General features: G+C 40.9%; 4 protein-coding genes across 9 annotated transcripts; 2 read left to right on the top strand and 2 right to left on the bottom strand.

Annotated features, from left to right (window-relative positions):
* Positions 1-274: 274 nt before the first annotated feature.
* LOC309388660 (proton-transporting V-type ATPase complex assembly regulator TMEM9-like) lies at positions 275-10,494 on the bottom strand. Of its 3 annotated transcripts, none has more exons than XM_081946167.1 (7): positions 10,423-10,494; positions 9,162-9,245; positions 8,175-8,266; positions 4,664-4,746; positions 3,492-3,600; positions 2,918-3,049; positions 275-2,092 (listed from the first exon to the last, which is right to left on the bottom strand). In XM_081946167.1, the coding sequence occupies exons 3-7, from the start codon at positions 8,235-8,237 to the stop codon at positions 2,078-2,080; spliced, it is 402 nt and encodes a 133-aa protein (XP_081802293.1). In that variant the 5' UTR covers positions 8,238-8,266; positions 9,162-9,245; positions 10,423-10,494; the 3' UTR covers positions 275-2,077. The 3 variants fall into 3 exon arrangements, with proteins under 3 accessions (XP_081802293.1, XP_081802294.1, XP_081802295.1); XM_081946168.1 differs by lacking the exon at positions 10,423-10,494 and adding an exon at positions 10,269-10,319; XM_081946169.1 differs by lacking the exon at positions 8,175-8,266 and having other exon boundaries at positions 10,423-10,487.
* A 3,009-nt stretch (positions 10,495-13,503) lies between these two features.
* On the bottom strand, positions 13,504-24,185 carry TMEM9 (transmembrane protein 9). Of its 3 annotated transcripts, none has more exons than XM_081946164.1 (6): positions 24,038-24,185; positions 20,298-20,392; positions 18,432-18,523; positions 17,989-18,097; positions 17,258-17,389; positions 13,504-15,242 (listed from the first exon to the last, which is right to left on the bottom strand). In XM_081946164.1, the coding sequence occupies exons 2-6, from the start codon at positions 20,361-20,363 to the stop codon at positions 15,093-15,095; spliced, it is 549 nt and encodes a 182-aa protein (XP_081802290.1). In that variant the 5' UTR covers positions 20,364-20,392; positions 24,038-24,185; the 3' UTR covers positions 13,504-15,092. The 3 variants fall into 3 exon arrangements, with proteins under 3 accessions (XP_081802290.1, XP_081802291.1, XP_081802292.1); XM_081946165.1 differs by lacking the exon at positions 24,038-24,185 and adding an exon at positions 23,819-24,025; XM_081946166.1 differs by lacking the exon at positions 24,038-24,185 and adding an exon at positions 21,547-21,764.
* A 996-nt stretch (positions 24,186-25,181) lies between these two features.
* LOC309388658 (uncharacterized protein) lies at positions 25,182-56,738 on the top strand. Of its 2 annotated transcripts, none has more exons than XM_081946163.1 (6): positions 25,182-25,469; positions 50,759-50,876; positions 52,815-52,874; positions 53,640-53,801; positions 54,738-54,833; positions 55,866-56,105. In XM_081946163.1, the coding sequence occupies exons 1-6, from the start codon at positions 25,306-25,308 to the stop codon at positions 55,968-55,970; spliced, it is 705 nt and encodes a 234-aa protein (XP_081802289.1). In that variant the 5' UTR covers positions 25,182-25,305; the 3' UTR covers positions 55,971-56,105. The 2 variants fall into 2 exon arrangements, with proteins under 2 accessions (XP_081802289.1, XP_081802288.1); XM_081946162.1 differs by having other exon boundaries at positions 25,187-25,469; positions 54,738-54,822; positions 55,866-56,738.
* An 8,298-nt stretch (positions 56,739-65,036) lies between these two features.
* IGFN1 (immunoglobulin like and fibronectin type III domain containing 1) lies at positions 65,037-104,205 on the top strand (the record flags this gene model as incomplete). Its single annotated transcript, XM_081949177.1, has 23 exons — positions 65,037-65,186; positions 68,627-68,690; positions 73,368-73,490; positions 73,848-73,987; positions 74,182-74,281; positions 76,719-76,930; positions 78,115-78,231; positions 79,296-79,467; positions 81,044-81,141; positions 81,701-81,845; positions 82,633-85,431; positions 85,558-85,682; positions 86,798-86,939; positions 90,758-91,054; positions 91,914-92,213; positions 93,859-94,032; positions 96,564-96,692; positions 98,275-98,577; positions 99,532-99,620; positions 99,901-100,096; positions 101,484-101,783; positions 102,778-103,118; positions 103,911-104,205. 22 exons carry the CDS (start codon positions 65,037-65,039, stop codon positions 103,113-103,115), a joined length of 6,513 nt encoding a protein of 2,170 aa, XP_081805303.1. The 3' UTR covers positions 103,116-103,118; positions 103,911-104,205.
* Between the last annotated feature and the right edge of the window lie 39,974 nt (positions 104,206-144,179).

The following is a 144,179-nucleotide window of genomic DNA, read 5'->3' on the forward strand; positions in this document are numbered from 1 at the left end:
AAATTCTTGCCTGAAATGCTGACAAGTCAAGACCAATCACTGTTGTAAAAAAGTTATCCATCTGCTTTCCTCCAGATGGCACTTTTGTTCAACTCAAGCTAGCATGGCCATTGTTATTACTGCCTGAGTTTCAGCTCTAGAAGGACAGTATTAAGCTAATGCCCCAATCATACATTTTAATGGCTTCCTATCAAAACCCAATAGTTTACAAAATGTACTAGAAATATTTGGAGTTATTGCCAGTACTGTATTAATAATATTAACAACGACTCAGTTTAGTGATTTTATCATATTTTATTGTTGACATCTTAGAAAGCTTTTTTCTATTACTTCTTTTTCGTACATCACTGAATATTTGAATTTAAATAGCTTGTAAATATTTTCAGTACATAAAATCAAATGTGTCACCAGATACTTCCACGTAAACAATGTATAACATTTGATGCAGCGGTGGGTTGCCAATTTTTTTACTACTGGTTCGGGCCCACTCGCGGTTGCGCATAAGCGTCTGGGCGGGTGGGCAGAACCTTTCGCCACTACCACCAGTTCTCCCAATCCGGGCCGAACCGGTGCAACCCACCTCTGATTTGATGCATACTTAGTAACCAGCTGATGATACAATATGTATATTGTATTTTAGACATGGCTGGACCATATAGATACCCATAAGTGATCATTTGGATTTTTATAGCATAGATATGGTATGACTAACATATAGTTTAGTATTCCCCTCCCCATTTCTACATATTTTCCAAACCTTTGCATGATATCTCCTTCTGAACAAAATCCTGATACCTATGTTATACTAATGTTCTGTGTTTAATGAAAAGTGCTGCACAGCAACAAAGATTGATACACTCTGCCAGAGTTACTTCAAGACATAAAGTAGTTTGCTTAATACTGAAATATTTAAGCATGCAGAAAAAATACTGTCCATCTTTCCAGATCTTTTGGTAGTAGGTCCTGAGAGACCATTACAACATTACATTTCACAGTTACATACTGTTAATGCTACTTTCCCTTAATTGTTGACCTAGACCTGATTGCTACAGGGTCCATACATTTGGGCAAGATGTATTGTAAAATTAGAATAAAATAAGCAATTGTAATCATGTTGGCCAAGGGAAAAAATCCAACATCATACAGGAAATTTTCTATTAAACCAACTTACATTTTATTTTTAAAAAATACATGTTACATGGGCACTTCTTGAGACAATAATAAAATATAAGGCTATATTTCTCTAAATGTCCTTCGATATTGGAATTCAGTTTTGCATACTGGGATAAACTGCCAAATGTAGAAGGGCAATTTCCTTTGCACTAAATAATCCAGTGAATTCAGCAAAAAATACAAGAATCTGTATTCTGTATAACCACTTGACGGTTTAAAAATCTGCATGTGGAGGAGACACCGACAAGCCTCTTGGTTATGGTCCCTTAAGGAGATTGGGAAACTCAAAGCTCATCCAGTCTCATTTTTGTGATGGGTTAACTAATTTAACTATGAGAGTGCTAAAAAAAATTATCCGTATTTCTTTGGTGTACAGTTAACTATCCTGAAAAAAAAAAAAATCCTTGAAGGGAGACTCTGCATTTAGGAGCCAAATGCAGTAATTCCTTTTTGCTAAATTAATTTCCCTCATTACATTTTTGTCTTTGGTGCTAACTTTTCAAACCAGTCAGCATTTAAAGACAGAATCCAAGCCACTTCTCTGTAATATTTTGCAAGTATGAAAGATCATATATTGGCAGTCAAGGGAATGAAAAGGATGCTGCTGTTTATATTCAATTAATAATACATCTGGCTCGAGCTAAAAGCCAAGCCACAGGTTTGTAAGCAATAACGAATACATGCATACCACATTTTTATCACCAAACCAGAACAATGCTTGGAAGCCTGTAGAAACCAAATTAAGTTGCAATTGTTTCTCACTTTTGAAGTAAAATAGTTATCCTACAGTTATTATTTTCCTGACAGCAACAAATAAAGCAAATGGCAGTGCTCATCAATGGAATGTACAACTAGTAGCTTGCTTCATATGCAGCATATTCTCTTAGATGGATTGGGGAGGAGATCAAGTGTGGGGATCCTGCAGTAATAGAAGAAGAAGCATCACCAAAAAAGAATATTTCACATGCATAATGCTCCACCTTGGACTACAGAGACACATCAATTACTCTTAAATCAGAATGAACAAATATAAGCATATGCACACTATGAATACCAAGAGTAAATTAAGTTATTGATCATTAACAAGAGAAAACATATTCAAGCAGTGGTAATAGAGAAGCATTCTTAAGATGGCTACTGCCTATGAAAACAAGCAAAAGATGCTCATATTTAATGTTTGTGAACTTCAAAAATACAATGCACAATCTAGAATGAAATCCTACATTCATTAATTGTTTAAAGCTGCCTTCTCTAACCCAGTCACCTCCAAACTTCAGAAAGCTGCACTCCCAACTTATCTGCAGTGTTTCAGCTTGAAAATGTTAGTTAGAAGTGCTGATTATAGACACAGATTTTAAGGCATATCTTAAACCCTCCTGAGACATTATGCAGTCCGGAAAGGATGAATTTGTGCATGCACTGGGTTGAAGAGTATCTAGAGGGAAAGAGTTGCACACTGAACAAGATGTCCCTCTGAGGGGGGAAGGATTCTTCCCAGAAAACTTTATGTGAATAAACATACATGCAGATTTCTAAATACAAATTACTTTACTGAACACATACATTTAACAACCTGATTTCTGGCAAGATGAACCTTCTACAAGGTTCGAAGGTTTTTCAAATTCACTAACTTTTCATTCCCACAATCAATTGAATGAGGCAGTATAGGAACAAACATATGGAAGACACTAGATTCAGACTGTCTGAATGAAAAGAAAACCTGTTTAAAAAGCATCAAACTCACTTCTGACACTTCTTCATTGTGCAGGGGCTTGGTATAGGCATCAGGTTTATGGATGAAGTGCTTAACTACCATTGAAAAGACTTTTAAAAGTAAAATAGCGCCAAACACTGAGAGGAAAACGGCGAGGATGATCTGCATGAACAGAGAAGCGAAATATCATCAAACATACTGAATAAAAGAATATGTTTTAAGCAAGGCGTCAACATCTATATTGCAAAAATGGAAATCAGCACTGCTAGAAAGAGAAGATCATGATGAAGAAAATGACAGCTTTCCTAGTAGAGTTAAACAATCCAAAACAAGAACATAAGATGAGTCCCCCAGTGCATGTACTTGCTTCTCTAGAGAAGTTAACTCTCATGCAACGATATATTTGGTTTTAACTACAAGATCTACATGAGAAATACCACAGTAGATACTCTTGCCTCAATGTCATAGTGCTTATTTCCTTGTGACTATACTTTCAGAGTCGTTTTAGTTTCCTTGACAGCTGGAATCAGTCAAAATTCCTAGTTCTATACATTGAGGAAAGAAGACAGAGAAAGCTGGTGTAAGAGATAGTCTGATATATTACCTTAGTGGCAGTCTTATTTCTTTCCACAAACTTGCAATCACATAGCAAGCAATACGCCTCAACTTCATGCCTTGGCACTGGCATCGGCTCCATTGTATATAGGCAATTACTGCAATTGTGAGAAAGCAGAAGCAACAACAAGCATAAAAAAATCCATCCCTTGGAGGTCCACCTGTTCCAGACGGTATTGAGTTTAATGTAACATTTGGCAGGACATATTGACTATTTATGGATGATCATATATTGGTTTAAAAAGCCAAGATACATATGAACCCTTTATCCAAGCATTCATCTTTATTTTCTCCACTCATTACTTCAATTAAACATATTTGATTAAATCTGGAAATTTTTGATTAACTGGTTCATATCAAATTACGGTCAACCCATGATCTCAAGTTAGGATCTTAAGAGCCTAATTTGCTCCAAATTATAACTAGTTTCTAAGTTTAAATGAAACAGAAAACATAGTTAATTGAAAAAAAAATCTACATTTAATTGCTCTGTGTAGTGAATAAAAGGAGAGACTCTATCCATTTTCAAAATTCTTGGCTTATTTGGACTGTTTAATTTTAGGCCAATATCTATAGAGCAAGAATATTTGATTCAGTCACTTTTCATATGAAAATGTTTCTGAACCTATTTTTTTCAATATGATTTAATAATTCTTACATAATAACTTTAAAGCACTGCGGAATTTCATCTTCTAGCAGCTAACATAGCTATCAAAGACAGCATTCAGCTGTTGGTTCCTACCTAAAACATTATGGCTTCCATCAAAGCTTTGAAAATGTCGTTAGGGAGACAACAGGAAGTAATTAGAGAAGTAATTCTAGAATATTTCTAGAAATCTAGAATATTTCTCTTCACAGTCTTTCACGATTGGAGTAGCCTATAAATCCAATAAATGAAAAATAAAATAAGATCTCAAATGTGAATCTAATAGCTCTTGGAAAACCTCTAATTTTGGGACTATTATTCCCTTGATCAATGATGACCATACATAAATAGATAAAATGCATGTGGTGAAAGTATCCAATGTAAACAGACAGAAAGTGTGAGTCTTTAGTTCATTTCACTGAACTGACTTCCTATACTGAAGAGCAGTTTTAAAATCAGCTTTTTAAAACAATCACAACTTGCAGACATTCTATGACATTTGAAATTTGTCTCACCAGTCATCCTGAAATTCTTTTTTCCAGAAAGTCATTGCACTTAAATTCTGATATGGTGGGCAGACACAGTAGCAGCCATTGAGCTATAGAAGAAAAATAAGATAAGCAGTGTGTGGCCAATTGTTTTGCCCCGTTTCAAAGTAAAGTAATTAACAACATTCTCCCCAATCACTTCATACCCTGCTGGAGAACCTGTAACCCTTAAGGTCTATTTGATCTACATCTTGGCTATTGCAGCTGCAAGTTTTACTTTAATAACATATAAAATTGAATATTAGTTGCCGAGGATGATGACTGGTATATAATGGAATTAAAACCTATGGGAGACTAAATAGAATGCTTTTTGTGAATGATTAAACACTTAAGATAGAATAAGAAAAGGACATGTGCATCAAATCTCCTTAATTGTTTAATATACCATATTTTTGGAGTATAAGACACACCTATTTTCCTCAAAAAAGAGGCAGAAAATCTGGGTGCGTCTTATACACCGAATACAGCATTTTTTGCCTCCTGAAGCCCTGCCCCCTTCACCAAAATGGCTGTGCATACCCTTATGGAGGCTTTCAGAGAGCTCCTGGGGGCTGGGGAGGGCAGAAATGAGCAAAGAATGGGCCATCCCCCCCCACCCCCCAGCAACACTCTATAAGCCTCCATAAGGCTATGCATGCAATTCTTTTGATAAAAAACAGCCCCGTTTTCACAAAAATGGGCTGTTTTTTGTTCATTTTTGCCCCCCCCCAACCCCCCAGGAGCACTCTGCAAGCCCCCCCCCAAGGCTATTCATGCTTTTAAAAAAACCAGACCCGTTTTTGCGAAAAACGGGCTGTTTTGGGGAGGTTTGCAGAGTGCAAAAACTTTTTTTTCTTTTGGAAAGCTTAACTGATTGAAGAGAATTACATTGATCAAGTGCTGTGCCAACAGAAACACCTATCTATACTGTATTTCTCTGTCTCTATTTCTCTTCGTCTCTCTACCTACCTACCTACCTACCTACCTACCTACCTACTGTATTTCTCTATCTCTCTCTATTTCTCTCTCTATCCCTTTATCTACCTATCTAATTACTCTCTCTCCCCCTACCTATCTACTGTATTTCTCTCTTTCTCTATCCCTCTGCCTACCAACCTACCTAATTTCTCTCTCTCACTACCTATCTATTTCTATCTCTTTCTATTTCTCTCTCTATATATCCCTCTACCTACCAACCAATCTACACACACTCTCTCTCCCTACCTACTTACTGTATTTCTCTCTCTCTATTTCTCTCTCTCTCTCCCTTTATCTACCTACTTACCTAACTACTCTCTCTCTCTCTCCCTACCTACCTACTGTATTTCTCTCTCTTTCTCTCCCTCTCTATCCCTCTATCTATCTACCTACCTATTTTTTTTTAAATGCCTCTTCAAAACCTTGGTGCTTCTTATACTCTGGTACGTCTTATACTCTGAAAAATACGGGTAGCTATGGAAGAATGGATAAGAAAAGTTTATGGTAACATTAGAAGTGTGATGAGTGGGACCATAAATATACGTGCACTTTTATATTGATGTGGATGGCTAAAGAGCTTGGATCTCAAATTATATATACGAAAGGCTGAGATAATAGTGTTATTCAAGAAAAATCCAGTGAAAGATTGCAAGTAATATGAAGAAACTGTGTTTTCCCAAAACCAAGACCTGGTCTTATATATCTTTTTATACTCCAAAAGATGCATTAGGGCTTATTTTCAGGAAAACATGGTACTGGAGATGACCTGGCCCAGCCTACCCCAGGTGGGTGCCCCATCCCAGTGTGTGCACTGGAGTCGGAGAGCGTGCGGGGTCTGACAGTGTCTGGTAGCAGCTGCAGCCCATTAGCCCCTTGCACTCTGGGGCTGTGCAACTTGCACATTGCAAGTGAGTCCGAGCGCTGTGAACACTCGGCTTCCAAGCAGGAGGTTGAGCCAGAGGCACATGGAGGAAGACATACAATCCGGCTTGCCGGACGTGCTGTGTGGCCACCTACCCCGTTGCAGCTGCAGGCAAGCAAAGACAGATGATGGGATGGATCTTGTGCCTCTCTCCCATGCGTCTGCCTCTGCCTGTTGCTAGAAGGGCCGGGCTGGTAGTAGCAACACTCAGATTCACCTGCAATTCAGACAGCAGAGCCTGTGCTCACCCACTCTGTCCCACTGTCTGTCTTTGTTTGCCTGCAGATGAGATGGGGCAGGTGGCTGTGCAGCATGTCCAGTGGGCTGGATCGTATGTCTCCCCCTGCACCTCTCCCTCTGCCTGTTGCTTGGAGGGCCGGGCTGGCGGTCACAGTGCTTGAACTCACCTGTGCTGCACACACTGACCAAGGGACTAACGGACTATGGCAACACCCAGACACAGTCAGACCCAGGGTGCTTGCCACTTCCTGTGCTGGCCACCACCCTTGGGGGCTGACGATCTTAACTTGGCCTTATTTTGGGGGTAGGGCTTATATTACGAGCATCCTGAAAAATCATGCTAGGGCTTATTTTCTGGTTGGGTCTTATTTTCGTGGGAACACAGTTGGAAAATAGTAAGAGCAACTAATGAATTTGAGTTCCTCTGTAAAACATTTACTAAAAATAAACTGATAAACATTAATGCTGATCAAATATAGTGATGCTTTGAGGTCCATTGTAAGAAATGAATGTTGTTTTGAAAAAAGCGAAACATGCTGAATAGAACAGAATGCTTGTTCACACTTTGTTATGTAAGAATTGGATATGTTAGGAGAAACAACAGCAAATTACTGTCGATGCAGTGGGAGTGAAACAATAAGTGTATGTGACAAAACAAGAAGAGATGGGAGAAAAAATGAACAGCTGCTGAACGAATATGAACTGAATACAAAAGAGAATTACGGACTTCAAATCAATTTAAGCATGCTGAGGGGATATCAATCATGTAGAGAGAGTAAATGATGATCAAATTACAAAACAAATATGTGAGGAATTATTGAAAAGCTTGAGAGAAAGGGGAGATAAGGAAATAATGTGGGATGGGTTTGATGACGTTCTCAAAAAGAAAGAGGTGAACAGTTTATGGAATTAAAAAGGAGTGTGTGGAGTGGTGAATAGATAAGGTGGAACAAAGGACGGCTTGCACAAATAGAAATATATGAAGAAGTGTAAACTAATTTTAGCTATGACTTCTTTCCCCCTTTTTAACCTTATGCCTTTAATTTCTTTGGCTTGCCGTTTCTTACTTTTCCCCCTACTCTATATAACACTGTTGCCCAAAAAAGGAACAGCATAATGGGCATTTCTACATATCTATTACAACTGAAGTGCACATAGTAGCAGAAATCTAAATGCTACAGCTACCAACAAATTGTATTAAAAATAAACCATGATTTAGTGAAATGCTTGAACTGAACTATGTTGGCCTGGCTTCATATAATGCTATGATGACATAGGTAGACATGACCATTACATTTATCCAAAAGCAAATAATAAACATTAACATAATCAGTTTTTCTCCCTATTTTCTTCCCTCACCTTGGTCTCAAATGATGGTATTAGAATACACAAAAAAATGGCTGCAAGTGACATCGATTTCATGATTTCTCAGATGTATAAATGAGTATTACCTGGAGGGTGGAAGGAAAACAAGAGAAATAAGCCAATTCTTTATAACATTATAGACATTTACCGTAGATATCACAACTCAATTGCTCAAATGTGACAAGCTGGTTTCCTCAGTAAAAACATGTATCAAAAGCCAAGAACTTGCAGTATGTGCGGAAGAGAAGAAAAACCAGTCTTTTGCAATTCCTTTGGCAAAGGAAACTGTTTAACTAGAAACAATCTAGAGTTAGATTTCAAATATAGCTCATTACATATTATCATTTTACCAGATATTACACCTTGTGCTATTCTGCAACTAGATTACATTTTTTTGGTTTGCCTGCAAAAGATGTACAGTGGCTTTCAGGTACAGGGAATAATTTAATAACATTAAGAAAAAAATCAATATACAGGAAAGATCACAATTTTATTATTTCAAATTTCATATTCTTTTAATTAAAATGGAGGCCACATTGTAACTTATTTCCCCATGTTTACAAAATGTTTCAACTACACTGATTAAAATGCATCTTAATCTTATGACTTTAATAGCAGTATGAACTATGCAACAATGCAAATTACAATTATAAGAAACAAAATATGTATTTGTTCTTCAAAGTAGCTGCTTTTATTTGTAGAACCAAAGTTAATTAGTGGTCACTCTTAATTAAAAAGCAAGCTCAAGATTCCTGCAGCTGTCTATCTGAATGCAAATAAAATAAAAAGAGTATTAATAAGTTAGATTAAATCATCATTTACTAAGAAATGTTTGTGCAAAAATGAGCCTCCTCCAAGTTCCATTTTATGGAAACATTGAAAACAAAAGTATTCTTAGCAAGATACTGGATCTTACATATGCTATCTACCATATCTATCTTAGATGCTCTTCACTTTTACATATATTTTGGAAAGTTTCACCTTTTAGGCTGCAAACCATCAAACAGCTGGACATAGAAAAGCCAGTCAAGTCACATAAAAAAGACCACAAAACTCTTCCGTCACCTGCAAGGAAATTAATCATGTAATAACCACACAACATAAGCTGCAAAAGCTTTCCTGAATCTTACACGGAGTTATTGATTTGGAAATGATATTATCTTCAGCCAAAACTTGAATCTATTTTTGAGGTCAAGCTTGGACTGAAGAGATACACACCTACTCATCATTTCCAAGAGATGTTAGAGACAAACTGGGTGACCATGTGATGGGATTGCAATACCCATGAACAGATCTCCCTTCTCTTGCCATTATTATGATTTTTACCTCCATCCTAAAGCATGTACTGTAAAGAAAGACCATGTATTCCTTGTGTGTTGTGCCTGATACATTTTTCTTAAGCATCTGTAGTGGTGGCACAGTGGTTAGAGTACAGTACTGCAGACTAATTCTGCTGCCTGCCTAGGGCCTGCAACTTAGCAGTTCAAATCTGACCAGGCTCAAAGTTGACTCAGTCTTCTATGGTTACGAGATGGGTAAAATGAGGACCCAAATTGTTGGGGGAAAGATGCTGACTCTGTAAATCGCTTAGAGAGGGCTGTAAAGCGGTATATAAATCCAAGTACTATTGCTAAAGTTTACACTTTTTCCTCTTTATGCTGTAAAGTACTCCAAATTTAAAGGGAAGGAAGATGAAGAGGAGGCATTTCCCCCTGCTCAGGGGGGAAAATATTTAAAAAGTATTTAAAAAGTAAAAAATATTGAAGTATTTTAAAAGTATAAAATAAGAGACAGGAAGCTCTCTTGCGCAATGGCCAGCTTTCCCGGATTTCCCAACTTTGATGGCCCCTCCTCTTTTGCAACGGACTTATTTTTTCTTCATTATGCAGAACTTGGATGGTTTTTTAAAATGTAAATGAAAAGATGGTATACACGTTATGATTAAAAAAACCCCACCCCTAATTAAATAAGGGTGCCTTTTGCTGCAACTCCTGAAGGAACGGCAGCAGTTCATAGTTATTAGCTGATCAGCTTCTCCTGGCGCTTTAAATTCCCTTTTCAAAGTATACCATTTTTCGGGATACGAACCACCAGAGAAACACGTAGATCAACGGGCGGAGATCGGATCCTTCCAAGCTTCGCTACACCCACAGTACAACAGGTTGCTATGGAAACTGCTCCCCGTTTTCTCCCAACCCACATCGGGGTTTTTATGCTATTGGCGACCGAACAAGAGACTTACCTAACAGCGTCGGCTCCTAGAAATGGTCTGGTCCGCCTTTCGCTGTGATTTTTTCTGCTGACATCACTATAGTAGACTTTGCTAGAAACCAATCAAAGCCACTGCCGCGATTTGGATTCCGGGTTGGGCGACAGAACATTTAAAGCAGGAGAGGCGAAAAGCCCGCGTAGCCTTTTGTCCTGCTCTAGCAGTGGGTTGGACTAGAAGACCTCCAAGGTCCCTTCCAGCCCTGTTATTCTGATCTTCTGCTCCTGCCGTGATATCCAGTTTTGCCGGGTCCTGGCTTAATGCGCGATGCCTTGTAACGTATTTGGAAAGCTGCAAGAATACTGAAACAATCGTTGAATGCAGTAATTTCAGTACTAGCTTCTTATTCCTTGTGAAGATTTCCTTGGAATTTGGGGTAGTTTTAATACTCCTTCCCAAGGGGTGTTATTATGTTCGCTGCTCTGAGTTACTTATAAAAGTAATAAAGATAGTATTTTAAAAAAAATCTAATAAATACCTTCCAATATTGAATTTGACTCTCACCAATATAATTTCAATCCATTGGTTCTGATCCTAATCGCCAGAGTCCAGCTCAGGTGTGGAAGCCAGCTGGGTGATGTTAGGTCAATCACTTTTTTTCCAGTCCAATGCACCTCACAAGACTGTTGTGCGGAAAACAGCGGGAGGAAGGAGTATTGGATTTGTTCAACTGCCTCCAGTTACTTATTAAAATTATAAAGGCAGGATTAAAAAAAAAACATTGTTCCAAGTAATAGTGTGGCAGGAGAAGGAGAAGCTAAACTGGAGAAAGTGGAAGCGCTTAAGAAAGAGGCAGAGATGAAAGGAAATCAGATGCCATGGTCTTGGGTCTGTAGAATAAGGTCTCCTCATCCTCCTGAACTGCCAAAGCCCAGGAAATGGAGTAGGCACCATTCAAGGCTCTACGGCAGGGGTGGCTGGGGAATTCTGGGAGTTTAAGTCCACAAGTCTTAAAGTTCCCAAGTTTGGATACCCCTGCTCTACGGTCTTCCAGTGGTCACATTCAGGGAAGCCAAGATGATAATTTGTCCATTAAAAGAGTTTGTCAAACCATTATCAAAAACTGAAGGGTCCTTCTTTATTTGCCATTAAATTCTTCATACGTCTGGGGATCTAGTTTCAGGAATCATCACCATCTTAGCTCAGAGGAGGAATAACATGCCAGTGACACAATTGCTCTTTAAAATGCAGTCCTTCCTGGAGCTGTCAGTAAAAATGCTTACAAAATAAAGGCAGTCCTCAATTTATGACTATATGAGCCTGCCCATTATGGTCGTAAGTTGTGATGGTCATAAAAGGTAAGTTATCATGTGACCGGCCAAATTTAGGTACCTTGTTTTGCGGCCATCATTAAGAGAATGCCTAGGAGAGATGGTTCTAAAAGCCCCTCTACTCATTTAAATAAAAATCTCTTATGCTAAGTAGCTCAGCATAAACCATTTTTTCATCATTTGTTCCTGAAAAATCATCCTGGTGGATTATTTTTGTGTTGGACCTGTTAAAAATAGTCAACTATGATTGATGAAAAAAAAAAGATCTAATAGGAAAGAAACATCATGCATTCCTAAAATCTAAAGCTTTCATTATGTGGCTGAGGTAGATTCAAGTGAAAGGGATCTTGTTGATCCAGTATAACTTTAAGGACACCCATTCAGATTCCCATGCACTTTTGCTGAATAATCCCAATTTTACCAAGGACTTGCTTTAATAAGACTATGCAGAGACACAACGGGAAGAAATAGAAAAGGGCACCAATATTTATATTTTGATTTGATTTTGGAGGAATTCGCATATAGTTTTGGTGCATTTGTATACTGATTTAGAATAATGTACTGTTATATTTTTGTATACCATTCTTGCTGGGGGTGGGGGTGGGGGGATTAAGCTTCATACTCAGCTTCAAGTGGCCACACAGGACTAGGTTTGTATAGGCTAGGATTGTTGGGACCAAATTACTCAAATGCTTTATAAATTAAAACACAAATTAACACCTATTTTTGGATCATCCAATCCTACAAAATGTTTAGGGAAGAGCAGGGAAGTATGGGAGGGAAGGTGCATACTTGAGGCCCAACATGAGTTGCTATCTTACATAGATTTGGATAGAAGATGCATGTATATTGTTTTCTTGGAAACAAATTCTATAACTGAAAAGTTAACACTTGTTTTTAAATTGCATTAAATCTATGAGAAGTTTTAAACTATGTTCTCCAAGTTTCTTGTTATCTCAGGACAGCATGAAATGATGCTATTGATTTTTAATAGGTGGTTCTAGGAAATGAGGTTGTCTTCAGACTTCCTTTCAGGTCTCCTACCTATAGTTAATACTGACCTAGGATATGTATCTTTCGTTGGCATCCCCATGAGTAATTTTTTAGCTAGCTTAAAATCACTTTAGGCATACAACACCAAGGTTATATTTAGAAGTGCCAGTTTAAAAGAAATGAAGAGAGGGAGAAAAGAAAAAAAGTTTTTAAAAAGTAGCTTCTGTTCTTTTTCCAAAATTACCATTAGACATTAATTTCTCTCCTTTAGAATGGGATGTAAAGTGTTGTAGAACACATTATTTGTTCACATTAGAACTTATTATATTAATATTGTTAGTATCATGATTTTAGAGCTGTTTTATCACATTTAATTTCTAACGTATAAGAGCACTGTTATTCAGTCTACTTTTTTGTTGCTGATTTCTTTTTCTACATCATGTTGAATATTTGAATGAAAAATGGCTTATAAATGTTTTCGGTAAATAAAGTCAGATCCCTTGCCAAATACTTCTGTGTAACCAATGGATAACAAATTTTTTTGCAGATCTTTGCTTAGTAACCAACTAGACATAATTGATTTATAAAATATAGATGATTATAGAAACAACAAAGAGATACAGAAAACTTTATGGCTTGCAATATTTACTGGATTTCAGCAGCCCCCACATATGGTACGGCTAGCATTTATTTTATGAATTTAGACTCTTTTTTATGCATTCTCTGAACCCTTGAGTGATTGGTATCTCTTTCTGCAAAAAAGTTATTGAATCATGCCTGACATCTGTGATATTGTACATACTTTCTTTAATGAACAGATGCTGCATAGTAACAAAGACTGATTCCATCTGCCAGAGATATTTTAAGAGATAAAGTAGATCATTTAATACATAAATATTTTTGCATGCAGAAAAAATACTGTCCAACCTTCAAGATCTCTTGGTAGTGTCTTTTGCATTTGAGCAACCATTACAACATTACATTTCACCATTATATAGTGTTAATACTACTTCCCCTTAATTGGTGGCATAAATCTGGCTGCTACAAGTACCATAAAAACAAATTTAATACAATGTCCCATACACCTGGGCAAGTGGTTGGTCGATGTATTGTAAAACTACAATAAAATAGTTATGGCCAGGTAGGCCAAGGGGGAAAAAATCCAAATGCATGCAGGAAATTTTCCATTAAGTCAAGTTAAATTTTATTTTGCATGTTGCATGTCACTCTTTGAACTGATATTAAAACCTAAGGCTATATTTCTATAAATGTCCTTTGATAGTAGAATCCAGTTCTACATACTGGGATAAACTGCCACATATAGAAAGGCAATTTCCTTTGCACTAAATAATCCGGTTTCCTTCCTGTGCAGATAACTCTTGAAGCAAAGTATTTGCAATAGTTAACATGTGCAAAGCATTCTTTGTTTGCATATGAAATTGTATGAACAGCAATGGCTTCATCTGTTCGATGTATTGTGAAAATTGAGATCTAACCTAGGCAGCAATTAAGCTGTCTCCAAAGCAAAGAAATACAAGAATCTGTATAGTCTCTTGATTGTTTAAAAATCTGCATGTGAAAGAGACACCCACAAGCTTCTTGGTTTGGTCCCTTTAGGAGACTGGGAAGCACAGAACTCACCCAGAGTCATTCTTGTGATGGGTTAGCCACGGCTTACCATTAGCTATGAGAGTGCTAAAAAAATCTGTCCATATTTCTTTGGTGTAAAGTTAACTATCCTGAAAGAAATTCTTGAAGGAAGAATATGTAAGAATTTATGAGCCAAATACAGTAATTCCTTTTTCCTAAGTTAATTTCCCTTATTGCATTTCTAGCTTTAGTGCCAACTTTTCAAACTAGCATGTTACACATAGATCCAAGCCACTTCTCTGTAGGTATTTTGCAACAGTGAAGGATCATACAGCGGCATACAGTCAATGGAATGAAAAAGATGTCGCTTTTCTCATTCCATTAATAATGCATCCAACTCGAGCTGAAAGCCAAGCCACAGGTTAGTAAGCAATAACGAATAAATGCATGCCACATTTTTTATCACCAAACCAGGTGCTTGGCAGATTAGAGAACCCGAAGTTGCAATTGTTTCTCACTTTTGAAGTCAAATGGTTATCCTAGAGTTATTATCTTTTTCCTGACAGCAACAAATAAAGCAAGCGGCAGCTCTCATAGATGGAACGTACAGCCAGCAGCTTGCTTCAAATGCAGCCCATTCTCTTGGGTGGATTGAGGAGGAGAACAACAAGCAAACCCAATCAGAAACAGCAGGTGCAAGATATTTCAACTACAGATTTGGGGTCTGTATTGGCAAACAAAATTTTGCCTAGCTAACCAGCAGCTGCAGCTCACACTAAATCAAAAGGTCTAGCTTAGCATCTTGTGCCGATCAAACACAGTCTTCCGCTGTTCCTGCACTTGACGCTTCCACCTTTCCTGGGCTCCCTCCACTCTCTCCAGCACCGTATTGGTTCTGGCACTGGCTGAAGGACGTATGGCTGCCAAGGAACAGGGATCCTGCAGTAACAGAAGAAGAAACATCTCAAAGAAAAAGCATTTTAGATGCGCAGTAGTAATGCTCCACCTTGGGCTACAAAGACAAATCAAAATATTTTTTAAAACAGAGCGGACAGGTATGTTATATTCATGCACACTGTGAAAACAGCAAGGTTAGCTGCTCATCATTAATAACAGGAAATATCCCAAGGCAGCGATATTACTGCAGTATGCTTCAGATTATTAAGAATGGTTAGTTACCTTCTATGAAAACAAATGCAAAGGAATTACAGTGAAATGTCTGGATAACATTCTGTCTACCAAAAATATAAATTTCCATAATCAGTACAATCATGTTATATTGCACTGCTGCCGTATTCTTTAAAACAAAAGCAGGAGATATTTCTGAAATATAATTCCCAGGTTGCTCTCTTTCTTGATCATAATGAGCTGTAGTTCAGAAAACTCTGTTCTGAAACAAACAGCCTTATTATACCAGGGACATGCGGTCATTGGAGGCAGGGGAGGCAGAGCCTCACCTCTCATCATGAAATAATAATATATAAAATAATAATATCCATGAGGGAGTTTCATATATATAAGAGGAAGAGGAGGGAGGAGGAGGAGCGCGTGCGGGGTGGTGCCAGCTGGGCAACCAGCAGAGGCAGGAGCGTTCTCAGAAGCGCCAATAACCTGCCTGCCTTCGCTGTACTTTGCGCGCTCCTTGCGACTGCAATCGACGTCCAGAAGTGGCAGGGGCTTGATGACGTCGCCGCAGCTGCCATGCGCAGATGGATGGAGGTAGCCAGAGTGGCGCCAAGGCAGTCCGGCAGATGAGCGACCGAGGATCAGGCTGCCTGATCCTCCATTGCTCGCTCGCTCTTTCGGCGGCCCGGACCCCACGGCGGTGGTTACCTCCGTCCGTCCGTGCCCAGCAGTGACGTCGGCGACGTCATCAAGACGAAGTGGCTTGGAGGCGAAGTGCTTTTCAGTGCTTTTCTGTGCATCTGGCATTTAGGTAGATAGCTGGATGTCCTAAACGCCAGACGCACAGAAAAGCACTAAAAAGCAGCTGCTGTTGGGGAGCGCGAGCCGGCGGAGCGCGCTCAGGAAGACGGGGAATGGGATCACGTGTGCTGGAGACTGAGGCAGCCTCAGCCTCCAGCACACGTGGTCCCATTCCCTGCCTTCCTGATGACGTCACCAGCCTCACCAGGCATAAACCTCACCGCACGTCACTGTTATAGACACTGCTTCAGCGTTCCAATTCAAATGAATGAATTACATACAAAATAAAATCCTTTGGTTTTGTACTATGGCTTAATGTGAATTGTGCTGTCTCAGGAAACATAGTTAAAATATCTTCTTCAAAACAAAATGTGCTTGTATTTAGTGTGTGTGAACTTCAAAGATGTAAGCCACAATCTAAAATGAGATCTTAGAAAGAAATCCAATACCTTTATGTCAATAATTGTTTAAAGTTGCCTTTTCTAACCCAGTCACCTCCAGACTTCAGAAAGCTGCAGTCTCAACTTATCTGCAGTGTTTCAGCTTGGAAATGTTAGTTCTGAGTGCTGATTATAGAAATAGATTTTGAGCCATATCTTGAACCCTCTTCAGGCATTATGCTGTCTGTAAAAGATGAAGATGTGTGTGGGAGAAGAGTATCTAGAGGGAAAGGGCTGTATACTGAACAAGGTACCCTCAGTGGCTGGGAAGACTTCCATCACTGTGCATATAGAAAACATTATGTGAATAAATATGTGAATAAGTGAATAAGCATACATGGAGGTTTCTACATATCAATCACTTTGTTCTGTAAACTGATTCTTATGTAGAAATCTCCACTGCTGAACACATAGATTTAAAAGCCTGATTACTGCCAAGCCTTCCAGAATCTCAAGCTTTCCAAAATTATTAGCTTTTAATTCCCACAATCTACTAAGTGAGGGATTGTGGGAAGCAACATGCAGAGCATAGCAGATTCAGGCAATCCAAATGGGAAAAAAAATCTGTTTAAAGAGCGTCAAACTGACCTCTGATTCTTCTTCATTGTGCAGGGGCTGAGTATAGGCATCAGGTTTGCGGATAAAAGGGTCAACTACCATTAAAAAGACCATGTAGAGTAGAAGAGCTCCAATCACTGAGAGATAAATGATGATGATAATCTGCATGAACACAAAATGTCATCAAAGATCCTGGATAAAAGAACATATTTTAAGCAAAGCATCAACATCTATATTGTAATAGGGGAAATCAGCTAAAAAATTACCAATGCTTAGAAAGATCAAAATATGGACAAAGATACCAGATTGGATTTTCCCCAATCTGATGCCTTTTCAATCTGCTGGAAGCATATGCAGTTATGCAGATTGGAAATTCTGCATTGTTGAAGACATCAGATTTAAGAAAGGATGAAGAAAATAATACCTCTCCCAGCAAAGTTAAACTGTCTAAAACCAAACATTTATATACAGTACATAACCAAAACATGACTAAAATTATTTCTTTGATCTCTTAAGGAAAAATCTAAGATATGGTTCTCAAATGCAGTTTTCACTACAAAGGTATATGTATATGAGAAACACTAACCAGAATTACCAATGTAGACCCTCTTGCCTCAATCTCACAATCCTAATTTCTTTGCGAGTATATTTTCAGATTCTTTTTAGTTTCCTTGACGGTTGTCAACAGCCAAATTCTTAGTTCTATACAGTGACAACAGAAGACAGAGAAAGCTGGTACAAGAGACAGATTGGTATTTTACCTTGATGGTTGTGGTACTTCGTTCTTCATACTTGCACTCACATAACAGGCAATATGCCTCCACATCATGTCCTGGCACTGGCATAGGGTCCACCACATGCAGGCAGTTGCTGTAGTTGTGAGAAACGAGAAGCCAAAAACAGGCATCAAAAACCTTTTATCATATGGAAGTTCACCTATTTTCAAGGATACATAGTTTAATGTAACATTTAGCTGGATAATTTTTGAGACTGTTATTATATCACTGCTAATTCCCTTGACAGATATGCAAATAGATAAAATGTACAGGATGAAAGTATCCAATTGATCAGACAGAAAGCATGAGACTAGTTCATTTCACTGTCTCCCTATACTGAAGACCAGTTTTTAAACCAGCTTTTTAGAACAATCACATCATGCAAACATTCTATGAGCTTTGAAAATCTCTTTTGAAATTTGTCTCACCAATCTTTCTGTGATACATTGTTCTTGTAAATATGCCCTGTTATATTCCGATATGGTGGGCAGACACACTTGCAGCGGATGTCTTCAAATGTCTATAGAAGAAAAATAGGACATAACTCGAATATGTGTGACCAATAGTTTTCCCTCATTACAAAGTAAAGTAGTTAACGATACTCTTTCCAGTCATGTCATATTGTGCTGGAGAACCTGTGATCCTTCATATTTTGGTTGTTATAACAGTTTTACTTAATACAATACAATACAATAGCAGAGTTGGAAGGGACCTTGGAGGTCTTGTAGTCCAACCCCCTGCCTAGGCAGGAAACCCTATTCCACTGATTAATTGTTCTAACTGTCAGGAAGTTTCTCCTCAGTTCTAAGTTGCTTCTCTCCTTGATTAGTTTCCACCCATTGCTTCTTGTTCTACCTTGGAAAATAGTTTGACTCCCTCTTCTTTGTGACAATCCCTGAGATATTGGAACACTGCTAACACTTTGTGGCAATCCCTGAGATATTGGAACACTGCTAACACTTCAGTAACATTTTGTTTGGCTGTCCACTCACTCTCAGCGACTCTGGGCAAGCTTACAAAAATAAAAATCCAATATACAAAAAATAAAAAATAATACTCTCCCCCGGCAACAACAATCAATCAAATAAGCCACTTGATGAACTCCCAGACACTTTGGAAAAACCAGGTCTTCAGGGCCTTGCAAAAGAATGTCAATGTGGAGGCCACTCTAATCTCCACAGGGATGTTCTAAAAAGAGGGAAGGCCCTTCTGGGCCCCACCAGATGTACCTCCATAGGAGAGGGGGCCCACATTTCCTGACTCCCAGCTCTGGTAGGTCAGAGAGATGTAACCGAGAGGAGACGTTCCTTCTGATAACCTATCTCCAAGCCATGTGGGGGTTTAGAAGGTGACAACCAGCATCTTGAATTATACCCAGAAGCAGATTGGTAGCCCTGGAGAGATGACACCTGTACACATCTACACAAAACAACATGGCCCACTGCATTTTGAACCAATTGGAGCTTCCAGATTCTTTTCAAAACCAGCCCCTTGTGCAGGGTATTACAATAGTTAAGACAGGAGGTTACTAGGGTGTGATTAACTGCAAGGAGGGATCATTGGTCCAAGAAAGAGCATAACTGATACACAAGCCACAGCTGCACAAAGGCCCTCCTGGCCATGATTGCTACCTGCTCCTTGAGCAGGAGTTGTGAGTCCAGAAGAACCTCCAGATTACACACTAGATCTGTCTTGTGGCAGTGCCACCCCTTCCAAGACCAGAGACGGAAATTCTCCATGGACCAAAGAACCCCAAACCCAGTCTCATTTGGTCTTTCAAGGAATCAGTTTCAGCCCATTGCTCCCCATCCGGTATATAAAATTGGACATTAATCGCTGAGGGCAATAATCTTGGTATATAATGGAATTAAAAACCTGTGTGAGGATAAATAGAATGTTTAGTGAATGGTTAAACACTGAACAGGGAATAAGATAAGGATAGAGATCTCCTGGTTTGACATCTCCTTGATTAATGTATTTGTGAAATAGATAAGGAAAGTTTGTGGTGTCATTAGATATGTGATGAATGAACATAAATGTACATTTGTATTTAATAATATCGTGTTGTTGGCTGATAGACTATATGATACAATGAAGAGCATGGATCTGAAAGTATAGATGAATGCTGAGATAATTGTGTTTATCAAAGAAAATAGAGTGAAAGATTGCAGACTATATTCAGATATAAAAAAATAGAGTAAGTAAATGAATTCGGGTTCGTGTGTAGATATTAATCCATAAACAAAATATTAATTAAATTATAAACTATTTTTTTCTCTATTTTCCTCCCTCACCTTGCTGGTCTCAAATGATGGTATTAGGATACACCAAAAAATGGCTGCGAGTGACACCGATTTCATGATTTCTCAGATGTGTAAATGAACATTACCTGGAGGGTGGAGGGAAAATAACAGAAATCAGCCAATTTTTTAAAAACATTATAGACATTTAGGTATCACAACTCATCTGATAAAATGTGACAAGCTGGTTACCACAGCATATGTGTAATTTTGATGATATCTCCTCCTTTTAGGGCCTGAAAACCTGAAGCAATAAAATTGTCTATCAAAAGCCAATAGTTCACAACAGATTTGGAGGTTGTACAAGAACTTGTAGTGTATGTAGAAGAGAAGAGAAAATCAGCCCTTTCCTATTCCTTGGGAAATTTCAGTAGAATCAGTTTTGCATTAATTTTAAATATAGCTCATTACATATTAACATTTTACCATATGTTACACCTTGTGCTTTTCTGCAACTAGATTAGATTTTCTACAAAAGATGTACATTCAGTTTCAGTTCAGACTACATAACAAATAATCTAATAACAGTAAAAAATATAAAGACAGGAAAGATGAATTCATTTGAATCATATTTTCACACTTTAAAATTTCATATCCTTTTAAGTAACCTGGAGGCCACAGTTTAACTGATTTCCCATGTTCGGCAAAGAACGAAGCTTTTCAGCTGCATTGGCTACATCTTTATCTTATCGCTTTAACAGTAGGGTAATGAAAATTACAATAGCAGGAAAGAAATATGCATTTATTTTTCAAAAAATGGTAGATGTCGAAGTTAATCAGTGGTCAGTCTTGATAAAAGTTGAGATCCCAGCAGCGATCTCTCAAAATGCAAATAAACAATAAAATAGAGCAATTAAGATAGATTAGATCATCTTTTACTAAGAAAAATTGTGTAAACATGAACCTTTTCCAAGTTCCATTTTACTGAAACATTGAAAAGCAAAAACATTCTTAGTAAGATACTTACTAAGATTTAAGATCTTACATATGCATATGTACCACATACATAAATATCTACCCCATCTATCTTAGGTGCTCTTCACATTTACACATATTTTGGAAAGTTTCAGCTTTTAGGCAGCAAACAATCAAACACCTGGACACAAGAAAAGCCAGTTCAGTCACATAAAAGAGACCACAAAACTGTGTCATCTGCAAAGAATGTGAACTGAATGCTTCAGTCTTAGACCACACCAAGGATGGGTTCATTCTCGGTTCTGATTGTGTATCTTTATTTACTCACGATATTGGGGCTGCTTGGCTCCTCCCCAATGCTCTTTGAGTTTTAGATGATTTCCCAGCATATGTTTAAAAACAGAGTGTTTGGTGACATCTCAAATTGCTCTCAGTTTATACTCTGGGGGATCCATAGCAAACATCAATAGATTTATCAGGAAACTCTCTTGAAAGCGAAGAAAGCCTGCTGGGGCAGATTGTACTTATGTAAGATATGTCCAAGTTGTTCCTGGATTCCTGAGAAGCTTAAGATAGACCCAAAGGAATTATACTGAGTTTGATGAAACTTCTGAAGCATATCTAACGTATACATACTTAATATGTTACTCTTCTACAGCATCTGGATAAGATTTTGCATAAATGTAAAGATTTCAAAATAATCTTCCCCTTCCTATGCAGTGCCTGGTCTGCACTTCTTCATAAGACAAGAGTGATGATGGTTAGTGCCATGTTTCCTTCCAGCGTACAGTGCCGTAACAATTGAATAACGTCACCTGGAATAAAGGCTGTACATAATGAACCCCACTTCTTATGCAATCTGTAGACTCTTTTTTGATTACCAGTGCAATCTTCCAATTATCAAACTCACCGCTATGGGAAATGTCTGGCAGAACTCAGAAATCTCCAGCTATATTCTTTCTAGCGCTATGAGGTCTAACCAAGCCATTCTGACATCACGGCTATCTATCCAAGCCATTTTGACATCATTCTATTCTGTGACAGTCCAGAGAATGCTTTGAAATTTGTACCCAATTTAGTTGGATAAATATGAAAGCCAACACTTAAATTACTCAATCTGGAAAAAGCATAAATGAGGAATGGCACATATTGAATTTTTGTTTAAATGTATGCCAATTTCTACATGTTCAAGTGACCTAATTAGAAATTAATCATGTAAGTAGTCCTCAATTTAGAACTACAACTGAGTGCAAAATTTTCATTGCTAAGCGAGGCATATGTTAAATGATTTTTGTTCCATTTTACCATCTTTTTGCCACAGTTGTTAAAGCAAATCACTACAGTTAAGTGAATTATGCAGTCATTAAGCAAATCTGGTTTCCTCCTTTTGTCTTTGCTGTTGGAAGCTGGCTGGGAAGGTTACAAATGATGATCACATAACTTGGGAACAGTGAAATTATCATCCATGCAAGTCGCTAAGCACCTAAATTTTGATGATGACTGTGACTGTAACTGTAGGGATGTTGCAACCGTATGAAAACCAGTAATAATTCACGTTTTCAATGCTATTGTAACTTTGAAACAGATACTAAACAAATGGCTGTAATCGAGGACTATGTATAACCACACAACCTGAGCTGGAAAAACTTTCCTGAATCTCAGATGCAGTTATTGATTTGGAAATCATCTGCAACTACAGTTTGAATCTATATTTTAAGTCAAGCTCAGACTAAAGAGGGAAGGGTCTGTGCAGGGACTGAAGAGATACACACCTACTCCAATCATTTCTTAGAGATGCCTTGAGAAACTGGGTGACCATGTGATGGGAAAGGAGTATCCATTAACAGACATCTCCTCATACCCCATCTCTCCCCACTCCTATGATTTCCACACACCCTCCCCATCCCAAAGCATGTCCTGTAAAGAAAGACTGTATTCCTTGTGTGTTCTGCCTGAATCTCTTATTCCCAGAGTACTTCATTAAAACCCCAAAGGTGCTTTTTCAAAAGGCAACTGGACTTTCTTTTTTCCTGAAGGCGTTTCCCTTCTCATCCAAGAAGCTTCTTCCATTCTGAAGTTTCTTGGATGAGAAGGGAAACATATTCAAAGGAAGTCCAGCTGCCTTTTGAAAAAGCACCTCCGGGACTACCATGACCTGGATGACTTAAAATCCATATACATTCTTCACAAAAGCATTTTTCTTAAGCATTTGCTAAAGTTTACACTCTTCTTCCTCTTTGTGGTGTAGACTACTCCAAATGTAAAGGGAAGGAAGAAGATGATGAGACATTTCCCACTACTCAGTGGGGGAGAGGGGAGGAGTATAGAGGGGAAAGAGCTAGGACGGTCTCTTGCTCAATGGCCAGATTTCTCAGAATGTTTAACTTTGATGGGCAACATCTCCCATAAAATGTTCATGTAATACATCTGCAACCGACTTAATTTTTCTTCATTACGCAGAATTTGGATTTTTTTATATAAATGAAAAGGTGACGATTGTATATACGCGTCATGATGAAAAACATGCCCAATTAAATAAGGGTGCCCTTTGCTGCAACTCCTGAAGGAACGGCAGCAGTCCGGAGTTACTAGCTTCCTACCTGCTGATCAGCTGCTCCTGGCGCTTTAAATTCCCTTTCAAAGCATACCATTTTTCAGGGACCCGAACCACCAGAAAAACACGCAGATCAACGGGCGGAGGTCGGATTCTTCCAAGCTTCGCTACACCCACAGTACCACAAGCTAAGGAAAGTGCTCCCCGTTTTCTCTCAACCCACATCGGGGTTTTTATGCTAGTGGCGACGGAATAAGAGACTCACCTAGCAGCGCAGGCTCCTAGAAACCGTCGGGTCCGCCTTTCGCTGTGATTTTCTGCTGACATCACCATAGTAGACGTTGCTAGGAACCAACCAAATCCGCTGCCGCGATTTAAGGGACCATTAATGATTTTCAAGCCTTCTATTAACAAGAAAAAAAGTCATATGACGGAGCTCTGTGGATTCCAGGGTTGACTGTAAAATATTGAAATGGGAGAGGTGAAAAAGCTGCGTAGCTGTTCCTCGGGATGTGGGGTTAAAGAAGCAATGCCGTTTTACCGATTTAATCTGTTACGAGAGTCACGGGAGCCCCATACGTTTGCTCCAACGATTTGGAGAATAACTTCAGTGCTAGCTTTTCATGGCCTGCAAAGAGGTGCTTGGAATTTCGGGTGGTTTTACACGCATCCTTGCCTTGCTACCTTTCAGCACCATCCCAACAGCAAAAGGAGACGTTCTTAGGAAGTGCTAATGAATATCTTTTACATTGATATTGTTTTATTTGTTTCCTAGTATAATTTGATTGCTTATTAGTAACCTATGACGATCACTAAGTGTTGTATCTTGATTCTTGACGAATGCATTTTATTTTTCTCTATACACACTGATAGCATAGGCACCAAAGACAAATTCCTTGTGTGTCCAATCACACTTGGCCAATAAAGAATTCTATTCTATTCTAGAATGTTTTTCCCTCTATAAGCCGTTTCAGTGAGCATGAAGCCATCCTTTCTATCTATGAAGCCACTCTGTGGGCACATAATCAACGCCCGTGAAAAATCAGACCCTCGTCTGATTTACATTGTACATCAATTTGAGGGGGGCGGGGGAGTAAAAGGAGACTAATGTTCGCAAATGCATTGCATTGCCTAAGGCCATTTTCCCCCCTTGTCGATTAATCATCTAAATGCACATCAACCTGGTTCCAGTTGTGAAAACAAAACTCATAAAATAGTGCCTTTGAACATCTGCAGTTCTACTTCAACAGGAATCAACTCGTCTTAGCCTGCCTCGAGAGTTTGATTGAAAGGTGGAAAGAGCAGCATTCTGAGTATTAGGGAAGAAAAGTTGAAACAAAAACACCGGCATATCATCCCCCCTCCCCGCAAAAGCAATAAATTGTTCGATGTTGAGATCAGTAGTTCTTTTTTCAAATCCTCCTCAATTTCACTCGATTGCCTGCGCTGCAACCGACGGGCTAACCTGAAATCGCTACAGTGACATTGGCCGGATGTGGCGTCAGCAAAGACAGCCGGTAAATTGAGAGCGCCATGGCTGCTACAGTGGATTGCATTCTGAAGCTAGGAGGTAGTGCATTGACGCAGAAAAACCAGTTGGAGACGCTGAAAGAGGAGTCCTTGCGGAGGGCGGCTGCTCTTGTTTCGAAGCTCTGGGAGGCTGGACAGAGACGATGCATAATCGTGCACGGCGCAGGGTAGGAACGCATGCGAAGTAGCGGGAGGCTTCTGCCCTTCAGCCAAGGTGCCAAATGGGCGTCATCGGTTCTTTCTGGAGCCTCGGGATAAATTGGACCTCAACTCCCACCTTTCCGAAACAATTTAATTAGTGAGAAGAGCTTAATTAATTAATGCCAATGAAAGGAACTTAAGTCACACACATCTGGAGAGGTACAAAATTAGGGAAGACCGTAGAGCGAGTCCCACTGCCGAGAGGGTATTTGCATTGTGTTTAAATTTGCATGGGCAGCAAATACATCCTGTAACGCAGCCATGCGTATAAATTTAATTAATGAAAGGATTAATTAATTAATGCCAATGAAAGGAACTTAAGTCACACACATCTGGAGGGGTACAAACTTAGGGAAGACCGCGGAGCGAGTCCCACTGACGAGAGGGTATTTGCACTGTGTTTAAATTTGCATGGGCAGCAAATACATCCTGTAACGCAGCCATGCATATAAATTTAATTAATGAAAGGAGCTTAATTAATTAATGCCAATGAAAGGAACTTAAGTCACACACATCAGGAGGGGTACAAAGTTAGGGAAGAGTCCCACTGACGAGAGGGTGATTGCACTATGTTGCCATGTGTATTTTTATTTAGAAGGAAGTCCCCAGTTTTCCCAATGAATCTTGTTCCTGGGATTTCACCAAGGAGATGCATTTTAGCTGCGTTTTAATGGGTTTTTCTGGTAGACGTGCATAGAATCGTACACGCAGTGTGTCCTGGCATCATGATTTCAGAAAAGAATAAACCGCATCTGTTAAAGAAAAATGACAGCAATTTTTTTTAAAAGAAAAGCTTTTGTAGTTTACTAGTTGCACGGTTTTGCATAATCCGTCAAGTCTTGTAATTTTGAAGGGTCAAACAGTAGAAAATAAAGGGAGAAAAATCTGGATTATACAGAGTTCAGAAAATAGAAAACGAAGTTAAGAAACAAATGTAAGAGACTATCTCTGCAAATCTATGCACATTTTCTTATAAATAAGTCCTTAACATGCTCCATGAATTGACTCCCAAGAAATGTATGGAATAATTTTATGTGGGAATAGAATACAATCCTGGGTTGTATAAACAGGCATAGAATCAAGATCATGTGCAGCAATAGTACCGCTTTATAAAACCCTAATAAGAAGACCTGGAATACTGGAACCAATTTTGGTCATCATACTACAAAAAAGATGTTGAGACTTTGGAAAAAGCTCATAGAAGAGCAACTAAGATGATCAAAGGCCTGGAGGCTAAAACATGAAGGACAGCTGCAGGATTTGGGTTTGGCTAGTCTAAAGAAAGAAGAATTTGGGGTGACATAATAGCAGCATTCCAGTACTTGAGGGACTGCCACAAAGAACTGGATCAGATTATTATCTAAAGCACCAGAGGACAGGACAAGAAATAATGGTTGGAAACTAATCAAAGAGAGAAGCAACCTGAAATTAAGGAGAAACTTCATAACAATGAGGACAATTAATCAGTGGAACAGCTTGCCTCCAAAAATTGTGGCCACTCCATCACTGGATGTTTTTAAGAAGAGTCTAGACCAGGTGTGTCAAACTGGTGGCCTGTGGGCCGGATGCATCACACACAGGCCATGCCTAGCCCAGCTCTGTGAAGGGGGAAAATGTTGCGATATGTCAAGTGACATCAACCTGACATGGCAAATTTGACACCGGTGGTCTAGATAATCACTTATCTGAAATAGTATAGGTTCTCCTGCTTGAGCAGGGGTCTGGACTAGAAGATCTCCAAGGTCCCTTCCAGCTCATTAATTAATTAATTAATTCATAGCTCCTGTTGGATACATCAATTAGGTTTCCAGACTATTTTAAGTCATAGTTTGATTAACCCTGGTTTATTGAAGAACCCACAAAGGGTTAGATTCAGAGAAGATGTCCCAAAGGTGCTTTTTCCAGAGGCAACTGGACTTTCTGGTTTTTCTTCTTTCTTCAAAGAAAAACCAGAAAGTCCAGTTGCCTCTTGAAAAAGCACCTTTGGGACAACCATGACCTGGATAACAGAGAATCTCCATAGACATTCAGAGAAGATGCTTATTAAACAATTTATATGGCCACCCAACTGACACACAGTGATACTGGGCGGTGTACAGAAATAAAAACCCACAGTTTTAAACCCATAAATCCTAAATCAGGTAATCACAGGGCCGGGCATGGATAGCATTTCAAACCAAACAATCAAAGCTGGATTACCTAGCCAGTTGTATTGATGTATCCAATATTGTCATGAGAAAAAAACAATTGCTGTTGAATAGTTTCTCATTACAATTAATGGGGAAAATTTGATACACTAATATTTAATCATTAATTTAAAATTAATAAACAAAACTGAAGGTTTTATTTTTGAATTGGTCCAGTCTTATCAAATAATCATAATCAAGATCCAAGCATTTAATAATACAATTTCTCATGTGACTCTGTGTGGCTGGAAGTTTTGTTTTCTTGCCAGTAAATTGCTGCAAGGGACATGAACTGCTTCAAGTGACTAAACTCAGCAGCTCTAATTTAATATATATATATGAAATAAGATATACTTTATATATAAACCTATGCAATATTTGATCCACATCCTCCTAATTACTGATTCCCTGTTTATTTAATAAACCCATTTACTCTATGTTTGAAGTGAAAGCAAATATTTATAATGACAAATAAAGAATTGAGTGAAAGCGCCTTCGTTTTGGTCTTTCAAGTACCTCATAGTACTATTTTGTGGATATTTCCTGAGAGATAAATATTTCTTTAGGAGGCAATTGCATAGAGAATTGAGATGCCTCTTCATTGTCATATTTTCCTTTGGCATATCAGGTGCACTTTCAGAGTTCTAAAAATCTGGGGAAGCAATGGAGAAAAGGAGGAAGAAAGTCACTCAATACTACTGAAACAGCAGGAGAAAGACTGCTGGAAATTAGGCAACAGCATGAAGGTTTTGTCAGGCACAATGAATCTAAGGCCCACAAGAGACAGCTTCATGCCCAGATGGTTACACTCCTCACCGTGCATTAAGATGTTACATATGGGGTCACAGTTGGCACCTGCACCAGTGACTCTGCCATGTTTCTTCTTGCTATGGATTTATGGGGAAAATATACAGCCATAAACCTGTACAGAACAGGCGAAGGTAAGGCTGCACTGTGGTATTTTCATTGTCCAAGGTTGGAGTTGACAGATCATTGTTTTGACAGTGGCTGCCATTGCACCTTGGTGCATTGCAGTTGCCTTGTAGGCTGCAATGCCTAAGAACAGAGCTTCGTGTTAATGACTAACCCAAGGGAGGATTCATAATGTGTGTTCATGAACACTGTAAAGAGGGGCTGGCCAACATCTATGCCTCACTCTCCTGTTGGTTACCTGTTGCAAAAGATGACAGAGGGCACCTGTGGGCCAGAAATTTAAGATCCCTAATATACGTTTTCAATTATAGTTTAGCAACTTTTTAAAAAACGTTCCTTTTCAGAATTGAATTTTCTCTGATACGTCTCAAAATATTTTTATTTTCTGAGTCGCTAAAGTTAAAAATGATGTCTTTTTATCCTGGCGTGGTAGTGAAAATATAAAAATATGTTAATTAACATTCTTAAAATGTATAATCCTATCAAATGACAAGTGCAGTCTGTTTGTTATTGTGTGGTATTGCAACTAAATAAAATAAATAAATGAAATAAATGAATGCTTCAGGTATTTTAAGTTATATTTAGCATATGATCTGTTTGTTTACTGGCCTTGAGTTTCCTCCTATTGAAATTTACTTCTTGAATTAACCACACAAAGTGCTGGATTATCTGGTATTTTGTTCCTTATTTTATGGCACAGGATTAATGGCAGCAAAGCTCCTGAAATAAAAGAAAGAATTAATTTGACACCTTTTTATAAATTGCAGACTGCAATTATGCCCTGTAATCCCAGAATCAACTGAGATGGAAAGTGAGAAGAGATGGTGTTGGTGTCAAATTGAAGTAGCCATTCCAACTTGACTTCGGTGGGATCATAACAAGGATTTTGATGGCATTCAACTATTTCTCAGTTAGATCTGAAACTACAGAGGTTTAGACAGATTTAGATCAGGACTTGGGACAATAAATTGAAACTAAGTGAAACAGGGATATTGGCCAATAAAGGCAAACAGAAGAAATGAAGCTTTTTATAGGTTACTTTACTTTTACTTTTACTTTTATTCATATTTATAGACCGCCCCCTCTCCCAAAAGGGACTCGGGGCGGTGTACAGTCAATACATAAAAAGAATACATAGGTTGTCTCTAAATGTATTTATTTGAAGGAAATATATTTATGAAATCGCTTTGATGAAGTAAATTGATTATTTCCCTCATCCAGATCATCTTGATCAAAGCTGATCAAGAAGTAAGACCAATTTGTTTATCCAAGGTCTAAGATGTTCCTTGACAGTGGAAAATACTCTGAAAGTAATTGAGAATCATTGCATATCTTCAAATAAATACCTTTCTGACATCCTGCAAGACTTAGTCAAGAGACTAAAACTGAACTCTGGTAAGATTGGTGGATGGCAATTTCCAGACTTGGGAAATAGGTAACTTTTTTGAAGGATCAGATAAGGATGTTACTGAATTTTAATACCATATAGCCTTAAGTGGCATGCACAATGGGAAGTAGGAAGTGATTATGGGAAATATTATGCAACAACATCTACCTGTCTCTATTCCTCTGGCCCTTGTACAGTTCAAGGACATGTTATACATTGTTTTCTTCACCTTATCATTTGACAATTTTGTTATTGACATTACCACTTATGCTTGTTTTATCTTTGGTGCATAATTATGTTGGGTTAAGAAAATTTACCTATGTGGTTGCTAAGAGTTGACAGTGACTTGATGTCACATAATCATCAAAAGGCTTGCCAAGCATTATGAACCTTGGTTACTTGCTATGTGAGAAATCCAGATACTTTCCTTCGTTCGTTCCTTCCTTCCTTGCCAAAAGTCACCCTAATAAAATCATCATCTTTCCTAGAGGAGGGGAAAAATTGATATGAGCCGGGACCCTGATAGTGAAGAGTTTTGCCGTCTGAGTGAGTCAGTATACGAAAAGACACATATGTATAACACATTTCTTGAAATGCTACACATATAATTAAATACAGGATGAAGCCTAACCTTTTTATCCAGGACTAAATAAATAGCCTTATTTAGTACTCAAGTCTTGAAAGGGTCTTCCAGAAGTGGTATTTGATCCATAAAATAACCTTTGTTATAGCTTCTTTCTTTCAAGCTTATGAATATGAAGAGATAACTATTACCCGTGCTGAGATTCAGGAATATATTATCAACTGTTCATGTTTTGTCTTGTTCTTAGGTAAATTTATAAATATTTTTAATAGGGAAAATATAATTATGAAGTCTGAAATTGCTAGTTTAAAATCTGAAATTTTCTGGAATGATTTCGTATCTTTGCTAATTTAAAGAATGGGCATATGGATAAGATTTCCTAGAGAAATTATTATGTTCTTTGGTTATCCAATATACAGCTTTTTCTTGCTTATTATGACATGATCTTTTATAGACAGCCTCCATCATGTCAGAGTATTGACTTAAAGATACTTCGTTTGTTTTAATAAGAATGAAGTTTCTTTTCCAGCAGGTGGCAGTAGTTGTCACCTTTGATAAAATACATTGCTGTTATTTCAGCAGAAAGATGGAAGAAAAAAGACAACCGTTCTGCCTCAAGCGTGAAGTTAATTCCACGCTTAGGAATCTCTTTCAGATCAAGTTTATTATCAGGCATTCTTAATAGCAAAACTTACAGTTCAGTGTTAAGATACTTCTGACTTTCCATGATCTGTCCCATCACGTAGTGCAAAAAGATGATGATTTCATTCCCATGTTGAGCGGAGATACAGATAATACTACTCAGGTTCACAAAAGCATTTAAACTGCCTGGCTATAAACTTTGCATGTGGGCAAGATGCCCCAGTGGCCAAGCCTAAACAGAGATGTGATCACATGTCATGGAACTACATTTCACATAAGGCAGTCTCTGCCTACATTTCCCATGAGGTAGTTTCTTAAAGGAGACAGTTCTTAATTCCTACACTAGCTATATACTGCTGGGGCAGCACACTCCCCACCTGGAATTATACATTCCACTATCAACTAACTTTTAACTAAAGGCAAACAAAGGCATGGCATAAAACAATGCAAACTTGACTATCTAATTAACTAAGACAACAGAAACATAACATCAACATGCAAACCTAACTAACTAATTAACTGAGTTACACAAAGGCATAGCATCAAACAGTGCAAACAATGATGTAAACACAAAGCATGCGAAGCTTGAGGTTCAATCTTCTAGTTCAGTCTTTCGTAGCAGCAGTACAAGGTTGCTGATTGGTCTGGTGTACAGCTTCTTGGTGGAAGTCGTCTGGTCGTGCCCTGACTCCAGTGTCTTCACAACTTGAATTTTCACATGGCAAACTAGTCCATCATTCCTGGGTAGGACTTGGTGCACAAGTCCTACTGGCCACGAGTTCCGAGGTGTGTCCTTGTCTTTCAGCAAGACAAGGTCTCCTTCTTCAAGGTTGGGCTGTTTGCGCTGCCACTTGCGGCGAACTTGCAGGGAGAGTAAGTATTCCTGCTTCCAGAATGTGTTGGCAAGCAGTTGTCCTTGTCTCCATTGTTGTTTATACATGTCCTTGGGAACAAAAGTCCCTGCTGGTGGTGGCCAGTTGCCTGTCTTCTGAGTGAATGGGGTATCCATTGGGCCCTTGACTACTTCCTACGGTAGAGGCGTCTGCTCTCAGCAGGAGCATGATTTCGGCTTCAGGATCCAGGGTGGTAAAGCAATTAGCCATATGTCTGAGGTGGGGTATGGTGTTTGCTAACTCTGGTGTTGTAATCTGACTGTCATCATCTGGTAGATCGTCCCACTCTATTATTGATGGCAGTGGGAACTGCACACTCCCATCTAATGCCTCTATGCAGAGTCCATCGACTTTCCTCCCCACGGTGCGCTGGGACCCAGTGCACGTTGATATAGTGAATTCCATTTGTTTGCTTTGGATGTCAAAGAGATTGAAGAATGCTGACCTTTCTAGCGATTTATTGATTTGCGTGTCTAGGATTACATACACCTTCACAGCTTCTTCTGGTAGGATAGACTTTGGCTAGGCAGATTTGGTGGCATGTGCGAGGTGACGGAGAGCCACCACATACTGAGGTGCATCTGACACATCTGTGGTAGTTTCTGGGTGCGCTTTGGCATCGTGTGGAGTCTCCTTGTGTGGAGGAGGGTCAGCTGTTGGACGATGTGTTATCTCAGAGTTTGGATGTAGGGCACCAGGGTGCCTGCCACTCTTGCAAAGGTGACATTGCACCTTGGTTGTACATGTTTTGGCCATGTGTTCTGCAGAATCACAACATTTATAGCAGAGTTTGTACTCCCTAATTAGAGCTTTCCTTTCCTCCACGGGCTTCTTTCCAAATTCTCTACACTTGTTCAAAGGGTGGGAAGACTTGTGGAATGGACAGAATGGGTCCTTGTTTGTTGTTGGGGGTTTAATTAGAACTGTCCTTGAGGGTCGCACATCTGAATTGTTCCTGGTGGAGTTGGAGATTTGTGTTTTGTGTACAGACACAAAGGTGTTTTTCCTCGTGGTCTGCATTGGGCTCTTGATCGCAGCAGCATTATGGGCAGCCCTTTTGGTGATTGTGGAGTAGTCATCCCAATAACCTTGGTTTCGAGGGTCAGTGCATTGCTCTACCTGATCAGCAACGAATTCTTCGAGTGTAGTAAAGGGAGGATCATTGCATTGATTGTTCTTCCTGTAAGCGTCACGCAGATCGGTCCATCGATCATTGAACCGTCTTGATAGTTTTCCGATGATAATGTTCTGTATGCTGTACTCATCAAGGCATGTCAATCCCTTGGTTTTGGAGTTTTCTTGAGCAGCCCGTAGTTCCGAGAGAAGGGTAGAAAACTCACATAACTTCTCGGGATCATTTGGACTAATATTGGGGTACTCGACGACCTGTTTCAAGAATGAGGACTCTATGAGCGTGGACGAGCCAAACTGTAGATCGAGTGCCTTCCAGGCTTGTTCATAGGCTTTGACTGGATCCTTCAGATAAGTGTGGTAGATTCTTGTAACTATTTGCTTAGACTCTGGGCCTAGCCAAGCCTTCATATGTACAATCTTGTCCTCAGGCTCTATCTTCTCAGCATGGCTAGCACGTTGGAAGATCTCCCTCCATACTCGATATTCTCGGCCTGGCTTGTCAGAGAACTTCTCTACCCCTCTAGATGCCAAGTTCACCTTCCTCTGGTAAGGTTGCCAATATGCCCCAGGGCTGTATGCCGGGGGAGACGGTGAGTTGTGCCCCACAGCTTTGGGTGGATCAGGACCAGTGGCCTCCTGTTGGTTTGAACAGGTGCGTTCCATAGGAGTAGGCATGGTGGCCGAGAACGGCTGGTGTTTCTCTTCCGAAAAGTTCTGTGCAACTTCATTTTGCCACGGTGTAGCCAAAGGTTGTTTTCGTTGTTGCTCTGCAGGTTGATCATGTTTATAACTCTGTTCGTTCCTGTTCAAGTTGCCTTGAAGTATTGGCTGGAAATCTTTTGCTTTGACGCTGAGGTTGCTACTTGCGGCTATTTGTGTCCCTGCTGGCTGAGAATTGATTGCCGTCACTGCGACTTTGTTGTGATTGCCCTGTGTGTCTGGGTTCGTCAGGGTAGTCTCTCCAATCCTAAGAGAGGGGTGGGGCGATGCAGATTGTATGACGTTAGCTGTGTTGTTAGCTTGTGGGTTTGGTGATTGTTTCTGTTGCATCACGTGTTGGCCATCTATGTAGGCCTTGACACGTGTGTCCGGGTTTTCTGCTTCTAACTTCCTAGGATCGAAGTTGAGGAAGGCACCAGCAGCCTCAGCCTGTAGAACTTTGGCCCGTTTTATTCTTTCTTTCGCTTCCCGCTTGCGGTGAAAGTATTCCAGTTGAGCCTGAACTTTGGCACTCTCTGCTTCTGCAGCTGCCGTCTCTGCCTGAGCTTTGGGTTCTGCAGCTGCCTTCTTTGCTTCCATGGTTGCCATCTTTTCTTTCAGCAGCTGCTCTTCCCTTGCGGCCTCTAGATCCACCTCGGTCATCTCAGCTTCTATTCGTGCTTCTGCAGCTATAGATATCTGTGATCTTTGGCTGTAACAGGAAGATTGCTGCGAGACGCTGCTACCTGCTTGAGACCGAGTTGCCTTTAGTCGGAAAGTTGAGGCCTTTCTGGAGACGTGGGAGGAAGCTGCATGTGACTGTTGAGATGGTGGGTGTGAACGATGAGACACCACAGATGCGGCCTTCTCTCCCTGTGTAACTTTGGGACTAGATGAGGATGTCCTCTTAGAAGCGTGAGAGGAGGCTGCATGTGACCACTGAGATGGTGCTTGCGAATGACGAGACATTTCAGATAAGGCATTTGTTTCTGGTGTGTCCTTGGGATTAGATGAGCATGCTTTCTTGGAAGCATGAGAGGGAGCTACATATGACTGCTGAGATGCTTCAGACTCAGCCTTCTTGTCCGGGGTGGTCTCCCTCTTCAGACTGGTTTGTATAAGGTCTTTGCTGTGTCGAAACTGCTTTTTACGTTCTTTGTTTAACATCTGAATGTGCAGCATTTCCTTCCTGAGTTCTTCATCATCATTTAGTTGCAGCTGGATGTCGTTGAGGCGGTCTCCATAAAATATCCATAGCGTGTAGATTTCATCCATGTCCTCATTCAATGAACGGAGGCAATGGGGGGGTAGATCCTCTTCAAGTTCGTCGCAGAGATGCTGCAACTGCTTCCAGCGACGCTCATGCTTTCGATAAACCCCGTCCCATTCCTCCAAGAGGTTTGACCGCATAATCTGCGTAGGCTTTCTAAGCTGTTTTAGGTCATAGGCTATCTGAAGTGTTCCTGCCTTTTCTGATAGTTGGACATCTAATTCTGAGTTTTGGATGACCAATTCTGAGTCTATGGTGGGTTCAGGCATGGGGTTCGGCATGTCTGACCCTTCTGCCATGGCTAGAAAGAATCTATGACTAGAATTAGCTCAGAAAACTTCTTGAATGTGTTATGAATTCTTTGAGTTCAATTCCCTTTTTGGCCACTAGGGTGCATTGCAAGACTTTGGAGATGTAGGCACAGTTTGCTTGTCCACTAGGTTGCAAGATTTTGCAGGTGTAGGCACAGTTCGCTTGACTAGGGTGCGTTGCAAGAGTTTGGAGATGTAGGCGCAATTCACTTGATGGCCACTAGGGTGTGTTGAAAAACTTTGTAGGTGCAGGCGCAGTTTACTTTTTGGCCACTAGGGTGCGTTGCAAGACTTTGGTGATGTAGGCGCAGTTTGCTTATTGTCCACTAGGGTGTGTTGCAAGACTTTGCAGGTGTAGGCGCAGTTTGACAGCCATTAGGGTGCATTGAAAAACTTTGTAGATGGAGGCGCAGTTCACCTTTCGGCCACTAGGGTGCGTTGCAAGACTTTGGAGATGTAGGTGCAGTTCACTTGATGGCCACTAGAGTGCGTTGAAAAACTTTGTAGGTGCAGGCGCAGTTCGTTTGTCGGCCACTAGGGTGCGTTGCAAGACTTCAGAGATGTAGGCACAGTTCACTTGACGGCCACTAGGGTGTGTTGCAAGACTTTGGAGATGCGGGTGCAGTTCACGAATCGGCCACTAGGGTGTGTTGCAAGTGTTGGCTTGAACTACTTGGTTGCGGTTTGTAGAGGAGCCGCTAGAGGGCGCTGCTTGTGACTACTGTTTGGAATGATTGGTAATGGGGTTCTCCCTGACAAGGTGACCATCCAAGCTGACTTTCCAGTTCGGAATTCCTAAGGGACTTTTACCCGAATTCGGAATTTGTTTTGGACCTGACTAGCTTGGTATCTTCTATAAGAGTTGTGCCTTTCTCAATAACCCACAAACAACAACACATTTATTTCTTCGGCTGGACTGCCTCTGCCTTATGGCTCATTTGGCTGCCTGCAGGTCTGTAAGTTGGCCTCTTTATTGCCTCCCGTTGCCAAGACAACTCATCAATAAAGTTCAAAGGAGTGGGGAGGTCGTCTCCGGGCTACTGACCTCTTTCTTACTCAAATTCCGATTCCATGGAGATCTCTCCACGAGGCTTTTATTACTGGCAAGGTTTCTCTTTCTTTGTTAGGTTGGGAAAGAAAGGGGGATTGCTTTAGCATGTGATTCCTGGGTTCCTTTTTAACACACTTTCTTAATCACAACAAAGTCCTTCATCTCAGGAGAGATACTCAGCCTTTCTCGCTGAAACGGGATGTTTCTCTCTGCTCCAAGATGGGGTGGGGAAATCCCAGCAGCTGTTCTCAGTTAAAATGCAAACGGAGTTTGGGATTCCACTTCAATGTCTTATTTACTCGGGAGCTACTGGATGGAGGTAAAATCATTCATCATCTTTTTACTGTTCTGCCTCAAGCGTTGTAGGCTTGCTCAGGGCATGCAGTTAACTCCACGCTTAGGAATCTCTTTCAGATCAAGTTTATTATCAGGCATTCTTAATAGCAAAACTTACAGTTCAGTGTTAAGATACTTCTGACTTTCCATGATCTGTCCCATCACGTAGTGCAAAAAGATGAAGATGATGATTTCATTCCCACGTTGAGCGGAGATACAGGTAATGCTACTCAGGTTCACAAAAGCATTTAAACTGCCCGGCTATAAACTTTGCATGTGGGCAAGATGCCCCAGTGGCCAATCATAAACAGAGATGTGATCACATGTCATGGAACTACATTTCCCATAAGGCAGTCTCTGCCTATATTTCCCATGAGGTAGTTTCTTAAAGGAGACAGTTCTTAATTCCTACACTAGCTAGCTAGTGGATAGATTCAGTGGGAGTAGTGATGAGGGCAGCGTTGGAAGAGCTGAAGGAACAAGTTAGGAACAGATCAGCAAAGAAAAATGATTGATAAGAGTTGAAAATGATTTGATGGTACATAACCATCCAAAACCCTGCTCGGGCATTATGAACCCAGAGTACTTGCTAGTGAGAAATTCAGGTAACTTCTCTACTCCTTCCCTTGCCATCAGTCACCCAGTAAAACTGTTTTATGAGACCCAGGATCCTCCTATTGCAGACTTCTGCACTCTGCATGATTCAGTGTGCATATAGCCAGACATGGTTTTCCTTCTGTACATGTACATGTTTGCTTTGAACATGCAAATTCTGCAGGGCAGTTAGAATCAGTGGGCATTGGAGCTTAATAGACATGTTCAGATGTTCAGTTCTCTGGCTGCATGAATAAGGTTAAAGACCCAAAGGAATCCACAGACCATACAGTCCTTAAACATGTCAGTAGTTCAGTGGGTTTTATTCCCAGATAAGCATGAATAAAATACAAGCTAAGCAGTAATGGCATAGTCTGATAGGAAGCCCCATACATCCCTACGACCAATCCGCTCACACAGAGAGGGACTTCTTCGGGTGCCGTCCGCTAAACAGTGTCGGGGGGGCGACACCCAGGAGCAGAGCCTTCTCTGTGATGGGCCCAGCCCTATGGAATGACCTCCCCCGTGACATCAGGACTACTTCCGATCTCCGCTCCTTCCATGTACAGTTGAAGACCCACCTCTTTCAATTATCTGGCCTGGCTCAACCGTAAATTTTTCTTATTCCTCCTGACAATTCTTTTAAATTTTTTAAATTTTAAATTGTGTTTTTACAATTGGGGTATTTTAATGGTGACTTTTAATTGTCCAATGTGATGTAATTTGTTACCTCCTCCGTGCATGTTATGTCCTGTATATATGTAGGTTTATGTGTTTGTATACATGTTTTATGTTTTATACTCCATTGTACGCCGCCCCGAGTCCTGTCTGGAAAGGGAGCGGCTAATAAATTTAAATTTATTATAATTTATTATTATTATTAGGTGATTAAAACTTTGTAAAAGTTGGGTAGATTCTGTTTACTCCTCTTTGATTCTGGCAGTTTTCTGATCATCACTCAGGGAATTATAAAAGCAGAATATTTGCCTGGAAGGTCTGAAGGTTGGTCCGCCGGCGTCCAGCGGAGCTGGCAGCAGAGTTGCACAGTGAGGAGATTGGGGAGGAACATGGGCCAGTCCTGGGAGCTGAGGACAGCTCAGACGTGGGCTCCGCGTTGGAGGCAGAGAGGGAGCTAGCCAGCAGTAAGGCAGAGGAACATCTGGAGCCTGTTCTCAGTGTGCGCAGAGCTGCCAGATGACAACAACAATTAAGAAAGCAGGGTCGACTTATGAGTAAAGCCACACCTTGGAGGTGATTGGCTTTTGCAGGAAACCATTCATTCATTCAGCTGGTTCAAGAGTGGAAAGTTCTATTTGTGACTATAAGAGACCTGTGCCAAGTTTTGCCTTGCCCTGCCGTTGGAAACTAGTTATCTGGCAGCTCTCCAAACATGATAAGGTTCTTGTTGATAAATATTCCTCGGAAAGACTGTCTGATAAACCTTGCTGACTATGAATGAAAGGAATTCACAGTCATGTAAATAAAAGGGCTTTTGCCAGAACAAGACTCTGCTTCTTGGTTTTTAAGGAAGCCTGGGTCAGAACAGAAGGGGTACTGTATTAAGGTGGTTTGAAGTTGACCACAACTCTCTGACTGATCCAGATTGTACAGTGGCCCGAAATCAAATGCTTTAATATGTGAATGCTTTAAAAGGTATGCAGCATCTAGAATTTACCAGCTACACTGGCAGTGGATTCTGGTAGCTGTGGTCCAAATATAAGTAGCAGCTGCTAAAAAGAACAAAACTGGAGGGTTTTTTTTCCAGCAAGTTGCTTTTCCTGTTGTTTGCATACAATATCAGCTTGATGTTTCCACTCTCATCAGCTTTCTGCCCGCTATACTGCTGTTTCTCATTTGCTGCTGATTGGCATGGATTAGCTTTGGAAAGAAGAAAGCCAGATGGCAAGTCTGCAATGAGTGGGATGCCAGTGGCAGAGAATCAGCACAGCATTGCCCGCTTTGATTACACCAAGGGTTACTATTTAGCGGGTAGATCAGCACTTGGAATAGAAGCATTTAAAGTGCTGAACTGGAGCCAACAAGAAGATTTCTAGCATGTTAGCTCTTGAGAGAAATGTGCTTTGATGCAGAAGGGCTTAGCTCAACTCTCAGAACGTGCCTCATAAGCAGGCGTCAAGATCTTTCCGTTATTGCATTTCAGAAGTTTTCAGAACCAAAATAGTGGGCTATTTCTAACTGCATAGTGTGCAATTAGTACAATGAGTCAAAAACTGACTTCCTCTGCTGTGCCATGTTTTGCTTGAGATTGATTTAGTTGTATAAACTTAGTCATTAAAGTTTGTAAACAGTGACTTTTACCTAATGTGATGTACAAACTCAGCCATTTGTGGGTTTGCTAACAAAACAAAATATCTGCCTCTGTACTATGTGTGAACGAACCTATTCTGGAAAATGCCCTGTTCCCCCAATTCGATGTTAGGACCAGCATTTAAAACTTAAATAGAAGCAATGCATACAAAGAATGGTGAAAAATCCAAGTACAGAATGATTGGCTATGCCCGTGATGGTGAACCTGTGGCATACAGAGCCATCTCTCCAGGCATGCGAACCATCGGCCGTTGCTCTTCGGGGTTCCGGTGTACCAACTAGCTGATCTTCAGGCACATGGGAGCAACAATAACCAAAAGAGCAGCTGCCTGGTACGCATACGCTTGCCAGGAGGTTGCTCTTCCAGTTTCTAGGGCGCACATGTGCACTGGCCAGCTGCGTGCCAGAAACTGAAAGAGCAACTGCCCGGTGCGCCCATGCACACTGGGTGGCTTCTCTTCTGGTTTCCAGCATGTGCGCACGCTCCCGTTTTGGCACTTGGTGCCAAAAAGGTTTGCCAACGCTAGAGTATGCTACCTATGTCTACCCAATATGAGCTGCAAAAATCCAGCCAACCACTAAGTGTTAGAAAAATCTTATAGAAGTATTCATCCTATTTTTTTTCTGTGATGTATATTAATTTGTACTTTTATGAGCATTTTCTCTTCACACAGATTCTTTAATATTTCTTAATATTCCATATCCTTGGTAATGATATAATCATATAATGATTCTATAAATAATATTTATTAATATTCTTAATATTATTCAATTTATTCATAATAAAAGCCAAAAAATGCAGTGAACTCTATGATCCAGTAGTCATCTGGAATTTTCAGCCTCCATATGGTGCACATATGACAATCTAAAGTTTGCTCAATGACTTGCCATGGGTTCTCATGTTAGCTTATATGACTGTTTGTTAGAGAAGAAATTATAATTTGAATTCTAAAATCAAGGCAAGATTGCCTTTTTTTCACAACCTTAGTGAAGATATCAAGTTTGTGAAGTTCAACTAGCCCTTCTGACTTGTGGTTATTTTCATTTCTGGTGCTTTTGATTGAATTTCCCTTCTGACTTTGGACATGCATGGACATGTGTGGACATGCATGCCTACATACGCGCATGTGTGGCAGAGACCCAAAGGCCGGCAGGAGGTGGGGCATCCCAACACCGGCAGCGCGGCAAGAGGTTAGATGTTTTACTTTCGTGAGCTTCTGCTTCATCATTTGCAGGGAAACAGACACTCACAAAAGAAATGCCATCGAGGTTTGACCTGGGGCGACAGCACGTGTGCCAACAGAGAGAGCTCTGCATGCCACCTCTGGCACATATATCATAGGTTCGCCATCATGAGCATAGGTAAATCAATCAATATTAATCATAATTTTCTAACAGAATAGATTAGAGTAGAACAGAACAGAATAGAATAGAACAGTACAGAATAACAAAGTTGGAAGGGACCTTGGAGGTCTTCTGGTCGAATCCCCTGCTTAGGCAGGAAATTCTATACCCGTGATGGCGAACCTATGGCACGCGTGCCACAGGTGCACACAGAGCCATTTGTCAGGGCACATGAGGCATTTTTTGCCCTCCGGAGTCTTCAGGGAAGCCAACTGGAGGCCCCGAAGGATCCGGAGGACTAAAACCGGCCCTACGAGCAAACCGCAAGTCCATTCCTAAACTTCCGGTTTGCTTGTAGGGCCGGTTTTTCGTGCTCTGGAAGCTTCAGGGAATCTCAAGCCTCTGGAGAGTCTCTGGGGGGGGGGCTATTTTTGCTCTCTCCAGGCTCCTATAAAGCCTCTGGAGCCTGGGGGAGGGTGAAAAAAGCCTGCCAAAATGGGGGGAGCACTGGGGAGCATTATGGGTGTGGCATCCCTGTGCATGACCCCTCTGCGTTCCCTCTGCTTTTGGCATGTGAGCCAAAAAAGGTTCGCCATCACTGTCCTATACCATTTCAGACAAATGGTTATCTGGTCTCTTCTTAAAAACCTCCAGTGTTGGAGTACCCAGAACTTCTGGTGGCAAATCATTCCACTGATTAATTGTTTTACCTGTCATGAAATTTCTCCTTAGTTCTAGGTTGCTCTTCTCTTTGATTAGTTCCATTCATGGCTTCTTGTCCTGCCTTTAGGTTTTTGGGAGAATAGGTTGACTCCGGCTTCTTCGTGGCAGATATTGGAATGTTGCTATCATACAGTAACTGAAGACAAGAATAGCAGGCAATATTCCCAGTTTTTTCAGGACTTAAGCGTTCTTTGTCATCTGCTCCCTGCCCCTTGTGTGCTGTGGTGTTAAGACGTTGAAGGCTCAGGTTCGACTCCATTTTTATCCATGTTGGCTCATGGCATGATTTTGCACCGGTCACTCAGTCCAACCTGTCTCTCAAGATTATTATGGGGGCTGGGGGGGGGAGAGACATGAATGCTGTGTATGCCACCTTGAGCTCCTGAAAGAAAGCATGTAAATATAACAAATGAATCAAAAAGGCCTAAGTTCACTCCTCTGCATTTCCTTAGAAATGTCTAATTCATCAAAGTAGAATCATAACCCTCCATATCATTGATGAAGTTGGCTGGAGCTGATGGAAGATATTAGTCATCTACATCTGAAGGGCTATAGGTTTCCCACTTCAGCTGTAATCCATTCCTGATCTAATAATAGAAATGTGTATGTCATATAATTGCATTTTATGTATTTCTTCCACAAGCAATTTGTGCAGGGGGTAAAGAACCATTGCATATACCATCATCCTTTGCAGATATTTTCACAAGGGTAATTGACTTATTATTTGTGTGTTATCATGGAGAGTTAGAAAACTACACTTCTCTAGTTTTCCTATTTCTGTAAGTCTTGTTTCAAAAGAAATGAATGACTCCTCAGTTGCAACGGACTTTGACTTGTGAATGTGTAGTTTTGAGATAATATCTATGATGGAAATCCTATAAAACTAATGATTCTAGAAATCTGATTCTTCTCCCCATTTCTGAGTACTTTTTCAGTATTCAGATATTAGTAGAATCTTATTCTCCTGAAGTAGTTGGCACAAGCAAAATCAGATCTTTTCTGATAGCCCTGATGTTGAAATATCTAAACGAGTGATGGTGAATCTTTTCAGTACTGAATGCCCAAACCAGAATGTGCACATGTGCGTGCCCCAGAACACTAGAAACCCAAAGTCCAGCGCACCGGCCAGCTGGCTGGTCTTTGGGTTTCTGGCGTGTGTATGTGTGGTGGCAGCCAGGTGGTCTTTGGGTTTCCAGCACTCTGGCACATGCAAAGACCAGCAGGGTGGCATGAAAGCAGAAGAGCAGCTGGCGATGGCGTGCATGCTCACAGAGATGGCTTTGCGTGCCACCTCTTGCATGCGTGCCATAGGTTTGCCATCACGGATGTAAGCCATCATCTTCCCTTCCCTCTGCAACCTACCCTAAGGCATTTTTCTTTTGTTGTTCTTCGTCCATTGAAATCAGTGGCTCCATACATAAATAAGAAGGTATGGGGAGAACATTCTGAATAAAAGCATTTATCCATTTGGTCATTTCAACTATAAAATTAAAATTATGAAATGTTTTGGATAGTGTCCCTTCTTTGCATGGGGTCCAGGGCAAATATCCCCCATAAAAAAAGATAAACGGCTCATTGTATTTATGCTAACTGCTGTGATCCAGCATGGTGAGGGTGCTACTTTATTATTGGGAAACCATCTTATCACAGATGCTGATTTCTTTTTGTCTTTTTGTTTTTTTAAGAAACAAGATTTTCTCATGTAGTAATTCTCTTCAAATACAAAACTCTTGTCAGTTGGTTTGCTTATCAGTAAAGTTCAAAGATTCTCTCTATCTGGTGTCCTAACTGAGAAGCATGTTTCTTAGACAAATACCTATGCTTATGTGCCAGCCAAGGATACCAGAGAGATTTGTGAATCTGGAAACACACATTGGGATCTGTCATTAGCTCATGTGTCTCCTCTTCACTTTGGTTACTGGTATATCTAGTTGCTAATGAGGATGCCAGGTGGATCACATCATGATATGGAGTTGCTCAAGGAAACAATGGTATTTGTAGTATCATTCTCTCCCCCTCCCTCCCCCCTCTACACACACACACACACACACACACACACACACACTTTTATATATAAAAATAGACACACACAGAATTGTTGGTTTTGTAGAATTTGTGACAACAACCAACTACTCTAGAATTTACTGTTTAATCTAACTAGCTAGTTGGTTCAGATCCATTTAGACTTTACTTTACTTTACTTTTATTCATATTTATAGACCGCCCCCTCTCCCAAAAGGGACTCGGGGCGGTGTACAGTCAATACATAAAAAGAATACATAGATAAATCAATATATAGATATTTAAATACATAAATAATTAAATGCTTAGATGGAGGGGGTTAAAAGAACTGTACATTCAAGTAAAGTATTTAAAATACAATCTTTAAAAAGACCCCTAAAAATATCCCAAAGAATTAAATTTAAAATGGTTCCCCAGAGATTTCAATTAAAATATATCTGCCAGGAGGTAAAAACTATGAGTGTGCCAGGCCAGCTAATCGAAACAGGTGAGTCTTTAGTTTTTGTCGGAAGGAGCGGAAGTCGGTGGTGGTTCTAATGTCAGGGGGGAGGTCATTCCAGAGGGTTGGGCCCATCACAGAGAAGGCTCTACTCCTAGGCGCCGCCCGTTGGCATTGCCTGGTGGATGGCACCAGGAGAAGTCCCTCCCTGTGAGAGTGAATTGGTCGCAGGGATGTGTGTGGCAGGATGCGATCCCGCAGATAACTAGAGCGTTAAAAATCACCCTAGGAGAAGATCTTAAGGATATTACAAGAACAATTTTAGCAGAATATATTAAGAGAAATAAAGAACAGTTGTGGTGGGATATGGATCTGGTTTACAGGATTAATTCAGCATATGCTAGAACACACAATGTTCCAAGAGAGGTACATGTCAAGTGTCTTAAGAGAACCACGAGGGATGAGGTGCTAGGGGCCCAAAGGGAGGGACCATTAAAATATATAGATAAAGAAATTACCATTCTTAAGCAAATTCCGAAAAAAATAAGGGAAAAAAGGAGGAAGTATTCCTCCTTATCAAATAAATTATACAATAAAGGAGTTTGGTTTAGATGGTTATTACCAGAGGGAATGTTGATTTTTTGGGAGCGAAATCGAATTAGAATTAGCACAGTAGAGGAGGTAGAAGCCTTCATTAAAAAACATAGTTCTCTCCTAGAGGATGAAAATAGGAGAGGTGGTGAAAAAGGTAGTAATGTGCAAGATATGAAGGAGGGGGGGGCTGTGGCTCCATCTGGGGACAGGATGGAGGGAGCAATATCGAAAAGGCTCAGGTCACAAAAATAAATGTATTTGAAATACATGTGATTGTTGATATACTAGAAAGTGACAAAGAAAGAGATGATTGAACATATGGCTGACATAATGTAAAATAAGATTCTGTCTATGCTTATCTTTTATACGTTATTTTTAACATTGTAAAAATTGTGAGATTGGGGGGAGGGCTTTATACCACCGGCATGGGAGCTGCCAAAATTTTCTATGTACCTTTCTTACTTTTCCCTATAAATGTTTAAAAACCAATAAAATTCTTTTTAAAAAAAATCACCCTAGGCAACTTTTGTTACTGATCTGTATGCATGTATGTGTAGTGACATTATGGAAGGAGTCTTGTCATTCCCATATCCTTTTCTCACTGGATAGCGTAAACTCGGTGGGCTGCTCTTCTTAGGACTGGCGAGAAGGAATGAAGTCTGAGAACCAATATAGAGGGCTAGTTATGTGACAGAAATTCTATAGACTCAGTGGCAGTGTTGTCATGGGACGTGCCTGCATATGGTCGTAGTAGCACATGGAGCTATCCACAAATATCCCCTTAGATTGCTGACCTCTCTTTGTGTCTTTTTCATGCCATCCTAACCTTTCAGAGCAGCGCACTGACAGCCATCCTGCCTCTCCTTTTGGGATGTGTGGTGATCTCATAACATCTGTTATTTAAAAATAGTCTGAAACAAATATCCTCTCCACTTTAAAAATGATGACCAGCCTTGGATATGAAATCAGGGCTTCTTTCAAGTTGGTCTTCTTGTAAATTGCATTTATGTTTACCTCCTCTTTTTGTGTCTACTTTGTGTTTCACCATATCATCATAGGTGTTAGTCAATTTTTATGCCACCTTGAAAATTCCCTATCCTCATTTAAAACGTATTAATTACTGTTCTTAATTGTGCTTTGTTCTAACTTCTAGCAATTCAGGGACATGGGTTTGAGTACTCACTCACTATCCCTGTCCCTGAAGCATGTGGTTCAGCCTTTAGGCGTTTAATTGAAAGATGTTAGAAGATCCATTTCTGTTTATGACTGTTGAACATGTACTGCTTTCAATAGACCATTTTGTTATTTTGGCCTTTTTTTCCTTTTAGAAACATTTGCTTCTAGAGATCCTTAGTTATTCTTCTGACCCAATATAGGAAATAACAGTGATTTCTGCAGACTCCTGAAAATATAGTCTGGGTGTTTTGGAAGCTTCAGATTTCTCTGCAAAAATTGTATATTTTGGTAAATGAACTCTACTTGGGGACTTCCTCTCAAGCTCCTCTGCTCCCTTTGGATTCTGGAATTCTTCGTGCTGGTTTAGTTCATAATCCTGCTTTTTCTGTTGAGCTTTATTTCCCCTCCAGACATTTTAACAGAATTGGAATGCAGAGTAATTAAAGAAAGCCGGCCATTCCTGAATGAATTCCCCTCGAAAGTAAGATGGCTGCATGTACCATCAGAAGAAGAGAAGGGTTTTCCTGACCAAAAAAGACAACAGTTTGCATAGAATGTAACTTTATAAAAATACTAATTTAATACAATTAGAGTCATTAAACTAGAAATATGGCACATTTCACTGTAGGAGAGAAAACATTGACCAGTTTAATCAGCAATTGAGGCAACTTCAGGATCCCACTATCCTTTCCTTTAAGCCATGGCACAAGCTAAACAGACACCATGAAATAGAAACCGTGAGCAATTCTATCTGACTGTCTCACTCTGACTCTCATCATTAAACACCACAAATCAAATACAGTAAAGATGGGGGACAACATTAATCCCCTTCCTCCTTCAATGCCTTTTTAAACAAAGCAGCCTTGACAACCCTGTAAAACAAGAACTGTGAAAACAAAGGCTATTAGGTGCTAAATGCAGCCCTGGGAGTAAACATGGGGGATCCATTTTGTATTTTTCTATACTTCTGTTTTTATTTGAACCATTAGCTTAAAAGTTCATTATTTTAGCCATGTTTTAAATATAATGCTGTGAGATATAAAATTATCTGATTGAATCAACAGGAGACATGCTGAACAAAATAAGGAATAATTTATTATTATTCCTTTGCAGGAATAACTCTTATTTCTCTCAAGTGTCACACTAGGTTGGGGGGGGGGGTCAAAGTGGCAGCCCACAGGACAGAGGCAGCATCTGCAGGTCACATCCACCCCGTCAGCTCTGTGAATGGGAAAAGCATCGCAAAACGTCACGTGATGGCAGTGGGACACAGCAAGTTTGACACCCATGTACTAGTTGTTCCTCCCTCCCTCCCAGAATTGGTTTTATTGAGTTTTTATTAACCTGGGATTATATGCTTTGTCTTGGAGATTTCCTACATTTCATTTATTAAGATGCCCACCCAAATTGAATTGTGCAAATGGCACTTCATCATCACAGCTTGTTCTGACGATTCTTCAAATAGAGAATTATAGCCTCTGGTTACATTGCTACAATTGCTTATCTAAGCTGCTTAAACCTCTTGTCACAGAACCATTTTAAAGTTTCTTTGCCTATATATTCAAGCAGATCATTTACAAGTGTCACTCCCACAGAAAAGCGAAGTAAAAAGTGAAATGTTTCTTTTAAAATCCTTGTTATGGTCTTATGGTTTGAGATTTTAACACTCTTGTGAACCACCCAGAGTTATGTTTTAAGATGGGCGGCCAGACAGATCTTTGAAATAAACAAATACGGAGAGAATTAAACCAGACAGTCTTGCACCTGTTGCCATAATGCATATGTTTGTGTGTGAGGGGGTGTTAAATCAATGACATTATCTGCTTTCTTTTAATTGAGGCTAGAACGTTATGTTGCTAGCAATGGATCATTGTGGTTAATATTTCATTTATCTGATGGCTTAGAAAAAGACCTGCTTGGCAGGTAAGCAAATGAGAAACTTAAATCTTTTCAGCCATTTCCTGCTGCAGTAAAAGTGTTTATTCCATTGACAAGTAATCAAGTACATGTCTCCATGGCCTTTTTGTAATTGTGGCATTAACAGAGGATCAAATAGCACATAATGGAGGCATAAAACATGCTTGAAAAGGCCCTCGTGGTGAGGGAATATTTATGGTAGTCTGACCTAAGACTTGGCTAGTCCTTCACAACAGGTGTATGATTTTAGTCCCATTTTGGACAAGTAGCATTTTTAGCCTTCATTGCCTCTCCTTACTGCATTCTTTTTCAAATATTAGAAGAGAGGATCAGTTAGTAGTGGGTAGAGGCACAAAATAGAACGGTGACTCTGTTTAGCATGGACCACCTATTTCTACTTTGCATTGCTGATTATATTAAATCTGGTCTCTGTGAACCAGATACAATTGAATAGAACATGGGTGTCAAAGTTGTGTGTCAAGTTGCTGTCACATGACATTTCATGACGTTTTCCCCATTTGCAAAGCTGGGGTGTGTGTGGCCTGTGTGATACATCCGGCTTGCGGGCCGCCAGTTTGACATCCCTGGAATAGAAAACTAAGAAAAAAGCCTACATCAGGGGTCCCCAAACTTGGCAACTTTAAGACTTGTGGACTTCAATTCCCAGAATTCTCTAGCCAACATAGCTGGCTAAGAATTCTGGAAGTTGAAGTCCACAAATCTAAGCGTTGCTAAGTTTGAAGACCTCTGGCCTACATCGTTAGGTGAAAATCACCATTTCCATTTGGGCAACTTAACTGTCTTTTCTGTCCCTTTCAAACTGCCTTGGTGGGTTCTCCCAACTCTCCAGAGGACAGTTGGGGCAATAGACTCCAATTCGTAAGACCTGTCATTTCAATAACAACACACCACACACATTTCTTTGCTATTGAATTAAGCATATTTATGTTGGGACTTTCTTCTTCATAGTGGGAAGTGGCTCACACCACCTCCAATTAAAGTTGATATATGGATTGCCAGAATTTGTTCCATTCCTGAACCTAAAACATGGTGATTTTTACTCCATGCAGAAAATTATTCCTTAAATAAATTCAGAATGTTTCTTTTTTAAAGATTTTGTTAGCAATCATATGTGACACACACATATGTTAATCATGAGTAATAACATAACCGTATGTCTTATTGGTTAGGACAGTCCTTTCTTTCTTTCAAAAACCATAGTCCAATTTAAAGTTCCCAGTCCAGTAAAAACAATCATAAAAAAATAAAATAAAGATTACAGAATCCCCGTCTATAATTGAATGGATAGCAGGTTGAGAAGACATACATCACCGCAGGGTGGGCTTCAAAAATTGTAGCAACCGGTTCGCTGCCCCGCTGCTGGGTGGGTGTGGCCATGGTGGGCGTGGTCTAGTCGGCCTCCTACACCACATTGGGTGGGGGTGTTTTTCATCCTCCCCAGGCTCCCGAGGCTTTCCTCGAGCCTGCGGGAAGGTGAAAACTGCTTCCCCTGGACTCCAAAGGCTCTCTAGAGGCCGGAAACAAGCTTGTTTCCGGAACCTTCGGTAGGCCCCTTTTTCGCTCTACCTGGAGACTTTCCTTGAGCTTCTGGGAGGGCAAAAACTGCTTTACCCAGGCTCCAGAGGCTGAAAACAAGCCAGTTTCTGGACTTCTGGAACCTCTGGTAGGCCAGTTTTCCCCCTTCCTCGAGCCTCCATACGGCCCCTGCACTTACCTGGCATGATAAGGAAAGTGAGTCTGGGCAGCATAGAATACTTAATTAAAAACAATAAATACATAAAAACAACCACACTTTAAAATAACTATTGAAAAGGCACATAGACCAGGCGAGTTCTGGAAATTTAGCAGAGCGTACAAACTCCTCAGTGAAAAAGGCAAAGAGAGATTGCTGGTCCCAGGGCTTTGCTTGGTGGATCTGTTTGTTCTGGTTATGATCCCTCATCTCTCATTTTGGAAGTTGTTGGCTTCCATTGTAAAAAAACAAATTAACCTCATGCTGTGCATCATATTGTGATGTACTTTATAACTTAAGCAGTTAAGTATTCATTCATTCTTTGGACTAAAATAGATTTGACATACCAGATACAAAATCTGCTTTCCTGACGTTTGTTTGTTTGTTGTAGCTGTTGTAACAAGATGGACATCAGATGTACCGTAGTTGGAAAACAGCTCTCTCATCTCAAAGTCATCTTCCAGAAAACTTTCCCTTTCCTCCTTTCAGTGGAAAAAGATAGCTTTCTTTGAGGAGGAAGATATTAGTGGGGAGTTGAAGATTTTGAATAAAGGGTTTGTCTGATATGCTTAGGACAGTGTTTTCACTGATAGTAGATTTGTAACAGATAAAATAACAGATAAGTGATAGTTTAAGAATTTTCCATTTATGCTCTTTTGAAAAATAGTAACTTAAAATAGAGGAATGTAGTCTTTTTTTTCCGGCATGATAACAGCCAAATTCTACAAGTAGCTGTACATGTGAATTGAGGCACCACTTAATACTTTGCAGTTATAGCAAAGCAATTAAAAGAAATCATAAGCAACTAGTGAAAACCTATCTTTTATTAGTATACAGTACAGCCTTTGTCTTTGGATGTGAAGAACAGTGAGCAAATACCGCTTTTTTAAACTGCTTGCTGAGAACCAAACATATAAATCACTCTCTTTTGCCATTCCAGGTCTTTTGGGCATTTCCAAGCAAGAGAATATGGTATTGCCTTGGGGACATCAGGAAGATCAGCTGCAAGTGATAATTTGAGACAAGGGCTGTGTTTGACCAGGCTTTCGGTCACCAAGGTATCCACCAAGCAGTATGCAACAACATCATTGAATGTCTTGCAAATGTTCTCAGATCACATGTTCATTCCTGAATTGTGCTGTAGTCCTTGCTGGGTTCCTTATATGAGATGCACTGAAGTCTGACAGATGGATGAATTGAGAGCATGTGGAGATGCTTAAATGATATATAGTTTCACCGATATATGAAATCAATGCAAAATATGTCTCTTGAAATACATGTCTGCATTTGGTATACATGCTGATTGCTTTACTATCGAACAGATTTTCTCATTATAAATAGTGATTTATAATTTTCCCCCCTGTGATAAAATGGTAAAGAGATCATGGAGGCCCCACCACCCACACATTTTCTACCAATACCAGTGATAATGAGCATAAGAAGATGAGAATTCTGTGAGCATTTTAATAGTTTCATGAATCATACTTTAATTCCTGGTTCAAAACTAGGAAACATTACAACTTGCCACTGGGAAGGTAGCTGTCAGAAAAAGCTTACGTTTCCCTTTTCTAATTATAGGGATCATTTAAGGTTTCTTCCTGCCCGTGAAAGAAATCTTTGTTTCATCTTATACTTATCCTTTAGAGAAAACACAGCCCTTTCATCAGGTCTACTTTGGAAGCTGAGAATAATAGAAAAGAGAAGAAGATCAGTGATCCTCCACCATTCTAAAGGACCTCCTGATAGCTGTGGAACCACTGATGTAGAAGACTACATTTGTGAGAGCTGGAAGATTGATCAAGAAGACTGGGGAAGGAACATCAAAAGAATAGCCCAACCAGTTCTCCAAAAGCAGTGGACATGGGAAATGAACAATGATTCACATAATATGGCAGCGGAGAAAGCGACAGCAACAATGGACTAGACAAGTGTTGCAACCCAATGGCTGCCTAAAAGAATTCCCCTTCCCCTCCATGTCAGCAAGAAAGAAGTCCAGTTGAAAATACTTGATTGACCAGCTAGAAATCTGAACCCTTGTATAGGGCAGGTCTCCAGCAAACAGCCCGAGGATGGAGGCTAGAAAAAGAGAAATACCAACTCTCATTCTCACAGAGGAAGCAAATCCACCAGATATTCCTTTATTCCATCAACAGGGTGGCAGGAAGAGAGCCAGATGATATTGGATCTGGAGACAAGTTAAAATTGTGAGAGAGTGGCAATTTAGTGTTTTGATACTCAGTATAACAACTCAGGTGCTAAACAGAGGGGATAGGATTTGCTTGGCAGCTGGCTAGCCATGCAAGACATCTTATCTGCCCTCCAGTGATGTTATTTTTTGAAAGCAGAATTATACGAAGGAAGGAAAGGAAGGAAGGATAAAGCTGTACATTTAAAATTTCTAAACTCAGATAATCCAGATCATGAACATCCCTACCTTATTTTGAAAGTGGTTCTGAAAGATAAGGAAGATACTCACAGACCCCTGTGACTTAAGGAGAGTAATGAAATGTATTTTCTGGACCACTCCATTATAAATCAATTGTCAACTAGTAAGTTGGAGCAGATTATAATAAAACTGGATTTGAAAGCCATATCAGACCAACTTTGAATGTGTGCCACTGACTGATGCTATTACCTTCCATTGAAAAATAAGTATTCTCTTGCGTTACCAACACAGCCACAATATATGCTTTACATGGTTATCAGGATGGTTTATTGTATCTCCATTCATGAAAACACTTAGAAGCAACGCTGTTTGCAAAATTATATGATCTGATGCTTAAGATACTCTCTATGCAGTCTCTGTAAAAATCTCCATGCCTTGTCTAATTATCTGGTTGGTTTTTTACACTTATCCTGGGTCATCCTGAGTCTATTACTCCTTTCATTATCTAAGAAGTAATATTATTGAACTAATATGGAAATTTAAGAAGAGGAAATTGTGGCAGGAAAGCTGCATGATTTTGAGATGCATTCTTTTACTTATTTATTTACAGTTGAACCATTTGGTGACAGAACAATTGATTAGTGTTGGAGTTCCAGCAGTGGGGATTTCGGTAAGGGGCCTATAATTTTTGTTTGTCTTTTTTTGGAAGGAGGTACATTTTGATGATTTTCCTAGGTTTGATAATGTTAATTTCAGTACTGTTTGAGTATAAGGGCATCTTATTAAGAGAATTTGCCTTGGAAGTATTTTTGGGAAAATTTTCTTTATCCTGTAAAAACCTGAATTTTCTGCCCTAAGTAAATTGTTGAGGTTTATTGCTTCATATAATATATTCATCAATTATGATAGTTTCTGTTGTTTTTGTTGCTGCATTTGAGTCAGTGTTGACTCCTGGTGACTACCTGGACAAGTCTGTGCAGTTTTCTTGGCAAGATTTCAGAAGTGGTTTGCTATTGCCTCCTCCTTAGAGCTGAGAAAGAATCACTGGCCAAAGTCACCTAGGTGGTTTTGTTTGTAAGGCAGAATTAGAACTCAGTCTCCTGGTTTCAAGCCTGGTTCTTTAACCTCTTCACCAAAGTGGTTCTTATTGGCAGTTTCTTACCTGTATTTTAATTTGAGAAATATATTTAAATACGTTTGTATAATACCAACATATCTAATAGTTGCCTTTCAGGTTGCCACTGTAACTGGCCCATATACAGATTAAGAAATAATGCTACTGTATATCCATGTAAAAAGGCAAAGTCATTTCCTGAATATAAAACATAACCAGAATCAAAATGCCTTAATTTTCAGATCATTCTTATTTCAGAAATAGTAATCCCTTCTGATTAATAACAGTAATAGAATTATTTGTTTGCTATTTTTTCTCCAGCCTTTTGGAACCTGGCAAACAACAAACAAGAATGTTGTTAAGGCTGGTACTGATGCTGTGAAGAATGTTCTAGATGCAGGTTATGTTCCTGTACTACATGGGGATTGTACCCTGGACTTGGGACAACACTGTTGTATCTTATCTGGAGATACAGTTATTGAGGTGAGATATGGGAATGACGTGACTTATACACTCAACAGGATACTTACAAGAAATTCGAGCTCTACTCTTTGAATTCATATGCTGCACATCAGACATGTTATGCAGCAGGTTCTGACGAGAACCGGTAGCAGAGATTTTGAGTACTTGGGAGAACTGGTAAATACCACCTCTGACTGGCCCCGCCTTCATCTATTCTCTGCTTCCCGAGTCTCAGCTTATTGGGAGGGAATGGAGATTTTGCAGTATCCGTCTCCTGCCATGCCCACCAAGCCCCGCCCTCCTCCCGCTCATAGAACCGGTAATTAAAAAAAATTGAATCCCATCACTGCTGCAGATATATCTGATTATTTCAGACTGTTTTTTTCTTTTACCAGTAATTAATATTACTAAGATAAAGTTGTTTGCAGTCCAAAGTTAATTGAAATTGAGATTGATTAAAAAAATAAAAATACAGATATGGTTATGTTCTTAATTGGGTAAAATATATACCAATGTAACAAGTAGCCTGAAAAAATGCAGAGCTGTGTACAAATTAAGACAAACCCTTAATGTCATCAACCATGCGCAGATAACAGCAGTTCCATTGGGTTTTGTTTGAAAAAAGTAAGTTTTCTTGAATGTAACATCTAAATGACAAAATGTACAACAATTTTAAATGAAAAACATCACAATCTCAAATAGTGTGAAGTCTTGGGTACAATGAAATCACCCTATAGTTCTGAAGCAGACAAGTCACCCTCCAATTATTCCTCGTATTTCCAGGCATTGTGACTTTCAGTGCCTTCTCTGGCAGATCTATGTTAATAGATCAGTTTGTGGAAGATCATTCTAAGAAGACTTAGAGAGCTGATACTAGTCAATCACAAGAGAATTTGAAAGTTAGTGGACCAATGATTTGACTTAGTATAAAGTTGTTTATTTATTTTTCTATTACAGGTTTTAGCTAAGACATTCTCTCCTAGGCGGGTTGTGTTTCTCACAGATGTGAATGGAATTTACAGTTGTCCCCCTGATACCCCAGGTACAGAACAAGTAAGCTGAAGTTGTCAGCAGTAGAGGAATAATAGGTCATATCAAAATTGGCATGAAACATTTTGAAGTATTTATATGATGTGATATAGCTTGGGGTTTCCTCATGTTTTTTCCAAGAGGTAGCTTTGAAAAGAATTGTAAGATTACATCATTATCTTACTATTTTGTGAAAAATAAAAATATTAAAACTACATATATAATAGGTCATATTTCAGCTGCTACCATCTATACAGGCATAACATTATAAAACATTGCAGATTTGGGAGTAGCAAACAAAATGCATAGGTCCTCCTTATGGGCCAGGATTTGGTAAAGAGATGATCTAGGGATGCACAGCTATTCCGATTCAGAATGGAAAGGGTACTTCAGATTTGGCATGGCAGATTTTACTGTACTGTTCAGTACATTTGATTTTGGTCAAAAGGCTGAGAAGAGATTTATAGCCAAAGACCAAAATCTGTAAAGTAAATATGTAATTAACTGTCAACAGTTCCTTAAAAAAACACCTATATTTTTTCTTGGACTTGCACTGTACTCACGTAAAATGCATCCTTTAGTTAAGGAGGTAGTGACAGATAGTGATAGGAGCACAGTGGGTTATGTGGTTAGATGCTGGATTGGAGGTTAGCAAGCCCACATTTGAGACCCAAGTGCTGCTGGGTGGGGTGTGAACTCCTGTCATTCACTCCTGTTTTTTGACGGGGTCATGAAAGGAGCTCCCATGGGCTCTTCTGGGCAATGGTGATGTCACCAGCTCATCCTTTCAACCCAAAAGCTCCTTCTGGGAGTGCCTCCAACACAAAGCAGTGCCTCCAACACAAAGGGTACAGGGGAACAGGACAGCAAAAAATTGTTGCACTATTTTGTTATATTTAACACAGTCTTAAGCATTATGTTTCTCTTTGAAATCTATCAGTCGAAATGATTTTTTGTAAACTTTCAAAATTAGTTGTTTCCATGCCACTGTGCGCTTATATTTTAGGACTGGCTTTTGTATGTTGCATTCCAAATCCTTTGTTTGTTTTTGAACAGGTGCTAGGCTGGTGGATTCCATTGTTATTGGTCCTGAAAGAACTATGGAGCCAACTGTGCTCACATCTGCACTACCACATGACTCTACTGGAGGAGTGTCCTTGAAACTACAAACTGCCATAAATATAGTTTCTTCGAGTCATGGATCCATTCCTGTTCTGATCTGCAAACTGGACAGTGAAGCAGCTGTAAAGGCTTGCTTGACTGGAGAATTGAAAGAAGGCGAAGGCACAAAGCTTTCTTTTATGGATACGTGAAGTCTTTTGTAAAGGAATCTTGAATCATATGCAGAAGAATTTCTGGGACAGTAACATTCATAAATTCTTGACTGACTTTTCTTGTTTCAATCATACATGTGTGCGCATTTGGTTTCTGTTATTTTGTACACCTTACAAATTCAGATCATAACATTTTTAATGCCTTGCAAAGCAATGGCATTTTTAATATCAACATACAATACAATATATTCACGGCACGTTTATAGCTTCCTTATTCTCATAAGATCATCTTGGTGATTGATTATTGTTTTCATTACTAGAGTGCTTAAAAAAATCATACCACAGAAAAAAACTGTTTTTTCTTCAACTAAGCAGAAATTGCATATTAATTTTTCCATCAAAGAAATGTGTGTCATATTTCTTAACATTTTTCTTAAGTGTTCTTTCTAGATATTTCCAGTATTTTGCTATTACTAATCTAGCCACCATTAATAAGAATATTAATAGTGTTTTACTTTTTGTATAAATATTTTGTATAAATATTATATTCTTCCCAAAAACCAATGGTAGAAGCAACTCTCTGCCCCCAAGTGTTTTTAATACATATGATTTTTTCACTCCAGTGTGGGAAGGGAATACCCAGAAGGGGGAATCAGTAAATGTGTAAAAATGTTTAATTCTTTTAAATTGCTCTTGAATTCACACACAAGTATCAATATTTTTGTGGTTTCCATCTGGGGGAAAGATTGCTGTTGATTTATTCCTATCAGCGTTTCTACAATTTCAGAACATCTTTGACAGGGACAACCTTTAAAAATATAGAATACATTATTTATATTTATAATATTATAATTTCAAGTACATTTTTGTTTATTAAGTAGGTTTCAATTTACCATAGAAATAAAGAATTTGTCACAGAAATACAAAGAATGAAAAATGAACAAGGCAAGGCAAAATTATTCAGACTATTCATTGAAATGTTCATGTTTCTCTAACAAGATACAGTTTGCACACAAGAAAACTTTAAAGCTGAGTGATGAAAATTCACAAAATGTGGACACACTGGATCTTGTTGATGAAGTTGTTTCACACACAAATTGTGTGAAAAGCTGTCTTTCTGGACTTCTCTGAAATACAGTTACATAAGATAGTACTTGTGTTCAGTAAATTTGTACCAAATAAGAAAGCCTGAAGATACAAATTCTTTAACAGAGTTAGATTTTGCATACATATTAGCCTGGATATACTGACTCTCCCTATGAAAAGCCTGGTATGGTCTAAAGAGCCAGGATTGTTTAAGTATAGTCCTATATAAAAGCCTTATGAAGAAGAGAGAGAAGGTGACCCAAACTAGCATGAAAAATTTGGTTCTGTGTCTTTTTATAGACATTATTACAACGAAATAATGTCTATAATGTCTATGCAGCTGGGGCTGCAGCAATGGTTGTAAATCACTTATAATGACATTGTAACATCAAATGATCACTAAACAAGTGGTTGTAAAACAAGGACTACTTTATCTAGAAATTAATGCTACTGCCCTGGCTCCTGTGCTGTGTTTGTGTGCATCTAAAAACTTAGAGAGAGCTTGGGAAAAATTCCATGTATGAGAATCCTCAAGGGGAAAACAACTCAAGAAACTTGGGAAATTTTAAAAAATGAAATTACAAAAGCCCAGTCTAGCACAATACCAATGAAGAAGAAAAATAACAGCTCCCAAAAGAAACCAGCATGGCTGCATAAAGAACTATCTGACAAACTGAAAGACAAAAAAGGTAAGTATAAAAAGTGGAAGGAGGGGGACATAACTAAGGCAGAATATCAGCAAATAGCCTGAGCCTGGAAAGATGAAGTGAGGAAAGCTAAGGCTCACAATGAAGAAAGGCTTGCCACAAAAGTAAAAAAAAAAAAGCTTCTTCCAACATGTTAAAAACAAGAAAAAAGTTAAGGAAACAATTGGTCCATTGCAAGAAGGTTACAAGCAACAGGGAGAAAGCAGAACTATTTATCTCATGTTTTGCATCTGTCTTTACACAAAGGGATAAAACAGTCCAACCTATCAAAAGCAGCACCACAAAAATCAGATTAGGAACACAAATTGAAATAGGGAAGAAAATGGTAAGTGAGCACCTGTCTACCCTAGACGAGTTCAAATCACCAGGACCGGATGGATTACACCCCAGGGTTCTGAAGGAACTAGCAGGCGAGATCTCAGAACCACTGAATTATATCTTTCAGAGATCCTGGAACACCGGGGAACTACCAGAGGACTGGAAAAGAGCTGATGTGGTTCCCATCTTCAAAAAAGGGGAAAAAATAGAAAGTACAGGAAACTACAGACCTAACAGCCTGATCTCAATACCAGGAAAGATTCTGGAAAAAATAATGAAGCAACGAATTTGTGAACACCTAGAAGCAAACAAAGTAATAGCCAAAAGCCAACATGGATTTGTCAAAAACAGATCATGCCGGACTAATCTTATTGCATTCTTTGATAATGTGACAAAATTAGTGGACCAGAGGAATGCCGTTGATATAGTTTACTTGGACTTCAGTAAGGCTTTTGATAAGGTAGACCATAACCTACTACTAGATAAAGTAGAAAAAAGTGGGTTGGACAGCATCACCACCAGATGGATTCGTAACTGGCTGACCAACCCCACTCAACGGGTAGTCCTCAATGGAACTGCATCTACATGGAGGGAGGTATGCAGTGGAGTACCTCAAAGCTCTGTTTTAGGCCCAGTACTCTTCAACATCTTCATCAATGATTTGGATGAGGGAATAAATGGGAACTCATCAAATTTGCAATGACACCAAGCTTGCAGGAATAGCCAACACTCCAGAAGATAGGCTTAAGATACAGAAGGATCTTGACAAACTTGAACATTGGGCACTATCTAATAAAATGAAATTCAATGGTGAAAAGAGTAAGGTTCTATATTTAGGCAACAAAAACGGAATGCACAGATACAGTATAGATGATACCTTGCTCAGTAGTAGTAACTGTGAAAGGGATCTTGGAGTCCTAGTAGACAACCATTTAAATATGAGCCAGCAGTGTGCAGCAGCTGCCAAAAAAGCCAACACAGTTCTGGGCTGCATAAATAGAGGGATAGAATCAAGATCACGTGAAGTGTTAATACCACTTTATAATGCCTTGGTAAGGCCACACTTGGAATACTGCATTCAGTTCTGGTCACCACGATGTAAAAAAGATGTGGAGACTCTAGAAAGAGTGCAGAGAAGAGCAACAAAGATGATTAGGGGACTGGAGACTAAAACATATGAAGAACGGTTGCAGGAACTGGGTATATTTAGCTTAAGAGAAAGAAGGACTAGGGGAGACATGATAGCAGTGTTCCAATATCTCAGGGGTTGCCACAAAGAAGAGGGAGTCAAACTATTCTCCAAGGCACCTGAGGGTAGAACAAGAAGCAATGGGTGGAAACTAATCAAGGAGAGAAGCAACTTAGAACTGAGGAGAAATTTCCTGACAGAACAATTAATCAGTGGAATAGCTTGCCTCCATAAGTTGTGAATGCCCCAACACTGGAAGTCTTTAAGAAGATGTTGGATAGCCATCTGTCTGAAACAGTATAGGGTTTCCTGCCTAGGCAGGGGGTTGGACTAGAAGACCTCCAAGGTCTCTTCCAACTCTACTATTGTATTGTATTGTATTGTGTCTACTGAAATGCAGAAAAAGACCCAGAAGCCAATGGAGCATCTAGTGGTGACCAATGTCAAATTTCATCCTCAAGTCAAAATGGAATATGCAAACTTTTAAAACTTGCTTTTGGTAAATTTCCTTTATGGTTTCTCATTCATAAAATAAACTCTTTAAAATATCAGTTATTAAAAGATTAAGAAAATATGTAATAAAGAACAATATTAATTATTCTATTCATACTTTACAAGTGTGTCTTCTGATCTTTGGAAATTTAATGTTGCTGATTGCAATATGCTCCCGAGATTTGCAGTGTGTTTTTACAAAGAAATATTTTAAAACTTTTCTGAGAAGAAAGCTCTGGAAAAAAGGTCTTTTTTTTTTTTGAAGGAAAAAAAATCAGATTGGCAGAAAATTTACCCGCCAGCTGGATTTATGAAATGTTAAAAATTAAGTTCACTTTGAATTTGTTCAGCATTTTCTGACATGGCTTGAAATAATAATGCCCAGAGGACAGATGCTGTTTCCAGCAAAAAACGGGGGCAATGACTGGCAAGTTTTGATCTATGAAAGAGAGAGGGCAAGAGAGAGAGAGAAAGAGAGAGAGAGAAAGAGAGAGAGAGAGAGAGATTAGGAGGAGAGTCAATAGGCTTCTACTGATTTAGTTCTTAGATCTTCATTTGCACAGCCTTGGCTGCAACAGAGAAGCTACTGAGTAGCAGCAAACAGGAGATGCTTGTAAGGCAAAGGGAAGAGTAACAAGGTGAGTCACAAATCTTGGAAGTTCCTGACTTCTTACAGATTGCTCTTGCATGGCATGGGAATTATTTAGTTGATGATTTAAATAAATTATGTTATTTTTCAGTAGCAGAAAAATGCATGGATTTCAAAACTCCATTTAAAGCTGAATTTGCACGGGGCATATAAATTGAAAAGGATATGGGAAGAGTCGCTTTCTGGTTAGTATTGGTATTATTACGGTATAGGAGTTCACATTGACGATCCTTTATCCCTCCTTTGCCAATTTAAAACTGGTTTGGGGAAGTGGGAGTACAAAGCACTCAAATAGCACATAGAATCCCTGCTGCAAATTCTTCTGGTATTTTGTTGCCCCCATCTCAAAGATTGGCTTTTTCTAGTTAGAGTTGTACAGCTGGTCAGTGGAGTGATTGAAAATGAATTGGAAATAATATTTGGTTGGATTTCATGACACAGCACACCAATGAAAGATTACATTCAAAATGTAAAGGTAAATGTAATTGGTTTTTAAGTGTAGGTTTCTCTAATATGAAGGATGAAGATTTAGCTAAAGAGGAACATGAGAGCTTTGGTTAATGCTGAGTTTAAGAATCACAGTGACTGCATTTTACAGTGCATGAAGTCACTTGCTCAAATTCTAGTGAATGCAAGGATACTTACATTTTGTGAGTTGATATGAAGTCTAAAAGAGCAACAAAACTGACAAGACCATCCCTTCTTCCCAAATGGGGAAAACAGTGATTTTATCCATATCTATATATTGTTACGTTTGCTTGTATTATTATTTTGTTAACATATATGCCAGACATATTACACACAAAACATTTGGAATATGCAATGTTAATTTTACCTGGAGCAAGAAGGCATCTGATCGGGATTATTAACCATATAAGGCTATGTGAACATTTTTTCTTAATGTTTTCACTTCTTCTTGCAAGGGCCTTTCAGAGGCATCAAAGCAACCTCAGGGACAAACAAAGATGTTTAAGGCAGAAGTTTAAAAATCAGGTTTAAAAGCATGCTTTATTTCTTTTAAATTAGGCATTAGGCATCAATGCTGACCAGTCCTTTAAATCAAATTTAACTGCGGGAAAGGAAGAAGCTAATTTAAAACCTGGAAGCTGCCTATATTGCTTTCTATATTTGTGAAGTTAGATTTTAATCCCTGCTGCATGTTGACCAACAGGCAGACAAATACAGAAACTACTTAAGCTACATAGGGATATTGGAATGTCAACAGTGGTTGCTGGGAGAAAAGACTTACAGCGGAAAAGGCATGCTAAACTTTTAGAACCCTTTAAATAAATATGTCTTGCCTCTGGTCTATAAGCTGCAAGTTGGCCACCTGTTTTTCAAAGTGTGCTGAATACTTCATAATCAATGTCAAGAGCATTTTCACAGTTATTTAAAAGTTACGTGCCAAGGTTTTAGTTAACACACGTAACACACGTTTTGCTGACTGCATACAGAATACAACATTATTTAGCATTGCAACCTGTGGCCATAGAATGAAATTCAGATCTACATCTTTCAAAGATTCCCATTCTTCCCTATGAAACTAGACAAACTCACTTGAATACAAAATTGTATTCATAATTAATTCCTTTCCCTGAATATTTGAACAAGATTGATTCATATGTATATTATATGAATTGGTAAAGTGTATACCAATTACTACTATATAAAGCTGGAAAATAAATTGCAGATGCATGTGCACACATACACACACCCACACACAATTATTTAATCAAGTAACAGCCATGGTTTGACCAAATAACTCTGGTTTATCACATAGTATCTAGGGCTGGAAGAGAGGTCTTCTAGTCCAACCCCCTGCCCATGGCAAGAGAATTTATATTATCCCAGACAAGTGGTTGTCTAATATTTTCATGAAAACCTCCAGTGATGGCACCTACAATTTCAGAAGGCAAGATGTTCCATTGGTTGATTGTTCTCACTGTCAGGAAGTTTCTCCTTGGTTTCAGATTTCATCTCTCTTTAATGAGCTTCCACCCATTGCTTCACCCGTTGATGCAGCCTAGGAGTATATTGGCTTTTTTAAAGCAGCTGCAGCACACTGCTGGCTCATGCTTAAATGGTAGTCCTCTCGGAGACCTAGATCCCTCTTGTAGTTACTACAGTTGAGTCAAATACAGCGTATTCTACATCTGTTCATTTGGTTTTTCCTGCCTAGATATGCTATTTTTCTCACCACTGCATCTTCTTAGCCAGGGCCAAATTCTCAAGTCTGTCAAGATCCTTCTGAATCTTGAGTCTATGACACCTTATCAGACCTTTGAAAGACAAACGAATACTGACATAATGATTATGCATTAAATGGCTGCTCTATTAAATCTTTTTTTCAAAAGAAGATATATGTATTTCTCTGGCACATTCAAGCCTTACATTGTCAGATGAATGACTCCGTTTTGATAGTGTATCAAAAGATATCATTTGAAATAATTCTGGAAATAGTTCTCAAATCCTACAAAGAGATTCATAAGAATGTGGTAACATAGATCTTGCAGTGATTTGGAGCTGCCAAGGAAGTGATCACACTTAAACTAAAAGCACATAGAATAGAAATTGTTCCACTGATTAATTGTTCTAACTGTCAAAAAATTTCTCCTTAGTTCTAGTTTGCTTCTCTCCTTGATTAGTTTCCACCCATTGCTTCTTGTCCTGCCCTCAAGTGCTTTGGAGAAGCACCTGTTTGATTCCCTCTTCTTTGTGGCAGCCCCTGAGATATTGGAACAGTGCTATCATGACACCCCTAGTCCTTCTTGCAGAATGTTGAATTTGTTAATTTTAGCATGTCTTCTAAAGCTTAGTTGTATTCTGTAATATTTGTGTCAGAATCGTCTAGACAACCCATTAACAGTGCAACAACCTCTGATCACTTAACAGAATAACAGTTGGAAGGGATCTTGGAGATCTTCTAGTTCAACCACCCACTCAAATAGGAGACCCTACACCATTCCAAATGTCTCCAATTTCATCTTAAAAACTCTTCTTAAAAATGTTGCACCCACAACTTTTCTCTGTGGCAGCCCCTCAAATATTGGAAGTCTGTTATCATGTCACCCCCATTCTTTTAGACTAAATGTACCCAGTTCCTGAAATTGTTCATCATATGTTTTAGTTCCCGTCCCCATAATCATCTCTGCACCCTTTCTAGAGTTTCAACATTTATTTTGTATCATGGTGACCAAAATACAAATAGTTGATGGATAATACTCAAAATACTTGATAGACATCTACAGAACAAAGCTTGCAGTGTACAATAATTACTATTCCAGGAGAGAAGAGATACAGAATAGTTGTATGACTCAGCTTTAATCTCAATATTCCCTCAACATTGCATAAGCTTCAGGAGATTGTCCACCTACCCACAGACATTTCTAAATTCTGCATATTAGAATCCATTCAGCTGCCATGGTGTTTATTGTATGCTAATCACCACGGTACAAATATGTATTTAGAATTTGCAAAAAGGATTTGGAGAACCTGAAACTGTTAAACATCCAGTTCTGCCCTGCTTGAGTAACCTAGAAATATCCTTGATATCTTGATCACATCATGATTCCCAAACTCTGAGAGTTGGTGTTAGGAAAAAGTAGAGAATGTAGAGCATCTGACCTCTTCCAAAGAGCACTGCAAAGTTAATCCTAACGTGACTGAAAGACAACAAGACTATTCTGTGGCAGTTGCTTTCCCTGATCCATTTTTATTAACCCTGGCGAAATGTGTTTGGTCATATGAAAAAAAATAGGCTGACATTCACAACTGTTTTAAGCAGGTAGGATCACAGCAGAAATAGATGGAGCTCAGAGGAAATAAAAGTTGGATCTAGGCCCAGAAGTAAAATTGGCACTGCACTTATATATATATATATATATATATATATATATATATATATATATATATATATATATATATATATATATATATATATATATATATATATATATATATATATATATATATATATATATATATATATATATATATATATATATATATATATATATATATATATATATTTATTTTATTTCGCCAAACATGAATTAGAAAACAGATATAAGTATAGACATAATTATGAATACATGAAAGGAATGCATAATCACGTCTCTACTTATATCTGCTATCCAATTCATGCTTGACGGGATAAAATAAATATAAATAAATAAATACATGCAGTGCAGTGCAGTAGTGAGCCAATTTTACTTTTGGGCCTAGATCCAGTTTTTATTTCCTCTGAGCTCCATCTATTTCTCCTACCTGCTTAAAGCAGTTGTGAATTTCAGCTTATTTCTTTCATAGAACCAAACACATTTTGCCAGGGTTTCTTTTTTGTCTTTGGAATGACTAAGCAGCTAGTTTCAGATGTACTGTATATGTGCATTTGTATTGAAGGGATAATAACAGAGATTTCAAGCTGTGCCCCAGATGAGATTCAGGATGTTCACTTGAGGACAGTTAAGGAACAAATACATACAACATTGCTTTCAGAATTTCAGTACCTGGATGGGTGATCTAATACATAACTGCTTTCAAAAGTGCCAGTCAAAGGATCCTGAAAAGCATAAGAAAAGTAAAACAGGTTCCTTTAATTACTGGTTAAAGAAAGAAAACAGAGACAAGGATTTAACAGACAAGACTCATCTCCAAAGGGATGTAAGAACTGTTCTTTCCCAAATTATTTAGGAGTGTCATCGAGAAGGTTGAATTTGTGAATAGTTCAACTTATTCCACATGGTAAAAAGAAAAGCCAACAACAAAGTAATCCATATGTATTTCCAAACTCAATTAATTGCCTTAAAGCTTGCAATTATAATTGGTGGAAAGTGATGAACCATAAAGAAATAATAATGGTTTATTTGGCTCTGACAAAAATGGAGCTTTTCTTAAAAAAATTTTTTTACATTTAAATATACATTTAAATACCAAAGGGAAAAAAGGAAAGGAAAATGGAGCTTGATCAAGTTGGATACCTCAGTAACAATATTGGTCCCAGTACATAGCTATGAAATATTCAATTTTTTGTTGAAACGTGTCAAAAATAATATTACCTGTGTCTTGAATTGTTTTAATTCTTTTATATATGAGAATTAGCTTAATAATAGCAAAATGACTTTATTACCATCAATATTGCTTTACCAATAACACCTAGCATTATGAGATTTATATTTAAAATTTGTATATATTTTTTCTCATTGACATCACTGCTTCCTTTTTCACTAGTATATTTGTATTCATCAACCAGCTTAGGAAACACTCCATAGTTTTAACTATCTATACTCCACAGAACTTTGTACTTTAATACATTTTTTTGTCTCCAAAATGCTGATATTTCTAGGCAAACAAATATAGTTACTGATTTTGAACTGTCTCTAGCACCACCTAGTGTCTTCATTTGATAGATATTCCCAATTCTTTTGTCATTTCAGTTCAAATCTATCCAAAATCACAGATATAAAAAACTAAAATTTTCTGGCTTATTAAAATATGCTAATAGACGAAATCCACGAGGTAGCATGAAAACAGTTTCTCCATTTATGAGCAGCATTTTTGCAAATCCAACTTCCTATCTCAGTGCACAGGGAACAGAGGCGATATTCAGCAGGTTCTGACCAGTTCTGGAGAACTGGTAACGGAAATTTTGAGTGATTCAGAGAATCAGTAAATATCACCTGCCCCCATCTATTCTCTGCCTCCTGAGTCCCAGCTGATTGGGAGGAAATGGGGATTTTACAGTAACCTTCCCCTGGAGTGGGGAGGAAATGGAGATTTTACAGTATCCTTTCCCTGCCGCACCCACCAAGCCATGCCCACAGAATTGATAGTAAAAATTTTTGAATCCCACCACTGACGGGGAACTGTACCGTCAATAACATTAACCCCCCCCCCAAAAGACAATATGAATCATTAGCCCAGACTGGTGTTAAAACAATATGGACCTAGTGAATGCCTCACTGAGCGAGGGGTCTCTCCCGGCCGCCTTGAAAGAGGCGGTGGTGAGACCCTTGCTCAAGAAGCCTTCCCTGGATCCTTTGGAGCTGGCCAATTATCGTCCTGTCTCCAACCTTCCCTTTTTGGCGAAGGTTGTAGAGAGTGTGGTGGCCTACCAGTTTCCACGGCATCTGGAGGAAAATGATTATCTAGACCCGCGCCAGTCCGGCTTCCGCCCCGGTCACAGCACGGAGACGGCCTTGGTCGCGTTGGTGGATGATCTCTGGAGGGCCAGAGATAGAGGTTGTTCCTCTATCCTGGTCCTATTAGACCTCTCGGCGGCTTTTGATACCATCGACCATGGTATCCTGCTGCGCCGGCTGGAGGGGTTGGGGGTCCGGGGCACCGTTTTGCGGTGGTTCGGCTCCTACCTTTCTGGCCGGACACAGCGTGTGTTGGCAGGGGAGGAGAGGTCGACCCTACGCCCCCTTACTTGTGGGGTGCACCAGGGGTCGGTCCTCTCGCCACTCCTGTTCAACACATATATGAAGCCGCTGGGTGAGATCATCCGTGGTTTCGGGGTGGGATACCATCTGTACGCTGATGATACTCAGCTGTACTTTTCCACCCCGAACCACCCCAACGAGGCCATCGAAGTGATGTCCCGGTGTGTGGAAGCCGTACGGATCTGGATGGATGACAACCGACTCAAACTCAACCCCTCCAAGACGGAGTGGCTGTGGGTACCGGCTCCCCGGTTCAGCCAATTAATTCCATCATTGGCCATCAGGGGCATTCAACTTGCCCCCGTGGAGCGGGCGCGCAATTTGGGCGTCCTCCTGGATGCCCGGCTGTCCATGGATGACCATGTGACAGCCGTGGCAAGGGGGGCGTTCCACCAGGTTCGCCTGGTGCGCCAATTGCGCCCCCTACTGGACCGGGACGCCTTACGCACAGTCACTCATGCGCTGGTGACGTCTCGCTTGGACTACTGTAACGCTCTCTACATGGGGCTTCCCTTGAAATGCACCCGGAGGCTACAGTTGGTCCAGAACGCAGCCGCGCGGGTAATTATGGGGAGTACTAGGTACTCCCATGTGACACCATTCCTGCGCGAGCTGCACTGGCTTCCTGTGGTCTATCGGGTGCGTTTCAAGGTTTTGATAACAATCTTTAAAGCGCTCCATGGCTTAGGACCTAGTTACTTGCGGGATCGTATTCTGCCCCATACATCCCTGCGACCAATCCGCTCGCACAGAGAGGGCCTCCTCCAGGTGCCGTCCACCAGACAGTGTCGAGGGGCGGCGCCTAGGAGTAGAGCCTTCTCCGTGGCGGGCCCAGCCCTGTGGAATGACCTCCCCCCGGATATTAGGAATACCTCTGACCTCCGCTCCTTTCGTGTAAAGCTCAAGACCCACCTTTTTCAAGTTGCTGGCCTGGCTCAACTTTGATCCAACTATATCGCTCCTGACGGGTTTTTTATTTGGGGTATTTTAATTGCATTCAATTTATTTAGGGGTTTTTAAACATTGTGTTTTTACTTGTTTTTATCTATCAGTTCACCTCCTCCTTGTATATGTCGTATATATGTCTTGGTATATGTTTTGTTATATGTATGTCGATATATTTATTTCCTATGTTTTGTTGTACGCCGCCCCGAGTCCTTCGGGAGAGGGTGCGGCTAAGAAATAAATATTTATTATTATTATTATTATTATTATTATTATTAATATAAGAAAAGAATTGAACATCATAAAGCAATTGCTCTCAAAATTAAGAGAGGAGATTCGTACGGGTGAAATTTATTTCTAGTACATTCAGAACTGTATCTTTAGAGTTTTTGAATTTTGTAAGTTGAGCAATTTCCAGATGTGTGAACTTTGATAATTAAAATTATCACTTAGCACAGCACTGCTAAGAATTTTAAAAGCTTAAGTACGTAGCTCTGAAAAATTATGGATAGGATGTTATAAGCATTTTTTTGTTTATGCTGTATGATTCTCTCTCGCACACGCTCTCTCTCTATTTCTCTCTCTCTCTCTCTCCCCTCCCCCTTCCTCTCTCTCTCCCTCTCTTTTCTATCTCAGGATATCTTTTAAAACTGTTTCTTCTAAATGTTGATAGTTTGATATTTCCACTAATAACAATGAGACATTGATTTGCAGGTTGATTTCACCAAATTGCTGAATTCCAGTTGTCAACAGAAAACAATGGCAAGTTGGAGAGGAGGTAAGGTCATCACTAGAAGCATAGTTCTTCTAGGAAAAGATTTATTAGAGCCGAGAGAGTTCACTGTGCCGCAGACATCCGGGTGTGAGTCCCTTGTCGTGAGATGGGGCCCAGGGAGACAGTTGGGCCTGCTGATAGTATACCTGGCTCCTTGCTATACATCAGCGGCCGTGCCTGAACTCCTCGAGCTGATCGCATCGGTGGCGGTTGAGACCCCCAAACTTTTAGTGATGGGGGACTTCAACCTGCCGTCGATGGGAGAAGCGCCCGAGGTGGTTTGGGAGTTCATGGCTTCCATGACAGCCATGGACCTGACTCAATTAATTCAGGGCCCCATGCACGAGGGAGGCCACACGCTGGATCTCGTTTTTGTCTCTGGCCAGTGGATGAGTGATCTGGGAATAGGGGATTTAGCTATCACTCCCCTGTCATGGTCAGATCACTCACTTATCCGACTTGACTTCCCTGGTGCTACCCCCAACTGCGGGGAGGCGGAACCGGAAGGCATTAGATAGTTCCACCCCAGGTGCCTGATGGAACCGGATAAGTTCTAGACGGAGCTTGGGCCACCTCCTGTAGACCTGACCCGCCCCCGGATAGAGGACCTGGTAGCCGCATGGAATAGTGCGACTGCCGGGGCCCTAGACCGGGTGGCGCCTTTGCGGCCTCTCCTGCGCCAACGAACCACCCTGGCCCCTTGGTTTACCGAAGAGCTAAGGGTGATGAAACACCACAAGAGACGCCTAGAGAGTCGTTGGAGATCCTCCCGCTCTGAACTTGACCGAGCACAGGTACGAACCTACTTAAGGACATACCTTGTGGCATTAAGAGCGGCCAAACGTCGACATTGTGCCGCTCTTATTGCGTCCGCAGATAACCGCCCTGCCGCCCTGTTCCGGCTGACCCGCTCCCTTCTGACACAGAGGCCGCGGGAAGCCCCTCTACAGGGCAGGGCAGAGGAATTTGGGAAATATCTGCAGGATAAAATCGCTCAAATCCGGAGGGAATGGGTCCCTTTCAGTGGGCTAGGGGAGACGCCCGAGGCGAGTCTTGAGAGACCACTCTGGGAGGAGTTTGACTCGGTTGCCATCGAGGATTTGGACAGGTTACGTGGGCGACTGCGACCTACCACATGTTTATTGGACCTGTGTCCCTCCTGGTTTGTACTGGCATCCTGGGAGGTTACACGTGACTGGCTCCTGGGACTAGTGAATGCTTCGTTGGGTGAGGGTTCTCTTCCAGCCGCCTTGAAAGAGGCGGTTGTGAGACCCTTACTCAAGAAGCCTTCCCTGGACCCAACGGAGCTAGCCAATTATCGTCCTGTCTCCAACCTTCCCTTTTTAGCGAAGGTTGTAGAGAGTGTGGTGGCCCAACAGTTCCCACGTCACCTGGAGGAAAATGATTATCTAGACCCGCGCCAGTCCGGCTTCCGACCCGGGCACAGCACAGAGACGGCCTTGGTCGCGTTGGTTGATGATCTCTGGAGGGCCAGAGATAGGGGTTGTTCCTCTATCCTGGTCCTATTAGATCTCTCAGCGGCTTTTGATACCATCGACCATGGTATCCTTTTGCACCGGCTGGAGGGGCTAGGGGTTAGGGGCACCGTTTTATGGTGGTTCGGCTCCTACCTCTCCGGCCGGACGCAACGTGTGTTGGCAGGGGAGCAGAGGTCGACCCTGAGCCCCCTCACTTGTGGGGTGCCACAGGGGTCGGTCCTCTTGCCTCTCCTGTTCAACACATATATGAAGCCGCTGGGCGAGATCATTCGTGGTTTTTGGGGTGGGATATCATCTGTACGCTGACGATACGCAGCTGTACATTTCCACCCCGAACCACCCCAACAAGGCCGTCGAAATGATGTCCCGGTGTTTGGAAGCCGTACGGGTCTGGATGGGTGACAACAGACTCAAACTCAACCCCTCCAAGACGGAGTGGCTGTGGCTTCCGGCCCCCCGGTTCAACCAGTTGCTTCCATCTCTGGCCATCGGGGGCGAGCAACTGGCCCCCATGGAGCGGGCGCGCAATTTGGGTGTCCTCCTGGATTCCCGGCTGTCCATGGATGACCATGCAACAGCCGTGGCAAGGGGGGCGTCTGGTGCGCCAATTGCACCCCCTATTGGACCGGGATGCCTTACGCACAGTCACCCATGCGCTGGTGACGTCTCGCCTAGACTACTGCAATGCTCTCTACATGGGGCTTCCCTTGAGATGCACTCAAAGACTACAGTTGGTCCAGAATGCGGCCGCGCAGGTGATTATAGGGAGTACTAGATACTCCCATGTAACACCTCTCCTGCGCGAGCTGCATTGGCTTCCTGTGGTCTATCGGGTGCATTTCAAGGTTTTGATTACCATCTTTAAAGCGCTCCATGGCACAGGACCTAGCTACCTGCGGGATCGCATCCTGCCCCATACATCCCTACGACCAATCCGCTCTCACAGAGAGGGACTTTTCCGGGTGCCGTCCACTAAACAATGCCAGAGGGCGACACCAAGGAGTAGGGCCTTCTCTGTGATGGGCCCAGCCCTTTGGAATGACCTCCCCCTTGACATTAGGATTACCTCCGATCTCCGCTCCTTCCGTTCAAAACTCAAGACCCACCTTTTTCAATTATCCGGCCTGGCTCAACCATAGTTCCATCTTATTCCTCCTGACAGTCTTTTTTAAATCAGTAATTTTAAACTGGGGTATTTTAATTTCTAATTTTATTATTATTATTTTATGTATTTAATGATTGTTACCTCCTCCGTGTATGTGTTTATGTATATATATGTGTGCTTTTTTACTGTACGCCACCCCGAGTCCCTTGTGGAGAGGGAGCGGCTAACAAATCAAATAAATTGAAATTGAAATTGAAATTATTCACTCAACATTATTTCCATGGCTTGGATGTACACATTTAAACTCCAGTTAATGTTTTTATCCGGTCTCATTCAATTTAAAGTAAATGGTTGGAATTCACATGCTTTGAAATATGTGATCTACCAAACAGAGCATTTTAAAAAAATAAGTCCCCTGAACTCTTGAAATTAAATATATAATCATAAATCATTTAATTTTTATACAATATGACAAAAATAGGTCTAATTTATTTGTTACTTTTGACACACTTTTGGTAGTTCAAGTAAAAGGAGTTCAAGTAAAAGGAGTTTTAAATTAATATTTCCCAATATAATGTCATAGTTTTGGAGTTCTGATAATTGAGAGGCAATTTGTGTAGAGGTAAACATTTGATTAAGCTCCAAAAAAAAAAAGCTTTGTGTGTGTTTGGAGTCAGAAAATGTTGAGTTCTAATCAGTGGTGGGATTCAAATAATTTAACAACTGGTTCTTTGCCTTAATGACCAGCTGGGTAGGTGGCACTCGGTGGTCATGTGACTGGGTGGGCGTGGCCAACTCAACGTCACTTACATCGATGGGCGCTTTGCATTAGCTGTTACAATATAATAAGGGTTAACCGGAGAGGCAGTTTCAGTAAGCAGGGCAATTAGGCTAGGAACAATATCAAAATATTTTGTCAGCCTCTGCTTCGCTATTTGCTTTTGGCTGCCATTGAAACAGGGAGGGGGAGCTTGGTATTTGGGAGGGGAAGTTTTAATACAGGAGAGATTGTAAAAAGGGAGTTTTGTTCTCACCATCTACTGCACATGCTGGAGACTGGTGTTTGGTGTTGGTCAAGACTAACCATCCTGCATGCCAACCTGATGATGCTCCTTGAAGATGAAACTTACATGACACCTGAGGGATTTGTGGATTGGACAGTGGGATGAGGGTTACCGGGGGAGGGGGTTGGTCACATATTCATATGTATGATTTTGCGCGCTTTTGCCTCAGATCTTGCTTTGCTTAGCTGCTATCTTTTTATAACCAGTAAAAGTACTCTTAATTCTGCAAATTGGAGTTAAGTGGTTTCTTTCTTGGTTGCTGAGGGAGGCATGATTGACATATTTCCTGCCTGCCTTCCTTACAGCATTAGCGCTGTAAAGTGAAAAAAAACAAAACCAAAATGAGATTTCTTCCAACAATCAGTTCTCCGAACTGCTTAGAAAGTTAATAACTGGTTCTCCCAAATAGGTGTGAACTGGCTGAATCCCACCGCTGGTTCTAATGGTAGAAGTGAAAAGAATAGGAGAGGTAATGGCAACAGAGTACTAAAACTGAAAATTTAGGAAAATGTCATGCTTTCAATTACAATCTGGGATTCTACATCAGTTACTGCAACAAAACATAGTGGAAGAGCCAGTTGGTCTGCTGATTAAGACCCCAGTCTAGAAGCCAGGAGATCATGAGTTTAAGTCCTGCCATAGCCATGAAAGATAGATGGGTGATTTTGGGCCAACCGCTCTTTTTTAGCCCAACCCACCTCACAGAGTTGTTGTGAAAATAGGAGGAAGTAGTATGTTGGATATGTTTGCTGTCTTGAGTTATTTGTAAAAATAATAAAGATGGGATATAAATAAATAAAAAAGTATTAATGCAGTCTCATATCCCTATTGTGTTAAAATGGTCTAATTAGTTTTGTATAAAAAATTTTTTAAATCCAGTACAGAATATAATTTATGTACTATGTTATTTCTTTAATGCCAAGCCATTTTGCAATCTTGTAGAAATAGATACCTGGATATTTGATTTGCAATCAACTTTTGATTTTTTAATTTGACCTTTATTACTTTTCAGTTAAATCTTTGAATAAATCTGCCCTCCCTGGGGTGGCCATTACACAGCTTGTAGAAGATATTCCTAGAGGGTACAGCACTCCTGATTTTGAGCGGAAACCAATCACTGTAACATTACAGGAAGGTGAGATTTCTTAAGGATTTGTTAGCTCAATTCTTAAGTTTCTAACTGAATAGCAATTCTTTTAAGCAATTTATTTTAATCAGTGGAAAAACCCCTGGTAAATGCTAACTGCTTTGATTTGTCCCTGATACCTGATTTAAAGCATGGGGATCTTAAATGCTAGAAATGATTTTTGTCCTTAAGCTATATCCTTTGCTATGCTTTTTCGCCATTCCGTTCTGATTTATTTTTAATATGCACAAAGGGCTTTTAGAACTCAAAACCCATGCTCCATAGGGATTTTTTAAAAAAATAGTTTAGATTTCTACTTCCCACTGAAAAGCAGCTTACATGTTTTTTTTGTTTCTTCTTTGTCAGGTAAAAATGCCATTTTCAGAGCTGTGGTCAAAGGTGAACCAAAACCAAAAGTTTTATGGAAGTGCAATAATAGGGAAATGGATGATACTCAGAAATACCAAACATCTTTTAATCCTGCCACAAATGAATTTATCCTGCAGGTAAGGTTTAGCATTTAATTTAAAAAATGGATGGATAGATGGATGGATGGACAGATAGATATACAGTAAATTTCCCAGGATTGGCAGTTCTACCTTTTTATTCAGGAAACAGAAGAGTGAGAAATATATTATACCTATCTAAGAAACTGTAATTGTATTCATTGCCCTGATTTCATTTTATTTTCCCTTTGAAGATAAATAAAATCACTTCAGATGATGCTGATTTGTACCGTTGTATTGCTGTGAATGAGTATGGGGAAGCGACCTGTACTGCCGGTCTCAAAATTATAGAGGGTAATTAAATCGTGTTAGCATGTGGCAATCTGCCTGAGCAATCTATCTGTGACATGCAATTTTGGGGCTGATATCAGGGGCGGAAAAAGTATGCATGTGTATTTGTGTAAAAAAAACCAAAGATGTGGTCGTGATCGTATGACCAGGCCTGCTCCTTTTTAAACATTGCCTAGCATCACATGATCCTATTCATAAACTAAAGTCACAATTTAACATCCTTGTAAGTTGTCTAAAAAAAGCTGTTTCCCATAAATGTTTAGATGCTTTAACATCAGTCATGTACGTTTGTCTCAATGAAGACTGTATAAGTGCTAACTATAATCACTATAAATTCTGCATGGCCTGATTTTGTTGTGAGTATTCCTACCATGGTATTGTTAATTAAGGATTCTCGTTCTGTCTCACCATCTCTTCCTTTTGTTTCATCTCTTATCAAAATGGATCACTAGACTTCAAGAAGAAAACACTGCTTCCTGTGATACAACAGGCAGGTGAGTAGCCATACCAGTGGTGAAATTCAATTTTTTTTACTACCAGTTCTGTGGGTGTGGCTTGGTGGTGGTGGTCCTGTGACTGAGTGGACATGGCCAACGTGATGTCACTTATGGTCATACCCACTCAGTCACATGCCCCCACCACCAGGCCACACCCACTGAATCCAGTAGGAAAAAATGTGTGTATGAGTCCATTCACATCAGAGCTATTGCTCCCTTTATGGTCCCCCCTGGCCCCCTCCCTCCCGGGGACTATCTCAAAGCGACAGGCTGCAGCAGCTCTGCTGTGAATAGAGAAAGAAACGTTTGGATTTTCTCTGCTGCATTTAACATTGAATTCTGTGGCAGAGACAATCCGGATGTTTATCCCTGTTTACAGCAGAGCTGCTGCTCTCTTTATGGTCCCCCCCCTGGCCCCCTCCCTCCCTGGGTCTACCTTAAAGGGACAGGCTACAGCAGCTCTGCTGTGAATGGAGGGAGAAACATTTGGATTGAGTGAATGGTTTGAGTGGCTGGAAGAAGTAAATGGCGACAGGGCAAGCAGGTGGGTGTGGGTGGGTGGGGCCACCAGGGATTTTTGTCACCGGTTCAGACAACTGATGCCAATCGTCCCTGCCAGTTTGGCTGAACCAGACTGAACTGGGAGGATTTCACCCCTGAGCCATACATGTTATTTTAAAAAAATCATAATAGTGGTAATCCAGAAAGTCAAACCCAGCTCTTCAGTGACTGCTTGACAATTTTGAATCATTTTAAAGATTTAGTAAGTTTTAAATTATGAGCTGTTATGTACCCTTAAAATATGATTTTGAACAAGCACCTTTTTTTTTACTTCATGCAAACAGCATGTCTCTGCTGTCCATTAAAGCAATCTAAGTTCTTGCAGATTTTCATGATAGCATTTTTCATGAAAAATTGCTGTTACTTTAAAAGAGTGGTAATACAACTCTTTAAGAAGCTGCTATTGATTTTAGACTAGTGGTGTTTTTTTTTTTAAAAAAATGGCAGCTTTAAGATCTGTGGATTTCAACTCCCAGAAGTTGAATACGCTAGCTGGGAAATTCTGGGAGTTGAAGTTCACACATCTTAAATTTGCCAAGTTTAAAAAATATATTTTAGATTCACATGGCGATATAAAGCACTTCTTCTAAATCATTTTTGAAGCTTACACATTTCCTGTGGTGTAAGCTCAGTTCTTACGATAGTGTTTAAAATCTTTTATAGATCTAAAGAAAGAGCTTCAGGACTTCAGAAAAACATTAAAGAAAAGGTGAGCTTTGCAACAATGGCTTATGTTAAATAGCTATATTTTCTTTTGTTATGTGTTGGCAATAATAATCATAATAGTAGATACAGTACTAATATTAATAGTAGCAATAATGGCAGACAGAAGTTCAGATTCCAGTAAACTAAATTGTTGTTTTGTTGTTCTGCTTCTCCTAGTAATAAAGAGCTGTCTTCAATAAAGGATTCTTCAGTAATATATCTTCTATATAATACATCTATCAACAATTGGACATAATCAACAATTATTTCCAGTTAACCTTTTCTCTTAAATATTGACTTTCTTTATGTCAGATGATTCTGTCCCACAAAATATACCTGCAAGGATATCTACATCTATTATCTATTTAAGCTGTGTATGGATAGATGTTCAATATTTTTGATGAGGTCTTCTTTATTTACAATACCAACCAATAGAAAACCCATCACCTGCCCAAGTTAGGTTTTCAGTACTGAGTTAGCTTCGCTTCTAACAATAAATTGTAAATGATATGTCTTAAACAGAAGATGACTGCTATTATAAACTGAACAGCATATCTTTTTGAAAAGTATATGAAATTTCACTAATGTAATGATAAAAAGTAGCCCTCCAAGCTTTTCCCTCATATGCTTCTTCCACAATTACATAACAAATTTTGGGTGTTTTGCAATTCATGTAGACTCTGGGTTTATCTTTTGGGAATTAACCTGTAGAACACCTTCAGCTGTTCCAAAGGAAAAAATGGACATGGAACAGATTGCACAAATATTGCTAAATGCAGAGAAGAAAGATTATGAGAAGATTTGCATGAAGTATGGAGTTGTTGATTTCCGCGGGATGCTGAGAAAACTTCAGGAAATGAAGAAGGCGAGAGAGGATAAACAGGATCAAGTAAGACCATCTTGCTTCATATCCTGTGGTTTGAGTAAATAAATATTCAATAAGTTGTCATTGACATGTGAATTAAAACATCAACAGGATGCAAACTTTCATTGCATTTTAAGGATGAAGTAACCACTAATCATTAAAAAGTATCCTGTTACAAGTCTTGAGACTATTTCCATGGTATATTCCACTGAGAAATAATTGTCTTATCACATGATGGCTAACTTTTTTGTCATTGCGTGCCAAAAATGCGTGTGCGTGCTATGCACTCATAATGCAATGGGTGTGTGACCTCCCATGCTCTCCCCACCCCCACGCATGTGTACATGACCCCCTGCATGCACCACCAGGCATGCATGCGCATGCAAACCCCCGTGTGCACACTGCCCCATGCATGCGCAGCAGAGGCCCAAAATCCAGCTGGCCACCAGGAGGCATGTGCGGTGGAGCTGAGCTGGGGTGATGGCTCACATGTCCTCAGAGAAGGCTCTACATGCCACTTGTGGCATGCGTGCCACAGGTTCACAATCACGGTCTTAGCATCTTCAAATGGAGTAAAAGATTGGTTTCTTTGACATGGCTCAGGACCTAGTTACTTGCGGGATCGTATCCTGCCCCATACATCCCTGCGACCAATTCGCTCGCACAGAGAGGGACTCCTCCAGGTGCCGTCCACCAGACAGTGCCGAGGGGCGGCGCCTAGGAGTAGAGCCTTCTCTGTGGCAGGCCCAGCCCTGTGGAATGACCTCCCTCCGGATATTAGGACTACCTCTGACCTCCGCTCCTTCCGTGTAAAGCTCAAGACCCACCTATTCCAAGTAGCTGGCCTGGCTCAACCATGATCTAACTATATCGCTCCTGACGGGTTTTTTTATTTGTGTAATTTAATTGTATTTATTTATTTAGGGTTTTTTAAATATTGTGATTTTAATTGTTTTTATCCATCAGCCCACCTCCTCCTTGTACACGTCTTAGTACACGTTTTTGTTATATGTATGTCTTGTCCAGATATGTATTTTATATGTTTTATTGTACACCGCCCCGAGTCCTTCGGGAGAGGGTGCGGCTAAGAAATAAATATTCATTCATTCATTCATTCAACAATTAATTTGTTTTATTTTGCTAGTGTGAATATTGTATATAAAATGTTACAATATCTTAAATGATTTACCTCTCTCTTGTTCTTACAGTATGTATACAGTATTGCAAATCTGAAGCATCTGAAAGTCAATAAAGAGCAAAGAAATGCTACATTTGACCTAGAGATGGAACTGAAAAACCCAGAAAGCAGAATTTGCCTCTACAAAGTAAGGAAGGAGAGTGATTTGGCTAACTCGACACGTGAACTTTACGAGAGAATGCCATGACTGAACTGGAGCTAAACAGCTGAGCAGATTAACACTTCATTCAACAGTAGCAATTTTATCTCAGAAATAACATTGCCAGTATGGTTTTTATATATAGACTTCCTTTGTGGTAGCATATAAACCACAAATATTAGGAGAACAGTTTAAAAAAACAAATAGAGGTGATAAGAAAAGAGATAAATGAACAGAGGAAAGAAGAAAGAAGAGAAAGAGGAAAGTAAAATAATCCAGGTTAGATGTTACAAAAAGAATATAATTCAGCAGAGCAGCAGTCCTTCCAAATGGTTGGATAATAGTCCTCATGGGTGCAATAGCAATCTGATTCTTGGGTCTTTTGAACTCTCATGCGTCCATTTCTTTTCAATAGCAGTCCTCCGTTCTTCTTAGCAATTTAAATTGACCACTATTCATCCCAAAAACAAGTTATTGTTTTACAAGGAAAATCCTACTGGTAGATTTGACCAGTTTAGATATGGCTAATAACAAATTAGTGCTTATTGTCAGTAATACACCTAGTAATACACCCAACAGAATCAAAACTCCAAGGCAGGCATATTCCTCAAAATATAGATTTATTAGGCATGTCATATTAACACATCTGGGGATGCCCAATTCTGAACCTCCCTTGGGTTTCCCCCTAGTTAAAAGTAAATTTTTCTTTCCCCTGCCCATGCAGTCCATCCCATGGTCCAATCAGGTCCAAGGCTCACTTGGTCTCAGATCCCACCTCCTTGTACCTGGTGGTAAAATCCTTGGTTCTCAGAGGAAAGAATTTTATTTTGGCTACAATCCCCCCAGCTATCTCTACCTCCCTCCTCCCATTCCCATAGCTTGACACATCTTTGCTGTGGCAGCCCTGAAGGAGCCAGGGGAAAAGGACTCCAGGGCTGGCACCTACTATGTTTTTCTTAAAGTAACCATCATTCAAATCTTAAAGTGAATCCAGATTTATTTTACAAGGATGTAGCTTTGCCTGTTTGTTTGTTCTCTCATCTTACTTCTAGGATGGTCAGAAGATCAACTTTGGAGTTAATCATGACAACTTAAAGCACCGCCTACAGCAAGAGGGCAAAAACTATCATTTTACGATAAATGATCTGCAGCCAAACGATGCTGGCATTTACCAGGTCAAAGTAGAAGATGTAGATATCTTCTCCACTGAACTGGAAGCAGAAAGTAAGGCTTCCCAACCAAAGTCTCTGCATGGGTGTGCATTTGTTTCATAACAAATGAAATATCTGACAAACTAGGATGAATTCATTTCATTTGTTACTAGTGAAGAAATAAATGCTAAAGTGTAGATAAGTTTGAAACGCCATATTCATTTGTTGCTCATGTTTAGCATTCATTTTCTCAGACTGAAATTACGATAGATGAGAAATAAGAAGGAACAGATCATATTTTAATTATGACATGGAGTGGCTAGAAAGAGCAGAAGAACCGGGTACTTTGAAACTGTCAGACAATGGTAGAAGACAGGCTTTTTGTTCTGTTCTTGTTTTGTTTTTAAATCAGCTTCTCATAAATATATAAAACAATCAAACAGTCTTGTGAGTCAGGCTTTGTTTCTGATTTCATGAACATTTTCTTTTTTTGCAATAAGAAAGCAATTTGCACTTGCCATTTCTGCTTTCTATAACTTTTATATACAATTTCAATACACTTTTCAGTCTAGCTAGACCCTTATGGTTTTCTGGCATTCAACCATTCAAATCCTTACCTGTTTAACTTTTTCAATCAGCCACAGCTGGATTCCAGAGAGCTCACTAAAAGTACAGCATAACATTACTTAAATTCAAAGATTCTTCAAATCTTACTTGCACTGCTCTTTATATTTCCAAAGCACTTTTTGACTGTCCACATTTCTGGAACAGCTGTTGGTAAATATCCTGTAACATCTGCCCTTCAGTATAACAAAGAAGCTAGCAAAACTTCAAAGCATATAAACAAACAGTGGCGTTTTCATATTAAAAATCATTTTCATATTCCTTAGAGTTATCAATTCCTCCTCCGCTCCTCTTTTATGTTCATATCATAAATGTAGGAAAAAATTAATGCCGAATTGTGAGATTGCTACTACTTCTATGTTTCCATTCAGTCACCTCCAATATTTGACTACTACACCAAACTGCCTCTCAGGATCACATATTATATTATATTAAGTGTGCAGTTTGCTTAGCACAACTGAAGAAACCCTGTATTTTCCCAACTTTATTATGCGTAGTCAAAAAAGTGATCTTAAAGACAATTTCCCCCCCTTTCCCCCCTTAAAATTTGCCACGTTTCTCATTGTAGTTGGTGGATAGAAAATATAGATGTCTAGATTTAAACATTCAACTCTGTTTTCCGCTGAAAGTAAAGTTCATGAACAATAATTATTAGAATAATAATGAAAAAATGTGATTTTAACAAATGAATAATTCTATTAATGATAATTTAATACGAGAACAAATAGAAAAGTGGTTTTGCACAACTCTAGACTAATCTATAATCAAGCGTATGTGATCTTGTGCATGTAACCAGGAAATAAATCCCAAGGATTTATAGTATCCTTAAATATTAGCTCCATAAGTAATATATTATGAAAAAAATGCCAGATTAATAAATCATATGAACATGGAATAAACATGCATTTTCAAAGTACATAATTATAGATGCCAAGATGTATAATTCACTATGTACAAAATGAACATTGAAATGCCTCAATAAGTGAAATAACCCTCAATCTCATAAATGAATCCAACATTTACAGAAAGCTTTTTGTGTAAATTGGAAGCTAAAATTAGGACAGAAAAGTTTCTGGTTTCAGGTAGTTTCTTCTTACATCGATGTGGATATTTTTCTCAAAATGTGAGTTTAAAGCCTTTTTATACATTTTAATATATTGTGAAGTTGAAATTTGAGTGATTTACCTTTTTAATATAATATTTGTAGGATATCAAAATATGCTTCCCATTTTAAATATAAAAATGAAACAAAATAATATAATTTAAAACATTTTTTATTGTTTGAGTGCTGGAAATCCTGATTGTAGGCGAACTGGATTGTAAAAATACTTTTGAAATAACGAATGTATGCTGATAGTTTGTTACTAACATTGTCAAGGAGACATTTTATCACCAAATTTTAGTTGAGAAAAACTACATTATACATCTGATTATTCTCAGCTAAGTTTGAAAAGTAGATAGGTAACCTTCATTCATTGGTAAATGAAATCGATATTTGCCACACTTTTTCCACCTATAGGTTTCTTCTGCCCCACATTTTGAATTTGTTGTTTGTATATTTCCAATTAATTATTTCAGCCATTCCTGTAAACTGTTGCTCTCTACTTAGTGAGAATGAAGTGCCGTTAGAAAGAAAATGCTATTTTCAGTGCCTCTTCTATGAAGCCTAGTAACCCTTTTAGAATCAAATGAAAAATTATGATATCTCAATCTTGAATGATGGCCTTATTTACCATCTAGGCATTAAAAACATCCAGTCCTCTGACAAAGAGACTTACACCATTGATACTGGAAGCTGTTCTTCAAGTACTTGGCTTGAAGTCAAATGTGAGTGATGATCTAATCTTGATTTCTTACAACATAACCCCTTTCCCTTCTAAAAACATCCAACAGTGCTATATTGAAGATCTCATTGAGAAATGCCTAATTATGGGTTGCAAAGAGATTTAAATGATAACATACTGGAATAAGACTTAAGATTTCTTAATCATTAATGACTTCTTCCAGTTACTCTAAACTGTTTGCTTAGGAATTGTTGTCCAGTGTGCTTTGCAAACATCATTGGTGTACTGGTCTTAAATATGTTTTTACTTTGAAGGATTTCAAAGAATAAGTTTCTAAAAACATAATAATAATTTGCTTGGTATAGTGCAATGTTTTCAGCAGTACTGGAATCATTATATATCCCTAAACTATCTGAATGTGGAAACTGTATTATAAAACTCATAGCTGTGATCATTGTTAAATCAATATTAATTAATGTAGATCATTCATATAACATAGAAGCTATAATGCCTTGCAATTTGAAAACCTATGTTTATAATACTAGTTATTTTGCTATTATAACTACTGTTCATAAATGAGATGTTTATGAATGATAAATTGGCTATAATTTCATTTTCTGTTTTTTTTTTAAAAAAACAGCAGTTCTTTTATACTACTGATTATGATGTGGCACTAAAAGGCTCACCCAGTATCACAATGCAAAACTAGGAGGACTGATGTTTATTTAATTAAGGTGTTTGATTCATTAAATTGAATTATTTTGCATTAAATTACAAGAAATGAATGGCTTTGCCATTTCAATTTAACCATCAGTATATTTGTAATACAGCTTCTAAAGAAAAGAGAAAACAATCTGAAGAGGACAGTAGTGATAAAGCTGGACAATGGAGCAAACCGTTAGATGAAGAGCATGCTAAGAAATGTCACCAAGGAGAAAGGCAGAAAGATCAAGATTTCTTTGCACACTTCAGCATGAGCAAAGATGCCCTGTATGGGAATGGCCAAGATAGCAATGCAGAGCTTTATAACAGCCTGGAAAAAGATGGATCTTTGAGAAGTGATGATAAAATAGGCTTTGATCAGAATGCAGTGCTAGGTGGAAATATCAGAGGAATAGGTAGTTTGACTGACAAGATCTTCCAATATGGGAAAAATGCAATGTTAGTTTTCAACACTGGACCTGGATGGCAAAATTCAGAAGGACAAGCTTCCACACTTAATGGAACAGATCCTGCAGAGAAATTTAACAGAGGATCAGTTTTGGAATTCCAAGATTCCATATTAGGCACTGCAGAGGTCAATAGCAATCAATACATTGTAGGATACAATGGTGGCTCTGGACTTGGATTTGACATAACAGAAAAGATAGAAGGACTTTATGGCAAGGAGATTACATTGGGTGATTCTCATCAATCAGGAGTCAGGTTTGACAGCAATGGAAGTCTCTGTATTAAAGATGGTGGGGTAAGTGGCGCAGGGATGCTTTATTTCAAGGATAATGAGCTCTCAGAAGTTGGAGACAGAAGTAGACTTTATAGAGATGATTGCCTAGCAGTTGAATTTGATGTAACAGAAGGTGATAAAGGAGTTGCAGGGAAATTTTACGACAAAGATAATCATTTAGAGGAAGTCAGAGATCTTCAACCTCAGCTTGGTGGCATGAAAAGTGGCTGTGGCAATATGGCAGGTGGAATTGGTGATGGTGGGACAATGAATGAGATTTGTGTCAATGATGTAGTGTTGGCTGAATCTGAAGTGGTGGCTAGATTTCCTAGTCCTGGAGGGTTAGTTGTGAACTGTGGGACAAAAGGAATCTCAGCTAAATCAAGCACTGGTAGACATAATGATGCTGAAAGACTAAGAGTGCTGCATAGCAAGGATAGTATGATAGTTGATGCTGGTGCTTGCATAAGTGGCAAGAAGGATGTACTAAAAAGAGCTGTTAGACCTGATGGTACTGTGGGCATAGATGGATATTATAATATGGATGGTGTGCTGCAAGGAATGAGTGCTTGTAATCTTGCTAACAACATGGATGGACTATACAATAAGAATGATATATTAAGAGGCACAGGTGCTATTGGACAAGATAGGGCCATGAGCGTAAGCAGCCTTTATGGTAAACATTCTACACTTGATGGTGCTGTTGTTGGGGGACCTTATACTATTAGAATCATCAATGAACACCATGGCAAAGAAGTTGAAATAAATGGAGCTGATGCTAGGGGCATAGGTGGACTTTATGATTGGAAACTAGGACACTATGGTAAGCTAGGGAGAACAGAAGGTAGTAGTGCACACTGTGGCAAGGATGGCATGCTAGGTGAAACAGACACTAATATAGCTGGTAGTGCTGGTGGAACAGATACACTGTATGGTAAAGGTGTCCTGCTGGATAAAATTGGAGCTAGTGAATATGGTAATTCTGTGAATATCGCTGGACCCAATGACAAGAATGGCATACCAAATAAAGCAAGCAGTTGTGGAGCTGATAGTTCTAGTGGGAATGATACGCTGTATTGCAAAAGTTTTATTGATGCTAAGGACACTGGTAGATTCTATGGAAAGGATGCTATACAAAATGAAGCAGATGCTGCTGGAATCCCTGGCCAGGATATTATGCCATGTGGATTTTATTCTGATGGTGGTGGTGTTAGGGAAATAGATGGGCTCTATGTGAAAGGTGGCATATTGGGGAAAGTAGGTGCTAACGGAGGAATCTTTGACAAGAATAGCATGATAATTGGTCCTGTTGATGATGAACTTAGTAATGGTGAAAGATTAGCTAGCAAAGCTAATGTTATTGGAGAAACATCTAGAATTTATGATAAGAATGGAATGTCAGAGGGACTTGTTAGTCTTGAAGGAGTTTCTAGGCTGTATGAAAAAGATGGAAACTATGGCAAAGACAAAATGCCAAATGTAGGTGACATTTATGAACTTGGTGATATTGGCAGAGTAGATGGGCATAATATTTTATGTAGAGCAGTTCCAACTGGATATGTCATTATTGGTAGAATTTATGACAAAGAGAGTGTATTTAATCAATTTGGAACTGGGAATATTGAGGGTGCAGGTGAATCTATTTGCACAGCAGGTGGAAAAGGCACTGGATTCTGTGAAAGAAATGATATCTCAAAAAGACATGTCTTAGATAAACTTGATGGTGCTAGTAATGTAAGTGGACTTTATGGAGAAATGGTTACTTCATTGGAAGTAGGATTAGATGGGCTTTATGGAAAGAATGGAGTGCCAGGTAGTAGAAGTATTAATGGTATAATGGGAATAAGTGGGCAATATGGGAAGGATGGTGCATTAACTAGCACAATTGCTGATGAGGTGGGAATTAATAATGAAAGAAACTTCCATTATCACTACAATGAAGATGTTGTACACTGTGGAGATAGTATAGGAGTTAGAGATGCTAATAGATCACTACATGAGAAAAAGTCAGACATACTTGGCGACGAGTCCCTGGGTTATGACCAGGCTTCTGGCCTTTATGATACTGTATCTCATGCTGGTGACAGAAGAAGGCAGCTCTCTGATTTAGAGGCCAGTGGATCTACACCAGCTGAACTTTCAAGGAAAGGGAGAGGAGAAAAACTGCTTGAAGAAGACTTGAGAGGTATTTATATATTTATGAATGAGTTCTTCTTAAAAGTGTGTTTTAATATGCATTTGTAAGATGTGTGTAATTTTAAAAAAACAAAATCCATTTTAAAATGAGCGTTTCTGTCTTTTGGCTATTCAGAACCACTTTGCCGTTTGCATCAAGGTTTATTTGATGTCCATGCTCAGAAAGGAAAACCAACTGAGTTGTTTTGCCGCCTCAATAATGATCAGATCAACGGAACTTGGTTTAAAGACGGAGTGAAGGTATGATGCTGTTAACTTGTGATAGATGGAGAATTCCTTTTTTCACACACATTGTATCCAATGAAATTTTCCTTGGGAATCAAATCGATAGTACTGGTGACAATGAACAAGCATACTATCGTAGTAATGCATAATACTTTTTAACAAGTAAAATAAAACTAATCCATTTATTAATTCAATTTATATATCTGCTTATCCCACTTTTACATGACTCTAGATAGCTTACAATAAAATAAACAAAAAATAAAAATAAAACACATGGAGGCTGGGTATTATCCAACCAATCAGCCACATAGCCAGGACAACAGGCTCTTTTCTATTGCTCAGGGCTTTAGGATTGTTCAAGGTCTTATGAAATGCCTATTGGGATGGGGCCAATCTGATTTCATATCTTAATGTTCCAATTGAGGTGTCAAAAGCCAAATGCCACAACTGTAAATTACCATCCCTTTTCTGCACCAGTTGAAGCTTCCAAATAATTTTCAAGGGCAGTTCCATATAACACACATTGCAGTAAACTATTCTTGAGGTCATAATTACATTCTTCTTCAGCTAGGTTTGGTGATATGCAAAAAAATAAAGAAAGAATGCCACCAAACATAAAACAGAAACCATAAATAAAATATATCTAAAATAGGTATTTAAAATTCCAGAGGAACAGCTCCTTACTGCCAATTTAAATTATAGTAAAAAGAGACAGTGTCTTAATTCAGTTGGGATGAAATTATGTAATATGGTTATAAATTATGGAGTTGAATTATCAACAACAAAAATACATTTGACTGGAATATAATCTGAAGCAAGAAAAATCATCACAGTTGTGCAATGATTTTTTAAAAGCAATAAAATGGAATGTATAAATGAGTGAATGAATCTATTAAAAACTATTAATGACTTTTTCAAAAAAGATCAATGAATACTACCAATTTCTGAAAATTGTTTATCTCATTGGCACATCTTTGAAATCTGAACAAGTGATTATCTAACTCCAGGGTTCCCCATATCTGTAGTAAAGTTAGTCTTGAACCAAACTGAATTGTTTGTTCAATGTTGCATGGTGGATTTTTTTTTTTAAGATAACATATTTTTCTGCATTCTTTCAACTTTCCCACAAGGTAACAGGTTTAGGAGCAGTCTCCATTGAGAAAAACGGCCCAGTTCACAAACTAATAATAGACAAAGTAGAAGACAGCCATGCTGGAAAATATAAATTTGAAGCTGAAGGCATCTGCACAGAAGCATCTATTTTTGTTGAAGGTAACCCTAGCCATGTTATCATTTAGCAGATCAAATGTCAATGGCTAAATGCCAGTGGTTAATCATGCACTTAATACATGAGTGGGCAATCCTTTCCTTTAGAAGCAACCAAAGTGAGATGTCATAATACATTGGTGAAACTAAAGACAGGAATTTGGGGGGGGATACCTGTTCCAATACTTTTTCAAACACTGTCATTTCTTTCTTTCTTTCTTTCTTTCTTTCTTTCTTTCTTTCTTTCTTTCTTTCTTTCTTTCTTTCTTTTTTTCCTTTCTTTCCTTCCTTCCTTTCCTTCCTTCCTTTCTTTCTGATACCGTCTTTGCTTTCTCTGATACTGTTCTCATACAGCCGACTCTCCATAAATTGTTCTTTCATAAATTGCAATTGATCTCTTGTAGAGGGTTTTATAAATATATATATATATATATATATATTTGAATTTATTAGCCGCTCCCTTTCCAAGTAGGACTCGGGGCGGCGTACAATGGAGCATATAAAACATAGAAGATGTATAAAAAACACATAGACATACATACATACAAAACACACATACACATACACGGACACGGACACGGAGGAGGTAACAAATTACATCATATAGACAGTTAAAAATCAGCATTAAAATACCCCAATTGTAAGAACCCAATATGCAATTAAAAAATTTAACGTTTAAAAGACAATTTAAAAAACAGTTAGGAGGAATAAGAGAAATTACGATTGAGCCAGGCCAGATAATTGAAAGAGGTGGGTCTTCAGCTGTACACGGAAGGAGCGGAGATCGGAAGTAATCCTGATGTCACGGGGGAGGTCATTCCACAGGGCTGGGCCCATCACAGAGAAGGCTCTGCTCCTGGGTGTCGCCCCCCGGCACTGTTTGGCGGACGGCACCCGGAGAAGTCCCTCTCTGTGTGAGCGAATTGGTCGTAGGGATGTGTGGGGCAGGATGCGATCCTGCATGTAACTAGGCCCTGTGCCATGAAGCGCTTTAAAGATCAATATTTTATGGAAAAATGCACAAAAGTAGGTTGAAGGATATCTTAGAGTCATAGCCATTAGCTTTAGAATAAGAGTTTTGTGAGTTCATAAGACTGAAGAGAATGGAGAAGACATTGAATTAATAAGCCATATAGATCAACATTTCAGTAGTGCAAAAGCTGAGAGCCTGTAGCACTTGAAAGATTTACCATTAGTGAGGTATTGATTTTTTGTAATATTTCTATTATTTTATATTTCTTCTCTTCAATTGTGTCAGATTCTTGGAGACTGCCTGGACAAAACCATGCCGTTTTTTGGCAAAGTTTTTCAGAAGTGCTTTGATATTGCTTCCTTCCTAGGGCTGAGAGAAAGTGACTGGACAAAATTCACCCAGCTGGCTTTGGGTGGATCTAGAACTCGGTCTTCTTGTTTTCTAGTCAATGCCTTACCCATTACAATAAACTGTCTCGCAAAATTCCCTGTCTCCTCTTGTTGTTTGGATCATGTATCATCACTTTCCCCATGTCATTACAGCTTATATCACACCTGGATGTAATATCAAGCCTCTACTTCCTGCTCTTAATGCTTATTCTTTTTGCAATAACTTTCCATTATTGTTCTTAGTACTTAGACTGCTTCTCAGTCTCCGTCTATTTAACTTTAGAATCATAGACTTGATAGACTTTCCTATTCAGTATCTAATAAAGCATTTCAACTTCTGCTTAGACATTTCCAGTGATCAGATAACACCATCTAATGAATCAATTTATTTCCTTGGTTAACAGCTCTTATCAAGTGGAACTATTTCATAATATCTAGCTTATTAATTCTGATCCTACCATCTAGGCTGACAAGTCTATTCCCTTGTCTATATAATAGCAGCTACAGATATTTACATTTAACTTATCTCTCCTCTTCTCCTTATCCCTGTCTTCTCTTTTGCAGAACTATCCCCTGTTCTTTTAACTGTTCTCAATAGCACTGGGCTTCCAGTCTCTTCACCATCTTGGAGTTCACATGTTCTGAATTTACTCCAGTTTGTCAGTGGCCCTTTGAGACTGTGGTGCTCAGAATTGGACACAATATTCCATTTGAGACCTGACCAAGGCAGAGTGAGACAATGCACTTCCTAGTATCTGGACTCTAACTACTTGTTAATGTATCCAAATGTAGCATTTTTCTTTTTAGCAAATGCAATTGTAGCCTTCAGTTTGAGATCTACTACAACATCCAGATTCTTTTCACAAGTGCTATTGCAACTCTTCAATACTTATACATTTCCTTTTTCTTCACATTTCTTCCAATTAAATTTCATTTTATTCATTTGGACCACTTTACAAGCCTTTTACTGTTGGTGACTATCAAGAATAGAATAGAGTTGGAAGGCACCTCGGAGGTCTTCCAGTCCAACCCCCTGCTTAGGCAAGATATCCTACACCACTTCAGACAAATGCTTATCCAACATCTTCTTAAAAACTTCCAGTGTTGGAGTATTTACAACTTCTGGAGACAAGTTGTTCCACTGATTAATTGTTCTGTAAGGAAATTTCTCCTTAGTTCTAAGTTGCTTCTCTCCTTGATTAGTTTCCACCCATTGCTTCTTGTCCTACCCTCAGGTGCTTTGGAGAATAGTTTGACTCCCTCTTCTTTGTGACAACTCCTGAGATATTGGTACACTGCTATTGTGTCTCCCCTAGTCCTTCTTTTCATTAAACCAGACATACTCAGTTCCTGCAACTGTTCTTTATATGTTTTAGCATCTAGACCCCTAATACAAAATGTTGCAATCATTTGAATTTATTTATTTATTTATTTATTTATTCATTCCTTCCTTCCTTCCTTCCTTCCTTCCTTCCTTCCTTCCTTCCTTCCTTCCTTCCTTCCTTCCTTCCTTCATTTAGTACAACTCTTGATTCCCAGTGACTCTAATAGTTGAATCTTATTTCTCTTACGGAGGGTTACCAATGGCTCCTACCTTCACTCTTTGTACCATATTTTATGTTGCTCTAAATGTCAAGAACAGCATCTTCCCTTGGTTATAATATTGGATCATTTTTTTTAACTTCATCTTGGGAACACTTTTCTTTGGGTTCTAACAAAACTGTTAAGGATTTGTACATACGCTACGAGGATTTTATGTTTGGGTTGGTAGGAATCATAGTGGTGTTTTTTTTTAAAAAAGATTGAATTCCTTTTTAATAGTAATTTTATTAAAAGTGGCCACTATAAAAAACAATATAAACTAAAAAAAAGATAAATAGAAGATGAAGAAAAGTAAGAAAAATAGGAAAAATGGAGAAAAGAAAGAAAAGAATAAGAATATAGCAAAGAAAAAGAGAAAAATTTATATAAAGAAATGACTACCCCTTAATCACAAGTATAAACAATTTTACTAACTTATCATCTTCTCTTAAAATACTACAAATGAACTTTTCTTCCAACAGTCCAATAAGGACCTGTTTATAGATATATAAACAGGTCCTTAAGGCTTCATCATTGGGAGAAAAAGAATGATTATTGTCAAATAATCTTAAAATTTGTGAACTTGGAAGAATAAATGGAGATTAGCAAAACTGGACTCATTAGAAAAAGGGTGGAATTAAAACTGAGGGAGGGGCATGTCACTCACTCCTAGCTCACTCCTAGCTTTCTTGCAGATTTTCATGTTTGTTGTGAGAGAATTTAAGCATTCAACAAGTAGTAAAGTTATGCAGTCACTCATGTTTTGCCAGAAGATTTTGCCCGCAGATATGTTTTGTCAGAAGATTTTTTTAAAAAGTCAAAAGTAGCAAGCTTTCAACTTTCTTTACATTCAGTGGCTTATTTAGTGTACCCTTTTTCAGATCCTCCAAATGTTGACTCCACACTTCTGGAAAAACTAAAGATGGAACCTATCGTGGTAAAGGCAGGAAAAAATGCCATGGTTAAGATTCCATTTGAAGGCCGAAAGCCAATCACAGCAATGTGGCTAAAGGATAATCAGGAACTTCTGGATGATGACAGGATAAACATAGATTCTTCAGAGAACTTTACTCGACTCTCCATACCCAGCACCTGCCGGAAGGATGCTGGAGATTACAAAGTGAGATTAAAGAATGGGTGTGGAAGTTTTGAAGTTCCTCTCAAGCTGGAAGTGATAGGTGAGGGAACTGTAGTATTTAGGCAACTATTTTTATAATGTATATAGAAAATGAAGTAATGTTAAACATTTGTACATGGAAGAATTTTTATTGCTTCTTCATAGGAAGCTGGATAAAAATAAGTTGACGTGAAATAAAGTAGACAATCCTTTTCAATATAATCAAAGACAGATACAAGAAGTTTGTTTGTAGCACTATAATGTGCCGCAGTGGTGCTCAATCAGGGCCACATGGCCCTCTGTGGTCCCTAGGACATTTAAAGGGGACCACAGATGAGAGATGTTTCAGGGGCCACAGCATATGGTGAGGTAGCCACAGAAAAACAAAGTGTACTATATTGCAAATATTGACTTGCATCAGAAAATGTATCACTTACTGTCTCATGTCTATATCTAGTAATGGAATCTGGACAGAGAGGGGCTACAGTGGGGAAAAAAAAGGTCAGACGAGGCCATGTGGAAACACAAAAGTTGAGAAACACTGGTATACAACATATATAATGTATACATTGCTATAATTATACCAATATTTTTTTCTGAACTCTTCCTTTGACCAAATGTTTTGTTTGGTTATTGTTGTGTACTGTTCTTTCTGAGGAAAAGGGAACCTCATATTAGGAACCAAAGATGGACATTTCTTCCATTTGGGCAGAATGCTTGTTTCTCAGATAGAAGACAATTGTAGTAGTAGACAGATGAGCAGGAGGAGATGGCTAAGAATGTGTTGCTAGTATTTAATCAATTAGCGTCTGATTCTCTAATTCAATATAATCAAGGGAGTAAATAGTGCCTTGCTAGCTTCTCTCATGTGAGTATAATAAAGCCCTTGACCATGTTCTCTGTTTTGGTCTTTCATTCAGATAAGCCACAATCACCAACAGGCCCTATAGCGGTTCTAGACAGCTCCGCCAATGGCATAACTATTCAGTGGAAGCCCCCAAGAGATGATGGTGGTAAACCAATCCAGAGTTATATTATTGAGAGGCAACAGGTTGGTAGAAAGACCTGGGTGACACTGGGAAAAACCACTGGAAGCTCTACTGTTTTCACGACCAACAAAGTGGAACACGACACAAGCTATTACTTCAGGGTGAAAGCAGTGAATTCCTTGGGCAACAGTGAGGCCCTGGAATCTGATGAAGTCATGGCTGCTGCAAAAGGTGATTTGTCATTTTCTTTATGTATGTTTGTCAAAGGGCTATGACAATGTCTAATGCTATAGCAAAACCTAAATAATTTGTCTTCAATATTAAATGTAGACTGCATTCTATTGAACATGAACATTGCCATTCAATCTCATGAGTACTTTGCACAAATATTATTTGTTGAGCATTTCAGGCAATTCATCAGATGCATTATTTTGGCAGTTCTTACAGAAAACTCTAACATAATACTAATATGTTATCTTTATTAAACTTCATTAATACAATAAATTAATACAATAAATAGTACTAGAAGATTTATTCTCTTTGCTAATATCGATCCAAGATATTGAAGAATCAGTTTTGAACTGCTGCTACTTCTTGGGATAGGATAAAATAAAGCCACATTCACAGTTGTAAGGAAAACCTCTGCATCTCATTCTGACCAGATCTCTCTCTGAAAGCATTGGAATTCAATATACTCTAGCTGATTCTCATTGCAGGGAGAAAGGGTTTATTTGATCAGAGACCCCAGGCATCTGAGGGAGCCTATTGTGTTTCAGAGGGGACTTGAGGGTGGTTCCTGAGACTCTGGTGCATGGGCCAACTGAGACCTTATGCGCTACTTGGAATGAGAGGGCAATGAAGCCCTGTAAATGGCTCCTAGGGAGTTGTATCAATGATTTGGGGTCCCCTGTAAATGTGCCTTAGGGAGTTCCCTGATTTTTAGGAGTCCAGAGATAAAACAGCAGAAGTCCTAGAGCAGCGATGGCGAACCTTTTTTGGCTCACGTGCCATAAGTGGGGGGAGCGCAGGGGGCGTCGTGTGCGGGCGTGCCACACCCATAATGCAATGCGTGACCCCCCCAGTGTGCATGCGCATACTACAGGCGCTCTCCCCCCATTTTTACATGCTTTTTTCGCCCTCCCCAGGCTCCAGAGGCTTTATAGGAGCCTGGGGAGAGCGAAAACAGCCTCCCCCGCCCCCCCGGACGCCCTCCGGAGGCATCAGGGAAGCTTCCGGATGGTCCCTGAAGCCTTCGGAGCACTCAAAACGATCCTCGGAGCAAACCGGTTTGCTCAGAGGGTCGTTTTGAGTGCTCCGAAGGCTTTAGGGACCATCCGGAGGCTTCCCTGATGCCTTTGGAGTGCTCAAAATGACCCTCCGAGCAAACCGGAAGCCTCTGGAGCCTGGGGAGGGTGAAAAATGGCTTTAAAAAAGGGTGAACTCAGCTGGCCAGCACGCGCATGCGCGCTGGCCAGCTGACAGGGCAGCGCCTCGCGTGCCCTGACAAATGGCTCCATGTGCCACCTGTGGCACAAGTGCCATGGGTTCACCATCACTGTCCTAGAGCACTGATGGAGGGAAATTCAGGGCAAACCTGATAGGGTTTAGTGTGAAATATGATCTTATGGTAATAAAATTAACACAACCTAATTATGTTAACCATGATCATATCTGCAGATCATTAGTTGGCAGCTATCTTCACTGTCTTCACCAGTCCCTCTTGCATAGCTTTATGAGGGTAATTGAGGCACCTGTCAGTAAAAACCAGTTTTGACTTACTTTACTTTTAAAATCAGACCGTCTCTTTGCTGTTATTTTATTATCTCAGTTGACAATGAAACAACATAACTTTAAAATCTTGGAAACAATTCCTCAGCTTCTCCAAGCCCTCCTGCTCCACCTAAAGTTAACAGTGCCAACAAAGATGCCATCACAATTTCATGGTCTGCACCACATAAAATAGGGAATTCACAAATTTTGGGCTACAGAGTTGAGAAACGCAAGAAGGGCAGTAACTTCTGGACATCTGTCACTGATTTGCCCATAACAGGTAAGTAATTTATGTTTCTATAAGAGGAGGAGGCTAAAAGATTTAATTTAAAAGAATTGTAAGAGTCACCTGTATTTTATAGCTAATATGCAGGTTAAATTACAACCATTTGCTTAGTGATCAAAGTTACAATGGGACTGAAAAAAGTGACTTATGATGGTTTTTCACATGGCTGTTGCAGCATTCCCATGGTCACATAAACAAAATCCAAACACTTATTTATTTAAACACAGCTCATATTTATGATGGTTGTAGGATCCCTGTACTCAGTGGTGGGTTTCAAATTTTTTTTGAACCTCTTCTGTAGATATGGCCTGCTTTGTGGGAGTGGCTTGCTGGCCATGTGACCAGGTGGGAGTGGCTTGCCAGCCATGTGACTGAGTGGGAGTGGCTTGGCAGTCACGTGACTGGGTGGGCGTGGCCAACTTGTAAAATGTGGTGAAACTCATTTAACAACGCTCTTGCTTAGCAACCAAAATGTTGGCTCAGAAACTCTGGCATTTGAAACACGCAAGTCTTAAAGCTGTCAAGTTACAAGACCCTTGCACCCCTAACCCTTTAGAAAAATACCAAAGGGTGTTCAAAAGTGACAGCTTTAAGACTTGTGGACTTCAACTCCCAGACTTCCTCCTCTTGCTCTTCCTCTTGATGATATGTGGACGGGTGGGGGGAGGGAACTGGAACCGGTTCTAAACGGCACTGTAGATTTGTGGAACCTCTTCTATAGAAGAAGTTAGAACTGGCAGGAACCCACCCCTGCCTGTACTGCAATCATCATGAGGATCATGTGATCATCATTTGCAATTTTCTGTCAGAAAAGTCAACGGAGAAGCCAGATTCACTCAACAACTATGTTACTAATATTACAAATAATAACAATATAGCTTGCAAGTGTGGCAAGAAAGGTCATAAAATGGGGCAAACCTCACTTAACAACTATCTTGCTTAGCAGCAGAAATTTTGGGCTCAGTTGTGGTTGTATATCGAGGACTACCTGTATCATTTTGGGAAAGTATATTATTGAATTACAATAATTAAATGCTGAAATAGATAGTAAGTCATTAAATATCAGAAGCATTTTTACGAGAAAAAGTTTGATCTGGCTAGAGTTGCCCAAATAATTGCTCTTTTTTCACTATCCATAAATACATTGTCCTTTCCTTGTAAGGCAGTGGTTCTCAACCTTTCCAATGCCGCGACCCTTTAATACAGTTCCTCATGTTATGGTGACCCCCAATCATAAAATTGGTGTCTCGGTTCCTAAGACCATCAAAAATGTGTTTTCCAATGGTTTTAGGCGACCCCTGCGAAAGGGTCATTCAACCCCCCAAAAGGGTCTTGTAAGGGCTTCCTCTGTAAAGTTTTATCAGAATAAAGTATAGGTTGCAAAACAATTCATTATCCTTCTCTCCGTGGATGTAGCATTGAGATGTTGTTGAAATATGTGTGGCCAAACACAATCATATTTATTGAATGATATTCACATTAGTTGGGATTATATAGAAAACAATGGCACTACATGCATGGTTATATTGGCTCTGTGAATATATATTTCTTACCCACCCTGGTCTAAAAAACAATATCCAGATTTTTTTCTGGGATTCTTTGTGCCAGGCAGAAACAGACAGACAGACAGACAGACAGACAGAGATGGATGATAGAGATAGATATATGTGTGTGTGACATTTTACAACTTGTGGTTTATGACTTTCTTTAATTTCTGCAATCATACACTAGCACCAGTCCCAAGATACACTTTCTCTCTGTCATTTTTGTCATATTCCCCAGATATCTTTTACATTGCTGTGTCTATTTGACCTGAAAGTCAGATCATTGGTCACCAGATAGAAAATAACATGTTAAAGTCGTAATAGAAACTTCCTATTTCTGTGACTGAACCTTCCCTCTCCCAAAAATCATGGAGACTCATTTTGCATTTCTATTTAAGTACTCACAGAATTGGATTGCTGTTATTCTTCTATTTCTATATATGTTTCATGAATGCTACAGAATCTTATGTATTATTCTCCAGGTTTAAATTCATTGAAATGTGATCAGAATGGATCATAACAATCAAATGCAAAGACTATAGAATATTGTTGTTATCTGGTCAGAACAGGGGTGGGTTCAGCACCCGAAAAATGTTGCACTTAAAATGATCTGCGCATGCGCACAACATTAAAAAAGGATAAAAATTTCATGTTTTCAATGAAGATTGTTCTGTGCTTGGGCAGAACAGAAAATCAAGATGGTGACACCGAGGATAGAGCGGTTATAGTCACGTGTCCACCGGAATTATTACCTATTCAGCTGAACCGGACTGAATAGGTAGGAACCCACCTCTGGATCAGAACAATTGTAATTCTGTATGGCAAAAGAGTTATATTTCATTGTGACCTCAGAACCCAAAGAATGACATCTTTAGGACAACAGCTGGGAACCCAATCTCATGTATAATAATAATAATTACAAAAGCAATAATGTGCATGCGTCCCTGTTTATGAGATAAAACTAGCTCATTTATGCTATAGACAGGAAATATACAGTGAATGGTTTGAAGGAGGGACTGCAGTATGAATTTCGCGTGGCTGCCATCAATAACGCAGGAGTGGGTGAGGCCAGTGCACCTTCAGAAGCTATTTATGCTCAAGATCCTATGAGTAAGTAGTTTACTTCCTCTCTTATATTTACTTGCTTATTATTCAATGTATTATTCAATACTTCCCTTATAACTGTGTCTTAAAGCTACTTGCAATAAATAGTGCATTAGTAGCGGCACTGAAAAACTGCAAAGGTAGTATGTGGATAGAAAAAGTTATTTCATAAAAAGTAGTGGCATGTGATTACTTCTCTCACAATCATGTAGTAAAATGAAATGTCCCTTCCCAAAGCATTGTGTGTTTCTCCAGAAAGTTCTCTTAACTCACTCTTTGCTGGTTTAAGTATTCCAAAATAGTGATAGTTATATATTTATAGAAAGATCCTTTCTGAAACAGTTCTCAGTATTCTGGATGCATTCACATCCCAAAACACAATGCTCTAAAAAACACCCTCTACATTTTGTGCATTCCTATTCACTCAAGGGACAAGATAAACCTCATTCACAAATTCCTTTTTAAAAACTTATTTCTTTAATTATTAATTTCTGTTATTTTTTTTTAAAAAAACCTAATAAGATTATCTAGTGAGTGAACAAATATACCATATACCAAACAATAAGGTAAAGTAGTTGGCAATCCATACATAAAATGGATGGCATTAGTGGGATGTGGTGGCTCAGTGGATAAGATGCTGAGCTTGTTGATCAGAAAGGTTGGCAGTTCAGTGGTTCGAATCCCGAGCTCCGCATAACATTACTTGTCCCAGCTTCTGCCAACCTAGCAGTTCGAAAGCATGTAAAAATGCAAGTAGAAAAATAAGAAAGTAACAGCTTCTGTGTGCCTTCGGTGTTTAGTCATCCTGGCCACACAACCACGGAGACGTCTTCAGACAGTGCTGGCTTTGAAATGGAGATGAGCACCGCCCCCTAGAGTTGGGAATGACTAGCACATATGTGCGAGTGGAACCTTTACCTTTTACATAAAATGGAATTTGTCTGGCTTCTATTGAACGGATGATATTCAATTTTCAGGAAATTGTAATCCAGTAGCTATTCCATTGACAGTAGGACAAAGTACCGTATTTTTCAGAGTTCCTGGGGGAGGGAAGAAAGAGCAAAAATGGCCCATTTTTTTGCTTAATTTTACCTCCCCAGCCCCCAGGAGTACTCTATAGCTTCCTAAAGACTATCATGCCCTTTTTTAAAAACAAAAAATGGGTCCATTTTCGCGAAAAACATTTTTTGCTTGTCCCCCCCCCCCCCCGAGTACTTTGCAAGCTCCATAAAGCTATTCATGCCTTTTGGGGGGGGGGAACGGACCCATTTTCGTGAAAAATGGGCCATTTTGGGGAGGTTTGCAGAGTGCAAAAACTTTTTTTAAAATTTTCCTCTTCAAAACCTTGCTGCATTTTATACTCCAGTGTGTCTTATACTCCAAAAAATACTATAAGTTACTATTAGAAAATATTCTGTGGTGAGGGAAAGAAAGAATAAAGAATGGGGGTTCCTACTGGTTTTCAGTAGACCAATGTATCAATGTACCATAAAGACCAATGTACCATACAGAGATAATAAAGCAAAAGAAACAATGTAAAAAAAGTAACCCTGAAATGATATCAAAATTTTAATCTTCCTTTTTCCAGAACCTCCAGATCCAGTGAAAGATCTAAAAGTGGTTAATACTGATTATTGTAGCATCTCCTTATCATGGATGAAACCAGAATCAGCAGAAGAAAGTTATGTCAAAGGTTATATTGTTGAGATTCGACACTCCGATACTCTGAAATGGACTCGGTGTAATACTATCCCAATACAAACAACTGCATATACATTTAGAGGATTAAAAGCCAGGGAGCCATATTTCCTACGTGTGAGAGCAATTAGTGATGGTGGTTTGGGTGACCCAGTTGAAGTCGATACTTGTGTTCAGGCAGTACCTTCTTCTGGTAAGTCAAACTATGTAATTTCTGCTTTGAAAATTAAATATTTACAGAGATAATTCTGGACTTCCTTATTTATATGAAATTATATGACTGTTCCTCCTATTTATATGAAATTCTGCTCAAAAATAGTGAAAGGAAAAAGCGAAGCATGTGAAATCTATAATATAGCTGTTATTAAACAGGTGGGCAAGAGGCTGGAAAACGAAATGATATGATTCAATATAATGAGGATAAGGACAGAAAGGCCAAATCTTATGAAGGCCCAGGTAAGTTGAGTATAGTCCTGTAAATTAAATATTAAAGAATTGGGTTTTATGGGAGAACTTGAAAGAGAAAAGGAAACAACCTGATAAATGATGGACGTTACTCTAGATGGCTCTAGAAAAGGCTAACACTATTGAAAGCACACAGAAGGAGACTTTTGAAAGAAAGCCAAAACCGGAAGACATTGTATCCAGGGAGAACTGGAAAAGACACATCATAGTTATATTGAAAAAGAAACTAAAGAAGAATACTTGGGACATATTTAGCTCAACTGTCATATCCAGGATATTTCAGAACTTGAAACCTTCAAAATATATTGGATTATCACTATTCATAGCTATGGGAAGTATTTTAATGGAGTTATTGCAAATGCCTAACCCTGAAGTAAGACAGCATTGCTCTCTTTATTAATATTTAGCAAGTGTACAAGGAAATATATATTTAACTGATTATTTTTCACAGTCATTTTTAAATCAAATGGTATATTAGGCTATTTGAAAAGGTGATACTCAGCTGTTCTGCATGCATACTTCTTAGATGATGAAACCTCTTGGTTCTATAGAATATGCAGTGGGGAGTGAGGAGTTGTTTTGAGCATTTTATATATTGCAGTTACAGAACTGAACTAAACAATATGATGCCAAAACTTACTTAGTTACGTATTTATGTCTGTATGTACATATGTATTTCCAGTTAAGCCCAAGTTCTTAGTGAAGGATACTGTTGAAAGTTTCATGAAAGTGAAAGCAGGAGATGCCATCCATGTGCGAATTCCTTTTGAAGTAAGTATAGCCTTTGCAAGCAATATATAATAAATCTGTTTCTATGCTTTTTTATATGCCAGTCAATGAAGCTATGTAGAGAATTGGAATTGTTTTAAAACTAATTTTATATGTTACTTTATAATAATAATTCAAATGAAAGAAAAGCTAGAATACTTAGAACCATTTGGTTGTCTTATTTGGATTTTTTTTATAATACAACTGTTATATGGAAGCTGGTTTATACCACTTATTTTAAAAGTAATGTAAGTAATTTAAAATAATTTTTCATGTTTATCAGGCATCCCCATCTTCTGAAATAATTTGGCTGAAAGATGGACGTTCTCTGCCAATGAAGGCCACAACTGCCACCAGAGACAGACTGAGCCAACTCATCATACCAGAAGCTGAGCTTTCTGACAGTGGACATTATTCTATCAGCCTTCAAACTGAGCATGGGAGAAAGGAAACATTCAGTTTTCAAGTTCAAGTTCAAGGTAAAGTTCATACAAGAAAATCTGCAATTACGCATGTTCTACATTTGATCCTATCTCCTTACCTGGAAAACTAGTCATATAGAACCTACAATAGTAGGGTTGGAAAGGATCATGGAGGTCTTCTATCTCAACCCTTTGCTGAAGCAGGAGGCCATTATTGAAGCTCTGCCTATTTTTAATGTGCATTCTTAATTTATTATTAAGTATAATGTGCATTTGCATAAAAAGGGGTGTTAATTGCATGTCTGTAGTCACCATCTTGACTCTTTTGACCTTATCCTGCAGACACCCTTGTCTGTTAGAAACTCTGTATGCAAAGGCATTAGTGCTTGAAAAAGAAAAAAAGAAAATGAAATATCATAACTACTATTTAAGTAACAACACTTCAAGTTGTTCAAGCAAGAAGAATATCAGTTGTGAATTACCCACAAGTGCTTCTTTTCATATGAAGCTTCAAGCTAAAATTGACTAGCTTATAGAGAGCTTCTGTCCTTTCAAATTAGATTTGAAGGGTGGACCTGCAATATACTAAAGTGTTCCAGTGAAGACTGTTAAGACTGTTAGTCACCTCCCCTTTTATGAAGTGATTGAGTAACTAATTAAAACCAAGAGTGTGTTGGTGTGTTATAAGCAGTAGTTTGAAGCCATTTCAAAGTGGTCCATCGTACAGACATTATAGGCAGAAGTAGTACAGAAACATATGTTTTAATAGGAATGAAGTTTTAATTCACCATTCGCTGATTTGGCATCTTCAATATGGACAATATGGATAACAGCTCTCAGAAATTCCTGTCCACATGATCCGGGCATTTTTGGATTTGTAAACAACCCATCTGAGAGATACAAAGTTAAAAAGGGCTGCCTTACTACTTCGAGAGAAGTGGTAGTTTAGTACAGTATCTCTTGACCTTATTTTCTCTTTTAATCATAGCAGATATCATCTTTTAATGCCATCTTTACTGTATATGTTAATCCTATTAATAAAGATTCATCCTGTAAATTACTTTTGCTTGAGAAGAGTAGATAAGAACCAGTCACACTACTATGCCATCATTTTCATTAGATGGAAAATGTGTGATGATCGATCCCATTTACACTTATAAAAGTATCAGGAAATTTAAAATATTGAAAAACAAGACATAACAGCTGAACAGAACTATCTTTTTAATCCACCAAGGAGAACTTTCAGGATGAGAGACTGAAGTCCATGGAGCTATTCTTCTTTCTTCAATATATTTACATTCTTTCTATTCAATATGGTTTCTAAATCTATGATATTTAAATATAGGTTCTGTAGGGTTTCTAAATTTGATGATAAATAAATAATCAAATTGCTCCACTTTAGAAACACTTAGAAATTCTTTCTGATTTTGGTTTTATTTTGCAGATATTCCAGAGCCTCCTGGCCCCATAGAACTCATCGAGAAGGTCTCTGGGACGGTGACTCTGATATGGGAGCCCTCGCCAACAGAAAAGAGAGACAGTAACATAACCTACATGGTTATGAGATGTGATTCTAGAAAAGGGCCATGGCAAATGGTGGCTGACCACATTTACACCAACAAATATACAGTTATAAATATTATCCCAGGCCGGGAATATTTCTTCAGAATTCTGGCAAAAAATTGTGTAGGGATCAGCAAGCCATCTGAAACAGTGAAACCTTGGACTATTCAGAAAGAAAAAGGTAAACATAGACAACTATTGTTTGGGGAGCTGTGCAGACTTCAAAAAACAGCATCTCTATTCACCAAAGTGCATTTTTACATGATGTGGGGCTGTTGCTTTAACGAATCAGATTGTTAAAGCAATTTATCTATAACAGTGATGGTGAACCTTTATGGCACCAAGTGCCCAAACTGGGACACACGTGCATCTACATTCATGTGTGCGCATCAGAGCGCTAGAAACCCAAAGACCATCTGGCTAGTCTGCATGCATGTGCCAGTCAGCTGGTCTTCAGGTTTCTGGGCTGCACATGCCTGTTTTTAGGGTGTTTTTGGAGCCGTTTTCAGGCTATGAAAACCAGCCCGAAAAAGGCCTGAAAAAGGGCCCTAAGCCTAACCTTAACCTGACAATGGTCTATTTTTTGGTCATTTTCAGACTGTTTTCAGGCCATTTTCTGGCGCTTTGGCCCTTGCGAAGATCAGCTGGCCAGAAACCAGAAGAGCAACTGGCGATGGCGCGTATGCCCACAGAGAGGGCTCTGTGTGCCACCTGTGGCAAATGTGCCATAGATTCACCATCAGGAATCTATAACATGACTCCAAAAATAGCATCTTTTTTCAGGCTTGGGTTCATTTGGATTCACATTATAACAAATGGAATCATGTACAGTATGGACTGGAGTATTCCTGAGGCATGTTTAGGGTATCTGATATCTTCATAATATTGGACAACTTTGAATTGATTTGAATTGAATTGAACATCATTACAAAGTGACCAGTTAGTACTTCCCATATTAATGATTGCCAATCAGGAACACAGAATAATACCGGAATGAACTAACATGGTTTAGTATTTTTCCTTAATGAGATCAGAAATGGTAGATAATTGATTGCAATTCATCATTATCAAGGCAATATTGCCAGATACATTTGCAAATAGAAATAACAATAAAAAATCCTTAATTGTTAACATAATCCTTTGTTCTCCTGGTTTTATTTTTGCACTTCTTCCAGATAAACCTGAAATGAAACTTCCAAGATATAAGGGGATCAACCGAGAGCAACCTCCAAGATTCCTTGTCCAACTGAAACCACATGTGGTGAATATAGGATTTCATTGTCACATGAGTTGCGCTGTGACTGGAGATCCAGCCCCTCAGGTCACTTGGTACAAGGGTAACAAGAATCTCTCTCAGGATCCTGCCTTTTTCTGCAAAAATGATTTTGGGGTTTGCTCCCTTGTGATCCATGGAGTCACACCATCAGATGCCGGCCAATATAAGGTGCTGGCTGTCAATGAACTAGGCCAAGCAATCAGCAAAGCTGAAGTAACTGTGAAAGAAGGAAATTAAAAGGTAGTTGAATTTCACTTCCATATAAAATCATGTACTTTGCACCAAATTAGACTTTTTTAAAATAAATTCTGTTAATTTAAGATGGCAATTTTGAAAAATACTGATAGAAAAGGGGTAAGACTCATGATAAAAGGGTTATGGCTCAATATCTAGAATAAATTCACTCCAGTAATTAGTTTGTTCAGTTCCCTCCAGAGTCATTTTTTTCTGCACCAATACTAAAAAAAAATTGATGATGGACTTTGACACTACCATCAATGATGACTGCATTCTCAGTGGCAATCATCCTCCAAAAATATAAAAATGTTTAACTTTGCTTGATTGCACCTCTGAAGTAAATCCAGATTGGAAAAATTATTGTAGTAACCTCATTACATATAATCCCATTAGCCCTAGTTTAAGAAGCCAAGTCAATACTTTGTGCAATATTATTAGTTTAAGGGCCTTAGAATGCTTAGCATTTTAATCACTTAAGTAATTCATGGATTTTATCCCATTTTCTAACAATGAATGTAATATATATAATCATTTTTGTTCATTTTTAAATATATATAAAATCTGAAATTTTCAACGATATTCGTCTCTGTTTTTCCCCTCTGGAAGCACCTGCATATTATTACAGTCTGCAGTGAACCAGCTTCACACAGCCTGCAGTATGATAATGGCTTCCTGTAGAAGTAGCACTGTGAACAATACATTTATTCTTATATCACTGTTCTGAAGGATTTGGCTACTTGATGTCACAAGTGTAAAAGAAAAACAGCAGCTTTTGTTTTCTTCTATCTTTTACAGTATGCAAGCTTTTGCAAATATGCACACAGTTGTTTCAAGCAGAAGGGACAACATCCAAATGTATCAGTGACTTCTGTAATTCACCTAGCTGAAAGGTGTTCTGATATTCAAATGCTTTGGTTCCACTGACAATAGTTTTGCTGAAAGCTGTGATTTGTGTATCCTTTGGAATTTTAAATGTTTGGAAGATTTTCATCTAGAAGAATAGCAAAGCTTTTTGGTTATATTTCATTTGTTTCAATCATTGCATTACTTATATAGAAGGATTAAAAAGCAATAAAAGACAAGAGTATAAAGGACAGCTAAATATTTTCATCAGTATTTTATTTTTTAATTTATTTTGAGGTAACAATATTAGTTTCATTAAAAGAATCAAGGTAAGACTATGTTTAGATGTTTCTGGAGAGGCAGTTGTATTCTGATTATTTCCCAAATGTCTCAATAAAATAACATCCCATTCCAAGGACGTGTTGTGTATTCTTTATTAAGTTATGCAGTTAACTATCTTTACATTTAATATCTTAAATCAGAATAACAATAATTACAGAAAGCCAAAAGCAGTATATTCATTCAATTTTCATTCATCCATCCATCCATTCATCCATCCATCCATTCATTCATTCATTCAATTTCTATTATTTATATAGGTTCTAGGCTGTGTGACTGAACAATTAGAAGACACATCTTCAGGCAATAATGCAAACTTTTGGACTTTCAAAATTGCATAGTGGAGTTCCTGCTCCTGAATCCTTGCCAATCTTCAAAATGTGTCTCTGGTGATTTTAGCAAGCTTTATCATGTAGATAAATGGAGTTTATACACTTGGAGTTCTAGTGGACAATCATTTAAATATGAGCCAGCAGTGTGCAGCAGCTGCCAAAAAAGCCAACACAATTCTAGGCTACATCAACAGAGGGATAGAATCAAGATCACGTGAAGTGTTAATACCACTTTATAATGCCTTGGTAAGGCCACACTTGGAATACTGCATTCAGTTCTGGTCGCCACAATGTAAAAAAGATGTGGAGACTCTAGAAAGAGTGCAGAGAAGAGCAACAAAGATGATTAGGGGACTGGAGACTAAAACATATGAAGAACAGTTGCAGGAACTAGGTATGTCTAGCTTAAGAGAAAGAAGGACTAGGGGAGACATGATAGCAGTGTTCCAATATCTCAGGGGTTGCCATAAAGAAGAGGGAGTCAAGCTATTCTCCAAGGCACCTGAGGACAGAACAAGAAGCAATGGGTGGAAACTAATCAAGGAGAGAAGCAACTTAGAACTGAGGAGAAACTTCCTGACAGTTAGAACAATTAATCAGTGGAACAGCTTGCCTCCAGAAGTTGTGAATGCCCCAACACTTGAAGTCTTTAAGAAGATGTTGGATAGCCATTTGTCTGGAACGGTATAGGGTTTCCTGCCTAGGCAGGGGGTTGGACTAGAAGACCTCCAAGGTCCCTTCCAACTCTACTATTGTATTATTATTGTATTATCATATTGAAATTGAGGGGAAAGTAACCTAAGAGGTTGTCAGATACATCATACAGTATTTAGAACCTTAGTACTATAGTCATTCATTTATTTCCTAAATAATTATATCCTTTCAAGGAAAGGGTAAGAAGGTGCTGAACTTCATTGGCTTCAGATTGTTGTTCACTTACTTGTCAATAACTGTTATTAGCAGTTATTAGGGTTTGCATGGTTTGGTTTCAGTATTTTTCTTCTTGATATATTGAACAGTGGATCAAAGTAAATTCAGTACCAAAGCATAATCAGTGATCTTTGTTTCTAAACAAAATATCAGCAAAGCCTAGATCTGTATCATTAATTCAAACCACTGATTCACAGTAGGATTAACATTTGAGTCTTTTTAACTAGAATGCCAAGGGTTGCAAATGTGCTTTGCTACTCAGTTATTGTCTCTCTCAAATAATCGTAACTGCATAGAATAGGACTGGGCAGCAGCAAACTTAGAAAAGAATGGCTGCTAATGTTCTCTGAAGCATCTTTCTGGAATTCTATCCAAGCACAACTCTATGGTACAAACATACATAAGATTGCAGTGTTAAACTGCTGCAATGCACATATTTCAATATGTTATTGAAATATGTGCATTGCAGCGGTTTAACGCATCATTTTATCCTCAAATTATTTTTTCCAGGTCAATGACATACAGAATTGATGTCTCCAGAATTGATATTTAGAAGAGTAAGGTTCAGTGATAGAACCTGCTGCCTCAAAATGTTATAAGATTGTCAAGGAAAAAAGAAAATCCTCAGAAAGTGGGGAAAGTATCCCTATTTCTACCACTAGAGGGACTCTTTCTAAATTACCGACTGTCCACAATTTCAAAAGCTGCATGGATATTTTGTGAAAAAGTGAAAACGGGAGAATCATTTATTTCTGTTCTTTTGATTTTTGTTAAATGAGAAAGGAAAGCCTTTTCATATGGCTATTTGGCTGTTAATTTTGCATTAACAGGCAAAAATTGTAACTAATGGATATGAAAAAGTTCCAGTGTACTTTATCTAGCTTTAAAAAAAAACAAAATAGAAACACTGGTATTACTTTAACTACCATAGCTAAACTGAATGAATGAATGTAGCATACAGCAACAAAAAAAGGAAAGTGAAAAAGAAAGAAGGAAAAGAGAAGAAAATAAATAAATAAAAAAAAGCCTAGATTCAAATTTTGCCAAATATTTTTTATCTTCACATTATTTCTTGTTTCTGAATGATGCAGAATAAATAAATGTTATATGTATGTGTGTGAATGTAATACATGTAATATGGACAAGAAAGTTTTAATAGTAGAAATTGTACAGTTACTAGAAACAGAGAGGTTAGCTATATATGCACTTGTTCTGTAGCCTTCCCTAAACTTAGTGCCATTCAGATACGTGGCTTCAACTGTCAGGATTCCCAGCAATGACTACAGTGCCTAGTGAATCCTGGGGAGACACCAGGGTTGAAGAAGGTATTGTATCAAAGTCTAGCAATGATCCTGTCTCAATATAACACAAGAACATAATTACACTGGCAGACATTTTAGATTGCCAGTATATTAATATCATGCTACAGAAACAGCTGCAGATAACTTGCTTAGTGTGATAATGTTATGTGTACCCTATCAACATTTCTTCTTTTAAGTTCATACTTGCATTAACAGTTCATACATGAATGAAATGAAATCTCATACAGGAGTGTGCATTAATCAAATGCCAAACCAATATGCAGTGCCATTTTTGCTGAAAACATCTATTTAGCAGGCTTCACAGAATTCGCCTGCAGTGTGGCCAACTAACCTGGAAATGAAAATTATAATTTGAAGAAGAATTAAGGAACTGAATATAATGCATCTATTGAGGACAATAAGGTATTAGAGTCTACCCCAAATTTATTCTAACACTTTTTTTTATTTAAAACAACGTGAATAATAAAGAAGCAAAGAGAAACCTATACTAATAAAGGAGATTGTCTTTCTAGTGAAGAGCATCTATTGCCTAATTAACTGTAATAAAGCACTTTTCAGCTTTCCCTACACTATTTTTCTGCAGCACTTACAGAAAAATGAGTTGGTTTAGTTCAGCAGATGCATCCAACTTTCTTCAAAATGATACTTCTTAAATAGGGTCCCAAGCTATTATAATTATAAGTGCAGATTTGTTGTCAACTGGTAAAGTATTAGATTTAGATTAGTATTAGATCCATCACACTTTGTTACTGTTTTGGCTTGCAACCACCTTTATTTAGCCAGGTTCACATCATACGATATATGTTAAAGAGATTTATGGAAATATGCTAGGAAAAAAACAGCAATATTTTGCAAACATGTAAGCATCTTAACATGCAGTTAGAATTGGCTATAGTCCCCCAACAAATGAACATTTATGGAATAAATACTTTGTCACCAGACTTTGCATTAAAAATAGTTGCACCTGTAAATTTTTTGAACTGATAGATGGAGATACAGTCTCTCTCTCTCTCTCTCTCTCTCTCTCTCTCTCCCTCCCTCCCTCCCTCCCTCTCTCTCTCTCTCTCTCTCTCTCTCTCTTTCTCTGTGTGTCTGTCTCTACCTGTTTTTTTTATAAATGAAAGTGCCATATAATGATTCACAGCCTTCTCACATGGCCATTACAGGATATTTAAAGTATTAACCCTCTGGGAAAGGACATACCACACCACAACCTCTCCCATAAATGAATCACTCAGTGTATTTCTCTGTTCTAAGCAAAAGATTGTTCATCCAAATAGGGAGCTGTCTACTGAGATTAGAGTTGAAAGGGACCTGCATAGGAAATGGAAGATGGATATAAGTGCCAAGGAGGTTTTCCAGCAAATAGTTAATAGCTGAGCTGCAGAAGGAAAGTCAGAAGGCTGAACACAAAGCACAAAAACAATTTAAGCTCACAAAGTAAAATAAAAGCAACAAAAAAAGCTTTTGGGACTAAGTAGCAAAAAAGGAAGGAGGGTGTGGGGCCACTGTTTGAAGAAGATGATAGTAATAAGTCACAGGGAGAGGACAGAACTAATCAACTTTGGTTCAATTCTCTCCCGTTTAAGTCTCCAAGGTCTGATCAGTTCTGTCTGAAAGTCTTAAAGGAGTATGCAAATATCATCTCAAAATCCTTTTCCATGATCATAGAGAAATCATGAAAGAAGAGGTGGGGTAAGAGAAAAAGAAGGACGTAGGTAACTATGGATTAAATTACTTTGGTGTCCATACTAGCAAAACCTTGTGAGCATTTGTTGAAACACTGCATTGCTTAGCACAAACCAAGCATGAGTTTACCAGGAACAAGTCAGGCTAAAACAGCTTTATCTCCTCTTTTGACAGAATGTCCAGTTTAGGTCATCATGAGATTGCAGAGGACATACCACACCTTGACTTCAGGAAAACCTTTGACAGTATCTCCCATGTAACTGCAATAGAGAAGACAGCAAATTATGGCCTGAACTAAGTTACAATATCATTAAATGATTATAGAACTGTTTGAATAATTATATCCAGTCAGTGTATATCCACGGCTCTGCATCAAGCTGAAAGGAAACAACAGATTTTAGGCCTACATATGGGGCCTTGTTATATTTTAAGATAATTATCAAATTGGATGAAGGATGAAAAATATGATTGTTAATATGAGTGTGCAGATAATGCAAATATGGAGAGATCAGCAAATGTCTTGAAGAATTATATCAAGAATAAGGGGGATCTTGGCAAAGGGCAAAAATGAACAAGATTAATCATCAAGGACAAATGCAAGATTCTTTATTTGGGTAAGAAAAAAATCATAGATATATAAAGGAATTGTACCAGGCAGTAATCATGGGAAGAGGATTTGGGTGTCTTGGTGAATCACAAGCTGAGCATTAGCAACAACAAAAAAGCAATGATAGACTGAAAAAATACAAGAATAGTGCCAGGTTCAAGAGAACTCAGTGTTCTTCTCCATTCTGAATTATTTAGTCCACACCTAGCTTATTATGTGTCACCTAGCATATTATGTGCAATGTGTCAAAGCACATTGACAATCTGAAGTATGTGCAAAGGAAAGCAATTAACATGGCAAGGTTTCAGAAAATTCATAAGGAATTATTGAACTTGGATAATTTTAATCCAATAATAAAAGACTAAAGGAAGACATAATAGCTATCTTCAAGTTGCTAAACAACTGTCATGTACAATATGTGGTAGATTGTACAGTACTGCTACAGAAGACGAGACTAAACACAGTGGTTGAAGTTACAAGGAAGTGGATTTCAGTTGGGCATCAGGAAGAATTTCCTAATAATAATAATGGCTGTTGAGCAATGAAACAATCCACCATGGAAGAGAATAGATTTTCCTTCATTAGAGACATTTATACAGAGACTAGTTGACCATCTGTTAGAGATGATGTAGTAATGGGTACTCATCAGGGGGTTAGACTAGATCATTGCAAGATATAATCCAACTCTCACATTCCATGATTCAAATTATTGACAATATATTTTCATATCAGATATAGTGCTGATTATGACCTTGAAAGCCCTGTGTGGGTTGGCTTCATGTAACCCATTAAAATGCTTTGCGGTTTTTATGGGGCATCTTGGGACGGATGCTTCCTGGTTGCTGCTATAAATCTCTAGAATGCATTCCCTACCTGAGTGGGCAGACTGACCACTTTGTTAGATTTTTCAAGGCTTTGAATTGTTGAACATTTTAAATCTTTTTAAATTAACACACCTATTTTATAACTTTTATTATTGTACATTGCCAGATAATTAGTTAATTGGTGATATGAAGTAGTAGCCTAATAAACCTATTTTTATCTTTCAAGTGAATTAGATTTTCCAGCAGTGGAAATGAAAATGTTAAGTAGTTTAATGTAGAATTGGTAGGTAATTCTCTTTTGAGACACAATTGTGTATTTATAAATTCAGGGAGCAGCCCCATCCTACTGCTGAAATTAACCTTCCTATTTGCTCTAATTAATTCTCCACCCAAAGAATGTCAATCAATGCTGTGGCTTATTCCGTCTATGCGATGCTACTGTTGGACTAGAGAAAGCCTGCTCAAGTGCAACTCCCTTCTGACTCCGCTCTGCTTCCAGTCTTTGATCTCACAGACCCAAATGGGTCTCTCTGCTCCACCCTTTCATCTGGCCATTCCTCAATACTTTGCAAGCAGTTAATTACACCCAGTGCCAATCCTGTGAAAGAGGCAAGATGTTGCGTCATAAGTCTCCCATGGCAACCACAGGAGATCATTCACCTTAAACCAGGACATGCCCAAAGAGGCCATGGGAGAAGAAGCAAAGCAGTTTTTATTGATGGGTAGATGAATCCTCACCAGAATTCTGAGAACAATGGTAGCTGCCGCCCAGCAAAAATTGAGTGCTGGTGTATCTCTAGTTCTCCAGAGACTAAATGAATGTAGGGAGTTTCCCCAGCTGCTTTCAAGTAGCACAGCCCATAGCTAGACTCAGGTTCAGTTCCTGCCATTCATGCCAGTGTTCCAGCTCAGACGTTGGGTGTTGGCTCTCATTATTTCAGACCCTGCCTTGTTCTTCTCCTCCTCCTCATCTCTCTCAGGCTATTGCTATGTTAGCTTGGGAGAGTAGTACAAAGAAAGGTCTGAGAATTTACTTTTACTTTACTTTTATTTGGACTTTTATACTGCCCCCTCTCCCCAAAGGGACTCGGGGCGGTGTACAGTCAGATAAAACACATCAATAGATAGAAAATACAAACATAAACATAAAAACATAAACATAAAAGAGGAGGCAATAAAACTGTACGTAAAGCAAAGTAGTTAAAAAACAATATTTAAATAACCCTAAAAATACCCAATTAAAATATCTGCCAGGAGGTAGAATAAGATTATGAATGGGCCAGGCCGGCTAAACGGAACAGGTGAGTCTTCAGTTTTTGTCGGAAGGAGCGGAAGTCGGTGGTGGTTCTGATATCGGGGGGGAGGTCATTCCAGAGGGTTGGGCCCATCTCAGAGAAGGCTCTACTCCTAGGCGCTGCCCGTTGGCATTGCTTAGTGGACGGCACCCGGAGGAGTCCTTCCCTGTGAGAGCGAATCGGTCGCAGGGAAGTATGTGGTAGGATGCAATCCCGCAAGTACCTAGGTCCTGAGCCATGGAGCGCTTTAAAGATGGTAATTAACACCTTGAAACGCACCCGAAAGACCACAGGCAGCCAGTGCAGCTCGCGCAGGAGCGGTGTTACGTGGGAGTACCTAGTACTCCCCATAATAGCCCGCGCGGCTGCGTTCTGGACTAGCTGCAGTCTTCGAGCGCGTCCCAAGGGAAGCCCCATGTAGAGGGCATTGCAGTAGTCCAGCCGAGACGTCACCAGTGCATGAGTGACCGTGCGTAGGGCATCCCGGTCCAGTAGGGGGCGCAATTGGCGCACCAGGCAAACCTGGTGGAACGCCCCCCTTGCCATGGCTGCCACATGGTCATCCATTGACAGCCGGGCATCTAGGAGGACGCCCAAATTGTGCGCCCGTTCCACAGGGGGCAATTGCTCGCCCCCTATGGTCAGTGATGGAATCAACTGACTGAACCGGGGTGCCGGTAGCCACAGCCACTCAGTCTTGGAGAATTAAGCACCATGTCTCAATTAGCTGAGATTGGCCAGTCCTTTGTCTAGAATTAGTGACACATTTTAAGCACATTCCTTACACACACTTGTAAAAGGTATTTCTCCTCTGCCCCACCCTATGGGTTTATTTATTGAAATAAATTGTTAAACCCCTCTATATCATTCTGGGCTTATTCTTTACTGGCTAGTTTATATGTCAATGGCCTGCCTCTCCAATTCAGTGTTTCTCAACCGTGGGAGCTTGAAGGTGTGTAGATTTCTTCTCCCGGAATTCCCTAGCCAGTATGGGAACTGAGCTTTATCCGTCTTCAAGCTGCCAAGGTTGAGAAACACTGCTCTGTATGTTTTTTTGCCATGTGCCAAGTTCTATCCTGAATGCCCCATCACACATCGCCATATCTGATTGGTAATGCTACTTTTCCCATAATCTCCCTCCTTGGTTTCCCTGGGAACAGACAACTGCAAACTGAGTTTCACTGGCTGCTGCTAAAGTAGCAACACCCAAGTGATACATTAATTAAGTATATTAAAACAGTCGATGGCTTTGTATATTAACCATAAGCTAAAGAAAGGAGGGGTGGGGATCAGCACCCTATCTCCCAGCCAAAAAATAAAAAATCACCCGTTTAAAGTTCTGATTTCTTTTTCAAGGGAAAATTCTAATGTTACCAAAGGGAACTTTCTTTGAACTTCAGATAGCTGCTTCAAAGGGAAACTTATGGAGGATTGGTCAAAAAGGAATTACACTTCCCTTCCCACTATCACTTAGATTTATTCTGGAATTTTGTCAGTGCCATGCCATGCCTGCTCTTAAATATTTAAAAGTGCTATTTAGTATTCATTCCCTGAATATAAGGGAAATGAATGAAGTTTTGTGTGAAATTTTGCTAGATACCACAAACGTCAAATTGTTTAATTGAATGAGCTGTTTGTTTGTTTTGTTTAAACTTTATGGTAACCCTAGTCTGTTCTTTAGCAAGTTCTTCATTTCATCTGGATCTACTTAATTGTGGAACAGCAATTAAGGAACCAAGGCAGATTGCTGACACATTATACTTTTCTTTGCATTTGTTGCCTGCTTCTGCAGGGAACTTGCTAAGATGCCTCATTCAGCAAGGACCAGACAGGGCAGGGTGGGTCATCCAAGCCACTTAAAGTTCCCTTTCCTCATCTTAGTAAGGTGGAACTTCTTTCCTCAGCTTCTGTTGAGTGCAATCTTTGGCATGCTTGGCATCTTGTAGCTAATGGTAAATAATTATACAATATGTGCAGTGGTGAGATTCAATTTTTTTTACGGCCGGTTCTGTGGGGGTGGCTTTGTGGGCATGGCAGGGGAAGGATACTGCAAAATCCCCATTCCCTCCCCACCCATACTAACCTGCTTTCCAGCTCCCTTCTCCTGTTCAGGGCAACAAAAGAAGATCAGCTGGGAGGCTAGGAGGCAGTGGGGGCGGGGCCAGCCTATCTGCCGGTTCTCTGAACTACTCAAAATTTCTGCTACAGGTTCTCCAGAACCTGTCAGAACTGGCTGAATATCACCTCTAATTATGTGGGGCATCAATTTTTTTAAAAAAAAATCAGAAATGAAATTAATTTAAGGCTTCACATGAAAAATGTCTGGTGCAAAAAATTTTCCTGGAATCTTCTTACTTGGGTCTATTCTTTAATTAGGTTATAACTTTGAAGTTTTTATAACCTTTTCTATTGAAGATGCTCTATCAATACGTTCTTGCTTTGGGCAGTTTAGTTTAGTTTAGTTTATTAGACTTCTAGGCCGCCCCCTCTCCCCGAAGGGACTCGGGGCGGTGTACAGGTACCAAATTAAAATCATACAATCGATAATAAATATAATTAAGATCGGATTAAATAGACCCCTGTACAAGTTTATAAAAATTAAAAACTTTACCTTAAAACCAAACTGTAAAATTTAAAAATACAAACTGAGGTGGGAAAGCTGGAATTTGGCCAGGCCGGCTAGCTGAAACAGGTGGGTTTTGAGCTTCTGGCGGAAGGAGCGGAGGTCCGTGGTCGTTCCAATGTCAGGGGGAAGGTCATTCCAGAGGGTCGGGCCAATCACAGAGAAGGCCCTTCCCCTGGGCGTCGCCCGCTGGCACAGCCTAGTGGACGGCACCCGGAGGAGTCCCTCTCTGTGTGAGCGAATCGGCCGAAGGGATGTGTGGGGCAGGATACGATCCCGCAAATAACTAGGTCCTGTGCCATGGAGCGCTTTGAAGATGATAATCAACACCTTGAAACGCACCCGAAAAGCCACAGGTAGCCAGTGCAGCCCGCGCAGGAGAGGTGTTACGTGGGAGTATCTAATGACTCCCTAAACTGCCCTCGCGGCCGCATTCTGAACCAACTGCAGTCTTCAGGTGGATCTCAAGGGGAGCCCCATGTAGAGAGCGTTGCAGTAGTCTAGCCAGGACGTCACAAGCGCATGGGTGACTGTGCGAAGGGCGTTCTGGTCCAATAGGGGATGCAATTGGCGCACCAGGCGAACCTGGTGAAATGCCCCCCTTGCCCCGGCTGTCACATGGTTGTCCATTGACAGCCGGGCATCTAGGAGGATGCCCAAATTGCATACCCGATCCACGGGGGCCAGATGTTCGCCCCCAATGGCCAGTGATGGAATCAGCTGGTTGAACCGGGGTGCCGGTAGCCACAGCCACTCAGTCTTGGACGGGTTGAGCTTGAGTCTGTTACCTCCCATCCAGATCCGTACGGCTTCCAGACACCAGGACATCACTTCGACGGCATCGTTGGGGTGGTTTGGGGTAGAGATGTACAGCTGGGTGTCATCCGCGTACAGATGGTAATCTACCCCGAACCCATGAATGATCTCGCCCAGCGGCTTCATATATGCATTGAACAGGAGAGGCGAGAGGACCGACCCTTGTGGCACCCCACAAGTGAGCGGCCTCGAGGTTGACCTCTGCCCCCCTGCCAATACAAATTGCACTCGGCCAGAGAGGTAGGAGGAGAACCACCGCAAAACGGTGCCCCTCACCCCCAGCCCCTCCAATCGATGCAATAGGATACCATGGTCGATGGTATCAAAAGCCGCTGAGAGGTCTAATAGGACCAGGATGGAGGAGCAACCCCCATCTCTGGCCCTCTAGAGATTATCCACCAACACGACCAATGCCGTCTCCGTGCTGTGGCCGGGCCGGAAACCGGACTGGCGCGGGTCCAGATAATCAGTTTCCTCCAAGTGGCATGGAAACTGTTGTGCCACCACACTCTCTACAACCTTCGCCAGAAAGCAAAGGTTGGAGACGGGATGGTAGTTGACTAACAAAGCTGGGTCCAGGGAAGGCTTCTTGAGGAGGGGCCTCACCACCGTCTCTTTCAGGACGGTCGGCAAGAACCCCTCACTCAAAGAAGCATTGACTAACTCCTGGAGCCAGCCTCGTGTGACCTCCCAGGATGCCAGTACAAGCCAGGAGGGACACGGATCCAGTGAACATGTGGTGGCTCACAGTCACCTACGCAACCTGTCCATATCGTCGGAAGTAACAGAGTCAAACTCCTCCCAGAGTGGAACCTCAAGACCCACCTCCGACGTCCCCTCCAGACCACTAGTAGGGACCAACTCGCTTCGAATCTGAGCGATTTTGTCCTGTAGATACTCTACCCTGCAAAGGGGCTTCCCGCGGCCTCTGTTGAAGGAGGGAGCGGGTTACCCCAAACAGGGCGGCAGGGAGGTTATCTGCGGACGCAATAAGAGTGGCACAATATTGACGCTTGGCCACTCTTAACGCCACAAGGTAAGTCCGTAAATGGGCTCTCACCTGTGTTCGGTCAGATTCAGAGCGTGACGATCTCCATCTGCTCTCTAGGCGTCTCTTGCGGCGCTTCATCACCCTCAGCTCCTTGGTGAACCAAGGGGCCTGGGTGGTTCGCTGCCGCAAGAGAGGCCGCAAAGGCGCAACCCGGTCCAAGGCCCCGGTGGCCGCACTGTTCCATGCAGCCACTAGGTCCTCCATCCAGGTGCGGGTCATGGCTACAGGAAATGGCCCAAGCTCCATCTGGAACCTATTAGGTTCCATCAGGCGCCTGGGGCGGAACCATCTTGGATATTCCGGTTCCGCCTCCTCTGTTGGTCTAGATCAAGGCTGTCAAACTCGCGGCCTACGGGCCGGATGCATCATGTGCTAGTCACACCCACGCCCAGTTAGTGAAGGAGGAAAAAGTCATGATACGTCATGTGATGACACCGTGATTACAGAAGTTTGACACCCCTGTTCTAGATGGATCTCAATGTATCTTTCATATAATTCCATGTTATAGCGATTAGAAGGTTGGTTGTTGTTCTTTTTTTGTACTTCCTAGAATCACTTCTAATTTTTGTATGTCCACTACCGTGTTTCCCCGAAAATAAGACAGGGTCTTATTTTCTTTTGACCCCCGAAATAAGCACTTAGCTGTATTTTCAGGGAGGTCTTATAACTTTTGAGGTGTAGGAGGTGGCGAGCCTGGTCACCTCATGGCCGCTGCTGTATTGCAATATTTTCAGGGAGGGCTTATTATCCAGGGAGGTCTTATTTTCAGGGAAACAGGGCATTAATCAAAAAATTCAGGCTGACGCTATCTTTTCTTTCTCTATTTCAGAAACCATTACTTCAGCATTTTGGTCTCTCCCTTATACCAGCGTATAAAAAGAGGAGCAATTCTTAATTACTGATTGGCCAAAAGATTTTCCACTCCCAGAGAAAGCACAGCTCCTGCTGTTTGGTTTATGACAGAGGGATGTGAGTTCCAAGTGACTGCATTCCAAGAATGGCGCAAGAGTCTCATTAACGATACATATTGCAGCATCTACTTAAAGAAGAATGTGAATATGTCAATATCATGGGAAGGGTGGTACCCTAATCAAGAGCAAGGCTTAGATCAGCTACTTGTTCTTTCTCAAGTCTAACATATGGAGCACTTGAGAGCCTTGCACTTTTCTAATTATAAAATCAAAATATATTAACTTATGGAAGCCATTCCATGCCTCTAATTTTAGATAATAATTCAGACAAATTTATGTAGTTGCCCAGTCTCACAAACAAGCAATTCTAGATGGAATGCAACAAAGTCAAAAACAGTTAATAAATGCTATAATAAATAAAAGAACAAATACATATAAAAATAAAGTTACGAAATACAAAAACCAATTAAAACCAAGAATAATAGACAGAGGGATGTCAAAAACAGCAGAATCACCACATAATTTCTCCCATCCCCTGGAGTCTCCAGGCATGCTGGCATAACCATATCTTGAGGGACCTCCAGAAATTCACTAGTGATGATGCCAACTTCCACAGTGCAGGTACCAAAGCAGAAAATGCCCACCTTCTACAGCTCAACAAATTAGCTCCCTAGGCAATGGAACACATAGCATGCCCTCTCTATTGCATCCGGTACGTTGAACAGATGAAATTAGAGAGAGAACGTCCTTCAAATAACCTGGTCCCATGCCATGAAGGGGACCAGACTAGCCATCCTTTTGTTATCTTTTGTTTACATAGCTAATTTTTTCATCCTTTCCTAATATTCCTGTTATCCAGAAGGTGTGGTCAATTGACATCTCATCTATCATGATGCCAATTCCGCACTTGCATCAGGATGTAAGTGCATCATTTGCATTACAATGTCACAATATCGGTGTTAGATGCGAACGAAAGGCGAGCCGAGCCGTGAGGAGAATTAACCAACTTTTATTAACAGGACAGTTCACAGTTAAATACAGGAGAGAAAACAATGCAGGGTTCATCTGACAGCTATTTATACGAAGCTGTCAGATGAACCAGCCAATCCCCAAGCCAGAGTTTCCCCGCTCTCAGCCAGGTCGCGTCTTAGCCAATCAGACGCGACCTGGCTGTTGCTAGCGCAGATGCCGGCAGACGGAGGGAACTCCCTGACGTCATCTGCCCGGACACAACACTCCTTCCCCCCCAGTGACTGCGCATGTGCAAGCGACGCACAAACGTAGTCACGTAAATATTCTGGGCGGCGCCGGACCCGCCCAGAACGCCTCAGTTCGGCAGGAGGCGTCGGAGAGGAAGGTGGTGTCCGTGGAAGCTCCTCCCGCAAGGGAGTGGAGCTCCGGGCGCCATCTTGGAGGCCCACCCCTGACGGAGGAAAACCAGGCCCAGGTAGGCAGGGCCGAGGGGGCGCGGCCGAAGGCGGGCTTGAGCTGGGCACTTGTTGGTAGGCCTGGCCTGACTCGGGGAAGGCCATTTGGAACCCCGGAGGGGAACGCCAAACGGGCGACACCCCCTCAACAATGGACGGCCGGCAGGCGGCGTCCGAGGACGGAAAAACTCTGGGCAGCTGAATCGGGCGGACGTTTTCTGGTGGAAGGGCACCAGGGAACAGAACGTTGGAGGGCTCAGGCGCAGCGACGTTGATGGTCGACCTTGCAGGGGTGTTGTCGCTGGTGTTGGGCAGGCGGCGCCTCAGTTGATCCAGGTGCCGCCGCCATTCGGTCCCATCATGTAGCTGGACCCTGTAAGAACAGGGGCCGGTTATGGCGGTGATGGTGGCAGGCACCCACCTAACCGCCCCTGAGAACGCCTGAGCCCAAACAGTATCGCCCAGGACGAACACGCGGGAAGGGGGCCCCAGGTTGCCAGGCTGTTCACTTGAATAGAGTGGGTGCAACCTATCCAAGGTGGTCCGTAGGCGCCGGCCCATCAGCAGCTCAGCTGGAGACTTCCCGGTCAGGGGGCAAGGAGTGGCATGCTGTACCAAGAGGTAAGCAGCCACCCTTGAAGGCCAGTCAGCCCCATCCATTCTGCCCAACGCCTCCTTGGCCGAGCGGACCGCCCTTTCCGCCCGGCCATTGCTAGCCGGATGGTATGGGGCGACTGGGGCATGGCGGATGCCCTGAGAGGCCAGGAACAGCTGGAACGCGGTGGATGCAAATTGAGGCCCGTTATCAGAGACAACGACGTCCGGCACGCCATGGGTGGCGAAAAGCCTAGTCAATTCTCTGATCGTGGCCTCGGCTGTGGTGGACCTCATGAGAATGAGCTCCACCCAGCGCGAATATGCATCCACCACCACCATGAAGACCTGGCCTCTGAAGGGGCCCGCGAAATCCACGTGAAGACGGGACCAAGGACCACGAGGCAATTCCCATTCCCTAGGACAGGCAGCCGGTGGCGCCGGTCGGGAATGTTGGCAGGAGGAGCAGCCGGCCACCCAGGCGGCTATCTCGTCATCAATGCGAGGCCACCAGACATAGCTGCGCGCCAGGCATTTCATGCGCACTATGCCCGGGTGGCCCTCATGAAGGCGAGATAGCACCTGATGGCGCAGGCTGGGTGGAATGACCACCCTGTCACCCCACAGGAGGCACCCACTGTGCAGTGACAGCTCCAACTGCCTGGCCCTGAAGGGACGAAGGTGCTCTGGCACCGGACCCTCAGGCCAGCCCCTTTGGACCCAAAGGATGACCTGAGAGAGGTCAGGGTCAGCCCTAGACTTTGAAGCCACCTCTCCGGAAGAGAGTGGCAGAGCCAAATCTGCTATGGCCAAAACCGACAGGCAAGGCACTGTCGGGGGGTCAGCAACGGGCAAGGGGCAGCGGCTAAGGGCATCAGCGTGCCCTAAATGCTTGCCCGGCCGGTAGAGCAGAGTATAGCTGTATGCAGCTAGGAACTCTGTCCACCTGGTCATGCGCGGTGACAGTATGGGAGGGGTCGGCTTGTTACCAGCCAAAAGCCCAAGGAGTGGCTTATGGTCGGTAAACAAAGTAAAGTGCCGACCATAGAGGTAGTCGTGGAACCTTTTAATCCCTGACACTGCAGCCAGAGCCTCCTTGTCGATCTGGCTGTAATTGCGTTCCGCAGAAGTCAGTGTCCGGGAATAAAAGGCTATGGGGGCCTCCGAGCCATTGGGCAGCACATGGCTCAGGACCGCCCCCAAACCCACGGGGGAGGCGTCACAAGCAAGAGTCAAAGGCAGCTTGTCCGAATACTGAACGAGGACTGCCTCTGACGTCAGCAAGTCTTTGACAGCCGCGAACGCATGCGCTTCGCGGCTGCCCCAGCGCCAGGCGGCCGATCGGTCGAGCAACCGATGCAGCGGCTCGGCTAGTGACGCCTTATGCGGCAGAAATGGCGCGTAGAAATTGAGCAAGCCAAGGAACGCCTGCAGCTCCGTCTTGGAGGCAGGCGTGGGGGCGTTCCTAATGGCTGCTACTTTTGAAGGAGTGGGGTGAATTCCCTGGGCGTCAATTGTGAATCCCAGGAAGTCAACCCGAGGCACAGCAAATGAGCATTTGCTGCGCTTTAACTTTAAACCCGAGCCCCTGAAACGCTCGAGGACCTTCACCAGTACTTCGATGAGGCCCGATCGGCTGCTAGCGGCGATCAGGACGTCATCGAAGTACGGAACCACGCCAGGGAGCCCATGGAGCAGCCGCTCCATGAGGCTCTGGAAGATCCCCGGGGCTACGGAAACGCCGAATTGCAAACGGCGGCAACGGAAAGCTCCACGGTGGGTGACGATGGTCTGCGCAGCCGCCGCCTCGTCATCCACCGGGAGCTGCTGGTAGGCCTGCGCCATATCCAGCTTCGCAAAGATGCAGCCCTGCCCCAAAGAGTGGAGCAAGTGCTGCACCACCGGAACTGGATAGGGGTTCGCTTGGAGGGCAAGGTTGATGGTGGATTTAAAGTCGGCGCAGAGGCGAATGGACCCATCCGCCTTAACTGGGATGACCAAAGGGGTCTCCCACTTGGAGTAATCCACCGGCTCCAAGACTCCCTGCGCGACAAGCTTGTCCAGCTCCGCATCAACCTTTGCCCTTAAAGCGAAAGGCACCCTACGGGCCTTCAGCCTAATGGGGGCAACCTGGGGGTCTAGGTTCAAGGAGATGGGCGTGCCCTTATACGCCCCCAGCTGCCCATCAAACACATCAGAAAATCTGGCAAGGACGTCGGCCACGTCGGGAGGCGTGGCCACTACTTGTCTAATCCCGTGCACTGATAGGCCCAGTGCCGGGAACCAGTCAAGGCCCAGTAGGGCCGGCAAAGGCTTTTCCACTACAAGTAGAGGAAGGCATCCCGAATAGTCCCCTGGTAGTCCCGTAGGGTTGCGTCTGGAGGGGCCAGCTGGGTCTTTGCGACGCCTGGACAGAGGCGGGAGAACTCTGTCCACGACAAAAGGGATCGGGACGACCCCGAGTCCACCTCCATGGTGCAGGGGGAGCCCTCAATGAGGAGCGACGCCTTGATGCGCTCCGCACCTGCACCCGTGTGGAAGGCCAACTCTGCGGGGTTGGCGTTGAAGTCCGCGTCCACGGCGTAGCAGCCTCCGCGCGAAGGCTGCTGCTGCTGCTGCTGCTGCTGTCGTCCAGCACGGCCTCCAGGTCGCTGTTTAACGGCGGCTGTGGTCGGGACGTCCTCTGCTCTCTGAGGCAAGGGGAACTGCGCTCGGCAGACCTGAGCCAAATGTCCCTTCTTCAGGCAGCGGCGGCAAACAGCGTTTTTAAAGGGGCACCCCGAGCGGTCGTGGTTGCCTCCACAGCCAAGGCAAGCGGGCACAGCTTCCCGGGCTCGCTGAGGAGCGCGTCTTCTGGCGGACTGGCCAATGCGCGCCACCGCTCCCTCCTCCGGATAGTCGCTTGGCAAGGGAACTAGTTCGTCTACCAAGCAAGTGCGGCCTGGCGGGGGCGGCAGATTGAACATCTCCGCCATTGACTCGTCGGAGAGTTCAGCCGCCCTTGCTTGCTCGATGGCCCCAGTCAGCGTGATGTCCGCCTGTGACAAGAGCCGCCGGCGGAGGCGCAGGTCTTTTACGCCGCTGACGAACTGTTCCGTCAGATTGCGATCTAGGTCGGCAAACTCGCACCTCATCGCCGCGGTGCGAAGCGACTGGAGGAATTGGCTCACCGACTCCTCCGGCTTCTGAACACAGCGCCGGAAAGCGTAGTGCCTCGCCACCCAGGACGGAGTGGGGGCGTAGTGGCGCTGCAGGCGTTCGGTTAGTGTCGCCCAGTCCAGAGAATGAACGGGCTGTGGGGCGGCTATTGAGCGAGCGGCACTAAACATTGGAGTGCCGCAACAGCTCAAGAAGAAACTGCACTTCTCGTCGTCTGGAGCGTCGCGACGACCGTTGGCTATGAGGTAACATTCGAAGCGCTCCATGAACGCTTCCCACGTCTCGCCGTCGCAGCCAAAAGGCACAACGGTTGGCATTGCCGACATGATTCCTTCAGGAACGGAGAAAAGCCGGCCAGGAAGCAGGTCACCGGTGCGATGGTGACAAGAAGACACGCTCGGTGGCTTTCGGTGGGTTAGTGGCTGTATCCCACCTTCGTCGCCAGTGTTAGATGCGAACGAAAGGCGAGCCGAGCCGTGAGGAGAATTAACCAACTTTTATTAACAGGACAGTTCACAGTTAAATACAGGAGAGAAAACAATGCAGGGTTCATCTGACAGCTATTTATACGAAGCTGTCAGATGAACCAGCCAATCCCCAAGCCAGAGTTTCCCCGCTCTCAGCCAGGTCGCGTCTTAGCCAATCAGACGCGACCTGGCTGTTGCTAGCGCAGATGCCGGCAGACGGAGGGAACTCCCTGACGTCATCTGCCCGGACACAACACTCGGGAAACACCTGAGCTCATTTTGACATCATTGATTCTAATGGCAGCAATGCTAATATTGTTTTCTTTCCCTCCCTGATTAGTGTACTGATCTAATTAAGTGATTATATGTCGATTGATTCTGATGTGATACTGTCAGAGGAGGGATCACAACAATATAATTAATATAGTGAAAAAGGGTTAATAATAATTCATGTATTCATTTTTTTATTCTGCCAAGTGCCTTGAAACTACGCAGACAATTACCTGTAGTTTTCTTGAGAAGATTTTTCATAAGTGGTTTGTTATTATCTTCTTCCTAGGGCTGAGAGAGAGTGAGTGACCCATCCAGGTGGCTTTATGCCTAAAGCAGGACTAGAACTCATAGTCTCCCAGTTCCTAGCCTGATGCCTTAGCCAGTGATGGCGAACCTATGGCACGCATGCCACAAGTGTCAGCTGAGTTCACCTTTTTAAAAGCTATTTTTCGCCTTTTCCAGGCTCCAGAGGCTTTATAGGAGCCTGGGGAGGGCGAAACGAGCCTCCCCCGCCCCCCCCGGAGGCTTCAGAGACCGTCCCTGAAGCCTTTGGAACGCTTAAAACCACCCTCCGAGCAAACCGGAATGACTTCCGGGTTGCTCGGAGGGTGGTTTTAAGCATTCCGAAGGCTTCAGGGACCGTCCATGGCTTCCCTGACGCCTTCGGAGCGCTTCTCTGAGGGTGGTTTTAAGCGCTCCGAAGGCTTCAGGGACCGTCCGAGGCTTCCCTGATGCCTTTGGAGCACTTAAAACCACCCTCTGAGCAACCTGGAAGTCACTTCCGGTTTGCTTGGAGGGTGGTTTTAAGTGCTCCGAAGGCTTCAGGGAAGCCTCCGGACGGTCCCTGAAGCCTCCGGTGGGCCTCCGGGGGGTCGGGGGAGGCTCCTTTCACCCTCCCCAGGCTCCTATAAAGCCCCTGGAGCCTGGGGAGGGCGAAAAAAGCATGTAAAATGGGGGGTCGCGCGTTGTGCGCGCATGCGCACTGGGGGGGTCGCGCGTTGCATTATGGATGCGGCACGCCCACACTCAACCCCCCTGCGCTCCCCCCACTTGTGGCACGTGAGCCAAAAAAGGTTCACCATCACTGCCTTAGCCACTACGCCAAACTGGCTCTCCATTTCACAGATAGCCCAATATGCAAAAATTCCAAGAAAATCTAACGAATGGTTAGACTGCATTTAAATATATAAAATGACAATCCCTCCTTTCAGCCAACCTTTGTGAATGAGATCCTGTCATTTGTTAATGGCATAGCAGATTTCGGAAGGCATATAAGCAGCTAATCATCAATTTATCAATTGGTATCAACATTTAATTTATACAGTTTTATTTTTTATGATTGTAGGCTGCCCAGAACTACCTTGACACAAGATTGGGGGCCTATAAACTTTACAAATAAATAACCATGCCTTAGATATTTTGTATACGACCTTCCTGGGTTACCCAATATTGTATGTTTATGCACAATTAATCTTGAATTTATTCAGAATAACGTAAGCCAGAAAGCTTTTACCTAACTAACTTGTGATAAAAATTCCACACTTGTTTCTATGTTTCATTTTTCTATCCTCAGGTGCTTTCAAGTTCCCTGGAAGAGCTGCATAACGATGAGTGGGCCATTATTCTCCACCTGTCATGGAGTGAGCAGAGAACTATGAGATTTGCTGTGCCTGTTGCCGATCTGTCTCTCCTGCCTCTCCTGCTTCTCTTTCAAGTCACTGCAATCACTTAACTTCCTTCCAAATGTCAGATTTTATACACCCTTGGGGCTACCCTTGCACCAAGAAGAAATGGGAAGAAAAAGGGGGGAAATTGAGATACTGCTAAAGCCTGTCTCAGTTCATGGGCTGAGGAGGAAGCAAAGGCAATGACAGCATGATATAAAAATATATATATAATTGCAAGAGAAAGCTCGTAGAATGTGTTAAAGTTAATTCCTCTTCCTGTTCAGTGTGACAACGTTTGCTGTTGTTGGATGCATGGCAAGGTGAACCAAGCCCATACAAGCAGAGAACTCCAAAGATATGTGCTCAGAAGGGCAGAATACGACAAGCCAGCACAGATGTAGCAATATCTATTGAGCTGATTCTGTGTAATTTATCTAATAATCCAAGAAACCCACTAAGATTTCATAGCAAAGCTGAATTGCTCAATCAGAGGACAAGCTCTCTTTATTCAAGAGTGAAATGCTTTGGGCTGGGAAGTAAGGAGATTCCTAATAAAACTATAGATATTGTGCAAATAACAGATCTGAGTGCTTTGATTCTACAGAATAGGGAAAGTGAATGAGTAAGATCCCATTCCCAGGAGGCAGCACAATATAGTACTCTCTTAAGAATTGTAGGATGGAGTATATCACATCAAACTGATCTTCATAGTTTTGTTGGAGTTTGGAAAGACAAGACTCAACAAGACATGCAGGCATTGTAGAGAAGCAGAGAAACCACATTCTAACACACACAGAAAGTGGTTGCATGAAGTTACAAACAGGCCTGCAAAGTCAACAGTATGATTGCCTGCACTCTGAGATGTTGGAAAATTTGCAAGATTCATCACAGCAGATTGCTTATGAGTTTATTAAAAAAAATACGAAGAAATCTGGAATGTGAAACATTGCTGAGTGCTATTCTGCACTGAAATTGGGCTACGCTTGCAATTAGTATAAGCTTGACAACTTTATTGTACTGAGCCTGAATCTAGAAAAAAAACTGCACTGCGACAGGATTTAAAGATTGTGCATCTTTAATGATCTGATGGACATTTAATTTACTTAATATAGGTTTATTCATATTAAAACCAGTATTTTATATAAATAGATGATGGTTGAAGCAGAATAAAAGACAAATAACCAAGATCTAATAATTGATAACTACCATGATATTTTATTTATTATTTGCTAATTAATCCCATTTTCAAGTTACAAGTTAAATTTATTATGGCATACAGTAGCCTTAATTAATATATTTGTATATATTTAAACCAACAGTGAAATGGGGCGGGGGGAGGCTTTCCTTGTAAATTTTCTTTTTCTTTTTCTAAAGTGTGACAGGTATTAATCATATTACATTTTAAAAGGAATAATAGAGGTAAGCAAATCAAGTAACTCTTGTTCAGATTGGTGATTTGGTTCCGATTTGTGATTTAATTCTGACCTCCAGTTCAGAATAGAAAATCAACTTGATCCAAATAACTGAAATTAAGTAAAACAATACAGGCTTCTAATAACATTAAACACTTTTTACACAAGTGTGAAAGTATCCCAATTGCCCGCAAGTTTAATGCATACAATTCTATTGATAAAGCCAGTTTAATTTGGTGATTTGATTGTATTGGTATCAACTGTCCAAACTGACATATAACCCCAATAAACAAAATTAACTGCTGTTAATATGAAGTGATATTTATTTAAAACAATTTATCAAATGCAAGAAAACATTGTAATAGGGAGCCTTGTTATTTATAATACTCACGTCCCATTCTGCCGTCTGACTGGTTCACCATTGTTAAAGCATCCAATCAGCATTTGGTGCCCATAAAACCTTCCTAATAATATAGCTTTTGTTTTGTTTGTTCCAGCTCCTGCTGATTGGCTCTCAGCAAAAGATTTTTTGAATGTCTGAAAATCTCAGGATTTTTTCTCCTGAATTTCCTTCCCTTTTGTGTCTGTTTGCTACTGCTTTGTCCATAACACAAAGACAATTTAAATCACTATTTGTTTAATATGCCAATGAGATCTGCAACAACATTCAGCTGCATAGAGAGAACTATTTTAATATTTCTGCCATCCATGCACTCCTTCAAATTGTTCATTGACTCCATTCTTCATCCTACCTTGTTCAAATGTTTAAAGTCACTGAAAAGATCAGTGACTAGTTATATAGCTTTAGTACTGCCATTTACAGATTTTAGATGACCATCTAAAATCTAGTTGCAGTAGGCTTCAGAAGTAGGTATTAACAGACAATTGTTGCTTATTAATTTTTGGAATTTGCATGGTAGTTTGCAATCATTTGTTGTCCCAGCTTAGCCTGGAGCTGTGGCTCCTGGATATTATAACCGGGAATTCTCATCTAAAACATACAGAATCAAATGATTTCTGAGAGATAATCCTTTATCCTAAGAAAAAGATACAGCAGAGATGATTGTAAATGTTTTGAAATTGTTGATGCCACCAAAATTAGAGTTATCAATATGTTATGGTGTGGCATCGCCAGAGAACATCTTGCCCAGCACAGTCATATGATCCATTTGGTACGTTTACTGAGGAAAAGGGAGCTCCAGGTTTTCCTCCCCATTGGACTTGATGTTAGCCCTGGAAGTATAGAACACACTCCCTGGAAATGAGATTATCCTCAGATGCAAATCAATCCCCCCTCAAAATTATTTTTATTTTAACAGACCATAGAGTCCTGGGGTGTTTTGATGCCCAACTGTGCTTTATTATTTATGATAGCTTTTTAATATTGTATTGGCTCATTTTTACTAAGATCATGGCATCCAACTCCCTCAATTCCTGGCAAATAGATCTGGAAAGAAAGAAAGTGACAGATTTTATTTTCCTGGGCTCCAAGATCACTGCAGCGGGGGACTGCAGCCAAGAAATTAAAAGAAGCTTGATCCTGGGGAGGAAAGCTATGGCAAATCTAGACAGCATACTAAAAAGCAGAGACATCACCCTGCCAATAAAAGTGCATATAGTCAAGGCTATGTTTTTCCCAGTTGCAATGTATGGCTGTGAAAGTTGGACCATTAGAAAGGCTGAGCGGCAAAGAATTTAGGCCTTTGAATTATGGTGCTGGAGAAGACTCCTGCGAGTCCCTTGGACTGCAAGATGATCAAACCGGCCAGTCCTAGAGGAGATCAACCCTGACTGATCTTTAGAAGGTCAGATTCTGAAGATAAAACTCAAATACTTTGGCCACCTAATGAGAAGGAAGGAATCACTGGAGAAGAGCCTAATGCTGGGAAGGATTGAGGGCAAAAGAAGAAGGGGATGACAGAGAATGAGATGGCTGGATGGAGTCACCAAAGCAGTAGATGTGAGCTTAAATGGACTCCAAGGGATAATAGAGGACAGGAAGGCCTGGAGGAACATTGTCCATGGGGTCACGATGGGCTGGACACAACTTCGCAACTAACAATAACAACATTGGCTCATTTTTAATATCTGGAGATCATATCAATCAATAATCCTATCTCACTCTATGATTAGTTAATGCTAATTGGACATCTTCAAAGAAGCATGTCATATGTGAAAAATAGAAATAGGCTAGGGTGGGACAATACTTGTATGTTATCATTGAAGAACTTTAAGTGCTGGTCAGTAAGAGTTGAAGTGTGGGATGCACCATTTACTCAAAAAAGCAAGACAATCATTCTGATATACTATTCACTGCATGTGGAAAGTCACAGGATTGTGATGGTGATGAAATATTAAGAGACATATAGTAAAGTAAATGTATACATAAATGTGCATGGGGTAATTGATGGTACTACAATAGTTGGTATATCTTTTAGAGACAAGGAAGGGCCGGCACATTATTATTTTAACAATTCCTATCTTTGAAAACAATGTGTTTCCCAATGTGTACAACAGAGTTCTCCTTTGTTTTAGAAAGGCAGGGCAGAATAACAGTACAAGCAGTTATTTTTCTTTCTTTCTGTCCCTTGCAATGTTTGTTTGGCTGAAAACACTTTACACATTTTGTCCATGTTCTAAAGATAAAAAAATAAAAGCAAAGAGCTATGCTAAGCAGCAACACTAACATCAGGGAGGCCGAACATCTGGAGCTTGAGTTTTAGAAAGAGGAATTACATGAAAACATGGCTTGCAAACTTTCTTTATCTGTAAAAGAAGCACCTGCTTTTGTATCCTATTATCAGAATTTTAAGGGATGCAGTGGCTCAGTGTTTTAGCCACTGAGCTTGTTGATCAGAAAGTTTGGCAGTTCAGCGGTTCGAATCCCTAGCGTGCATAATGGAATGAGCTCCCGTTATTTGTCCCAGCTTCTGTCAATCTAGCAGTTCGAAAGCATGTAAAAATGCAAGCAGAAAAATAGGAACCACCTTCGGTGGGAAGACATTCCATGCACCTTTGGCACTGACCACATGACTATGGAGGCATCTTTGGACAACATTGGCTCTTTGACTTTGAAACAGAGATGAGCACTGCCCCCTAGCATCAGGAACGACTAGCACATATGTGCGAGGGGAACCTTTACCTTTATCAGAATTTTTGAGAATGTCTTTCTTAATTGTCCGTCGTTCCCCCCCCCCCACCAACATTGTTATTAGGGATAGCAGAGTATACTTTTGCCAAATTAGGGTGTTTCTTTTAAAAATTAATCTTTCTTCATTCTTAATTTATCCCTGGCTATGGGAAAAAATGTCCTTATAAAATTTTCTTGTAGGATTTAATTGAAATGTGAAATGCCACGTAGACTGCAGATTGCTGAGCAGAAGGTGATGCAATGAAAGCCCACTCTATGGCCACTCAAAATTGAATAAATTGAAAATAAATTAAAGTTGTCATCCCACTCAACATCTCTTCCTTGAAGGGATTTATGAAAACAAAATGTCATCAAACTGAATAAGAACTGTTCAGATGATTTTCCTGCATGGCATAAAAATATATAGCTGAGGCAGAGTAGTGTAGCAATTAATTTTTGGATTAGGAGTGGAGATGCTCATGTTCAAGTCAAACCTCTGTCATGGAAGCTCATGGCTAACTTTGGACCAATAAGGTAATGGTAAAGGTTCCCCTTGCACATATGTGCTAGTCGCTCCTGATGCTAGGGGGCAATGCTCATCCCTGTTTCAAAAGCTGAAGAGCCAACTCTGTCCGAAGAGGTCTCCGTGGTCATATGGCTGGCATGACTAAACACCGAAGATGCACAGAATGCTGTTATCATCCCACCAAAGGTGGCTCCTATTTTTCGACTTGCATTTTTACATGCTTTCAAAATACTAGTGGCAGAAGCTGGGACAAGTAACGGGGCTGACTCCGTTATGCGGCACTAGGGATCCAAACCGCCAAACAGCCAACCTTTCTGACCAATATTCTCAGCATCTTAGCCACTGAGCTACCGCATCCCTATACCCAGACCTAAATATTAAACTTGAGCTGTTGCTTCAGAGTTTGAAAGGTGATTCTGTTGCATAGTTATCAAGATCATGATTTCCTCAGGAAGAGTGATGATTGAGATGATCTGACACAGTGGAGAAAAAGGCATCAACAACATATTATTGCAATTTCAAGCTCCTGACCTTCCCACCAGACAGAAATTTGAATACTAGGCAGCCCCAGCTTACAGACAGTTCCTGTTTAATAATCATTGCATTTCTGACAGGCAAACAACCAGAGACAAGTAGGAGCTTTTCAATTAAAAGGGACAACATTCTAACAGACAAGTTATGGCAATATGATCCCATTATTTGCTAGTGGATACTACATACTGTTGCAGTATATTAGTTCCTACTTTGTCATTATTCCTTTGGAAATATCCTTTCACCAAATTTCCCATCCCAAGGGTCAGACAGCATAAAGTTAACCACATTTCTTTGTGCAGTTGAGTGCTTGGTTGCGTAACCTTTCATTTTTGGCTGCAGGGTGAATGGAAAGAGATAAGAAGAGACAACAATTGTTTGAAGTGCTCTACAAAATCAGTGAATGTTTAATGTGTACCATTGTTCTTGCAGCTAAAATCTTATTAAAGCAATAAGCCAAACACTGAAATCTTTTCTCCTTTTTCTGCCACCTGCGTTCTGGCAATTTTTCATCTAAGGCCAAAATTGCGCCACCAATGGCCCAGCGTCACTATGCTCCTATGTCTTCATTTTCATTAACATAAATGATGATGCAATCATCAACCAGGAGGCCCATTTCAAGCACAAGCAGTCTGTTTAGTTTCATTACCTAAGGTATTGAGATTGTTTTTGTGATTCTTAGCATCTGCCTTTATATCCCAAATTACATGTGTTAACACGTTGTGTGAAATTCAACACACATCCACGCACGCATGCACACACAAACAGGGAGATACTGAACATGACAAGCACAGTACAATTATTTTAAACCATTGAAGAAATCTACCATATGTGTATGTGTGTGTGTGTGTGTGTGTGTGTGTGTGTGTATACATACCAGTGGTGGGTTGCTCTTACTGTCACTACCGCTACGCGGTAGGAGTGGGAGGAGCTTCCGGAGCTATGGCGGCTTACCCTTGAGCTCCGCAGGCGTGCGGGGCTGCCTGCGTGAATAGGGATGCTACTGGGTCCCCTGCGTTAGCTGGAAGGACCGGATCCAGGAGAGGGTCACCCTGGCTTTCCATCACGACCCCAACGGGTCCCCAGGGTGGGCAGGCAATTGGAAAACCCGGCCGAAAATGCGAGGGTGAGAGAGCCGGGGAGCAGGAGAGAGAGCCAGCGCCGGCCGCTGCTAGGGCTGTTTCCGTAGCCTCCGCCTCCACCTCCACTGTAGAGATGCCGGGCGTGGAGGGCGTGGGTCGGCGCGGGACGGTGGGCAAAGTCGGGATGAAAGCGGCTGGCGTGTGTGTGGCGTGTGGCGTGTGTGCGAACGTGCGGAGCGGCTGGGCGAAGTAGGAGCGATGCAAGTCATTATCAGTGCTGGTTGGGCCGGGAGAGGCCGTGGAGCCGGGAGCTGGGAGCCCTGGAGGCCTGACGAAGTGCCGAAGTGCCAAAACGCTGGTGGGAGGATTGGAGGCCAGCTGAGGCGTCGGAGGCACTGGAGGTTGGTGAAAATGGCCCCTGGGGCTGGAGCAGCGCGACTCGGCGATGTGAGGTGCTGGACATATTGGGGATATACAGGGAGAGGCAATGGCTGCTGCTGGAGCGAAGGAGAGGGGAGGAGCGAAGGTAGCAGCCCTTTATTTACATCACTGACCATTTGCCCTGTTATTATCCCCGGTTTACCATCCATCGACCATCTGCTTTTTATTGTCTTCCTACTGTTTTTCTACTGCCCACACATCCTTTGACCATCTTTTGACCATCCTTTGACCATCTATAGACCACCTACAGACTGATTGACTGGTCTGCTACACCCATTATTCCCCACCCAGGACTTTTGGGCTTTTATCATCGATACCCAGGCCCTGGCTTTCTACATCCCTCTGCATTTTTCCTTTCTCCTGGACTCAGTGCTGTTTGCAGCACCTATTTTAACATCTTTTTAAAGCAATTTTAACATCTGTAGCACCCTCAGTCGATCTGAGGCCCTGCTGAACCATGGTTTACTTTTACTCTAGGGTAGACCTGATTTTATTGCGGGAGTCCCCCCTCTCGCAAATATGGCCCCCTGCCCTTTCGAAGGCCCACCTTAATGATGGATGCATTAATCCAGAGAGGTGGAAGAAGAGGAGGCTCCGGGGGTTTTTGTGTAAATGTTTTTTAAATGTTTTAAGGGGATCCAGGGTGGGGGGTGGGTCTAGCCAGACCAGGAACAGGAGTAGAGCCAGGCGAACAGGTGGGGCTGAGCAGGAAGAGAGCGGAGCGGGGGAGGTGAGTCAGTATAACGTTCCTTTAGAGGGTTCCTATATTCCAACGGTCGCAGGAAGGGGTGGATGCGAGGACAGAAGAAGATTCTGCAGTCGGTTGGGAGACCGTGGGCATTGGTTACGCCCGGTCGCTTGTACCAACCCCTGCATTCTAGGTGGTCAGGGCTTACAGAGCCGAGGCATGAGACTGATGTTGTGTAACGCAAGGTCCGTTGTTAATAAGGCCCTCCTCATCCATGACCTGGTTTCTGAGGGGGAGCCGGACCTTGCAGGGATCACGGAAACCTGGTTGCGCCACGAGGGGTGTGTGCCCCTCGTGGAAAAGTGCCCACCAGGGTACCGTGTATTCCATCAGCCTCGTGCCCGGGGTAGGGGTGGTGGGGTGGCAGTCATTATATGGGAAGTCCTGGCACCGAGAGAATTCACCGTACCTCAGATATCCGGATGTGAGACTCTAGGTGTGAGATGGGGCCCAGGGAGTCAGTTGGGCCTGCTGATTGCATACTTGGCTCCTCGCTATGCGTCAGCGGCCATGCCAGAGCTCCTCGAGGTGATTGCGGAGGTGGCAGTGGAGACCCCCAGACTATTAGTCATGGGGGACTTCAACCTGCCATCGACGGGTGAATCATCCGAGGTAGCCCAGGAGTTCATGGCTTCCATGACAGCCTTGGACCTGACCCAAATAATTCAGGGCCCCACACACGAGGGAGGACACATGCTGGACCTTGTTTTTATCTCTGGTCGATGGAAGAGTGATCTGGGAATAGGGGATCAGGTGATCACTCCCCTGTCATGGTCAGATCACTCGCTTCTCCGGCTGGACTTCCCTGACGCCACCCCCCATCGCGGGGAGGCGGAACCAGAAGATCTTAGATGGTTCCGCCCCAGGCGACTGATGGAACCAGATAGGTTCCAGACGGAGCTTGGGCCACTTCCTGTTGCCCTGACCTGCTCCCGGACGGACGACCTGGTGGCCGCATGGAATAGTGCGGCGGCCGGGGCCTTGGACCGGGTGGCGCCCTTGCGGCCTCTCCGGTGGCAGCGAACCACCCTGGCCCCTTGGTTTACCGAGGAGCTGAGGGTGATGAAGCGCCACAAGAGACGCCTAGAGAGCAGATGGAGATCCTCTCATGCCGAATCTGACCGAACACAGGTAAGAGCCCATTTACGGACCTACCTTGTGGCACTAAGGGTGGCTAAATGCTGATATTATGCCACCCTTATTGCATCTGCAGAAAACCGCCCTGCCGCCCTGTTTCGGGGACCCGCTCCCTCCTTTCACAGAGGTCGCGGGAAGCCCCTTTACAGGGGAGGGCAGAGGAATTTGGGGAATATCTGCAGGACAAAATTGTTCAGATCCGGAGCGAATGGGTCCCCCTCAGTGATCGCGAGGAGACACCGGAGGCGAGTCTTGAGGTACCTATCTGGGAGGAGTTTGACTCTGTTGCCGCCGAGGATATGGACAGGTTACACGGGTGACTGCAGGCCACCACATGTTTATTGGACCCGTGCCCCTCCTGGCTTGTACTGGCAGCCTGGGAGGTTACACGTGACTGGCTCCTGGGGCTGGTGAACGCCTCGCTGGAGGAGGGGTTCCTACCAACTGCCTTGAAAGAGGCGGTGGTGAGGCCCCTACTTAAGAGGCCTTCCCTAGACCCAGTAGAGTTAGCCAATTATCGTCCTGTCTCCAACCTTCCCTTTTTAGCGAAGGTTGTTGAGAGTGTGGTGGCGCAGCAGTTCCCTCGACACCTGGAGGAAATTACTTATCTAGACCCGCGCCAGTCTGGTTTCCGACCCGGTCACAGCACAGAGACGGCTTTGGTCGCTTTGGTGGATGATCTCTGGAGGGTGAAGGATGGGGGCTGTTCCTCCATCTTAGTCCTGTTAGACCTCTCAGCGGCTTTCGATACCATCGACCATGGTATCCTATTGCGTCGACTGGAGGGGATGGGGGTGAGGGGCACCGTTTTGCGGTGGTTCTCCTCCTTCCTCTCCGGTCGGACGCAATGTGTGTTGGCGGGGGAGCAGAGGTCGACCCTGAGGCCGCTCACGTGTGGAGTGCCACAGGGATCGGTCCTCTCCCCTCTCCTGTTCAACACATACATGAAACCGCTGGGCGAGATCATTCGAAGATTAGGAGTTGAGTGCCATCTATATGCAGATGACACTCAGTTGTACATTTCTACCCCGAACCACCCCAACGAAGCCGTCGAGGTGATGTCCCAGTGTCTGGAAGCCGTGCGGGTCTGGATGGGTGACAACAGACTCAAACTCAACCCTTCCAAGACGGAGTGGCTGTGGTTACCGGCGCCCCGCTTTAGCCAATGTGTTCCATCTCTGGCCATCGGGGGGGAACAACTGCCCCCAGTGGATAGGGTACGCAATTTTGGCGTCCTCCTAGATTCCCGGCTGTCGCTAGATGATCATGTGACGGCCGTGGCTAGGGGGGCGTTCCACCAGGTTCGCCTGGTGCGCCAAGTGTGCCCCTTACTAGAGCGGGACGCCCTTTGCACAGTCATTCATGCCCTAGTGACTTCTCGCCTTGATTACTGTAACGCTCTCTACATGGGGCTCTCCTTGAGATGCACCCGAAGGCTCCAGCTAGTTCAGAATGCAGCCGCGCGGGTTATTATGGGGAGTACTAGGTACTCCCATGTAACACCTTTCCTGCGTGAGCTGCACTGGCTACCTGTGGCTTTTCGGGTGCGTTTCAAGGTGTTGATTATCATCTTCAAAGCGCTCCATGGCTCGGGACCTAGTTATCTGCGGGATCGCATTCTACCCCATACATCCCTGCGACCAATCCGCTCTCACAGAGAGGGCCTCCTCCAGGTTCCTTCCGCTAGACAGTGCGGGCGGGCGGTGCCTAGGAGTAGGGCCTTCTCTGTGATGGGCCCAACCCTCTGGAACGACCTCCCCCCCCGATATTAGAACCACCTCGGATCTCCGCTCCTTCCGCAAGAAACTCAAGACCCACCTGTTTCAAGTAGCTGGTCTGGCCTAATTATAATCGTAATTGTATTTACAAAGGGAACATCTATCACTATCTTTCCTGGATGGCTTTTTAAATTTTATATTGGGGTTTTAAACGGGTTTTAAAATTGTTTTTAATTATTTAAATTGGTTTTGGGGTTTTATATACAGACAGTATGTGTGTGTTGTTTTGTTCAATGTCTTATGTTATGTTTTTGTTGTTTTGATTTTGAACGGTCTGTACACCGCCCCAAGTCCCTACGGGGAGAGGGGGCGGTTTATAAATCAAATAAACCTTAACCTTAAACCTACGCTGATCACGCACCCACGTGTTCTGTTCGCATATGCGCCTGACTTATGCTGTGCGTGTATGCGCAATCCACCACCCCTGCAACAACCAGCTGATTGTTGTGGCTCATACAGGCACTGCACACTGTGCACTCGTGCGCACTTTGCCGTTTTCCATAAAAACGAGTATAGAGCGTGGGCAGGCAGGTGGGCCAAAAGAGCCAGCATACTGGTATGCTCTCAGCTGCTCCGGGCCACTACTGGTATAGCAACCCACCTCTGATACACACACACACACATATATATACACACATATATAATATATAAATGGTTGTGTGTGTGTATGTTCCAGTATAACTCTGGAAATTTCAACCAAACTTGGTACACAGATGACTTACTCTCTGGAAAAAAATACTGTGGGGTTACGACATCCCCAACACCCCTCTGGGTGTGTGTTCTGTTAAGATACAGCCTGTTGTGCCGTAAAATGGCTTCTACTGTAGCACAGTGAGTGTAGCGCATGGTAACGGCTTCACAGTACTCCACAAGGGGGCTCCCTCTGGTAAGGGGGAAAATCCAACATTAGAAATTACATTTGGTTTGGACATTTCCCCCTCTAAATAAATACCCGGGCATTGCCTGGTTATAAACTAGTTAATTTATACATGTGAGCTCACTTGTGATTAATTCCAATGAGTGTGAGTCCAAGTAGGAAGCTAGCAAAGGTAGTCCTTGACTTACAACTGGAACTTCTGTGGCTAAGCAAGGCAGATGTTAAGTGAGTTGCATCTTTTTAATCATCTTTATGGCCACAGTTTGTTAGGTGAATCACTGAAGTTGTTAAGTGGATCATGCAATCATTGAGTGAATTTAAATTTCTCCATTGACTTTGCTTGTTGGAAGCTGGCTGGGAAGGTTGCAAATCACCTGAGCCTGAGACACTGAAACTATCATAAATAGATACTGGTTACCAAGTGCCCAACTTTTGATCATGTGACTGTGAGAATACTGCAATTGTCATAAGTGTGACAACCAGTTGTAAATAACTTTTTTCAATACCATTGTAACTTTGAATGGTCATTTAATGAGTAGGCTGTATTTTGCAAACTACAGTACACCAAAGAAGTTTTAGAATAAAGTATATATTATGCCAAATACCATTACCTTAAGGAAAATAGAAAAATGCAAACAGAATGCATTTGTTTGGAAAAATTAGTGTGTGTGTGTGTGTTTGTGTGTGTGTGTGTGTGTGTGTGTGTGTATCTTTAAGCAAGTAGAAGAGTGAGGCAAATTACAATAGGAAAAACAAGATACTGAGAGAAATTGAAATTGCCAGATTTATAAAAATGAGAAACAGAGAGAAGCAGAAATTGACTGATCCATCCATCCCGGTTATTATTCAGTCAGAAATCCGGGAAACTTAAAATGGCAAAAATCTACTTAACCTATGGTCAGTTACTACAAACAACTAATTCTCAGTTAGTTGTGTCACCCTAATTCCTGTTTTCTTCTCTGAAATATGAATACACCTAGTTCTAACTTCTCTGTTTATGTGAAAACAAGAATAGTGTTCTTCAAAACCTCCATAGCTATGAATACAGTGAAGTTTTATGTATCAGGAATATCACTTAGGTTTACATAAATAGTATTTAATAATACTATTTGTTCTCAATGAAAATGTTATCATTTGCATGATTGTCATACCCAGATTCCAAGAACAAACACTCATTAGAAGAATTTTCATTATACGAAATTCATTCTAGGTCTTTTGTCTCTCAGTTCCTTTGCTCAGCTTAAACCACAATAGATGTGGCTTCTTCTCACCCATCATCCACTCAATGGCCTACTAGCTTGTTCCTGGTGCATCATTTTTCTTCAACATTCTTAGCCTTTTTCCACTACTACTTACTCCATTATTACTGCTTCTATAATGCAGTCTGAACATCATATCACCAAAAGATCAGATGAAAGGTTCTCAGGATGCTGCCATGACACAGTGAAGGGACTCTGGATTGACATTTGCTGCCCAACTACTGCGGCATCCTAGGACATGTTTACAATTTGTATACTCTATTGTGCCTCATCAATAATGCTCATTAGAGAAATCTGTAGAAATTGATGGTGTGTGTGTGTTTGTGTGTATAAAGCCTCCAGACAAACATACACAAATGCAATACACATTTGTATTTCTTTTTCTAGATTTGCAACTAGATTTGCAACAAGAAGAATGTGTAGTGGATTAAAGGGAATACTTGAAGTTCTGTGAAGCTCACAAAAACATAAGCACGACTTGATTATACTGTTATTATAACATCCTACATCTGATAAAGTCAAAGGGAACATGGAAATATTCCAGATTCAATCACATACATCATTCATGCTTGGAAAATTAATAGGTTAGTGATCTGGGAAACTCTGACATTCCTGGCACTGTAAGCTGTAGTTCCCAGGAAGCAATTGTTGACTATATCAGGAGAAAACTTGCGCAGAGTAAATTTTCCAAAATATTGGTGTGAAAGATCATAATCACTGAATCAAACAAGCATTCTAGTGCATTTAAAAATATTTTTTTTCTGAATGGAATCCTTTTTCTTTGATTCTTAGACCTACAGGGATCAACTGTGGGAATGAGGCCATGTGGAAATGAATGGAAATATTTTAATTGTTTTTCAGAAAGTTTTAGAGACCTTCCTTCCTTCTGACTATCTACCTACCTAAAGTGTATTTTAACCTTTATACTATTTTTGTCAAGTGCAATAAATCAGGAGCTAGGATAGAGTTCAAAAGCAATACAAGTTTATTTCATGCTACCTATATACCTGTGATGGTGAACCTATGCCACACGTTCCAGAAGTGGCACACAGAGCCATTTCTCCAGGCATGCCAGCCGTTGCCTATTGCTCTTCCAGGTTTCAGCACAGACACGCACGCTGTCCAGTTGGTCTTTTCGTGTGCATGTGTACCAGAAGTCCAGATGACCAGTTCTCATGTGCATGCCGGAAACTGGGAGCTCGGTTGTTCTTTCAGTTTCCTGCGCTCCTGTTTCAACACTTGGTGCCGAAAAGGTTCGCAAACACTGCTATATACCATAATCTGATCCACTAATGGCCAAGGAAAATTGACACCAGAAAAGAGTCAATGGACTTCAAGGGAGGCTGGACTTAGGTCACTTACAGAGATGTAGAGACTCCAAACTGATGATACCTTTGACCCTGCCCTCAGACTCAGTCTGAATATCTCCTACATCTTTCATTATCTCCTACATCTTATGACCTCAAAAAGTAGGTTCCAGAAAATCTAGAGAAATAAGCCAGGAGTTTGGAGTTAGAACTATTTACATTTTGAAATTTTAAAAAAAGATAATAACATTTCTGCAATAGAATAGATTGCATTTTGCATGCTTCCTCTGTGAAGATTGTTGAACTTCATTTTGGGTAGTTCCAGCCTTTAGATGTGAGTATGTGTATATAAGAGATGTCATTACAAATTTATCGGAAGAGAAGAAAGGGAAAAAGATAAATGAATTCTATATTATGCAGCACTTACGCTGCATAATGCTATGCTGGCACTGTCTCATCTGACAGACTATAGCAGAATAAGGATAAGGATTTTAGAGCTAGGCTCTTTCAGATTTTGCTTATTTGTATGTGTGTTTGTTTAAGATTACATGTACATCTTTTATACTTGGACAAAATTAGATTACATTCCCAATAAATTCTACACTTATCTTCCCATCCTGGAGCAATCCAGGTTGAATGGAGATTGTGGGAAGAAAGGTAGCTGCACTCAGAAAGGCCAAATCATTCATGAAGCCTCAGGTTATCCTGACTCCATTTGGGAGGCTTCTGCCTAGCCAAGCTACAGATTTAACCTTATTAAAGAAGTAGCTGATGCACAACTATCAGTAGGAGTCAATATTGTTGTTAAGATGAAAGATAGAATGCAATGTCCTCTCCCATATTTACTGAGCCACAGTCACCATGAGTCCATCAATTGTGGTACCGCCTAAACACCTACCTTCTTATTTTACATTGTAAAATACGTTTACCTAAGCACAACTTACACTTCAGCCTGTACATTTCCTCACAAGATCAATGCACCACCTCCCTATTGCAGAGGTTCTTACATTGCAAGTCCTCCTGCAATCTTCTACCTATTTGTGTGTTGCAAAGGCTTAATAGCTAGTTATTGCCACATTCACCTCCCCTGAGATGCTTCCTTACAACTGGAAGGAAGGTTTCATGAAGCCAAATCAACCCAGGGAATTGGATGGGGGCAATTCTATAAGGGCTTCAGTTGAAGCTACATACCTGCATTTCACTCAATTTTTTAGAGTCCAAGCTACATCCAATGCTACATCAAAGCAACATGAAATGAAAAGCTGGGGAAAAGGCATATAAATTATCCAGATATCCTGGACTCATCTCTGTATACACAGAGGCACACAGGCACACACAGAGAGACACAAATACACAAACACACTATAACTGTACACACATGCCAACACTGGTTTGCCAGGTGAATGTGGGAAAATCATATTCACATCATGATGATTGTACGATTTGTTTCTTACAGCCAGTTTTATGTAGTAGCTAAGGCATCAGGCTAGGAACACCTGGCCTTGACCAGTCACTTTCCCCCAACTTTAGGAAGCAGGCAGTGGCAAACCATTTTTGAAAAACCTTGTCAAGAAAACTTCAGGGACTTGTCTGGTCTCTAAGAATGAATGAATGAGTGAGTGAGTAAGTGAATGAATGAATCAAATGTATGCAAAGTTCAAGAGGAAGATAAATATTATTGTTATTGGATTATATTGCAGTATATATTTGGATACACTGCAATTGTTTTTGGATTTAACTCCTATTATCAGTAGCTAGCATAGGCAGGTATGAGAAATATATTTGGTTGTATGGAGGACACTAGATGCACATCCTGCATCTGTCAGTGCTTCCTTACTGGTGTCTTTCCTTGAGCTCACACAGTAGCTTTATGGTTCTAGGAAAATATGCCTTCATTTAAGAAGATGCCAATAGCACGTCTACAAACCCATCCCAGGCACTTTGTCACACCCTATTGGGGCCTTCTTAACTCTCATAACTACTGTGACAACCCAGAAAAAAGACATAGCGCCAACAGGTATGACACAGATGCCCGCAGCTAGTACAAAACATTGTTTTGGCTTTTTTTATATGTGTGCAGAGCTGCTGACATGTACATGCATGTATTGTATATATTTTGTCTGCCTGCATACATGTAGAAGAAGTACCACCCTGGAACTTTCAAAAAAGAAAATACTTTGGAAAAGTAATTTTTATTTTATATACGTATTGTTGAGAGCAGAACACAAGAAATGATTTTACTTTTCTATTCATAACCTGCCCTTTCTTGGAGAGTTCAAAGTGGTTTATATGAAAGCTATGTCCAACATATCTCTACAACAAGAACCCGGTAGGTTGAGCTGAGAAGGATGACCAAAGGATGACCAAAGTCACTGAGAAATTCCTGTTTTTAAGTGGGGACTTAGTCTAGCTCTTCCTGGTAAAAGTCCAACACATGGACACTGTCCTAAATTCACAGATTTCCATATACAATTCCCCCACCCCATTCCTATTTTCCATGGTGCTCATCATGAACATTCTCCTTTCTTCCTTCCCATTCCCCTGTATTAATATCTTCCTCCTCCTCCTCGTCCTCCTCCTCCTCCTCTCCTCCTCCTCCTCCTCCTCCCCCTCCCCCCTCCTCCTCTTCTTCTTCTTCCTCTTCTTCTTCTTCTTCTTCTTCTTCTTCTTCTTCTTCTTCTTCTTCTTCTTCTCCTTCCTCCTCCTCCTCCTCCTCCTCCTCCTCCTCCTCCTCCTCCTCCTCCTCCTCCTCCTCCTCCTCCTCCTCCTCTTCTTCTTCTTCTTCTTCTTCTTCTTCTTCTTCTTCTTCTTCTTCTTCTTCTTCTTCTTCTTCTTCTTCTTCCTGTTGATTGCAAAAGGCCACACTGCTTGGCTCCATAAATATGCTACATTATGACATCCTAGTTTCTTGGGAAGAATTTAATGTATGTGAAAACTAAAGAACTGGCAGCTGTTGACAGGGTTTGTAAGGAGCACAGTAGCTGGATCCAGGCAGAGGAGAAGGACCAAAGAAAATGGAAAGAAGAAGCAATGATGGGTGGGGGGAGTGGAAAGACAGGACAAAGAGGGAAGGCACAGAGAAAAGTGTTCCAATAAGGAAAGAGCTCAGTGTGTTTCAGGTGCCATTCAACCTGAGGGGTCCATCATCCATCAATCACTTACCTTTGCTATCCATATGATTTTCCTGGCAATACATAGGAGTGGTTTATCATTATCTTCTCCCACACAGTAAGAAATTATGCTTTGATGTTGTTGAAGAGATCATCCATCTCCACTTCTTCCCATAATTGTTCTCTGCAGTATTTGTTTGCATGAACTGGACAGCAAAGATGATCTTGGGTGACCCTGCTGGGAGTATATATTCTTGGTTTACATTCCTGGCATTCTTCATCTTCATTCATCATCACTTCTGTTGTAGCTTCGAACACAAATCTCACTACAGTGAAGTAGTATAGTAGAATCATTTGGACACACTAAGTAAATTTAATCTGAAGAAGAGGTCACTGTGGGGAAATAGACTAGTACTCTCTGAAGTACTCTCATGTTGATAGGGCAGATCATCACAGAAAAAAAGAGTTGACAGTAACATGATGGCATATAGTAAAAAAAAACCACATGTAGAAGAAAGAATAGTTTCAGAAAAAGCCAGGACAAGCGACAATTACATGGACGAAGATTTCAGTTGGAAATTGGGGGGGGGGGTGTCTAACTAATTAGAGCAATCTTGGGAGATAGTGGACTTTTCTTATTGATGTTGTTAGACAGAGGCTGAACCAACCATCTATCAGGGGCACAGTGATAGTGGACTCGATTCCTGCTCTGGGCAGGAGTTTTAATGCTGGTAACAACACTGGAATTCCTAAGCAGTCACCTTTCCCAGGCAAGCAACTAACCACACTAAGCTTCCTTAACTTCTGAAATCAAAAGACATAGGGCCAGAGTGAAATAGGCCAGACTGTATCTAATCGGCCTCTTGCCCTTCTTGTTTAAATTAATCCTTGTAATGGAGAACCTCATCGTGCCATCATTACCATCATATAAACATCCTGTGGATCCTTTTAACAAGAAACTTTGTCTGATGCATGAGGTGTTATTGTTATTTGACTGCAATATAGATGTACACATTGGAATTGGTGGAGGTAATTATGAAGGGAGGGGTGTTACTCAAAACCAAGGCAGCAATGCAAGAGATAGGAATGTCACATTACTATGAAGAGCACTTGTGAGTATATTGCTCTGCATAGCAATGTGGCACACCTACTTCTTGCATTCCTAGGCCTCTGGCCTTACTTTGTAATAATGCTTGTCTTGGGATCCTAATGTGGCTCTAGATACAATCTAAACATGTATGATAATCAGGGGTCGGCTGCTGGGGGTTTGCGTGGGTTTGGCCAATCCTCTAGCTAGGATTCTGCCCAGTTTGGTGAACCTCCAAATGTCACCCCTGGCTGGCCATGCCCACCCCATCCCTCCCATCCCCACTCCCCATTCCAGGAGTCTCCATACAGCGTGTTCATTATGCCAGGTAGGTGCAGGGCCTGCATGGAGCCTTGGGGAGCGTGAAAAATGGGCCTACCAGAAGTTCAGGAAGTCCAGAAATGGGCCTGTTTCCAGCCTCTGGAGGCCCTCCAGAGGCCCCCCGGAGCCCAGGGGAAGCAGTTTGTGTCCTCCCTATGGCTCGAGGAAAGCCCCTGGAACCTGAAGAGGGTGACAAATGCCCCCCATCATGTAGGAGGCTGACTAGGCCAGGGCCACCCAGCAATGGGGCAGCAAACCCGTTACTGCAATTTTTGAAGCCCTGGTGATAATACTTGGGGCTTCTGACAGAGTGAATTCTGGATCACAATAAATGCATTTGGACACAATCCGTTGCTGTGGACTTCTGTTCCTCTGACAGAATTTTCTCCCCTTCATCTTGCTTTATAGTTTCCAATCCAATTCAGATCTGCTTTAGACCTCCCAACTCTGCAGAGCAGATTGACCTCCATGTAGGGGCAGTAGAACAAGGCAGGGATTAATCTTTCATCAGCTTGATGGAAGCAAGATATCAATTGCATTCCAGTTGAATAGTTAAGTCTTATTACAGATGCTTATTCCCTTTCAATCTATAGGTTGTACAGTGCCATAAGAAACTGAGAAGAGCGTATAAAAAAGAGTTGACACATTGCACAAAACCTTGTTTCTTTAATTGTGGTTCATTGGCTAAACCACAACAGTTAGCTTCACACATTACGCTAAACTTTGAGCTCTATAATTTATCTGTGAAGTTATCCATACCCACTTCAGACCACCCTTTCAGTGACCGTTGCGATGATGGTGCTGAATGAGCAGTACCTATCACCTGCCATGAAGTCCCAGCTGTTATAGTGCCCCTGCAGTCACATGATTGTAATTTAGGCACTTGGAAACCAGCATGCATTTACGATGCTGTGGCAGTGTCCCATGGTCACGTGATCACCATTTGCAACCTTCCCTGCCAGCTTCCCATAAGCAAATCAATGGGGAAGCTGGCAGGGAAAGTTGAAAGTCACTTTGGTAAGCTCTACCCAGGCACCTGGTTTCCTGCACACTGCATCACACCCTCCTTCCCTTGGTTTCTCTGTACTTCAACCAACCCATGCCCTTCTTTCTTTAGTCTCACTGTGCTCACACACCCCTGTGCTTTCC

This window comes from Natrix helvetica (genome assembly GCF_964273705.1).
Source record: "Natrix helvetica genome assembly, chromosome: 3".
In the NCBI taxonomy this organism is placed as follows: Eukaryota; Metazoa; Chordata; class Lepidosauria; order Squamata; family Natricidae; genus Natrix; species Natrix helvetica.

Coding starts and splice junctions, on each gene's coding strand:
- TMEM9 (XM_081946164.1), bottom strand. CDS start 20,363: ATGAAATCGGTGTCACTCGCAGCCATTTTTTGGTGTATCCTAATACCA. Junction 18,524..20,297: donor CATCATTTGAGACCAGCAAG/GTGAGGGAGGAA, acceptor TTTCTTCTATAG/ACATTTGAAGACATCCGCTG. Junction 17,390..17,988: donor GAAGTACCACAACCATCAAG/GTAAAATACCAA, acceptor GTGTTCATGCAG/ATTATCATCATCATTTATCT.
- LOC309388658 (XM_081946162.1), top strand. CDS start 25,306: ATGGCTGCTACAGTGGATTGCATTCTGAAGCTAGGAGGTAGTGCATTG. Junction 50,877..52,814: donor CCAGGCTTTCGGTCACCAAG/GTATCCACCAAG, acceptor ATTTATTTACAG/TTGAACCATTTGGTGACAGA. Junction 52,875..53,639: donor TTCCAGCAGTGGGGATTTCG/GTAAGGGGCCTA, acceptor TTTTTTCTCCAG/CCTTTTGGAACCTGGCAAAC.
- LOC309388660 (XM_081946167.1), bottom strand. CDS start 8,237: ATGAAATCGATGTCACTTGCAGCCATTTTTTTGTGTATTCTAATACCA. Junction 4,747..8,174: donor TACCATCATTTGAGACCAAG/GTGAGGGAAGAA, acceptor TTTCTTCTATAG/CTCAATGGCTGCTACTGTGT. Junction 3,601..4,663: donor AAAGAATTTCAGGATGACTG/GTGAGACAAATT, acceptor TCACAATTGCAG/TAATTGCCTATATACAATGG.